Consider the following 108,371-nt stretch of genomic DNA (forward strand, 5'->3'; position numbering starts at 1 on the left):
AATAGGTAACTTTTTATTCATAACATAGATGACCCTCTGTTGCCAAAGATCTCTGTCCTTTGACAAGGTGCATGCAATTTTATCTCAAAGTGTACAGTCTAGAAGATGGGAAAACCTGTTGAATGGATCTTCCCACTTAGAGTCATATTGTAAATTCTTGGACATAAAGGACACACCCAGTAACTCTGAAGGACAAAAAGGATTTAGGAATTACACAGTAGAGTACTAAAATGTAATAATGTCTACATTTAAGGTGAAAATTTCTGACTTCAGAAGTTTTTAGTATAACCTCCGATTCATTCAAACTTGTCTCTTTTTTCTTAATAATTTCTTCGGCTGTCAAAATCAGCTGTAACTTCAGGATGTGATTGACAGTTTTTCTTAGATGTCAAATTGAGGTTTAAGGAAAGGAAAAGAGAGATGTCTAATTGCTTTTAGTTCTAAACCAGTGGCTGTTTGGGTACCTCTGCAACTCTAAAAATAGCAAGCAACTATAACAATACTAGACAGAAATATACTCTGTTCAATGTTGGTGCCTGCTAAGAATTACTTGAAACAGTTGTCAAGAAGCTTATAAACCATTACTGTAAAACAGTTTGTTCAGACTTACAGCTTTTATTCTGAGATGCATTTAGAAAGTGTTGGAAGTTAATGGAGAAGAAGGGTAGCAAAGAGACTACAGCATCACAAGAAATAACACAGCACTTACAGTCACATTTACACAGTGACCTGGAAGTCTAATTCTGGCTTCTAAATATGCACTAGGTGGAACCTAGCACATACTGGATTCATTGCAAAAGGCAATGTGGATGTGATAATGTTTGCTTCAGTGCACAGTGCCCACCTCCACCTGCCCTCAATGATTAATTTCTGTGCTGTCTCGAGGGTGTCACTGTTTGTTCACAGTGAACTAGTTCAGGGGGACTAGTCCATCTTTGTGCACATACACCTGTAGTATTTTCTATCTGAGGGTCTTAGAGGGTTTTAAAAATAGGTTTTTTAAGTTAAATGATTGTTGAAAAACTGCTGGCACCTGTAGTACAAAGCTATGGACTGTTTGCAGCCATGAAGAAAACTTGCACCTTGCCAGTGTTCTGTGGTGTGAAAGTGAAATAAATGGGCAGGAGATCTTTCTCCTTTTTAATGCCTTTATTAAAGAGATTCAGCTCAGGTGGGGAGAAATCGACGGGTCGCGCCCACGCCGCTGCTGCTCCCAGGAGTGGCACGGAGGAGGAGGGTGATGCAGCTTTGTCCGCTGGTCTGCAGGCAGAGCTGGGGACTGCGTCCTCACGGGAGATTCGCAGATTCCTACTTTTCGGTCCAACACTTCGGGTCCTCTCCCTAGTTAACATCTTTTCAGGTTAGGGTGAGAAGCAAAAAGGATCCAAGCAGGCACTGGATCAGGCACGCGCCCATCCTTAGACGTCACCTAGGTCCCCTAATTCTATGTTGGCTCATTGTTTTTAGGGGTTTTCGTGAAAACTGTAAGATTTGGTGCAATGCATTTCTCATCTGCATATGAGCTCTGATGCCACTCCCATGCCCTGCTGCTGCAGGGTCCCAGTGTCGCTCCCTGGTAAGCACCAGGGGGACAATGGCTAAATCACCAACCATTAACAGGTAATTGAAGAAGAACTCTTAACAATGAAGCTAACATAATAGCAACTGGTCCAACTGGTTTTAACTCTGCAACCTTAAACAAAAATAGATCACTTTTTATTCATAACAAGAGGATGCTGAAAAACATGCAATTTTGCTCACTGTTTTAACAAAATTTTCTGAGTGTCTGTGCAGCACTCTGGTTCTTGGTTGCACCTGGTGGAGAAGAAAGCAACTGGTGCAGAAGTAATTGAAAACCACAGGCTTTTTTCTCCAATCCTCCCATCCTCTGTGTTTAGAATGGCTTGATCTGGTCTTAATTGCCCCCAGCTTACCATGACATTCCAGCAAGTGGAACCATCAGGGCCCATAACAGAAAAAATGCCTGCTTTTTACAACCAAGCTGTCGCTAATGGCAGCAATAAGGAAGTTGTAATGCCTCCACCTTCTGGGTGCTGTGGCTGGAGTCCAGTGGCTGGTCATTGTCAGCTGTCCAGCACCTTGCATTTCCAGTGTCACTGGAGGACTCTTGGCTCTGTTTTGGAGAAAGCAAAGTCTCAAACAGCATCTTTTGTTACTGCCAGCATCAGTTTTAATGGCAGAATGTACATTTGTGATGTATCAGTGCCCTGGAATTCCTCCTTGAATTCTTGCCCTCAGTCTGTTTCCAGTCTGTTCTCTGGTGGTGGAGCACTGATTGGCCTAGCTGCCACATTATCAGAAATGGATTTCTGATCTTTCTGGTCAGTTTTAAAAGCATTAGTTCATTTAGAAACTGTTTTCTGGCTTGAATCATCAGAAGGGTGAGAGTCCTACTGCATTACGTACTTTTCACTGTCCCAAGATACTGAGGGGCGCTTAAACTGAAAAACCCAGAACTAGTGCTGGTTAGATGAAGCTGTGTTGTATTTTAAACAGAGAAATCTGTGCAAGAAGACCCCAAAGAAGAGTGGTGAGAAATTATTATTATTATTATTATGTGTGCTGTTGCTTTAGGGCCAGTAGAGCTTTTTATACATTTGTAGAGGTAATTCAGGTTTTAAAAATGTAAGACTAATTGTTTCATAAATGAAAAAAATAAATTGCCTTCAGATGAAAAATTACAACTGTTTGAGTGCTTGGTAATTGTTTTGTCTAAAGCTAATTACTAGTGGCTTTTTTGTGGCTAATAACAGACTGGTTCATGGAACATTAAGTGACGCTTATGTGTCTTCACTGTTTTAACTCCTGCTATTCATTACTACGTTCTATCACTCTCTTTAAGTATTGCTTGATGCTTCCAAGACCTTTTTTTGATGTAAATCTCAGTGTTTACCAGCTGACCTGCATTTTGTTTAGTAAACACTAAGTGCTTCTATTAAAGTCGCGCTTTCTTTGCAGTGAAGCAAATGTAAGGGCTAGAAGAGCCTGGTAGAAATTACATCTCACTACCTTGGGAAACCCTGCTTGGCAAGCAAGCTGGAAGTCCTTTTTGGGTTTCATTGAGGTACATAAGTTCTCACCTCTGCATCTCTGAGAGCAGCCTTCTCTCATTGTTGCCTGCATGTATGGGCCATCTTGTCTGCTGTTTTGCGTGACAAATCGAGACACACCTCCAGGCTGAATCCTGCAAGAAACGCTCATCACCATGTATCACACACGCAACAGACCTAACATTATAGCTACCCCTCCCACATGCAGATCCTCAGATAGGTCTTTGCTGTTTCTCATTTCCAAAGCCAGATGGTTCCATTCTCACACTTTTCTGCTGAATCTGCAGCAAAACTAATCTCTGCATGTGATTTAATGTGCAGCAAAATGATGGCTGTTTGTTTTCTATCAGAGGGGGCCCTGCACCTGGATAAACTGGTGTTTTTCCAGTGTTTAAAATGGATACTTTAATGTAAAAACAGTTGCTATGAAAGAAAAAAAAAGTAAATCTGAGTCAAATCAGCAAATGGATCAAAAGAAAAAATGTTTACAAATGTTCTCAAGCAAAGCTATTATTCATTTACTTATCTTCTTTCCAACTGCTTTGAACTCTGTGTGGAGACGGGAGAGAAAAGCCCTAATTTTTTAAGCTCATTAGCTTTAGCTAAAGTATTCTGTGTCCTCAATTATTTTAGTTGAACCAGCTTGACAAATAAACTGAAGCCTAGGTAACTGAGGCTTTTTCTTTTCCACTAACTCCAGCAGTTCAGTGCAGTGCTCACTTATCTGTTCCTCTCTCTTTTGGGAAGAGAAAATAAAAAAACAACCTGTCTCCAAGAGCATTTTGATTCACATATGCAGGTACTTGCATGTGCATGACTACTTTGCACATGAAGTGGTGACATTCTTGAACTGAGAAAGAGACCAAAACCAGTTACTTCTAATCCACTTTGGGATCAAAGCCACTTGTGCTGATTTGTGTAAATTATCAGCTGGGAAGTTAATTCAGAGCAGTCTATGTACTTGCACACATCCTTGGTAGCACTCAGTTCCACCCACTGCTTTCTTCTCCAGTGGCCAGGAGAAATAATGAAGTTGGGAATAAAGAAATGGAAGCCAGGCACCAACTGCTGCAAGTGGGTGTTACGGACATGGCACAGTGGCTTTGCAGTGAAGAGTTTAAAGTAATCTCTACTGACTGGACAAAACACTTGTGTGAATTGGATCCTGTGGCTCAGCTTACGGGTCTGAAATGAGTGTCACAAAGATGCACTTTTCCTCTGAGAATTTAATTTCTGCCTTTGCTCTCTCTGCCAGGGAGGAGGATGAGTACTCGGAGCTGAGGTCGGAGCTGAGCCAAAGCCAGCAAGAGGTTAATGAAGACTCACGCAGCATGGACCAGAACTCTGTCTCAGTGCCAGAGAACCAGTCCACCGTGGTCACTGCAGATGTGGGTAAGTTGTGTTCTTAGCAGAAGTGATGACTTCCCACAGCAGAAAGGTATCATAGCTTTTGAAATGCAAATCCAAGCATTTGGTGAGGAAATTAATTAATGTAGGATGTGTTAATCACAATTGATGCTGAGCTTCTACAGACTGTGAACTTAGATGTGAAGTAATCTTTGTGCCTTGACTGTGGAATTGTAGAATCATTAAGTTTGGAAAAAATCTGTGACATCATTGAGTCCAACCTGCAACCCAGTGCTGCCACCATGTTCACCATTAAATTTAGTTATTGTCCTCCACTGCCATACCCACATAGTTGTTGAACACTTTCAGGCATGGTGACTCCACGCACCCCCTAGGCACTCTGTTCCAACGCTTCACAACTCTGTCCATGAACATGTTTTTCCTGATATCCAATCTAAACCTCCCCTGGTGCAACTTGAGGCTGTTTGCTCTTGTCTGGTCAGTTGTTACCTGGGAAAAGAGTCAGACCCTCACCTGACTGCAGCCTCTTCTCAGTTGTAGAGAGCAGTATGGTCCCCCCTGAGCCTCCATTTCCCCAGAAGTAGACCTTCTAGCAGAATTCTGGTGTAATCCTCACTATGACAGACTTTCAGAATTCTCTTCAGTATTCTGTTCCTGTTTTCTATACTATATAGTTTATGCGTGCAAGACCTGCAACAGCACATTTGTATTTTCATGCCTACGATTTCTTCGATCAAAACATTGATACAACATTATTAATAATAATGTGACTGTGAAGTGTCTGACCTAAGAATTCAAGACATTTACTAGAGTTTTTTTAACCCTTATAAAAAAGTTAATGTTTTACTTCCAAAAGCTAGTGCTTACTGTTAAGTTCCTATTTGAACAGATACTAATATGAAGGTTTTTTCATCCTTAATTTTCTTTTTACCAAGAAAAAAAAAATCTAGTTCGCTTTTCAGGGTTTATTTTGTCTTCATGAAGTGAAGCTGGACCAGGGTTTGTGGATATAAACAGGAAGTTGTGTAAGTTTGTTCTAACAATGAAAAACATGGCAGTAGAATGGCATACAATGTAGACACCTAGAAGCTAAGGGGGATGATGTGTCTGTCTCAAAATCCAACAGACAGCTCTGGAGCCAGCCAAGGATTCTTGGTAATAACACACTCTGAGAAGGAACAGGATGTAGCTGGAGAAGAGTGCTGTGTGGAGGTAGAGGCAGCACTCTTCAGAGACAAGTGTCCTTGTTCAGCTCCAGCACAAGAGCACAAAGCCACAGGGATGAAGCTGAGAAGGAGGCATGTATTGTAGAGGGGAATCCAGCTCACCTAAGACCCCAAAAGACCTCCCAGCCATTTCTAGAAAGGTCTGAAAAAACGGATTGCCCTTGATAACTAATTTGCATAGAAAGGGAGAAACCTCCAGAGCGGAGAAAACTTACCTATAAACAGGTCCACAAAGCCCAAGGTGCTTGCTTTGCATGTGCAACCCAGCACCCTGAACAGGTGAATCATGCCAGAGCCAGGACTGGTGATTTTCTTCTCTCTTCTTCTCTCTTCTTCTCTTTCCTCTCTTCCCTTTCCCATTTCATCCAAAAACCACTGCCATGTCCTTATATAGTAGGTCAGGGCCTAATCTGACCCAGTTTCCATGCCAAGTGTGTGTTTGTGAGCTTTTGTGCACCCTCTGACTTTCATCATTCCTTTGACCACAAGCATCTGCAAATCTTGGGTGCTCCCTTTCCCTGAAGGGTAGGCTCACAAATAATAATGGACAAAGTAAGAACATTATCTCTAGGGATTCCAGCATTTCTTCCATATTTTCCTTCTATCTATAGACTCTGTCCTTTTTGGATGTTGTTTCCATATTCCTGTGAAAATAAATTGCGCACACACATATAAATACAGGAATATGTACGATTTTAAATGCTTCTAGATATAGGTATGCGAGGATAAAAAATTGTGCTGTAATAACCCATGTGCATAACTTGCTTACTGCCCTGATAGAGTGACTGCCCCTAATTGGTGACTTAGTAAAACCAGTAATACCTCATGACACTCTGATGTGTGTGGATCTGCTGCTCTGTTGCTACAGGCAATAAAAGGCCTACAGGTGGAACTGTGAATTCTCTCCAGTAGGTCTTGCAGAGCTTGTGATTGGGCTATGCTGGTTTTCTGTCAGAAATGGGGTTCTCACACTGTAAACTATTTCTTTTATGGGAGAAATGTCACCATCAGAACAAATCCCGGCAAACAAGGTCTTGTGATGGTTGTTTAAATGTACAAGATATTTTTTACAGAAGATATTATGGAAAAAAGCAAATTCAAGCAAACAAAACACAAGATTTTTACAAGTAAGCATCCTGCTTGCTATATCCTGCTTGTGAGTGAGTGGTGGTATTATTATGAAGGGTTTTTTAGGTATTACTATAACACATGGGTGTCTGCTAATTAGGAATTAGTGAAATGACTTCCCAGAAAAAACTTTTATATGTTGCCCATTCAAATTTTTCATGCGATGCTATAACATCATTCTAAACTCTTCTTTTTGGTCAGCAGTAGGTTTGTGTTTATGTCTGTTAGGCTGTGGAGTTAGGTTAATGACAATGAGTTTGCAGTTTTTTACTTTCTGTTCCTCGTATTCCTTCCAGCAGCTCTCAGTCTTCCCTTGCACAAGGAGGTTTCAAGGCAGTCTGCAATAATCTGGTGACTCATGTCTGTTAAAATTCCAACCCAGTTCAATGCCACACTGCTTTAGTGCCCTGCAAGATCCACAGCTATGAGACTACTATGAAGTTCTAACCATGGTGAATCGCTTGCAGGAGCAGTACAGGAATCACAGCCTCCACCAAGAATGCCTGCCACTGTTTTTAGTGGGATAGAGAGGCTACGGGTGCACAGCCACCTCATAGTGCACCCCTTGTGTGCTCTGCCGTGGGTAGCTGCTGCAGACTCTGACCTAGCCAGCCAGACATACTGACTGGCACATCCAGGAGACAGCACAAGGGTGAATTCTGCCACAGGTCTGCCTTAGGATCTCACTACTGCCATCTCTGTTCATCACCAGAGATGAACCTAAGAGAAACAAAAATAATTTATGGAGTGAGCTAGCAAAGTACAGAGACCCACTTGTTTTCACATAAGTGGAAGATGCTATGGCAGTGGACACTAGAAGAGGTTTGCCTGAAGACAGGGAAGGAAGTCATTCTCTGTGATACTTTACAATTAAAATAGCATTGTTGTATAAGCTGGTAATATGGTTGTGGTATGAAACATAAGCTGTGGTGTTATGATCCCTGAATATTCACCCATTTTATTTGAAGGAGTAGCTGTTAAAATAAAACACAGGCTCTAAGATGATTGGTAAGGATCATTTCTGTAAAACACCACGACTTTTTTAAATCAGGCAATACCTAAGTACAACCACAAAAAAAACCATCAAGTCATAACATCCCTGAATGTACCAGACAGAAGAATCTTTTATTTACAGAGTCAAATGTATGACTTCAATAAAATCAGTATAATAGACTTTGAATGGCCAAAAGAATAACATAAAAAATGTCACAGAATATAAGCATGTAATATCTTGAAATGTTCTTCAGAAAAGAGGGAGTATTGAAGAAAGAATGAACACTTCGGATAAGCCGTGGGGTGTTGTTTGTCAGATGAGAGGTAGCTCATTATTTCAGTTGGTGTGATTATGATATTTAAGCCTATCAGTTGTCGAGGAAAAGGTGGCAGAGTGCAAGGACATTCTCTGAGCAGTATCAGTCCTAGCTGTTCTGCAGCAGACACTTCCTGATTAAGAGTTTGTTTTTTCACTGAGTCACTAATTGTTGTGATGTTTGTTTTGTTTTGTCTTGCTTTCTTTTAGATAACTGTAGTGACTTGAATTCAGAACTGCAGAGAGTGCTGACAGGTCTGGAAAATGTTGTCTGTGGGAGAAAGAAAAGCAGCTGCAGTTTATCAGTGGCAGAAGTGGACAGGCACATTGAACAACTCACTACTGCCAGCGAACATTGTGATTTAGCTATTAAGGTAATGGTAACATTAGGCTCTAGAATGCAGTGTGTTCTCTGCCTGAGACACCTGATGACTTCTGTAATAATCATAATCACACTTTGCTTCCAAAGGTATTAAAAGTACTTCACAGGAGTCAACTGGAGTTTGCAGTGTGTGTTTGTAAGTAGTAACAGACCTGTTCTACACCTCCCAAGGTCCAGGAGGAGCTACTTGGGATCTCAAATCAGAAATGTGTTTGTCCTATGCTCATTTCAAAGATAAGAGAAATGGGGATACTCAACAGTTAATTTACTTTCTTAAGTAATTTTGCTTATCCAGCAAACAAGCTCTCACCTGCCCAAGGTCCTACAGGTAATCATTGACCAGTGACTGAAAACACACTGTGTATGTTTGTGGTTGGCTAAGTTGTGATTGGCTGCCTTAAAATATAAAGCTGTCCTGATTCCAGCCAGGACTGGGCTACAGTAGCTAGGAGGGGACATGGCCATGTTGTCCTATATCCCTCATTTTCCAGGAGGCGGGGAAGGGGTCCCTGGTCATGTGTTCTTGAGGGTGAGAGCTCATGTGCAAACTGCCCATTTCTTGTACACTCCCTTATTAGTATTTTTGCTGTTACTGTTCATTTTCTTACCTCATTGCTGTTTCCAGAAAATGGTTTTTATCTCAATCCTGAATCTTTGCATTTTGAGCCTGTGATTTCCCTTTCTATCCCTCCACTGGAGATTGGAAAGTGAATGAATAGAGCATGGTTTGGAGTTGTTTCAGTGGGAACACTGAATTGAGGAACACCATTTCCCACAGCACAGCAAAAGCTAATGTAAAACTAAGCATTGGTTGTGCATTAGTTCAAATGAGATAAATCAGCCTCAGGAACTCAAGTGATATCTGTATGTTGTGAGTGTAACCGAACAAGGGGATGGATGTTTGCTGGCACATGTAACAAAAGGCACTGCAGTTCAGAACCTGAAAGCAAGAGAGCCACAGAGAATCTTCCTGTATACAGGAGAAGACATGAACAAGCTTTTTGTTTCAGATGGAAAGGTGTCAGTGACTCATTTATACAAGAAAAATTGTACTGACAGATTGGTCTTGCAGTGAGGAGGTCTCTGACCATTCTGGATGGCTTTGACAGCCCTTTGTCCTGCTAATGGGAGAAGTTCCTTCTCTCCCTGCTGGTGCCTGAGGAATATAACAAAATATAAAGCAATTAATGTTAAGTAATAATTTGAAGAATGTGTGTATGTTTGACTTCTGGTCTCTTGGGATCAGTATTGAAGCAGTTTATTTGAGTATCTCAGAGGATTAGGATCAGTACCTTGAATGTTGCCAAGTACTTTTTAGAGTTTGAGGGTTAGCTATTTTCAGAGGTCACTATTCACCAAAAGAGAGGCTGTGGGTTCTGGAAAATAGGTAGAGATCAGCCTGTGTGAGGCCCACAAAGGTATCTGAAGTGAGATATGTTTAACAAAGGGAAATCCATACTTAGAGCCCCTCTCCATCATTGCACCCCTGACTGCAGGTCATTTCTGCTTTCATGTTTCCTCAGAGAAGAAAATGGGGAGAATTTTAAAGTGGGTGGAATTATGAATGGAACCTGAAGTTTTCTGACTACCTTTTGCTTTGGCTATTGGCTTTTTTCTTCACCAACAGACTAATGCATTTAAATGTTTTAAATCCTTCAGCTTTGGTGATTAAATTTCACTGGGCTCCTTTTATTGCAGTTGCTGCTGAATTACTTTTTGCTTCTTTTATACAAATTATGTCACCCTAGCTGTCTCAATTGCTTCTGCCCCACAGAAACTGAAAAGACCTTGAAATCAAATTTATCAGATTGTCTTATTAACTGAACTAAAAGCATACTTTAAGAAAAGGATCTAAGAAAATTTCCACAGAATAGTCCGATTAATGCCTTGTTTGTTTTGGAGATCACATCAGTAACAGATACCTAAACACTGAAATTTTTCTGATTAAAAAAGCTGCAAGGATTTCCAAGCATGGAACATTTAGAATATGAGAACAGCTGTACTGGGTTGAACCAAAAGTCCATCTACCGAGTGGCAGATGCTAATGGAAATACAGCATCAAAAATTACATGCGTAGTATGTTCTTTTCCTTCCTTCAGAGATGCTTCCAGCAAAGTGGGTCTGTAGAAACTTGAACCAAAGATTATGTCTTTGTGTTGAATTGTAGTGGGTGAAATTTTCTTCTTTGTTTCTGTCTACTGTGCTTTTGGACCTGTCTAAATTTTTGACCTCCATAAATTCTGTTAGAAATAAATTCTGCCATTGAGTTACACCATGGGAAGAAGTCCTGCTTTAGTATCTTTTAAATGTGATACTTGCTGATTTAATCTGATATCTCATCTGTAACACAACACTTCTTGTAAAGAAAATAAGGCAGAGAGCACTGATGGCAGTGTCAGCGACAAGACTGGAATTACCATCATATGACATCCTGCTGCCCTGTGCTTAGAACATGACATTGTAATTCAATCCCATACTCTGTGAAATTATACCTGAATTATCTGCTGTGCAGCAACACACCAGGTAAAACTGCTCTGTAATGCTGCTTTGAAGAAAACTAATCAGCATTATTTTACATAGCTATATCTGTGTACAGTGTTTATGTTCTGTTTTCCATGGAGGATGGTTGGTAGCGTATTGGACACGAGAGAATTGCTCTAGTGGTAGTGCTCTGGGAAGCAGTGGTTTAGGAAGGGGAGGGGTTGGGAAAATAGCAACACTGGATCATGGGGAATGGGGAGGAAGGGGGCAGCAGGAGAACTTTGAATTAGAGGGATGAGAAGACAGCTGGGGGTGGTGTGGGGGAAGAAGGGAGAGGAGAAATCAGCCACAAAGAGGTTTAAAATAAAAATGGCATCATCAAAAGAGGATGCTCTTGCCATTACAGAGCTTCTCTTTATATTGTGAGATTAACCACCCTGTGCTTATTCAGATCTTGAACTCACCCTCATGCTGTGTTGAAATAATTTACCTGGTCATAATTTGAGACCTATGGGCCCAAGTGAAGCTAATAACATTGGATACCTGCAGTTTCTTCCACCTCACAGAGATGTTGCAAGCCTCTGCTTTTTCAGAAAAGTAACTTCAGTTTCCTACCAAATCTGTAAGCGGAATTACAGTGTAGATACTCTGATACTCTGTCAATAGAGTTTCATAATTGTGGCTCTAAAATGTATTGCAGTTTTATGTAAGAGAGACATGAAATAAAATCTCATTGATACCTCAAAGTCAGACAATGGTGAAAACACTGGTAAGATTTCTTTGAGAAAAAAAAAAAGTGTCTCCAGCTAGGCTTATTATTTTCATCTGTAGTCTAGTTGGTTTTTTTGGTCCCTCACAATTTAAGGAGTAAACAAAGCAGTAAATATTCAGTAATATATAGAATCATAGATTCCTAGAATATGCTGAATTGGAAGGGACACATCAGGATATAAATGTTCTTTTGAATAAAATAACTAAATAGATTATTATTAACCTTCGTACATCAGTTATCTTCCATATTAGATGTAAAACTATAGGCTTTAGCTGTAACTGGTTTTTGTATTAGCCAATTAAATGAAACTTTCTGCATTGACAGTGATGTCATATATTCTTTAATTTCCACGTCTCTTCCCATCATTTCAATACACACTGCTTTCAGGGAGATTAAAAAGCTTATGGGCAGCATTTGGAGTGGTTTTGCTTGTTGCAGATATCTTCCATAATTAGACATGGAGCACAGGCACAGCCTACAATGGGTAGTAGATTCCAAACTGCATGTGGCTCCCCAACAGGCTGTTATGCTGTGTTTCAGCATGTTAGTAGCCATCCTGACAGTTAGTTCAGGCATGGCAGTATTTCCTTGCTGGTCGTGGGTGCTTGTAGTTCAGTTTTCCCCACTGTAAGTTCCTGAATGTCCCTTGAACTGAGCAGTGTGTACACAGCTCTGAGCACAGAGGTGGGACGGGAAGTGCTGGATGCCATTGTGTCCCAGAGAAACCCAGCCTTTTTTAGGTACTAGAAAGGCTGTAACATCCCCTGTAATCCTAGTCAAGGCCAGAGTATTTTATTTTGCTGTCAACTCAAGGAAAGAACATACTCAGGGACATGGGAAAGAAGAACCCTCTTTTAATCCTCTTCCAGTTTTTTTATTGCCCTTTTGTGGCATTAGTCTAGCAGCAGATAAGGCCCCATGCCATGCACATTCACTGACTGCCCATTTCTGCCTGTTACTCAGCAGGGAAACAGTAAGTACAGTGCTCACCCATGACAAGGAGTTATTAATTTGTTCTAAAGTATTCTGATATTAAACTACCAGGGTTGCTGTCATTCACAGGTGACATGTTTTATTTGCATGTATTTGTCTGTTTTGGTGTTTGTCAGTATGAAATGTTTTAATGAAATGGTCAAACTGTCAAAGAAAATAAGTAATAATTTTGTTTGATATTACTTAGCAAACAAAAGAAGCAAACTAATGGTGTTGAGAGGCTGGGAGTGTATATATATAAAGTGTGTAGAGTTGCCTGTTAGCACACAGTTCTGTCCCATCTACCCATTAATCCTGCTCAGTTGTCTTTGCCTCTTTCTCTTTGTTGATGACTGTGTTTTTTGCAGACTGTGGAGGAGATTGAGGGAGTGCTGGGGCGTGACCTTTATCCAAACCTGTCTGAGGAGAGGTCTCGGTGGGAGAAGGAGCTGGCTGGCCTGCGGGAAGAGAATGAGAGCCTCACAGCCATGTTGTGCAGCAAAGAGGAGGAGCTCAACAGGACCAAGGCCACCATGAACGCTGTCCGCGAGGAGAGGGACAGGCTGCGTAGAAGGGTAAGGCTGCTGCACAGATGATGCCCTCTTCCTCCAGCCTGTATGTTTTTGTCACCAGAACAGGCTTCTCTTTAATCTCACTTCCTGTGCTGGCTATAGGGCTTTTTGCTTTCAAAGCTGGGCTGTACAAATGACAAAACTAGGAGAGAACTGAACATAATTGAAAAAGAGTGCATGAAAAACAGCTAGCGTGCACAACAGCCTGATTTCAGAAATCAGAAAAACTGATATGCATCTTCAAGGAAGCATACGTAACTTGGATATTGAGAAAGCAGATGTTCATCTAGTGAATTTTCCTGTGAGGCTGTTTTTTCCTGTAAACAACAAATATTTCTGTGTTTTTGATGGGAATTCAATTTGTGATTAGGAGAAAGAAAAAGAGCAGGGCTCCTGTCAGTGTGCAGTAATTCTCAAGCTGAACAATGAGTAGTTCCAGCCATGTCCTGCTTCCCTGTCTACATTTTATGATGCTTTAAGGTCAGATAAAGGCTTTGTGTGGAATCCAAAGTTAAAAAAATAAGGGGGGAAGATTTGTTCACAAAAAAGATGAAATATCTGAGAGAATGTGACCTTAATCTCAGTTATTTTTAAAATTTGTTAACTTTGTACCTGGTAAATTTGTGGAGTTTTGTACAGATATGAAGTTTTTTAATTTTTAAAACAGGCAGTTTCAAGTTCGTGTTCAGTCTAAATGACAATTCAGACCACGATATCATGGTAAACTATTGCAAGTATTACTCTTTACCTGTTGGCAGCAGATGATACCTGTTCTAAACCAACATTGTTCCGCAGTGACCATGCCATAAAAGCATGAACCTACATCGTGTAAGATTTGCAGTCTTCAGGTATGATGCCTCAATTTACCTTTCAAAACTCCCTGTCTTCTCCTAACACTAAAAAGGCTTGTGTTATGAGGCAAAAATAGTAATCTCATATCATGTAAAGCTAGACCACTTTAACTTTTCCTTTGTCAATTTTTGTCTTATTATATACTGTAGGTTGTTTTCAGTCCTGAAATTTTAGGACTGATAGTGACAGCTTTTTTTAGTGGAGGCAATACTACCCCTCGAGCCACAGAAGTAGCGTTTATGGACTGACTGGATTGTTGCCAAACTGAGGGGGTGGACATCAACACAAGCAGGCAGAGAGCTGAAGTGTGTGCTTCAGAAATGTGCTTACGCAAATGCAGTTATTGACACTCCAGGTGACACAGATGAATACTGAGATATCAAACAAGAGAAAGATAGGTGGCCTTGAGTATACAGAAAGATTCCTGTTTTGAGAAGTATGGCATGCAAGTTAAGGGGCTTGAAAGAATAGTAACAAGAATTTATGCTGACGTCCAGGAGTTATTCAGTTGAGAAACAGAAAAGGGGAAGGAATTTGGGTTGTTTCCTCAGGGATCAGCATGACTGAGCCATAGTAGCAAATTCAGTCCTATGACGTACCAGAGAAGTTATTTTCAGTAGGGGTTGGAGAAACTGTATAAAGAGTAGTGAGAATGTTATATGTCATTCTTATCTCTTAATGGTGCAGTTTAAATTGGCAAAAAATTATGTAGTCAATGGTCAAAGAAATGGTCATGTTCTGTAGAGGAGGGACTTGTCCTGTTCAGCATGGCAAAGCAAATTTTCAATTTGTTTTCTCTTTACAAATGCTAGAGAAAGAAAATAAAAATGGGAGCAATGAGTCTCTAAACTCAGGGACAAAACTGGAGCGAGAGCAGAATAACACAAACCACTTGTGGCTGTAGGGGCACAGATGTTAGACTGTGAGGTGTCCAAGACATAGGAAGATTGTGGTTCTGAAGAAACAGTAAGGAGTAAAGCTACTGACTACTTTCTGAATGGAGGTTTGAAATATTAAAGTTATGTTTGTATAATGAAATATATTAATATGCAAGGATACCTGTTAAAACCAGGATCATTACATTAGGATTGCATCTGAAGGAATTCAGAAAAAGCCAAGTTAATACAGCTGCATTAATTCTAGAGCCAGCCTTAGCATCTTTTCACGATTCTACTATGTTTTGTCTGGCTGCCAGCAGTTCCAGTTCTCTGTTATGGAGGTATCTCTGGTGGAAGCAGAATTAAGGTCATCAGCTTGTTTCAGTTGTTTGTAACTACAGAGGACTTTACTGAAATCTGGTAATTACTATCATCCTTATCGTGCAAAACAACAGTGATTTATTACCCCCACCAGAGAATTTAGTTTGTGACATATGACCCTGTCTGCACACTATGTAATTGTTGCACTAGAGACCATATTTGCATTTTTAATGTAGCTTCATGTCCGTAGTGGCAACAAAATAAATGTTTTTTTTGATCTATGAAATATTTTCTATATGCCACCTGAACTCAAAAGTCACCTCAAATTATTTCCCTGGAGAATGGGAAAGGAGACCCAACTAAAAATTGGTTATTGTCCTTCTCAAATTAAATTGGGTGAAGTGAACAAGCTTGAAGTTGACCAGATCAATAGGTCTGTTCCTTCAGACCAATGCCTGTAATCAAGCAGAGTGCTTTCAATACATTTGTTCTCAGGCTTGTTGGAGATGTAATTTAATTAGGTTTTTACTGCGCTCAGTTAACAGATTGAGCGGCTCTCTGGAACAGTAGCTAAGAAACAACATACATTCAGAGTTTGTTTCTCACAGGTCATTAACGAGTGAGGTAATTGCTTACTTCTGTAGGTTGTCTGCAGTGTAACAGCTAATTTCATCACGCAGAGGTTTATTTTACCTCTGCATTATTTTGCTGCATTAAAAATAAAATCTGTTCAGATCCGGGCCAGTCAATGCCCTAGAAACTGCTTACACACAGCTGACCATAATCCTGAGTCCAGTAATACAGATAAGATGGTGGGGAACTTCTGTATCAGTCTGTGGGATTATTATTATTACATGAGAATAAGGCTGTAATCAGGTCAGCACTATTTACAACTGCTACACAGAGTAACAGGCTTAAGTAGTAGAAGAAAAAGTAATATTTCTGTTCTTACACAAAAGCCCTTGTATCAGGAGGGGATTCAGATGAGCAGCAGTGAAACAGCATATAAACTCCATCTTGACAGTAAAGTAAAAATAGTGGGTTTTTTAATTACTACCCATAAAAGTTGTCAGATGGGTGGTACCTCAGTACAGTCTTACAGAGTTGTTTGGATAAAAGGCAGTGGATGTGGGCAGCATTCAGGCTTCCCTGAGGGTGTTCTGAAGAGCTAAGTCTAAAACGAAAAGGCAATTCCAGATCTGAAAGTCTGTTAAGTCTGTTCTGCATGAGCCATATGTCAGTTTGTTCAGTTAATACCATGCTTCTGGTTGTGAAGGCTTTTCTGTACCTTCTCCAAACTCAGCTGAAGTCACCAAAATTACCAGAACAAAAACACTTCATTACCTGTCTTCAACTGAGACCATAATGGAAACATAATTTGTGGAGTAGTAGAAAATTAGCATTTTATGTGTGATCCCATCAGCTGCCCACATTTCCCACTCCAGAGAACTTTGATTTGAGCAGAGGGCTCTCCTAAAATATGTGATTCTTGTGAACAGTTGAAACCTACCCCTGCCACAGCAGGACTCAAATCCTTGGCCTTGCGGGTGTTCTTTGGCCCACACTGTTCTCAGCTGACACAAAGTTGGCAGGATCTGCTGGACTTTGTTTTGTAGTCATTCCCTTTGGGATTAGAAGGTATTGTTCCAGATTGCTGGAGAGCACTGATGCATTATGGGCCCTTAGAGATTATTATCTTCTTGCACAGCTTAAAGTGGCCCTGGAGCTGTTCTGCCTCCTTTGTCTCTTGATGAGCACCAGTAACCTGAGGTAGCAGCCCAAAGCAATTTCCATTCTCTGTATCCTTCACTTGCATGGTGTGTGCTTATGCAGCAATATCTCCTCTTGTGTATCAACAAAGTAGAGTTTTACTTCTGATTCCAAGCTGGCATGCAAATACTCAGCGTTTAATTGACCTTATAGATACCAGGAAAGATTTCTTTACCATACTCAGTTGATCACAAAAGACAATACATAGGAACTCAGCAAACTTTGTTTGCTCTGGTACTCAGATATAGGAGAGGCAGAAAATTATCTGGCTAAAAATGATTAACACTAGGACTAAATGAAAGGTAAGGCGTTTTTTTGGCTGGGAAAGACCCTCACCACTCAGAGCAGCTCAAAGTGTTACACTGGTGTTTGATTTGGCATCTTCTCCTCCACAGATATGCAGTACGCATGAATAAATTAGAAAGTGGGAGAAGTTCACTCCTTGTGGTTTGTTGTAGTTAATCTTCTTCTTCTGTATAATAGGGGAAAGGAAATGAAGCAGCATTAAAATGCTGAGGGGGAAAAGTGCTGTTACTTGAAGGGTTCAAAGGGTACCGTATGATGAAACATAGGGTCACAAGTAGGGTAGAACGCAAAGAATCACGGGCATGTCCCTTATTTGCAACTGGTTTAGAAACAAATGCAGCAGGTGTCCTTCATATGTGGAAATCAGTGACAGAAACAGGCAGTTCATAGCTGTGGTGTTTTATTTAGGATATGTCAATGAATCATGTAGTTGTCACTATGTATGTGCAAAATAAAAAGACTAAAAACATGCTTCTCAGAGTCATGGTTACAGATAATGAAAATCTTCCACTGAAATATTTTTCTGTAAACCATGATGCATTTGGACAAACATGTCTGTGACACCTGTTAATTTCTTATTAAGTCTTTCATAAATTGAATATTGCTATAGTGTGTCAGCCCCTTTTCTCTTCTCTCTTGCTTTCTTTTTTTTTTTTTTTTAGTTCTTAAGGTGATAAGAAATTACCTTTAATTTTTCACTATTTCCTACTCCAATTCTCTGCATTCAAAGGAAAAAAAATTAGAAATGCAGCTCAACAGTTGGTTCAATTGCAAAACATCAAATATTAATACGTGACATTTGGAGTTACTTTTGTTCATATTAATAACTTAAGAACATCTGTTTGCATCTGACCTTTCTTTTGTATCTAGGCTATCCATTGCTCTGAAATCTAATGGTTCTGTTGCCTTGTGTCTCACTTAATTTGGGTACCAGAAGTGCTGGAACCCTGGAAAGAGCAGGAGCACCTGCTCTGCTCTTTCCAGGGTTCCAGCACTTCTTTACTTATGTAATTTCTTGGAATTCCTTCAATCATTTGGAAGATCTTTCTGTATATTTTTTTCTGGTTTTCTCCTTTCATTCTGATCTCCTTTTTTTTTTTTTTTTTTTTCTAACCACTTAATAAGATCTGCTTGCCAGACAGTTTCCACCTCATTTTAGTGCTTCAGGAGTTTTATGGCAATTTTTAATACCCTTCTGCATGTTTCTGTTCTTAAACGAGCGTGATGCAAGGACTCAAGAAATTTTTCTCTAAATCCGTCCTGATTATTCTTCCTCCCAAACTCAGAAATCCACACTCTTCCTGTCTTATAATGTAACTTTTTTGGGTTTGTTTCTATACTTGTCTTTACCCATTGGATTTTGCCAATTTTGTCATCAATTTCCTGCAAGATATTGCCTTCCTCTCTCTCCCATTTCCAAGTGTTTATTGTCTCATGTGCAGTACTGCAATTTACCTTCATTCTATGAGTTAATCTTCAGAATAATTTATATTATATTGGTAATGATGCTAAAGACTTGACACAGGGGGTCAGACAATTTTTTAATCATGCCTTTAAAACCAGTCTTTTCATAACCTGTGCATTCATTAAACCAGAGAATAAAATGGCTCTTCTGAACTCTCATTTGGGTTTGGGGTATTTTTTTCTCTTCTTTGGTCATCCTTTGTTTTTTCTGTAGAATAGCTACCAGTGTGAAAAAGTACTTTCTCAAGAGATGCTGCATACTCCTCTATTTTAAATGGAAGTTTTGGTGACCAGAAATAGTTACCTAATGTGTGTCTGGGCAGTGTGGTAGATGGCCAGATCAGCCACAAGATGCTTGATAAATGTGTGAATTGTGAGATGCATGATTTTACTCGTCAGACAAACTTACCCTCTTATCCTTCTCAGAATTAGCATCCTGTACACAGTGTTGCTAAAATTAGTGCAGTTATTTATAGCAGTCAGTCCAGCATGTAATTTCATAAATGAAGGCCTGACTTAGTAAATACATCAAGAAGGACAGATAAGCAGGCAGCTTGTTTTTGTGGCAGTGAGTTGCACAGATTAATTGTGCTGTGCTCTGAGTTTTCTTCTAGAAGTGCTTTCCTGAGCAAAGCTTTACCTGACTACACTCTTAGCTGTGTTAATTTCTCTTTGTGTTGCCAGTGTTGTTTTACAGATTTGTATGAATAATTAGCTTTGTAATCCTGGCCAATAGTCACTTCACAGTAAGAAAACACAGAATAAAGGAAACCTATCTGCATTAAAAGTTTGTGTGATAAAGTCTTTGCATAAGGTAGTTCTAAACTTCAGAGTCTACCAACACTTGGCATTTAAGCAACTTTACCACTCTCCTGTTTGCACGTAAATTTTAAATGTTATTTGCTTTTGAACTGCAATCTTTCAGGACTGGCTTCTGAGCGTAGGTGAACATTTTAGCAATTTTTAAGCTGGACATGCAGGCTGGGGTTTTATTGTATAAAGAATACATCCAAATGGTCTTCCTATTTGTTTGCTTTTAAACAGTGCTGTAACTTAAGCGCTTGGAGAATTTAATTTGGAACAGCCTGTGTTGAAAGAAATAGTAATAAATGGCAGTTTTGACTTAATGGAGCTTAGTGAAGTTTTGGTGTTGCTTTTTTTTTTTTTCCCCCTCAGTGTCAATGCCACAGTACAAATCCTATCTGCCCTGACATTCCACATCTGCAAGCAAAAATATGCATGCATGGTTTATTTCAGGTTTATGCATATCAACAGGCTGAAATTATTTGTTTGAGCCAGTAGAGCACTTTGGTCCTTAAGGTTTGCATTAGTGCAGCTGTACCCATGTTGAAGCTAAATATGTCTGTATGAACAAAGGAGGCCGCAGCTGCAAATATGTAGAAGATACGTGCTATGGATGTCCACTTCATATTCTCTGCTCAGTTAACTTTATGAGATAATTGCATTTAGGATACATAATTCTGGGTCAAGCACCCATATCCATTTTTCAGTAAGTTACTTTTAGCATTGGGGGATTTGATTTGAGGTTTTTTTGTACTTTAGTTTTTTGGAATCATTTTGTTCAAGGTGTAGCGCTCTGCCACAACAGAACAGAGAACTTAGAAGTGCAATGTAACTTTATGTGTTTTTATTGTTGCCACCTATGGCTTTTTAAAAATACCCTGTTATGTAAAACACACAGACATTTTTTTTCTTTTTTTTAAATTTGTAAATACCTAAAAATTCTTTTGACGCTAAGTGTGCAGGCAGTCTGTCCTTCAGTTTGCATACAACTGAGGGAGAGGCAGGGATACTCTTCAGGAAACAGGAGCAGACTGTAGAGGTTTGTAGGAGACATAAAATACTGCCTTGGTGACTGGAAAGCTTTCCAACTTGAGCTCTTTCCTCTCTGCAGTAAGTTGAAGCGTTCTGTACAGAGAACATGACTGCTGCTGCTGCTTCAAGCAGAGATTGATAAACACTGTCCAGATGCACCTAAGAAAGACCCAGTGTCCAGACTTAAGAAAGTCTAAGCTTTGATGTAACTTTATATTTGGGGTTTTTTGACTAAGGGACTTCATCTTGCTTAGTCTTTGTATAAATGTATTTAGTATAAAATCCCACCTTTCTTTCGACAGTAGGAATCACAGTTGCATTTCATGCTACATACAAGGGGAGATATGGACTGAACTTTACTTGACTGGACTTCAGATAAAATTTCTCAAGTTCAGTTTTGTAGAGGGACTGTTTCAACAAAATTCCATAGAAACCTGTGTATTTAAGCACAGCTGTGTTCAGGTAAATTTCCTCCTTAGATGGTTTCCTTCACCTTCTCCCATCTCACACTCTGTTTGAGGTCTGTGGGAAAAACGAGCTCTGTCACTTTACCTTGTGTCATAACTGTTGTGTTAAGCAGACGATTTATTCCTTGTCTGTTAAGAATTATTCCAAGGTAAACACTGTAATCTTTAGCACAGCTGTAGTTTGGCTTCCACAGACCTTTCTTTGTTTTTTTGGTTTTTTTTAACCTTTAAACTGAAAATCTTTTGACATCAGTTCTACAAGTATTTGATCTGTTATGAGGACCATGCTGTGTTTTCAGGGTATGTTTACAGAGAGCTTTTGCAGACTGTTGGTTGAGTATTTTGCTGGTATTTTTTTTGTCTGTACATTACTCACTAAGTGTAGCTTTAGTTGACTGTAGTTTCAAAGCATGATTAATGTTTGAATTTCTTTAACCTTTAAATATGACCAAGTCATCATGTGATTTATTTATGTCAAGAGTTTTTTTCATCACTGGAGTTTTCCATTAACAGGAGGATTGTAATTTGATTTGTTTAGCCATCATCATCTTAGGCTGGAGCTTTAGCTTTTTACTCCAGAGAGAATAATTTCTATAGCTATAGTACAGCTGAAACTTTGAATACTTATTCTACAGTATTCTGCATATTTCCGCATTGCACATATTTTAAAAAACTGATAGCTGTGGGATTTTAAAATAACCTACACTCATCTGCTCCCCATGTGAAAACTTTGCGGCCACCACAGTACAAAAATGTAACTTCTGTGCTGAAGCCAGAAGCAATTAGACTTGGCTAGACAATGAGCAAATATCCAGACTGTTTAAACCATAAAAGTGGAAAAATCAGAATGTTACATTTTATTGCAGGTTCGGGAGCTGCAGACTCGTTTGCAGAGTGTGCAGGCCACGGGCCCATCCAGCCCGAGCCGCCTTACTCCTGCCAACCGCCCCATCAACCCCAGCACAGGAGAGCTGAGCACCAGCAGCAGCAGCAACGACATTCCCATTGCCAAGGTGGGGTTTGTGTGTTTGTGACCCTTTTCATGACCTGGGAAAAGCAGGCTTCACTTTGTGCTGTGGAAGCATGGGATTAACTGGGGGATGTTTAGGGCAGTGCTGAGCAGATCCATGAACTTGAGCTGTGGAAAGGAATTAAACATTATTGATTGTAGTTCTCTCGGTTACAATGCAGGGCTCAGTTCTCTAGTAGTTTGCTTCAGCTTTGCAAGTATAACTAGAGAGCAGATGGGGTTTGTGTGATCTTTATGGGGTGTGGGCTGCTGTGTAACCTGTGCAGCATTCTGACTTGCAGATTGCTGAAAGAGTGAAGTTGTCAAAGACAAGATCAGAGTCTTCATCATCTGATAGACCTGTCTTAGGATCAGAAATCAGCAGCATAGGGGTAAGGACTATGAACTGTGTGCTTGCATGATCCATGTTCCCAATAAAAGCATTGTTTTCTTAATAAAATTAATGATGTGGACTATCTGAAAATACTTGAAAAGCTAGTTTGAGCAAAATACATCAACAAAGAATATTTCACCCTGTATTAAGCTCAAAACCAGTAGCTAGGAGTCATTCTCATAAGTGACTTAAAGAGGAAGATTTTGGAATCAGTTCCACCAAAACACTCTTCGGGAAGACTCTCCAGTGTTCATTTCACAACCTTCAACCAACAGCGAACTGGATTCTGCTTTTGAAATGCCAGTTTAAATCAATAACACTGTTGTTACTGTGTGTTAATATTTCTTTTACTGAAGAACTTGGCTCTAACCCTTTGTTAAACCCTCAAGAACTTAAATAACTTGCATAGTAAGTTTTTTAAATGTATAATGAAATAGTGATCTTCACCCTTGGTTAGTAGAATTTTAGAACCAAATCGCTTCTAAAAGTGGAATTTTGTAAGTGTTCTATTCAATGTAAAATTCATAACAAAAACTGAATAATTAATGCATTGAGGTGAGTGCATGCAAGCAAATGCAGTTCTCAATGCAGAAAGGTATCTGGGAGAAGTCCAGATGTCTCTTCACAATGATCTATTAACTGCCCTGTACAGGTCTCTAGTACCGTGGCTGAACATTTGGCACATTCCCTCCAAGACTGCTCAAACATCCAGGAAATCTTCCAGACTCTCTATTCACATGGATCTGCTATCTCTGAAAGCAAAATCCGAGAGTTTGAAGTGGAGACGGAGAGATTAAATAGGTGAGCTAGAAATTCAGATGTGCTCACACGTTGTATTCTGTTAGCTTTATTAGAGTTGATTTCATTGTTACCCTTTTTGATCATTTCTTAATTCAGTTCCTGCTCAGCTGTGGCAGCTGCAGATAAGCATGGAATGTGCTTGCTGAAGAGGAGATTGAATTGTGTGCTAAGGATTCTTTCCATGAGTATGAGTTTGTTTGTGCACTATTAGATCAGTGCAGCACCTTCCCTTCTCTGCACTCTGGAGTGTCCCTCTCTGTGGCTGACCAAGTAGTCATGGCATCTTTTTTTCATAAGACACATTACTCCTTGAAATAAGGACTCCCATAACTTAGTGTGCATTATTCTGAATTTAGCTTGCTTTTCGTTGTCCTGAAGAAACAGAAGAATAGCATTTAACTGTCTTAATAAATGTACTGATGCATGGTGGTGTGGCATATATACCAGCAAATAGGTTTCTGTCTGCAGAAGGATTGCAGCTTTCTGGTTGCAGTTAAAATACTGCTTGTGTTATCCTTTAGCAAGCTCTATCAAAACCAGTGTTTCGTGTCTTTTTTGGCACATAGAATCAAAACTGTGGATCAGGAGTATGAGAATTGTGTCTCAGCATGTCTCTATCCAAATTCTGTCTTCCCTACAGCTAGCTCAAATTTAGTACAATATCTCTTTTTATTTATAGCTCGTTTTTGTAGTGCTGCAAAACGTGATTCTTGTTTTCTTTTTTTTTCTTTTTTTCTGTACACTGCACAATTATGCTTTGACAACATGTGTCATTACAGGAGATGTCAAGATACAGAAAATGGCAGTTCTAGCATCTAGAAAAGTCAGGGCTTTGTTCTGACAAACATATATACTAGCCCTTCTCAGTCTTCTTTGTCAAGAAGTCAGTGATTTTAGAGTTCTGGATGGCATGGATTTCTTCGTTATATACCTGTGCAAGGTTTTAAATTGTTTGTCTCTCTGGTTTTGGCTCATATCCAGTTTTTTCAGTTAGTCGTAGTATATCGATGTGTGGTGGTTTCGTGGTTCAGTTGTCAGCAGAGAGAACAAACAGTAATACTGATACTCTGAATCTTCATTTTCATATTCAGGGTTAATCTCATTGAGGAGGGTATTACAGTTAAGATTCTGTTTGACTTTTGTCAGAACATTTGGAGGTTACATTGCCCCACTGAAACCTCATTCGTAGTTTGGAAGTTGCCTCTCTAATCACAACCTAAACATGACTTCAGGTGGAATGGTTACTCTGGATTTTCAGAAGAAAGGAGGCATTTATGCAACTGCATGATCCCTGCACACACCCACAATCATACTAATGAATATGCCATTTGAAACAAATTGCAAATGTGGCAGCAGAAGGTGAGGAATGAAGGCAGAAAAATTGCGCAAAAGGTTAATATGAAACTGTCCTGTGCAGTCTTGTGGCTGCAGAACAAGGGTACAGCTTTCTGCTTGCTGCTGCTGCACAGGGTTATGACTACATTTTATGAGGAGGAGAAGAGGATGACCTAAGAGAAATTTCTGTCCTCTTGGCTTTTGATAAATATACAGCACTGATGGAGTTTTCTATCTTCATTAAAAAACACTTGTGTAGACTAAGAAATTTTCATTGTTTCAAAGTATGATTGTCCTAGAATTTTCAGTTAAGCTTGAAGGTTGCACATTACTTGGTTTTTTGCAGCCGTATTGAACACCTTAAATCCCAGAATGACTTGCTGACAATAACACTGGAGGAGTGCAAGAGCAACGCAGAGAGGATGAGCATGCTTGTGGGCAAGTACGAGTCCAATGCCACAGCCCTCAGGCTGGCACTGCAATACAGGTATGTACATACACAAGGGGCTCAGCCAGGAAGAGTGAGCTGGGGAAGACTTGGTAGAAATGTTTAAGAGTGAACTTGATGGTGTGCTATAGCAATACCGTTTATTTTTTGTTTTCTCCCTGAAAAAAGCACCCCTTTGGTTAAACTACCTGACAAACTACCCAACTGGAGTTATTCCTACAGTGTATTTCAACTGTAGTTGACCAGCATCTAAGAGGAATGTAGAGGTTTATCTCTTCATTCTTAAATACTGAATTAACATTTGAATTAGGGGTTGTGTGTAGGCTGAGACTGTATTGCTGAATCCAGCCTTAAGATACAGGTTCTCTGTACCTGTCCCAAGACCAATGGAGCAGAGAGTGTTATACTCCACATAACTCAGAATGACTTTGTATGACGTTAGTTGGAATTGTGGATTAATGGCTTGGTATTTGGTAGTAAGTATGTAAACTTGCATCAAACTGTTCACAAAAATACAGGGTCACTTAACACTTTCAACTGCAACTAATTTGGGACTGGCAGGTTTGGTCTTGGAACAAATTGTGTGCCTTTTAAATAATGCATTATTTTACTGTCAGCCTTGAGCAAATTGCAATAGAGTGTAAATTGCTAGTAGTGTATTAGTATGTATTTTTAAAAACATTAAAATGCAACAGGGATTGTATGACTCATAAATATAATTGGAAGCTGTTCTGTTATAAGGAAGCGGTTTTGTTATACCACCAGGACAGAGCAAGAAGTATTTTTCTTGCATCTTTTCTGCTTACAACACTTTGCATAGTATAATTATTTTGTAGAGTATAAAATACTGTATGTTGTAAAGTGAGAAGATCTGGGAAAAGTTTCTCAAAGGGATCTTGACCACTGGTTTTATTATCACCTGTTTAAAACATGCTTCTGGAGCTTCCTTTATTTCGGGTCACTCTCTTATCTCTTGGCTTGTTACATTACTTGAGGCCAGCCTGGCACTGTTATAAAAATGGGGAGACTGCTGAATGCTTGTAATAGGGGCTATGTGTATAATGTTCTTTAACATCCCTGCTGCTAGACAAGTAGTAGAGAATCGTGCAGTTAATCAGACAGCTCTTTTTTTGTTGTTGCTATTGTAGGTGTTGTTCTTCTTTAAATTGCAGTTAACATTTTGTGTGGGTTTTTTTTTCCCTTTCAGTGAGCAGTGCATAGAAGCATATGAGCTGCTGTTGGCATTGGCAGAAAGTGAGCAGAGTCTCATTATTGGGCAATTCAGAGCTGCAGGTGTTGGTTCTGTTGGTAAGATGTCAATGAATCATTTAATATACGTGTTTTTTTGGCATGTCAGTCAGCATTAGAATTGGTTGTAATGGTGAATCAGGTCATCACCCATTACTTAAGAATGCTCTCCAGTCATTTCTTGTTTTTAGCTATTTAAATTATTTTATACACCCCAAAAATAGGGGTAAAATGCAAGAGAACAATTTAAATTCACCTGTGTTGGTTTCACAAGGAGATGCCTCTTCTGGCAGGAGTGAGATTGTTGTAGGCATGCAGCTGTACAGAGTGGAATAATTAAACCATACTTGTGAGCAAAGGTGGTTTAGGACTTTACATCTGTGATAGTTGCAAGTCCAGATTCACTAAGATTGACTCCCCAGAAACAGTCTAATGTATGAAAAACTGGGATTAAAATAATACAAAGCATTGAATAGTTACAAATAAAAAAAAATTAAAGGCTGTAATTTTTCACCCTCTGTTTTACCTTTGCTCTGGAATTTTAAAACATTCTATGTTCTGTTTAGCCTGTATGTTCTGGATTTTACTTATTTTGTCGTTAGTTAATCCAGTGGCTGGGTGTTGTTTTTTAATATGCTACCTGCTAAATAATACAACAAGCCACTATCATAGGTACAGTACAGTTCAGAAGTTTGGAGCTTGGCATTGCTGCTGGCTCCATTCTTCTGATAGAAAGAGGTGACTGCACAATGAAATTCCAGTGTTAGTAGTTCCATTCCTTTAATGGACAGGAGAAGGCAGTCATAGTAATCATCAAGTGGAAAGAAGCATTCAGAGAGAGAATAACTCTTCATACTGTGCTGAAGCATAGCAAGTGCCTGGTGTGTTAGGAGCACTGGCTTCACAGTAGAGGGGATGTTTGAGATTTTCTTCCACCTTTCTCCGAACTCTGTTCATTCCTTTTCACAATGTGCTAGGAAACTTTCCCCAGCTGTCAGAGATCAGTGAGTAGCAAAAGTGAATTTAGGCTCAAATTTTCTATTTGTGTAGGTGGTAGAAAGAAATCTTAGAAGGGAGAAATACTTTGTGTTTGAGTAGGATTTCATCTGACATGCATTTTATGGAAGAGACTGTAGTTAAGTTTTTATGTAGGTATCTGTCTACAGCTCTTAATTATGGTATTATCAGTTATAGCTGTGAAATAGAAATAGTGCAAATTTCCCACTACACAGCACAGCATGGAGGAAGTTGTGTATGGTTTATGTACCTTTACTTCATTATGAAATTTGATTAACACACCTAGATAAAATAACAGATTTTTGGTTTGAAGATCAGTCAAGCTTTATATCAACATCTCTGAGTGGAAAATTCATGGGAGTTACATCACTTAAAGATGAGCATATCCAGCGTCTCTTAACAGAACATTCACCCTTCCTTTCTTCCTCATTAATGTTACTTCTAGTGCATGTGCTTCACTCAGCAAGTGTGCAGTGCAGGTTATTGACTTGAAGAAGGATTAAATGAAAATCCAACACAGAGCAAGCTGTTGGGTTTTGCTAAAGTATAAATATATTATAGCTTAATCTACAAATACATTTGTAGATTTTCTGTGTACCCAATAACAGGTCTTAATTTAATGACTTGACTACAGTGCAGCTGGAAGACTGTAGGAGTAGTGATAGTGATGGTTTCAGTCCTCCTTCTCCTGAAACTTACCAGCTTCACAGGTGCTGTATAACCACTAAAAATTATAGCAATTTAACTGGGGCTAGTTTTCTTTTGGCTTAGTATGCATGACTGTAAAATGTGAGAGCAGCAGGGCAATTCTTCTGTCTGGCTAGGCAGCCTGTCAGAAGGTGTTCTTGGCAGACGATCAGGTTTGAGATCAGGGTGCCTGTGAGGAGAAGTTCTGGAGATGACTACACTGTGAAACCACGCTGCACCGACTGGAGTAAGAGCTGTAATGGAAGCTGAGGCTTTTCCAGTGTGTTCATAATTTGAGCATCCAAACCTAATGTTAATGCAGAATGCACACCCGTTATAAACAGACAAGCTAAAATTCTGCATCACTTAAGACATGTTGCCTGGAGCCACAAGTACCTGGAACTTGTCACTGGCAGCATGGTGCATTCAGGCCAGTTTTCTAGTTACCACTGATGCTGACAAGGAAGTGAAGTTGCTTTCAGTTCACAGATTCGTAATTTATTGTCATTGTCTTGGTATAAACTGAGAGTAAGTAGAAGGATCTCTTGCCTTAATTCCTGTCTGAAAGATTGTTTGCTTGAAAACTAGGGGACCAGACTGGTGATGAAAATGTCACACAAATGCTTAAGAGGGCTCATGACTGCAGGAAGACAGCTGAGAATGCAGCAAAAGCTTTGCTGATGAAGCTGGATGGGAGCTGTGGGGGAGCCTATGCTGTCACAGGCTGTAGTGTGCAGCCCTGGGAAAGCCTGTCCTCCAACAGCCACACCAGGTAACTGCAATTCGTCTGCTCTCCTAATCTCCTAATCTCTGATTCCAGATGAAAACTTGTGTTCTATTGTATTTGCTGAGCTACCTCCCCTCACCTCAGTCCTTTGGCTTCTATGCTTTGATTTGTAAGTCACTATGCCTCAGTGGTCTAATTGTCTTTGGACTTTGAGCAACTCCAGCCAAGAAGAATTTTGTATAAATTTGTTGCAAATGGGTGACTCAGGACTTTGATCTTCTTCATGAAGGGCAAAACCACTAAGTTTGTTTTACTACAGTGACTTTCTTACTGTTTTGTTGGAACTCAAATCATGTTCTTGTTACTCATATCTGTTGTATGCAGACAGCATAGATGTGCAGAGAACCAGTGACCTGAAACAGGCTTTCGCTGACATTTTGGAGTGCAAAGAATTGTTTTCTAAATGTTGCAAATCTATCCATTCTGTTTTAAAACATTTCCTCTCCTTTCTCCTTCCTCACCCTTTGCACCCCTCCAAATTATTCCTTCCCATCCTGTTCTTTTCACTCATGGTGTGGGATAGATTGGATTCTTCCAGGAAAGACTGGATACTGCAGTGTTTCTGAAGACCTATAAAATAATAAAACATAGATGAGCTATTATTGCAGAAGTGTACCAGTTCAAATATATGTGCCAGCAACTTCATTTTGAGTTTTTGCCTGCCTGTGGTCTAGTTGTACTCTGCAGTAAATATGTGTGCTTGTGTATGGATAGAAATTTGGCAAGTGTCCTGGATAAATACAGATGAACATTTTTCTCTTTAAATGTTATTTTTGTTTCTCAGATTTGCTCTAAAACTTCATTTTAATTCAGCTTTCTAGCCAGATCTTTATTCAAATGCAGTCATTTTCTTTGACACTTCAGAAGTTTATTTTAGTACTGTATCATTTCCTCTTCTTGCTGATGCCTCCTCCAAAGGATCTTATTTCCTGCCATATGACTGGCATGGAATAGCTAAAAAGAGAGCAAAAAGGTAATCTGAGGGAACAGGGTCCTAATGTGAGGTGAATTTTAATGTTATTTTATTCAGATAAATTTTCTGGTGCACTCTCAGTGCGAGAAAGCTGTGTCTTTACATAGAAATGGTTGTGGCAGCATCTGTGCTCGTAGCGCACTGATCATACTTTCTACCAAAAGCATTTAAACAGGGCTTGGAAAGACATTACAAGCAGCTGTTTCAAGCACTTGGCTTGCTGTGTCTTAGGCCATATCTACACCTGTATGCAAACATGTTGTCTGTGTCTACATGTAGTAACACCTCTACCCAAGCCAAGCTCATTTCCCATTCTATTGTTTGAAAGGGTCATTTTCAGTTTTTCAGAACTACCTCAGTGTTCTTACTCCTTGTGAGATGTGTGGCATGTAGTCAAGGCACAGTAATTTTTTTTTTGTCTTGGAAACATTTCAGGCAGTTTCCAGTATTGACAGGGAAGAACTGGGGGGAAGGGGATTGTTCCTGTTTCAGTGTTTGCTTTCCTAGACTTGCACTGAAATTGTTTGGTAGGAATGTAATCTCTACAGCTCTTGCTTGCTTTAGCAGGATTTTTGGGAGGATAAGAGTCTGTGTTTGTGTCTGTGTTCATTGGTGGTCAGCTGGACCTGTGTGTATGTGTCCATGTAAGGTGATGGCTCAGTAGATAAAGTTTCAGCAGAGAATATTTAAGTGGCATAGGATTGAAAATTTCATCAGGATAAGCTATGTCATGAACGTGAAAATGCAAATTTAGTGTTCTTATATGAAAGAAATGTTTTCTCTTGAGCCATTATTGTCATTGTAGTATTTTTTTCTGGTGTGGAGCAACATATTGTGCTGAATGAGGTAGCTTCTACAATTTCTTTTTATATAGGTGGAACATAGGAGATAAAAGCTGTTGTCACTCAGAAGCCACACAATAAGGAATTTGTGGCACTCTGATCTGATTATTACTTACAGGTTGTTGTCCCTCTCCCTGCTGTGGATCGTTTTGCGGGGGGTACCCCGGGGTGTCCCCGGAGGGCCCCCGAGGCTGTGAATTCTCTGGCAGCAGCGGGCAGGCAAGGAGACTCCACACAGCTTCTGAGGGTGCTGGTTAGATGAGGGTTTATTGGGGGCCCCCTCCCCGGGAACAGCATGGATACTGAGGGAGAAGGGGGGAGGGGGAAGGAGGGGGAGCCTAGGGGAGGGAAGGGGCAAGCGGGGAGGAAGGCTGAGAGAGGGGAAGAAGCTGAGAGGGGAAGAAGCTAAGAGGGTGACGGGTCTCCCTAGCACGGTTTAAGAGGGAGATTGAAGTGGGCACGGAGTCAGACTTGGGCCAATGGGATTACAGGTACAGGATGGTTCAGGACAGGACCACAGGCTTAGGATATACCATGCATTTTGGAGGGGTGAGACAGAGCATACCATTTAAATAAAATGCAATACTGCATCTCCCCTCACCCACACCCAAAGTAGTTTATCTTTGCCTAAGCGTACATATCAATGAAAACATTTTTGAAACTTCAACTTCTCCAGAAAATATGAATCTCCTCTTCTTTCCTTCTGTTGCATTCAAGTGACATGTGGTTAGAGGTGTTTTCAGATTTTTTCTACCCTGTCTCAAAAGAGAGGGATCCCCTCTTCAGCTTACAGACACAGACATTGTGCTGCCCCATTGATGGAAAATCTGTCTTCGTTCAAAAGACATATACTTTTCTATGTTTTCTATATCACAGAACCATAGAAATCAAGTTTTGAAGATACCTTCAAGATCATCCAGTCCACACCCCAGCACAGCATAACCACCCCAAAACCTTATTCCCACATGCCACATCCAGATATCTCTTGTACATTTCCAGGGATAGTACCTCCACTGCCTTTCTGGGCAATTTATTCCAATGCCTGACTGTTCTGTCAGTGAAAATTTTTTTCTAGTATCTAATCTGAACCTCCTCTAGCACAATTTAAGGTCATTTCTTCTCACCTCTAGTGAGTTCTATGTGAATCACCCCCCATCTGGGGACCACTGTGAAAATATTTTTACAGTATTCAATTGAAACATACTTTGAATCTCCAAAACAGATTTTCTTGCCTTTAATGTTTCAGTGTTGCAGGTTTTTAGTTGCAGATACATATTGCTGCCTTTTCCCTTTGAAACTAAATTAATAAAGTGGTAGTAGGATGATGAAAACTATCCTTGGTTGAGACTTGTGACAAATTACTAATTTGTCCTGTTGTTTGAAATCCTGTAGAATATGGATTTACAGTGGAATTGTTGACCCATCTCAGGCTTTGAAATTTCAGATGAGATTCTGAATCAAATCACTGAACCCCTTGCTGAGAGTAAGTGCTTGTTGAGCCACTAGTGTTGAGTGGTTAAAGACTGTAGAAGGGAACAACTGAAATGAAAATAAATGAAAAGGAATGAAAAAGCCTAAAGTCCTTTAAATTAATTCTAAATTCATTTGACTGGCAGCAGCACCACAATAATGTTGCCAGTTCAGTTTTTGAAAATAGAAATCGGTTTACAATGTAGTTGGAAGTCATAATTATTTTAAATGAACGAAAGCTAAGTATAGAACATAGCCTGCCAACAAGGTTTGACTGATTGCACCTTTGGAAGGCAGCAAAAGGGAAGAAGCCCGGTTGTAACACTCTCTGAAAATGGTGTATTTTATTCCCTGCTGTGCTAGGAAGCCCAACCTTACATCTGGGTTCACGGAAGGACAGATTGGGTCCCTTATATGCAAAGGCAATTCTTTTCAGTATTATACAGTGTCACAAAATATCTGAACTCAGTCAACCGTGGAAATCTATCTGTAGTTAGAGCCATCTCAGGTTTCAGATAAGTTGGTGACAGACAAGATTATCCTGGCTGAGGCGTGCAAATAAGTTATTTGAAAATGTCTAAATAGATATCTCAGTGTTATCTGCATAACACTTTGTTGCTGGACTGAAGTAGACTCAGAAGGAAGCAGGGCAGTTTACCAGAGGCTCTGGTATTAGCTGTTGTTTGTCCTTTGCCTGATTTGGGCATTCTTCAGTTTCTCAGGAAGAGAAACTGGCATTGTGCTGTCCCAGATCTGAAACCACAATGTTCAGCTAGAAAGAAGGTGTTTGGGCTATGTGCACTGTAGATCAACTTAATTCTTTAAAGTATTTGGTTGTGTGCAGGTATTCAAGTTTGCAAGTTTGTGGATTCAGTTCTGACAATGCTAATCTTAGTTCTACCAACTGTATTATCAACACCAGTGCTTAATTGCAATTATATTAATTTATTGACTTGATTTTTAACAGATAAAATTATGCTCATGTAGGGTTTTATGGATACATTTTTGTAGTGTGCAGAAGCTACTGACAGAGAAGCACTGCTGAAAGCCTCTTTCATGTCCATCCACTGCATGTTATACACATAACTGATGGTAGCAAACAAGACTGATATTACATGTACCAGCCCATATATTTTCCAAAAATTGTATATCAGAATTAATTTGACCTCACCCAGGCATGACATCATCATAAAAGACTCAAGGAATGAAACAAGTGTGAAGAAGATTTCTTGTTCTCACATAGCATCCGTGAGAATGGGCAGATTGATGTTGTATACCCTCCAGCTGTGATGAAACCTGTGATCCTTTCTCTCTGCTTACCTAAACACTTAAGAAATAAGAAACTGCACGTCTTTTGCAAGAGTTTCCTGTGGTTTTTGGATGGATGCATTATACTGTAAATGGTTTTCTTTGTCCTGACTGATGTTCAGAAGAGAGGGCAATATAAGAAATTCAGGATGAAGTGCTCACCAGCTGTCATCCCATGAAGAGAGCAGTAGTGGACCAGCACTGTGGCTGTGGAGAACTGTTTGCTGGGGTTTTTGGGGCAGTACCCCTGGCAGAGTTGCTAGGGAGATCAGAAACATTGCAGTGCTGTTTCTGTCCCTTGTACCCCAGCTGTTTCCAGTCTTTTGGGTGGGGATGTGCTGCTAAATGCAGGGGGAGGCTGAAGGTCCTTGTCCTCTTGTGTGCTGGCTGAAACACAAGTTCCTTGCTGAGCTCCCTCCAACTTCTTAAAAAAAAAAAAAAATCCTAGGAGAAGAAGAGCAGCTTGCTAGCAATTCACCAGAGGAGCCAACTCAGCTGCAGACAGGCAGGCAGGCAGCCAGGAGTAAAAGCAGCCTGAGCATCACTGGCAACAGCCCAGACTGCCTTCCTCAGTTTGGACTCCATTCCCCTAACATATATATGCATAGCTGTGGGTCTTCACAGGCCAAAATCTGTGAATATGTGTGGAGTATGAGGTCCAGCTCAACATAACAATAAACTTGCAGCATTTTTTTGCTCAGGTTTCATTCGCAGCAGGAGGTTTGGGTTTTCTTTCCTTTTCAAGCAAAAACTGAGGTCTTTGTGCCCCAAGACTTTTAAAGCTATCCTTCCTCCAACAACAGCTGTTTTACATTTAATCCAGAAAAGCTCTGCAATTGCATTCTTTGGGTGCTGTGGAAGAAACTTACAACATGACTTCAGTACAGAATAAAGTACTTTTCACATTGTCTATCCTCATTTTTTTAATATAAATGTCTAATTCAGCAAGATGCCTTTAGGCTCAGTAAAGCGGGATTTAGTAAGTGTTTCATAATTTTCTGTTCAAGAAATAGTATGAACAAAGATGTGTTTCAGCCTGAAAGGGTTTCTATGTATATGGGTACTGAGTGCTCTTAAGTTTCACTGCAGAAGGAAATTGATGAAAACAAAAGCAAAGACCAATTTACAGTTGTGTCAACTATGGCAGGCACCTCTTATCCCTCAGAAAAGGAGGGAATAATGTGAATTTATGGAACTGTAGTAAAGAGCTGAAATACTATATATCATGAGGGGGAAAGATTTTGAGAAATCTTGTAAGACCTGCTGATTCTCTTGTCTTCTCCAAGGCTGTGCTTGGAATTTTTGGGAAGATGGGCAATTATTTAAAGTGCTTTAAAATCAATGTAGCTTTAGCTGAAGTAGAACCAAAGGAAAGAGAAAAATTAAGCCTATTTTGATAGGCTTCCCCTTTGCACGTGCATAATATTTTAGGGCATCATCCTGGCTCTCACACCATCTAGCGGGTGGGACTTTTTTTTCTTAGTACAAAAATGTTGAACAGCAGTGCAATTTGATACAGAAAGTGATTTATTCCCCTGCTGATAACTGAGATCATCTAGCATTCCAGACAGGCGCAGTTAATGGATGACTTATCCCTCACCCAACAGCTGATTACAGGACCTCAGGAGACAGCAGGGAGCTTTGAGTGAGGCTATAGAAACAACATGGCATTTTATTTTCCTTTTAGTGTTATTGCAACTATATTCAGCCCTGGAATGTTACAGCTGTGTCAGTCTGGGCCCCCTGCAGCACTGGCATGCATGGAGGTGGGTAGGCAGCACTCAGCCCCCATTGCTCTAATGGCATTATTATCCCTTTCTGCAGTCTCTGTGTAAACACTTACGGAGCAGAATAACGGGCCCTCATTTGTTCAGAAGATACACCAAGTCTTTCATGATGACTTTTTATTGCAATTCCTGCTACTCCATTGGATAGTTTTAAATCACTCTAACCCTGAAGGAATGCTGAGGAGTACACCTTCACATGAACTGAAAATTCTCCTGGCATCTGTCAGTGTACTTTTCATTAGGTTGATTCCTAAAAGTATCCATTAAAATACCTGAGGTGATAACTGGTATGGTCATCAGCAGAGATAGGTCAAGCCTGGGTTCATTCTTTTTTCTTAACAGATGGTTCTTCTTAAAGAAGGTGAAGACTCAGTGTCTGAGCAGCTTGCTGTGCTCTTATTGCTAAGAAGTCTTAAATAGCTTTTTTTTTCCCTTTTTGAATGAAAAAAAATCCACCACTTTTTTTCAGAAGACACCATTTCAGATAAAGTAATTTGGTTAGACATCAATAAATATCTGACTTTGCAGAGAAGTTGTCACATGATTCAGTTTTCTTGTGCAGCTTAGGGAATTAATTTCTTTTCTGAATTTGTCACACTTCACATTGCAGTGTCCAGTCCATGCTACATCTGTGTCCTTTCTATGAACTTTTAAGTAAGACTCAGATGCATTGATGAAGTATTGGGAGTGTGTTTGATTAAAAATTAAGATTTTGTTTCAAGTGTATTTTTTTCTAATACCATTCTTTCTCTTTCCAGTACTACCAGCTCAACTGCAAGTAGTTGTGACACAGAGTTCACAAAGGAGGATGAGCAGCGGCTGAAGGATTACATCCAGCAGCTGAAAAATGACAGGGCAGCAGTGAAACTGACAATGCTGGAGCTGGAAAGCATCCACATTGATCCCCTTAGTTATGATGTTAAGCCACGTGGAGACAACCAGAGGCTGGACCTGGAAAATGCAGTCTTGATGCAGGAACTCATGGCAATGAAGGTATTTTATTCATAACCAAGAGGGAGCTGCTCTGCTGGCAATGCCCGTGTCACAAAATATACTCAGTCACACACATGGTGGGATTATTTGATAGTATCAGTGGGTAATAAAAGGTAACTTCATTGAAACACATAATCTGGACTGAAAATCCAGTAGTCAGAAAGCAACGGAAGGCAGTGCATTAACAGTGATGAGCTATGTGTGTTCTGAATTAGAAGGACTTCATCAGTGTCTCTAAACTTGGAATGCTCTTTTTGACAAACAAGATGCTCTTTTTCTGAGAGATATGGCAGCTGAATTGCTCAAGGATGACAAAAAACCATGATTCAGCACTTCCCAAGAGATAGGTCATTACTTAGGAGCTTGCAGATATGCATCATGAATATTTGTGAACTGAAGCAGAACAAATTCCACTGCTTTTAATATTGGTGTGGGAGGAGGAATGGTCTGTCAGATGTCATCCCTAATGCTCTCTGACAGTTGGTCACAAGTCCTGAACTGTTCTAGGCACTGTGTTCCAATCTGTAGCTGAGTCCAGAGACTGAACGAGGGGTAGGGTGTGTAATGACTTGCATTAACAGAGGGTTTTGGAGAAAACCCTGCTTTATATGTCCAGCTCTTAAGATGTGTTCTAGAAAAGCTGATCTTTACTGACCAGTTGTAGAGCTTACATCATTTTAAGTCTGTCTTCTGTATTGATTTTGAGAGGTGAACTAAAAGATAGGAACATACCAAAGGCAATATGAATTTGTCTGGTTTTGATTCTGTTTAACTTCTATATTTTAGCAAGTGCTAATTTAGCCAAATAATTGTTGACATGTCAGGTGATGGTATTGAGTGGGACAGAAAATCCTAATAGTTTAATGAGCTTCTAAAGTTACAGATTTTTGTTCAGATGTGCTGCTTCTGGCTAAGTGATAGCCTGGTGATGATAACTATGTTCTTAGTGGTGCTGCTTTTCCAAGACGACAGATACAGTTTTGCATTTATTATATAATAATGCATTTATTATTGGCAGTTCAGAAAAGATTGCTTGCTAGAGGTTGGGAGGTGTAAAATTATGTTACTTGTTTGAATACATTGTGACCAACAGCAATATATTCCCCACAACTAAAACATGCAAGATGTACTGTAAGATGTTGGTAGATAATCAGATGCATATTTTGGATATCACAATTCCTTTTCCTTTTGTGCATCCAGATCTTCCCTGAAATCTCTTGCACACCATTCTTTTCTCTATTTTCTATTCCTTCTCTATTTTCTATTTCATTCTCTACTTTTCAATTTTAACTCACTTTATTTTCCTAATTTTATTTTAATTTAAAGATAAGAGGAAACTGCAGAGCTGTATTTCTTGTGAGGTAGTGGCCTTGCTTTCCCTGTCAGGAACACCAGCAGTTGCATATCATAATTTCTGGTACCGTTTCAAGTGCTGGTATTTCTTTTGTTCACACAACAGTTATCTAACTTTGTTTTTGGCACACAGCATCCATTTGGCTGGACCTGGCACATTGGGTTTTCACTGCCGGAATTGCCTCTGGAAGAACATTTTCTTCTTGATCAGGTCGTGTGGAGTGCATACAGAACAGACACACATTTTTGCATAGGTGTGTGACGTTACCTTCAGCCCTTTGCAGTACAGAGAAACTGAGAGTACTGTTATTGGTTGTAATTTCTTGTACTTTGCTGAAATTCACAACTGCAGGAAAACCTTATGTTTCTGAAAGAGACGTTGTGAAACCTCAATTGTGAAAACTTGTGATTTGTCGAATATGTTACCTGTCAGCTTCCATGGTTGTTGCTCAGGTCTGCATTACCCCTCCTCATCTATTTGTCAGGCTGGAACAGAGTTGAACCTAAGGTCAGGACTCCTTTTGGCCTTCTGAGTTTATTTTTTGTATCAATTATTTGAAACATGTATCTTACACAGAACATCATATGCATCTGCCTCCTTCTGAGACAAACTTGTAGTTATGATATTTTATTAAAAATCCTTTGCTAGGATCTTTCCCCTCCTGAGGAGCTGGGAACCCCAGGAAAGAAATGTAAACAATAACTATCTGCTGCTGTGCAACAGGTGCATTTTCCACTGGTCCATGTGGATTGTTTTCAATTGATGACCAATCACAGCCACCTGTGCCGAGGCTGCGAGCAGTCACAAGGTTTTTGTTATGCATTCTATTCTATTCTTGTTCTTTGTAACCTTCTGATCTTTCTTTTCTCTCTGTTCTTTTAGTATAGTTTTTATGTAGTATTTTAATATAATATATAAGATAATAAATCAGTCTTCTGAGAAATAGAGTCAAACCTTGAGTCTCCACACAGAGGGCATTTGCAACACAAACTGAAAATTTAGGTTTCCTCTCAGTATTTTATTTAACTTGAAGCAGATGAACTGCAGAAGACTTCACTGTTTATCATTTTTAATTTGTTCTCTCCCTTCTACATTCTTAGCAAGGGTGATGCAGCTAGACCAAGCTACTCAATTTCCCGCGTTGCTGGATCTTACAATTGCCCTGCTGTCTTCCCAAAACTTGGTTCTGTGTTGGAATCTCTGCCACATCTTTTGGCACCTTCCATTGCTGATTTCCAGTAAAAACTGATCACCTCATCAGTTTGAAATACCTTTAGTAGTTCTTCATTATTAATTAGAAAGGCAGTTTGAGGATTGTTTCTCTGCTGCCCTGTTTATTATTATTGTTTTACTGATCCAGAGCATAAGACGTAGTGGTCTGCCAGTACTCCTATAAAATTCAATTCTTTGCTTCAAGCAATAATTAACCATGTTTCCAAATACATTCTCATCCACGGTTTGTCATCATTGAGTAGTCTTGCTTTGAGGTCAGTTGTTGTCATGCCCCAGTTAGCAAGGAGATTACTTCTGATGGGTGTAAATAATTCCTGGTTTACAGCCTTTCTGCATTTCAAAGGACTTAATCTAGATAAGAAGTCTCAGCTTTCTACACTGATAATTTTTCCTCTTTTGTGTACAGGTGTTGATAATGTCATTCATGTGCTTTGAGACTAGTCTTTTGGTGGAAAATGTTAAGAATTCCATTGTCCACCTTTGTTACAGCGCTTCATACTCCTACAGATTTGTATAGTGAAATACAGTTAACTAGAGCATGACATTTATCTGCTGTAATGTTTGTTTTAATTCTGAAGGCTGACACATCCCACCTTGTTTACTGTGATTCTCCCGGAGTCATGACTTTTGTGACTTTAAAAACTTCTTGCCACATTAGAGTCCTACGTGACCAAATCGAATACAAATTTTGATTTTGAGAATTCTGTGGTGTTTCTGATTCTTTTGAATCAGAAATTTTAAATTTTCATTCAAGTTTTTCTCAAAATCAGGATTATAGTATGACTGTAAGTACAAAATATCTCTCAATATTAAATTAATTAGTCGCAAAATAGCTGCTGGATTTGATACATGAAGCTTGTGAATTTGCATGGATTTTCTTTAGTCTTCTGCAATCCCCTAGAAGAGGGACACTTGCTACCTCCTCCTTCAGGGTTTCATTTAGTGAGTGCCACCTGTGCTCACTCTGAAGATGCAGGTGTGTTAAACTGGAAAAATGCTTCACAGCAACCTGTAGCTGGAAGAAAAGGGAAACAGTAGATACACAAAGGTGGCATTGTCATTTCAATTGAATTTAGATGCGGTCTTTAGAAGACTTATTTTCATGGAAAGAATTGCTGCATATTGACTCACTAAATAAACCTGAAATACTTGAATTTTCCCAAAATGGCTGCTGCTACTCTGCCTCACACATTGCGTGGGTCCGTATCACAATCCTCAACTGCAGTTCGAATTTTTAACCATCTTCAACCTTTCCATTCCCCTGTTCCTTCTCTGGCAGCCTCTGTAAGACACTGGCTGACAGAAGCTTTTTAACTTATCCCCTGCTTTGTTTTTGCTTCTTTACTTCCAAGTCACGTTGTTTTGACATGAGAAAAGTAACATATGGGTGGTGCGTGATAAGTCTTCTGGGACAGGATGCAAACTGCTGATTTCATATATGATGATCTAAGCTTACTGTCTTCATAAACAAAGGAGTTAAACATTGATCCTCAAATTTATTTTGAGCTTGGATAAAATAAGAAATAAAATAAAAAAATACTGAATGTTTATGAAAATAAAATAAGTTAAAATCTTTGCATGATAAGAAAAAACTGTTCTACAGATTATTTGTTGTAGTGGATAAATTTACCCTTTTATTTTAGGGAATAAATGTCCTTTATTTCTGGGCTGAATTTGCCTAGTTTCATCCTCTAGCCAGGAAAGACTTTGTCATGACCATCCCACACAGACAGCCAAAAGTATCTTTTATTCATATAAGTGTCAAAATACTCTGTTCAAATTACTTCTCAGCCTTCACTAAGAAGGCTAAGTAGATTAATGGCTTTAGAAGTAGAGGCTTAAGCAGTTAAAGGCATTCACTTGAGTATATCAGACCATCCAGTTCAACTCCTATAACAAAATTTCCCCATCATTATTTATCAGTATTTACATTTTTTACTGTTGACAGAAGCAATTAATGGTAAGTTTGCCTAACAACTAAATTTGTGTAAACCACATTGAATGAAACTGATTGTGCTTCTAACCTTCAGTTCACAAACAAGCAGATAAATAAATCAGTGACTTTAAAGTTCATACAAACCTTTCCAAGCCCCTCAGGGTTTTTAAGATAAGGATTTTATTTTTACATGGTTCTGAATAAGCCAGTGATGGTTGTAACTGTGATACACCTGTGTGGACTGCTTACTCTTAATCCAGACAGCAGATTTTTGGTAGGAACTCAGATTCCTTTCAACATAAAAAGTTTGTCTAAATATGTGTAAAGATTTGGTTTTGTATGACCTTTGTTAATAATGGCTAAAATATGAAGAGCATTATTTTTGAACCATAAAGCAAGATACCTCTGTTATTTTTGTGATTAGGGGTTTTTTGGGTTTTTGTTTTCTTTTTAATAAATAGTGACTTGTTCCTAGGCTGGCCACGCAACAAGAAACTTCTGTCTTTCAGAGGTGTTTACACAATGAACAAGAGAAATGTAATACAGAAACTGTCTGCATGAACTTAGTATTCACCCATTAAATGACCTAGGCCAAGGCAATTTAAACAGTGGAAACATGATTCTGGGTTGAGTTGTTGGTTTTTTTGGGGTTTTCTGGGGTTTTTTTTTTTGAGTTTTTGGGGGTTGTTTGTTTGTTTGTTTGTTTTGGTTTTTTGTTGTTGTTTTGTTTTGTTTAGGCTGTCTTTTGTTTGTTTATTGGTGGTTTTAACTACATAATGCAAATTATGTATTAGTACTATATCTTTAAAGGTTTTGTGGATATTGGGTTTTTCTGGGTATAGAAAATAACTAGGCATTTTGTACAAGAAACATTTCTGAAGTGTTGTTAATCACAAAGAGCCTTGTGGTTCCGGAATAACCCATCATTTGCTTTTCACAGGACTTTTGGAGCATGTGCTGAAAAAAGGGTGATTGCACTCATGCCTTGCTCTTAAACTTCTGCCCAGCCACTGTCAGACAGATGTTAAAACAGAGGTCTGTCCCCAGGCAGCAGACATTGTGTTACAATAGGTGACAGCCCTGTCAGAAGCAAGAAGGAGCTCTCAGAATTGAGCTTCTTTCTATCAAGTACCTGTGTCCATCCTCTGTGGATTGTATTTAGGGAAGAAAATAAGTGAGTGCATTTTTCTGTCAAACTCAAGTTGTGTATGCTTGGGATTCTGGCCACCTAGGGGAGGGAATTTATAAATGGATGTCTGATGGTGCCATATTCAGTTGCTCTTTTTGACATAACTCATTTTACCACAGAGGCTGGTATTACAAGGCAGGAATAGGTCCTGGTCTCTCAAACCCCTTCCACAGTAATTAGATTAATTCTTGCATATCGTTAAGAAACTGAAACCTCCCTTTTAGGGAGATGTTTGACAAAGTCATAAACTTCTGCTTTTAAGACAATGGTCTCTGAAGGACAAAGTAGAGCCAGAGAAATTTCAGCAGCTGTGGCAATTCTCTCAGATCTCTGACAGTCTAATTCTAATTTTGCTTCTGAGCTTATTCCTGAAGATGATAAAGGGGTGGCACAGCTCATCATACTCAGACTGAAGATATACAGATCTTCAAGAAATATGCAATGTGATTATAAAAAGTCATCTGGATGTTGATAGTTTTCTCAATGGAAAGAACTCTTAAGTTATAAGACTGGATGAAAATCTTGTTTAACCTCATCTTCCTTTAGGTACCTAGTCCCATGAAGCAGCAATAATACAATGTTTCTTCAACAGGAAGAGATGGCAGAGCTCAAGGCACAGCTTTACCTGCTGGAGAAGGAGAAGAAGGCTTTGGAATTGAAGCTGAGCACTCGAGAGGCCCAGGAGCAGGCCTACCTTGTCCATATTGAGCACTTGAAGTCAGAAGTGGAAGAACAAAAAGAGCAGAGAATGAGATCTCTCAACTCAACCAGCAGCGGAAGCAGAGACAAACTGGGCAAGGTCAGGAGTCAAGCTACATTTCCAAAGTTGTAAACATGATTAATTAAATTTTCCATCCCTATTGCAGTCTTTAGCATGTTAATCATGCTCTTATTTTGTCTATATGCAGATCTTTTCTCTCTTCCCCAGTTGCGAGGTGGTTTCTTCCATGCTGTGACTTCAGAACTTTGCAGAATTGGTGTTAGGCATGGGCTAATGGTATTTTGAGGACTACCACAAGGCCAGTCTTGCCAGACATACAAGTTGCTGTGGTTGAGCATGTGTTTTGCCTGTTGCCACTCACTGGAAACACTGGAAAGGAGTCTAAGCAAAATGCCATTCTCCCATAAACACAAAGTATGAAAACATCAGCACTCATTTCTATGCAGCATCTAGAACATTGTAATGACAATCTCTTTCTCCAAGTCAGATTGTAATAATTTGAGAATGAAGACTCTTCTCCCCTTCATGCAAAATAATGCAGAATAAACAGATTTCTGCATTTGTAGTAATAACTTGCATTAAGAAATAAATACATCGGAAAACTTTGTCTTAGTGTAATGCTGTGTCCCCATAAAATGTCAGTAATGTGTTTTAAAACAAAAACCAAGACATACACCTTACTTCCTTGTTCCTGGCAATACATCATCTGAATACTTCTCTTGATCCTAGTGCTTCTTTGTTTCTTGTGTGGTGTCAAAAGAAATATAAGGAAGGCAGTGGCAGTTTTGCACACAGTAGCAGAATTCTGCAAGTCAGTGAGCTGTGGTGGTTTAAAAAACATTTAGAGGCATTTGTGAAATACTAATCTGTTTAGTCCATTTCTTGGTATGATGATACACTGCCATATTGCTGTAACATTGAGTTGTCTGTTTCACCTTCATTTTAAAAGTAGCTGTGAACTAAGAGGCTTTCAGAATTTTCCCATAAGGAAGGTCAGTAATTTCTAATCAGGTGGTTTTTCCTCCTTTCTCAGGAATGCAGTGATGGCACCGCAACACCGCTAACACTTGCTGAGCTGAGACCATACAGTGAGAGTGAACTGACTGCTGAGCTGACCAATGCACTCAGGAGGTAAACACAGCTTCCCTCACCAGGGTCAGGACATGTCCTGTAGGTCCAGGGAAAGGTTTATTTCAGAGCCTTGACTCTAACCCTCAAGTGGTTTGAAGAGTGATCCTGTGAAAAGGAAAATTATTAAAGTCCTTCTAATTTTCCCCTCTCTCCTGCTGTTGTTCTTTAGCTGCTTTCACATGGTGCTCAATTCCATTCTTCTTGAGGTTCTCTAGAATTCAGTTGAATTTTAGAAATAAAAGAAACGCTCAGAATGGCAGCAATGACCACTATCAGGCAAGAGTATGAGACATAAAACAGTGACGTGACACATTTCTTGTGTGTGTAAAGAAAATGCTTAGTAAAGACAGGATTTGAAGTGTGATCTTTAGTTAAGAAGGTTGGCCACAGGTTAGAACTTGGGTAGGAGTTACAAGAGTGGGAAATGCAGGCATTTTGATGACTCAGATGCTCTGTTTGTCTCCTGAGTATGTAAGTGGAGCCACTGTTCCATTACAAATGATATTGTGTGAGGCATTAGCTTTCCAGTGGGAGAGAAAATTGATGTCTTGACAAACATCTTTTATCAACAGCCAGGTTTTAAGCTTAAGCTTTCAATACAGTTATACATTAGCTAGATATTTGTTTCTGCTGTAGTTTTTCCTTCACCAGCTATGTGGTAAACTTAATGACAAAGAAATGCATAGTTTCAATAATGGTTTCAATACGTGTTCCACCTTTACCAAGAAATGGCTGGCTGGTATCTAATCTGGTTCTTATATTTAGAACATGTCCAAAATGCTGCTAAGAATTTTGGCTGGGAAGAGTGTGTTTTGCTTTACTGGTGTTTGCGCCTTCTTTGATGGTGGAATGTCCTTTCAGGTAGCTGTGGTGTTTCATTCCTGAGGTGCTTTTTTTCATAGGTGCAATGGGTGCTGTGCCTAGGGATGCTTAAGCCTGAAAGGCATTATGTAAAAATGTAAGATCATTACCACTGCAAAATCAATACATCTCATACCATTTGCTTAGTAGTCTAGCAGTTGCTGAGTACTTAATTTGCATGATGCAGGGAACAAAATTCTGTGGGTAAAATAATCAAAACTGTCATTTGTGTGTGGGTGGATAAAACCCATCAGCAAAGTAATTTACATAAACATTGCAGAGAGCCATTGGCCTCCCCTGTATCCCCCACATTGCTCACTGGTGTGAGCTGCTCCACCAGCATTTTCTCCCTTCACTCAAGCTGCTACTCTTCCGGCTCTTGTTATTTGCTCCTGGATTTACAGGAGATGCCAATAACCTTAGTTAGCAGAGGTTTGAGTATAGTCATGAAATGTGGTTTGCTGACAACACAGAGAAAACAACTTTGCTTTATCTACTAGGCCTTAAGTTGATTAGCATGGATTTCCAGCCAAGGGCCTCACAAGTACAGTTTGTCAGGCAGAAATGGAGAAGAAAAATAATCGGATTAAACTGTACATAAATTGTGAAGGCCCTCTGTGTAATGGAAATACAGCTGTGCTAAATGTGATTGCTGCTGCCAGTGGGGCTCAAGCACAGTTCCTGCAAGCTGTGTGGACAGGGTATTTTTCCCCCTAATGAGTGTGCCGGCCAGATCAGGAGGGCTTAGCCCTCCTTACCATGAAGTCTTGTCTCTGCAAGTCAGTTGAAGGTCTGTCTACATATGGAGAAGGCTTACTGCAGCCTGTTTAGCCACAGCTATGCTAAAAAATACCAGAAGTCCCTAACTGCTGTTGTGGATAAATGGACCCTCGAATATCACAGTGATATTTAGACCATCACAAATCCACGGAAGAATTCTAAAAATTATCAAAAGTCCTTTCTCCTCTGTGAGTGCATCCTCCTCACCTGCCAAGGAAGTAGGACCAGAATACAAAATTTAAGGTGTTAGTCCCAGTAGCTGTGTTGCTGAAGGGTGGGGGTGGGGAGAAATGTGAAACAAGTGCGTATCATGCTCTGAGGTCCAGAGGTGGTATTTAAACGCCAGCATTCAGGAGTGTTTCAGGACTGGTTACATTTGGTGCATACATCCAGCAGTTGGTCCTCTCTGTTGTTTCTCCAGGCAGTAGACACTGGTTCAGGGGACAACAGCTGCAAGGATAGGGGCAGAAATCTGTTGGTTTTTGAGTCTGTTTATCAGAGCATGTGATACCAATCAGCAGCCCTACTTCCTGTTCCCTCTTTATCCCATCATTACAGAGACTAAAGCTCTGTCTGCTTCCCCCTCTGTTACTTTGCCATTCTGTCTTTCTGTTGCTCTTAAATTGTCAGGTTCTTCTCAGTTAATTGAAACAGAGTGAGACCCAAATAAAACAGCAGGACATAGTTATGGTTTGGGTTTTGGTGTAGTTTGGAAGCATTTATTTGCTCATAGTATGCAAATGGCCATGCAGCAGAACAATCTCATCCACTGAGCTGGGCTGGCTTCTCTCTGCAGATGTGGATATTTTCATAATTCTGGAATCCAGTAGTGTGTTGTGAATCATTTGTTGGTAGTGCCCATCAGCAGAAATTCAAGGCAGAAGCAGTTCTTCATCTGTTCTGTCATAACATATTTGTTCTAGAACAACTCAGGGTTTCCTGTAGTAGTGCTCAGCATTAAAACCCCTGTTACCAGCTTTTTACAGAATTCACTTGTTTGCATGGTCACTATGCTAACTGGGAGAAATGTAAATTATCTTAAAGTCCTATGCTTTTAAAGCTACATCTACTACACCAATTTCTGGTGTTGCAAGCTGAGCTCTCTAATTCGGACATACCCTGTTCCAGCCAAACATAAACGCTTTCTGCCAGAGCCTTTCACAGTTTTGGTTTTCCCTCTGTTTTTTCTTAATGGAATGATGAAGTGCTTTAATAGGCACAAAGCCTCTTCTTTCTTGAGTCTGACACATCCATAAACAAGCTTCTTGGCAGGAAATACCTTGCTCTTGAGAGGGTAGAAATGTGTTCTCAGCAGCTTCATGGCCTGGTGCTGACACCTTGATGATTGTGCCAGAAGCCAGTTTTATAAGACAAGGTCTTGTTGAATACCCCAAAATCAGACACATGACACAGTCTCTGAGGGAAGACCCTAAATGAGTTCTCTTCCTTGCTGGTTTGTTCTCTTCTGCTGGGGCAGGGCAGGGAGCACTGTACATGACTTGTATGAGTTGTAACTCAGTAGACATATACCACGTTATGCATTAATGCAGGTAAATGCATTATAGGTGGCAGGAGGGAGGCAGTAACAATTCCATTCTGCTTTAGAAGGCTGATGATAATGATGATAGAACTCATATTTTCTTCTACTAAGAAGATATTTTCTTCAGCTTTCATTCTGTGAAAAGTGGCCAAGCTGGCAAGACTGAAATTTCTTCCTCTCCCTAAACCTTGCTACAAATGTTTTGATCGTTGAGATCCTCCTGTGGTCTATGCTTATATTTTCAGCTGCTGATAGCTTTTCTGTCTGTGCAGGGTTGTATTTTATTCATACATTTAGAGAATAATTTATAAATCATGAAAATGCTTGGCCAGGAAGGATCTAGCAGTACTAGGCAAGGACCGTGGCAGGCAAAACACTTTGTAACTAGACTGACTGTTCAGACCCCAGCTGCATCATCATTTGACACAAAATTATGATCCTTGATGGCTGTGCAGGATTACATGTACTGTGTCAGTCTAGACATGTTTCACTATCTACCTCACAAAAGAGTGACTTTCCATCTGGCAACACTGCAAAGGAGCTTTATATTTACCATGCCTGATGACTTCTAAACTAAGAGATAGTGAGTGATGCTAGTAATCGTGAAGTCACTGTGGAGAGAGGAAATTAGTAGTTATCAGTAGGACTGGAAAAGAGCTCTTCTTCTGTTAACAAAAGGTACATTTTGCCCAGAGCTGTGGTCCCACCTCTCTGGAGTGGAAGCTGCAGGTATTTCTAGTAGGACATGAAAAACACATCCTATTGCCATAATTTCCTGGTGTCTATTGAAACAGTACAATGTTTCTTGTGCTCTTACGTCCTTATCCCTTTCCAAAGACTGCAACTGTGTTTTGTGCCAAACTTCTTTTCAGAGAGCAAACATTTCAATAGAAAATTGGGCCAAGGCATGACAGTGACTGCTTCCTGACACAATGTCAGAGAGAGAAATCAAGCCACCTTCCTTTATTTTAAATTTCGATAAACTCCATCTGATGGCATGTTAGCCTTGAATATTTTCAAGGGCTGACCTTAGTTTCATGATAGCAGCAGTCAGTTTCATCATTGAAATTCAAGCCTACACTGAACACAGTAAGGCTGTCTCAGAAATGAAAATAGAAATGCCTAAAACATATCGTAACCATTCATATTTAAAATTACTCTTTAGACTTTTCTGTGATCAAGGTATGGGACAAACATGCAGTGGGTAAAAGCAGGGGGAGAGAGACAGAGGTTTGTGTTCTGGACCTACTGATGCATCTGCTGCTTTCTGTCAGTGTTTGCTTATTTCTGGTCTCCAATTACCACATCAATTAAATGAGGAGATAAGCAACTCTAAGGCATGTGAAAGCGAGACACTAGTATGGCTTGCAGTCATCACAAATTTCAGAGATGTCTCTTTTTTGTGACTGTGCAGTATCCTGTTGTGGTTTCCCCTGGCTCCTGGGTGTGTTTCAGAGGGCATGGTCTGTCTCTGGAAATCCCTTTGGAGAGTCCCACTAAGAAAAGCCTCACAAGAAGAGAATTGACTCATGGTGATATCAGGAACAGATTCCTTAGAAGCACCTTGAGGAACTGTATTTACCATATGCCTCACAAACAGCCATGATTTGTCTTTTTCTCCATTTTTGACATGGAGTAAGTACTTCTTACCACCCTGTGGTTATCTGAACTGCTGAGCTGCTATGCACTTCGATATAATCATCACGGGGAGCTCCAAACAGCTCCAGCTCTGGAGACCTTCCAGGCTGGGCTGACGAAGCTGGGTGGGAGGTTTGAGCAGTGAGTGTAGCAGGCATGCTGTTGCCTCCCTCCAGGGCTGTTCTCCGTTTTTACTGCCAGTATGTTGCTTCAGGACCACACCTGGCCTGTCTCCCCACTGCAGGTGGTGTAACACATGCCTGTGGTATTGTCTGTTTTTTGAGATCTGTTCTGAGCATCTTGGCAATCAGCAGAAAAAGCAGTACAGTATTTTACACCAGCAAAGTGATTTTTGAAGCACTCTCTGTCACCTCTGCAATCAGGGAAGGCCTCCTGTGCACAGGTAGCTGGCAAGCATGGGTGGTGATTCAGCAGGTGAGCCAGGAAGACATGGCATTCGAAGAGTGTGGCTCTCTTGGCATTTGTGTAGTGTTGCTTTGTTGCCTCTTTAAAACATTTATTATATTCCGGTTGTTTTCCTTAGCAGGCCAAGCCAGACCAGTGAGGCAAGTGTTCATTCGAATTAGCTTGGGGATTCTGCATGCCAGCCTGATGCAAGATGTTAGTTTAGACTGCTGATGAAGAGAGAATTTATCTGCATTCCTTTTAAATGTCCAGCTGTTATCTCGTGAGAGGAGAGGAGTCAAATGCCTAGGAAAAACAAATATGTGTCACCCTGTTCAACTGGAAAAGTCAGAGGGGGGAGCGAGGGATGGTGCTGGGCTCACTATAACAGAAGGATATCAGGGAAGGAGTTGGAGTGGAGTGTGGAATGGGAGGTGTGTGCCTTCCCTTCAAAGTAGAGGCCTCGAAGATAGCTATGGACCGTGCAGGAGGTGCCTTCCCTCCCTCCCCCTCCCCATCCCCCGTGGCCTGGGGCTGCTTTTCCAGCATGGCTAGCTCTGCCAGGAATTCTCAGTCCCCCTGGGCTGGCTGCTGCTGGTGCTGCTGCATCAGGGCTTTGTGTCTGCAGATCTCAGGGGCAGGTGCTGGGCTGAATCTGGTCATCCCACTCCTCAGGGGGAGCCAGGATTTGAAGGGATCTGCCCACAGCATGTCTCTTTGGATGGGTAAGAAGATGTGCCCTAGGGATTGCAAGAGTTCTCTACCTGGCTTTGGGAAAGTTTCTCACGTCTTTATTTGGAGAGAGCTCATTGTTCCTCTTTTGCTTCAGATTTGGCAAGAGCTGTGGTGCTCTTGACCCCAGGGCAGAAGGGTGGTAGCTTTCACAAAAAGGGGAGTTAGCTGGGTGCACTCCAAGCCAGGGGCAGAAAAATCAACTTTCTGCATGCCAAAGAGTAGCTTCCTGTTTGCAGCACTGGGGAATTTTCAATGAAATCAGCAAGAGCAGGAAAATCTGGGAAGACTAAGCACACGAAACTTGAACATGTCTGGAAAAGCCCAGACAGGAGGGAAAATAAAAGGTGCTCATGACCTTGCTTAGATTACCCTGTACAAAACATGGTGTCAGTGTGTGGAGGCCAAATTGACAGAAACAGTTTCCTTTATGGCTCTGGCAGAATTCCCCACTCTCCAAAGTGGTAGCATTGAAACCAGAGAACACCAGTTAGCCCCTTCCTATTCAGCCATCCTGAAACAAAAAACCTTGAAAACCACTATGCAACTGCCCACTGAGTGTTTTGATGGTGAAAATACCAAACAAAAGCCTTTATTACCAGCATATTAATAATTTTGCTGAAAATAGTGTTTTTAGTGGATGTTGTAGGCTGTAGGCCTTGAATACACTCATTCTGAGCTTTTTCCTGGAAAGGGAGCAGTCAGGGATTTCCCCAGCTGACTTTTCAGCAGCCGGGAGCCCTTGTGCTGGAAGTGAGCCATGCCCTCAGATGACAGGCTCATTCTCTCTTCTGGGAATACTTGCTCATTTTCTCTGTGCGCATGAAGTGTCGTGGCTGTGTTTTCTGCTGTCCCAGCTTGCAGTAGCCACTTGGAGGAGGAGCTCTTGGGTTAAGGAGCAGCCCAATAGAGTGGGAGTCAGTGGCTCGCAGAATTTGTGTTCTCTGAAAACCTCTAGCTTCTCCTTCCCTCTTCCCATCAAAATACACTGATAAGTGCTTTCTTGGGATACACAGAGGTCCATATTACCCCCCTGAGGCAGGATAGCAGTGTGAGTTTGGTGTGTCTGCTTCCATGGGAGTTTGGATCTTGGACTCTGGAAGACCGTCTGGCAGCAGCAGGCTGTTCTACATCAGTAGGTTGTTCCATATGTCTGTCACGTCAAGTGCAGTTCCATCCCTGGTTTGCAACTTCGATGTGTTCTCATTGTAGAGACGTGGTTCATATGCAATATTGAAAATATTCTGCCATATTAAGCCCTGTAGTGGCTGATTTTGCACATCCTGCAGTCAGGAAAGTGCTGTGGTGCTGGAAATCTCTTTGGGATAACACCTCAGGATTCAGTATAGCTCCTATTCACTGCCTAACTACACAGTCAGTTTTGAAGAGAAACAAGTGCGGACAATTCTTTCTGACCAAACTGAGGTGATCAGTGATAGAAACTGAGGGAAACAGGGGGAGTAACCATTTGAGGCACAGGGTTCTTCCCAGCCTGTGACGTACAGCTCTGCGGTCTCTCATCTGCTACTCTGAACAGAAGATGCAGCACCCTGGGGAAAACCTTACATGTTCTAGTGTGTAATAGTCATTAACCCAGTGCATCTTCGTTTCCCAGAGTAACCCAAGGTGTTTGCTCTGCATTTGCTCTTGCTGCTGTGTGTGGCTCCTCAGGTGTGACTTGTTCTATGAAATGTCTCTTGAGGTAAAAATATTTAGATAAGCAGTTTTAAATTTGTAAAAGGGTGTAAAAGTAGATTGCTATGTGTTGGTTTTTTCACATTTTTGAGACATTTCAGCACATGCAATCAAACCACCTATTGCTTTACATGAGATTAAGGTTGAGTAGGTATTATCTAGTGCTGTTTCACTGACTTCAAGACAACATGAAAAGCCAAAAGAAATACATGTATTTTACTGGGGCCAGTGTATATTTGAGTCATCTACATACTTCAAGTATTACCCACTGTTTCCTGGTTCAGAAGGTTCAGAACTGGCATCTGAAAGTTGAAGTAGCTTGAACAGGGTGCTTATCACTCTGCTGGCTCTGTGTCTTTGACAAGCAGCAAGACAAGGATGTTTTAGACCAAATGTAAAGAAATATAGCTTGATGTTTAGCTGAATTTGGGCTGAACAGGGCTGGCTAAAAGGTGTGAGTGAAAAACCAACAAAAGGCGATATCATTGTTTTATCAGGTAACAGTCACCATAGCAACCAAACTTTACCATGCATGAAAAGTTCCTCAAAGTCTTTCCACTGTGTTTCTTTTCCATGCAGCTTTTGTAACAACAGGTGTGTGTGAAGGAGTTCAGCTGCAGTGAGCTGTGGCTCTACAGGGCTCCTTCACATGGGACTGTGTGCAGCGTTTCCACAGCGATACCTTTTCTTGGACATGATGTTAAATCAACCTCACATGATTTTGAGATTTCTCTACCCATCTAAACACTGTGCATGTTTATTCCACTGGACTTGCTGTTCACACCAGGTCTTCATGCTGGAAATGGTGCTACCTTCCCCATGAACCTTCCCCAGAGCCTCTGGATGTAGCAACTGTAGAGCAGAGAAGCACCAAATTTACCCTACTCTGTTCTGTCACATCAGTAGTGCAATGCCACAAATGCATTAGGTCTGGCCTCTGCCACATGTGACCTTTCCTTGTTTGTGCTCTGGCTCTTTTTCTTCCTGTTTTCTTTGCAGAAAACAGATTTTGGCTGTAGACTGTGCTGAGCCTTTCTGACTGCTGAGGTAGAATATAAAAATTAAAATTTACGTTTGGGATGGATGGCAGTGAAATTCTTACTGCGAGGGAGAAGGATTGCGTTACTTGAAAGCAGAGGGCATGTTCCTTCAATGAAGGGACATACAAAGAATACTTATGATTCTTCATCAACAAGGGCCCTCTTATGTCCTTCTTAATTTGGCTGGTAACCCAGCGCTGGAGTCTGTTGGGATAGACTGCTAACTTGGAATATTTCCCCAGCTGACTTTGTGAAAGCCCTTCTGTTGGTGCTGGCGCTGGGCGCTGTCCCTCTCTCCAGTGATAAAAGGCTGCCATACCCAGGCCTTCCTGGGAACTGCAGGCTGCTGAGCTGGGATTCCAGGAGGATCCCTGTGGTCTCTGCAGAGCTGGGGAAGCTATCACAAACTTCAGGGTATTCATTCCCATTGGGCTTACATGGGGGCTGGCAGTTGTCTTGTTATTGAGGTGAAAACAAATGTACTCATGTAGCAGCACTGCAACAAAGCAGAAGAGATAGGTGGATCGCTGCAGAGTGGTTCTAGGCAGCAAAGCACAGACTCCATGTAAACACACAAAGTTCCCACATGTCATATTTGATGCTACAGAATCTGTGTCCCAGTTGAGTCCAGCTCCTTGTCATTCTTAAAACCTTTTTTTTTTTACCCCCTTCCAAATCTTACTTTTTTCTCTCTGGGCTGTCGGTGCAGAGTTTGGGTCACAGAGAAAAGCTCTTGCAGCAGCCCCATGTGTCTGTAGGAGTGGGCTGAGCAGGCTTTAGCCATCAGCTCTGGAGCAGGGAGCTCCCCAGGAAGAAGCACCTGCCTTGTGCCACGTGCTTACCTTGGAAATGCTTTTTAAAACCAGCTTAATCCCCCAGCTGTAATGCTTGCTTCTGCCCAGAACTTCTATCTTGATGACTTTAGCTTTCCCTCATAGAATACTTGTAATGTGAAAATGTTATAAGATAACTTATTTCCATTCTGTCACACTTCATGTAATTAGCTTTCGGTTCAGCGTTGGTAAGTATGTATAGATATTAGCTATTTATGTATCTTCTTTCTTAGTGTGATTCAATATATACAGCACCGTGATCTACCAGAGAAGTTAGTTTACTCTTTTTTCTACTCTCTGAATTCTAAAATGGTGAATGTTATAAATACCAATCTTAGGAAAAGTTTAACGTCAGAACTACCTCTTGTGTCATCCTAGTAATAGTAAGGAAAATATTTGTAGCATGTCAACCCAGTACAGGACAATTGTTGATACGCTTCCAAGCTGAAGTACTATTTCTGTCTTGAAAATAGTTTTCTACCTTCTTTTCTCCTGATCCAGGGAGAAGAAACTGAAAGCAAGAGTGCAGGAGTTAGTGAGTGCTTTGGAGAGACTCACAAAGAGCAGTGAAATCAGACATCAGCAGTCTGCAGAATTTGTTAATGATCTTAAAAGGGCAAACAGGTAAAGGATCTACCATCAGATGGATGCACTATTAGTTTATTTTCACTGTGTTCTTGCAAAACACTAATATTCCACTTACCTTATAGAGAAGTTTCAGGACCCTCACATTCCGTCCACATGTCAGCACTCCAGGGTGTTAAGAGTTAGAGAAGAGGGAGGTATAAACCTCCCATGTAGGCCACTGACAACTACACAGTTAAGAACAGAAAGCAGGGAAATAGGGTAATCTCAATTGAGTTACTACTAGTGATTGCACAATTTAAAAAGCAAACAAAAAAAAAAAAAAAAAAAGAATCTGCTGCTTTGTTTTTATCTCCTCCCTTTTCTTTGGCTCCTACCTCTTCATTAATAATCACACCTAAGTGTGCATAATCATACCTAAGCTCCATTGCTCAGTCAGGGCATTTTTGTTGTACTGTATTTGGATGGCCTAGGAATATGGTGGACTGCAGCTGCCCTTCCTGCAAGCAGCCTCTGACTCACAATGTGGTTTCCTTAAATTGCATTTAAAAGCCTTTGTGGTGAGAAGCAGCACCCATCCCAAGCTTTCCAACCCAGTCAAGGTGGAGGCACAGAAGCTACTCAGCAGCTACCAATTAAGCACAGGATGCCATCCTCTGAATGTAAATCTTCCTTCTTTAAAATGAAGAATGCAAAATCAGTCCTTGACTTTCTAAGCAGATTCTGGCCATGCAATGTTTTTATCAATCACATCTGATCTGATATCTTGACTCATAAACAGTGGTATGAGAGGTTGTCAACAGCAACTTCCATCTGCCTCTTTGAAAGTTTTCTTTACCAGTTTACTGGAAAAGGTGTGTGCTTCCCCCAGGAAAGACACAGACATTAGCATTGATCTGGGTTTGGATCAGAAGGGTTTGGATCTAATCCATTTTAAAGCACTGCTAAACTTTGGAAGGGGTTCAGTACCCCTACCTAGTACCTAGCCTTTGAAATTCCCTGAAGGTGGGACTTTGGATTAGATTTTTTGTAGCACTTACTCTGAAACAAGCCTGTTTGAATTACCTTGTATGCCTTTTGTTTTTAACAGCAACTTGGTAGCAGCTTATGAAAAAGCAAAGAAAAAGCATCAAAATAAGCTGAAGAAACTGGAATCACAAATGATGGCCATGGTGGAGAGACATGAAACCCAAGTAAGAATGCTCAAACAAAGAATAGCTTTACTGGAAGAAGAGAACTCCAGACCACACACCAATGAAACTTCACTTTAAGTGCATCTCTTTAAAGGGTGCTTAGTGCCATTACAGCTTGCTTTCTTTTGGAGGTCGACTTTTAGGTAGCTTTAGATGTTAAAAGCTCTGATTGTCAATGCTGACAAAACTTAAAAGTTCCTTCTCTGGGATCCCAGGGAGGTATCATGGGGATAATAAAAGTGTTAACCTTAAGGACTGTTTCATAATGTAAAATGGCAGTGCCTGAATTATCATGCTATAATTGTGTACATTGTCTGTGTTGTTGTCTGTATTCATACAGCTTCTCTTCCATTTTATCAGTGGCCCATGGGTGACAGTGTCACATAGCAGAATAACTCATGTTAAGAGGTTTTCATTTGGGTAGTTTGGAGATCATGTGGAAGTTTTCCCAGTCCCTGAGCTCTCTCTGCACCCAAGTCCATACTGTACTCTCATGACTCGCTGCTGTGGTTACACCACCAAAGAGGCAGCTGCAGAATGGGGATGACAGCCTGGCTGGCTTTTTCTTTGCACCCTGCTTGCAATTCTGCTGCTCACAGTGCAGATCAGGTAGGAAAACTCCTGTTGACTTGGGAAAAAAACAATAAAGCATAGTTGCATCTCTGAGAATTATGATAAAAGTGTAATTCTTACAGTGCATATGAGGGCTAAAGGCTGTGGGTTTCACCATGCCACACAGACAGTCTGTGCCAAGAGTGAGTAAGAAATTACGGAAGACCTCCGGGTATTTATATTGCAGGGTGTTTGCAACTACTTTGCTTGCAACATAGAAAATGTTGTTTTTTCTTGCTATATACACTATATTCAAGGTTTTCTTTAAGAAGCTGGGCCATTTTTGTCATGTGTGTTGTGCTTATTACAGCTTACTGTGATCAAGAGGTAGAATGTCTTTTTTTTTTTTTTTACACCAAAAATAGGTACTTAAGTAATGTACCTGTTTAATATTGAATACATAGGCACAAAATTATAGATGTGTAGATGTTTGGATATCCAGCCACAAACAGAATGTGAATGGTGAAGTCTTACAGCTTTCTTAGGTTAGTTTTTGTTACTGCTAACATTCTCTTGTTTAAATCACGTACTACTGTATTACCAAACTGACTGAAGTGCAAATTTTGGCTTGTTAGGTTAATGAACATTAAGCAAATCATGGGGATCAGGTTGATTTCTGTAAGGCTCAAAATACAGGAGTCTGCCATAGCACCTCTTATATTCAGAATTTGCTTTTTTTTTTGACAGAGTACGTAAAAAACTATGTGTGTTTTAAAAAGCCAAGCTATAGTCCCTTCACTGTGGTAGCATGCTGCTGTGTTATGCCTTTGCTTTGCCTTTTCCAGGCTGATTTTCAGTGAATCTGATTTCAGGAGATGTTTATCGTTTTTGCTTTACATGTTGAGTTGCACCTCAAGTTTTTTACTAGTGTATTTGGAATTACGATAACTTTTCTCATTTATTCCTTCCATTACTAGTGTTAAGGAAATATTTGAAAGGACTCTTTTTGCCTACTGTTGGGTTAGGTCAGACAACATAGTTGCAGGAATTTGTGTTCAGAATGTGGCATTTTCATTAAGTCTTGGTTACGTCTGGAAGTGTAGCAGTTGGTTTTCCATCTCTTACCACTGTAGCTGCTGTTGTCTTCTGTCCTTAGAGTAGTCATTCCTACTTGTCTGGAGTCTAGTACATCATCCACAAAGCCAGCATCACATGTGGTTGATTTTGCAACAGCAAATTAAAACAATGCTGATTTCAAAATTTTTAGGTAGTGATGTTCTGGTTTTGATCAGTCCTCTTTCTCAGAATAATTGTACTTCTTAATTTATAATGTGACTAGAAATTATTGCAAGTGAGTCTCTTGAGAGGGAGGAGGCACATTGATTTCTTCTGTCTCTGTTGTTCTGCTTAGCAGCCCTCTATGGTGTTTTCCCTTTTTTGGCCCAATTTTCTCACACCCAGGATGGTGGGGGTTTGCCATCAGCTTCATTGGTAGCTGAGCACACTTGTTCTCAAGAATCACAAGGGAAAGTATCCACCATGTGCTGTGGCAAAAATGCAGTTACACTTTTGTCTTCCAGCATGTGAAACACCCGTGTGACTTGAGGTCACCTCAGAATGTCCATGTGAAATACCGTCCACTGGAGAGGACAGAACTGAGCTGCCTCTTGGACTCTTTTTGTTTCCCCTATTTAGATTAATGGAATTACAGAATGATTTGGGTTGGAAAGGACCCTAAAAATCATCTTATTACAATCCCTTTCTGTGGACAGGGACATCTTCCACTGAACCAGGTTGCTCCAAACCCTGTCTAACTTGGCCTTGGACATTCCAAAGGTAGGGCAGCCACAACTCCTCTGGGCAACCTGACCCAGTGCCTCAGCACCCTCACACAGAGGAGTTTCTTCCATAAAAAAATTCAGATACTCAGAGGAGTAAAAAGCTGCAGCCTCAGTGTTTTTTTCAGGCCTGACAATTTGCTGATTATTTCACTACATATACCACAAATCTTCCATGCCAACTGTGCTCTAGAAGTGCATTAGAATTAATTATAAGTCATAGTAAATGTAAACCACTCCCATTTTTATTCCCATAAAGGTTGTAGATGAAAAAGCAGCACTGGTACCATCCAGCCTCAGCAGTAGCCATAGTCTGCCAGATCACCAGTTTATTATCAACTAAAAAAAGTTGATTTATTTGCCTCAGCAAGCAGCTACTGCATCATTTGTTAGCATACTTGAAAGGATCGACTGGGAAGTGGTCACAGGTTTAATATTACTGTGAACTGTTCATTAATGATAATCAGCTTCAGCTCCAGTGTACCCCATTAAAATGGCACCAACCCTCAGAAAAAATGCCATATAAACCTCAAACTCCTTTTATGCAACTTTGAAATACCTGCACATCAGAAATACCTGAGTGTGCAGTGCACCGTAGTTACAGCAACTTAACTCTCTTAAAGCTTGTTGCAGAAATAATAAATTTGCAAAGTAAGAAAAAAAAGGTGATTCTTGCCAGCCTAAGTCGATTCATGAATTAATGATTGGACTTTTTTTGATTTTCTTAAGTCACCAGAGTGCACGAAACTTTGTATTTTACAGATGCTCAGAAGACATTCACTTTTTTTCTAATTCTATGATGTATAAATCTTCACCAGCTTGAATGTACTGTTAGCTTTTGCAAAGCACATGTGACTTAAGTTTGCATTCATGTCATATTATATTGGTTTTGTTAGCGTTTTCTCCTCCTCCAGTATAATACACCATGCATTGTAACTTTAGAAACTTTTCACCTTTCTGAATTAGCTTTAAATGTGTTGCTACCTTTTAGTTTCCAAGTAGCTGTAAAATAGCTATTTTGTGTTCATTTGATATAGAATTGTAAAAACTGCATTTATTTATACAGAGGCATTTATAATACGTATTTTACAAATGTTCTTATATTCTGAATAAATTTCTAATGCTGTTTCTTTGCCTTGGGAGTTGTTTCACCATGGCTTGTCACCTTACTGTTGAATGGGACTCCCTAAAGGCACCTTTGCACAAAGATATCTCATCTCCAAGCTAAGTTACTGAGGGAGATGGTCAGTGAAGTTCACTTAACAGAGCCATGAAAAGTTGTTAAGAATTCAGATCTGGCCACAGGTTTTAGCTGGGCTCAAGAACATCAGTACCCTCTACATCGTCAATGAACGCTTTATGGAAATGGAAGGGCATGTGTGAAACTGTTACCGCACATCCAAATCTTTTCATAACAAGTTATATGGACCAAAAGAAAAAACAAAATAATATTACATAAGTATTCTAAAAGCACTAACTGAAGTTCACATACTTCCTTTCTTCTGTTTGTCTAACACGTTTAGGTTTTTTTTTCCATTGTGTTGAACGGCATCCACCTTTAGAGCTGACTTTAAAAAATAACTTCTATCTCCTGCTAGAGGAGATATAATCACTGCTGGCTTAAGACAACACGTAAACATTCTACAGTGAAAGAATAACCAGTACCAGCAGCAGAGGCACCACGTTCCACAATGACCAGCAATCCTTATATTCATACTTCAGTACTTCAATACGTTTGTTTATTTATAAAGTAATTTAATTTTACAGAGGAAAAAATAACAATATAGAAGAAAATGTTAACTTAGTTATAGTCTCCTAAATGGTGTGCTTCAGTTTTGAATCAATTTATAACAAAAAATCACAATAATCAGTACAGTAGATGTTACAGGTAGTTACAGATTCTGCTTAATACAACTGAAGAGCTGACTAATGCAAACTTTCTTCAAAAGAACATAATGGAAGTTGTATAAAATCTGTAATAATTTTAACTCTTTAGCTGTACTTACTTTCTACTTAATGAGCACCGATGTGCCACTTACACACAGAGGAAAACAGATCAAGTTCTTGATCTTTAACAAACAGGAGGAAGACATAACTCTTCATGCCTGAGCCACACCACAAAGCACTGGCTCCCGTTTTCTGCGAGGCATGCAGCGCTGCCCTGAAAAGTGTCATTGTTTGGAAGCAATACCCAAGTCTGAGTCCTGGAACATGAACACTGATCAAGCATTCTGCCTGAATTAACAACCCCACACCTTCTGGGGGTCTGTTTTGCTTTTTAATGGTAAAAGTGCCTTGCAAACCCAGCTAAACTGCTCCTCACGGATGAAGTTAAACTTCCACATAGTGCAGTGCCATGCAGACACAGTAAAGTTCTGTTGCAAGTATTGTCATGAGAAGTATTTGCTGAGAGCTCTTAATCATGCAGTTTTCCGTATATGTTCTGCATAACAAAATTATGTATCCAACCAGTAAGATACAAATTTCATCCCCACAGTTTAGTAAGTTTGATCAAACATGCTTAAAAAAATTTGCAAAGTTCTTCTCACCATTGGAAATGTGTCATAGAGAACTGTGTTTGCAAGATGTGTTTTCTCAAAAAGCTATGAATGCCTTATTTTAAAATGATTAATGCTCTATGAGCTGTAATCATTTTCTTAAAGGCACTGAACTGTAACCTATACTGGAAACAAGAAGCTAGTTCTTCTGATAATAAATGCTTAGAAATTACAAAACACTCTGTTTTCAGTAAAATCCATAGAGACCTTTCCAAATTTAAACATTCTGTACTCTATGAAATGTTAGCTGTTACTTAAAAGGAAGCTTGTTTTTTCCTGGAAGAACTGAAGGAGGACCCAAAGCCACTTTGGACTTCCCAAAAGCACTCAGAGCTGAGAACAATTTAAAGAGAAGAGTTTCTGTAAAGCTGAATCTGTACAAAAAGTTACGTCTTGCTAAACCTAATATTTTCAATGGAAAGACACACCCCACGTATTTTGTTTCATTATACTGCTACCAATCTGGAATAGTTCCTCTGGTACAATCTTGAATGTGGCCAATGTCATTGTTGTTTAATGTTGACTTCCTTTTAAGTTCACAAGCTACATGAAAAAGTGAAATGCACACACAGCACAAAACCTACTGCATCTATCAGTGCTTACGTATGGGATTAAGAACAGTGCAAATACTAGCATTTAGCCTACTTCCATTCTTGACTACACTATTGCTATAAATGCATATGAACAAAAACCTATTACGGAAGAGTTTCTAAGTCTAATTTACTGTAAAAGCACCTTCAGTTAGTTTGTATAAATTTACCATATCTGAAATAATTTTGGTTGTTTCAAAAGCTGAAATATTGTAATAACAAAAAACAATTTGAAATTATGAAGTTGTGTATAAGCACCAGATTATTTAACATTTACAGTGCAAGACTTAAAATTGGTTTATTTACAGAAATCAGTATCAACAAGAGAGACTATTCTACTAATTCTCAGTAACTATGAGCTTCCTAACACATTTAGAATATAACCTCCTAACTTCAAACATGAAGGCACCTGGCTTTACCTCTGGAAAAGAAACCTGTTGCTCAGAATTTGTAACAAAACCCCAAGTATCTGAGGATTAAGCAACCCACTGACCCCAGGGCAGTCAGTTACCCCTGGAGCAGCAGTGCTGTCTTGCACCACAGGATATTGGAGTTTGGATTCTTAATGTAGACTCTTTGCTTTTCACACCATAATGGCATGAGTGCAAAAGCAAATCACCACATTAAGTAAAGGTTGGAAGAACTGTGTTCTTATCTGAAATTACAATCTGAGAGCAAGTATGTTAGAAGTAGCCAGACCCGAAGCCTGCCTTGTTTTTAAAAGGAACTGTTACATCTGTAACTGCCACAGTTAGGTGAAAGAAAATCACTAAGTATTGTTCTCAAATCACCAAATTAGTTCAGGAAGGTTGACACAGCACAGAAGCCTGGAACAGCGATTAGGCCCAAAAGTTCATTAGAAACAATTTATGCATGTTTGGTCTAAAGAATTTACATTGTGGTAAAAAATAATACTCTGTGCAATAAGTAAAGCTATTTCCCCCCTCTCCTTCCCAGAATCACTGTTGCCAGACTTCAAACTATGCAAAACACAGTTACTTTCAAAAGCTAGATGATTGATGTACATCAAGGAGCTGAAGTCAGCAGCACTTCAGTCACTTAACTAACTGGGCAGGCCATTCTTCAGTCCAAGGTGAAAGTATAGAAGCATTTTGAGAAGACATGCTAAAAACCTTATGCTAAAGCAGGGAGATGATGTAGTACTAGAAACTGCACACTAGTACCAGATTCCTAGCACCACACGGCTGTAGGATTTTGGCTAAATATTTGTTTACTCTGCACGTTGATTCCAAGAACACTGACTGACCGTTTATTATATGAATAACCCCTAACATGGCAGCATTCTCAAATTGACAGTGTTTGTTTTTCAAGTATCTCAACACCAGCTCTCGAGTCGGACAGGCATACAGTTCCTATTTCCCTGTGTCTAGTTCCTGTAAAGTAAAAACTCACAGAACTAAAGCCTGTATCTCACTTGCAGTATTTCTTCACTGTTTTATGGAAGATAATGTAAACAGTACTTCTAAACTTAGAAATACAATTATAAAGGGATGGTGAAATAAGAACATAAACAACAGTAAACAAAATGGTTCATGGTGCAGGGCACGTTGGAGCCCACCAAGTGGATCACATGCCACCACATTTACATAGTTTTAGGATAAACCTTACTATGAAAGCAGAAAGCAATGCTACTAAAGGAAACTGTACCCTTATACAAAGAAGTTATTGCATATTTATCACATTTATTTGCAACTCACATTAAGGCTAGGTTTACTAAAATGAATTACATATGTATAAGCTTCACTTTGGGTTGCTTAATGAAGCAACCAATGTCTCTTATACTGAACCAAGCTTTCACTAAGAAGAAAATATTACACAGTAAACAGAGGGCAGCCAGCATCTCCTATTCATAGAACATGCTTCCATTGTTCTAAAGACTTCCTCTTGCCTGGGACAGGACTTCCCAAACAGAAGACAGATGCTCCAAGTTCACTGCTTCATCAACATCCCCATTATTTCACAGAGCACTAAATTATCTATAACTAATTTATCTGAAAAGTCAACTTATTTATAAAAAGATTTCCACAGCCCGTTATTTAATTATGCCTTAGGAGAGTCCTATTAGCTCCACAGGCAGTAGCAGCCTCAGGATATAATACAAACTTCTGCCTCACCATGAGTAAAGGCACTTTTGCTGGGAAATCAACTAAAATAGCACAAAGAAGTAACAAAATATTAGTTTTCACCTGAAGCTGAATAACATAACCTTTTCCAGCATTATCCTACCCTCTCAATTACTCTTCTTTGTCATTGTATGGCCTTTGGATACGTTTAAGAAAAAAAAAAAGAAAAAAAAAAAGTGAGTCAAAGCTAGATTGAGCTATTTCACAATTTGGTCTTGAAAAACAAGGCCCTCAGAACCCTTGTCCTCCAGAAGGAGGAAATGCTGTAGTCCATTTCTCCTGTTGACTGATACAGAAGTTGAATGCTCCCATGGCCAAAATTATTACAGCATTAGAGTTCCAAATCACCTGGTGCCAGGCAGGTGAATAAACCAGGAGAAAGTTCTAAAGCTATTTCTGAGGAAAACACTAGGTAGGGTGTATGAAGTAGGGTGGTTGAAGGAAGACCAGGATTTTGGTTTTGGATGACATATATGAGTTGCATAAAAACTCAGTGCATGTAGATACACTACAAGGGTGTAGTTCATTCAACCTATCAAGTTATCAATTACCTCTATTCTAGAGAAAAGTCCATTTTTAAATCTGGGACATGCTTGCTATCACAAGCTGCTGTGACAAATGATTTCAGTGCATTTCTCTTCACTGCAACACAGATGCTCAAAACCCACTGACCTGCAGGAGATGTAACAGCTCATCACCCCAACTCTTACAGGTTTTTGTTCCTCCCCTCTATCTCCACCCCATCTTTCATGTTTTTCCTAAGAAAGCAGTGTAGCTGAAAAATGACTGAGGCTAAATCATTTAAATGCTAACTGCAAGTGCAATTCAATACTACTGGATATATACAGAGCAGATACACTACACAAGATATCTGAGGACAACAGCACAGGATACAATACTGAACACCCTTGGAACAGTTATTGGAAGCCTGATTAAGCTGTTCAGTGTCACACAATGCCTCTATCACCCATGCACCTGCCCTCCTCCTCAGTGAGATCTACAGAGGCTTATTTACATTCAGTATAAATTCTACACAAGTTACCTCTCACAGACAAGTTTAAGCTTCTCTTTTTTCGCAAGCAGCTGCTTTGTAACTTCTTCTTATGCAGCTGTGGGCAGTGCACAAGAGCTAAGTTAGACACTTTGAAAGACTGAGTTTTACCCAGTTTGAGTGTCATTATTGAAGACCAAGGAAGAGTACGTACAAAAAGTCAACACTCTATATATTTGACTCAAGTACTAGTGATTGCCAGCCAACAAAAACTATCAGTGTGAAGGAGGGAAGGTATTTGGGGCAAACAATCAGTACAGAGAAAGGATGACAGGCTGAGACTAAGTTTGAAATGTGCAACTTGGTTTCAAAATCACTAGGACAGAGCTGTCCTCTGAGAATTAGTTTCATTGCCACTGTGTAATATTGCAATGTTCTACAAAATAATGACAAACAAGTCCAATAATTTACATCAGAAAAGTTAAAAGGTTAGCAAGCTGGTATACTCCAACAGTTAAAAAAAAGTCAATGACATTCTACGAAACACACGGCAAGTTACAATAAAAAAAAAAATTCAAACCACAAAAAAAAAAAAAAAAAACCACAAGTAAAAAGAATGCCCTCTAATGCACAGCTAGGAACAAGTGAACTGAACATTGGAAAGGTACTTTTGTGGACAAAGGCTAGACTGCATTTAAAGTGCAACACTTGACTATGCCACTCCCATACTGCAAAGAGAACAAACCTTTCCAAACCAGCAGTCAGTCCCTGCATTGCATTCAAAAACAAACAAACAAAACAAAATTAAAAACTCCTGAGAAAGAGTAAGGCTGGATAAGAAAGCCCCTCCGTTGCAACAGGCAAGTCTAATTCTTACTCATAATAAGTTTGCTGTCAGAGGTCAAAACTTTTCATTATGGCATCATGGTCAAACTTGAAACTCAAGAAAGCTCTTGATGAAAAAACGAATTTGTAATGGCCATTGCATGCCACAGAATGTCCGTCTACATGTTCTGGCAGCACATCTTCGCTGGAGCAACACATCTCGTATGCTGCTTCTGCTTAAAGAGAAAAAGGTATTAAACAAATTTTAAATGGGCAGCTGCCACTAAAAGTATCTGAAACAACACAAAGCCATACCTCAAACATATATTCAATTAATATTTATAACAAAACATGTATGTTTGGTCATAAACAGAAGACGGTAACTCAAACCAGCCATATTTAAAAGTTGTCTAGAGGCTAGAATAAATCTTCAAATTCACTGCAATCTGGAAACACTTTCAACAGCCACATACATATACTTATATTTTACATGTATAATACTGCTTCATTTCTCAATAGCCATTTCTCAACAAGGAGAAAAAAAAGGGCACTGTCTCCTGAGCAATAAGTAAGGAACTGTGTGCACTCTGCTACAGCTTATTACTAGCAGGACAGAAAGCCTTAAAGCACACTCAATTACCAGCACTGTGTTGACTCAGATGCTATTTTTCTAAACTAGCTTTTAGTTACTTTTTCACTCAGCTACCTGGTGTATATCAGGTGTGCAAAACCAACATGAAACAGTATCTTTTTCATGAAAAAACAAACAAAACCTGAATCTACCTTGGAAAAACATGGTTTTATAAGATTTTGAACGTTGGCATGAGGAAAAGCCCTCAACCATCATTATTCAGGTGCCTTCAGCCTGTAGCACAGGACAGTGGATGAAAATTCTGACTGCACTTGCCTGTTTCAAAGTTATCTTGAAGTCTTCTTGGATTAAGCCTTTTTTCACATTTCTGGTGAAGAGAATGACCATACATTACACATACTTGATAAAGAAATGGCATTATATTTAAGCATCATCTAACTGGCATGCTGGTTTGCTTTGACACACCTCACATCTGAATTATTTTACCTCTAACTCAGCTTTAATTCTGTCACATAACTTGATGTAGCAAACATGCTTTAAATCCACAAGTCTTTCAGAATCATGCAACCTTTTAACAGTCACTAAAACATTTCTAATATGCAGACTTTTAGGGGAAAATTTTGTTTTAAGATGGAAGCATCTTGCATATGATGGTGTGTAATCAACATTGTGCATGCATAAACCCACTCTTCAATGAGCTTGTCCCAAAAGAGGCAAGGGGAATGTATTTACAGACATGCTGCTACTACCAATTAAATTAACATGCTTTAGAGACACAAACTCAGAACTCTTAAGGGAGGAATTGTTTTAGCCCCAGGTATTGCTGCTGTAAGTACACCGATACAAAAAAATATGGCCCTTTGCACTCTCTCCAAATTAAGAGTTTCCTGGCCTTCAAATTACATCACAAAATTATCACTGGACACAAAATATTTAAACTTTGAAAGACGGACCATCACGAAAACACAAGTGAAACAGAAAAAGATAAATATTTAGAAAAATTTGTGAAAAGCTTGCAAAGTAACTGTGGAGCATTAACAGTTATCTCAATTAAGATCTTACGGATTACCATTACAGGTTTTTCCTATCCATTTAAATTTCTGGGCAGTCAATTCACTCTTCTACACCCAAACATAACTAATCATTTCTTGCAGTAAGGAATTTAGGACAAGTTTCTGGTTTCTGTATGTTTACATGAATAAGAGAAAGAAGGCAATAATCACAAGCCAGAATGGGAAGAATTTAGTTTAAAGCCTGTAAACAAAAAAAAAAACTAAAGCCTGGAAAAGCCAGCTGAGCTGCACAGAGAACTGGGGGCTCACTGCTGCACAAGGGCCAACAAAGTATACTGAAGAGCCATAAAAAAACAGGAAATCCAAAGCACATTCTACTCTAAGGGAGAGCACAGCCCAGTGAGTCAAGTCCCACTGAGAACTGGACAAACACAATTAGTAACTGCAAGGGAAAGTAAAACACAAACAGTGTGACACTGGAATTTACAAACTGCTGTAACTAGCTCTACGTTATGATTGAAAAACTATATGAGATTCTGGCATCCAAGCCAAGTCTGTGTCTCAACATTTTTTGCTGGAGAGAAGGGAAATAATAAGTATTTACATCACCACTTTCTAAAGTGTTGCATAACAAAACCCCATGCTTACAGTACGACATCACACATGAATAAATAAGATGTGTACTACACACCACAGAAGGCTTTTACATGACAGGAACCTGGGAAGCTGCAGGACTGTGTATTGAAACAGCTGACAGATTTTCAACAGCTAAAATTACTTACTTCTAAAATGCAAACTTTGAAATTTAGTATGCTTGTTTATAGATGTATATGCATACAAGGTAAGAAATGTTATACATCTACAAACATGTATCAAATACTCTGACCAAACATACTCTTGATAGATAAGCACTCTACTTTGTTTCAGCAGGACATTGTCCTGGATATTTGTTAAGCATTACTGGAACATATTACTGACACAGACCCTGCATGTTTCTTACCAAGTTATGGTTTTGCTTAACTGGTTGACTATGCAGTCCATTTGTTCGCTTCTTTTGGCTGGAAGTGTCTTGATTTTGCTTTCTGCCATTGTTCCTCAGGCTCTGACTCTGCTGTTAAGTCCAAAATAAGTAGAGGGAAGAGTTTAAATGGCAGAATTGGACATCATTGCATTGACATTTCCTACTTAGTAATTAAAACTTCACTCCAAGTAACTTCAAAACATGTAAACAGTTTCTTGTGCAGAAAAAAGGGAAGCCCACTGAAACTAACCAAACACACACTCAAGCTACAGGGCCATCAACTGTTACCCATTCTCTCTAGCACTGAATATGACAGAATTATTACACAATTAATTCAGTTCAGTGAATTTCCATGCACTAATGCAGAAATACTAGAGATTCCAGCAAAACGGCAAGTACTAATTACTATCTGTACATGAAACAACACAATTGCTACCTGATACCACCACCACTTCTAGTGTGAGATAAATCAAAGAATGCCCAAGAGTATTCTCCCACTCCCACGTCTCTATTTTTGCATTCTCTGGAGATTAAATTCATTGGTTTTGTCCTAGAGAGGAAACCCTTATGAACAAAGACATCCATTTTAAATAGTCCAGATGCATATGCTTGCCTAACAAACAACCTACCTTTATTTTCAAAACTTCAGACACCTCAGGATGATTATATGGCTTCTGTGGCTGTTTTGGCTTCACCAAGTGCTCTCCTGAAAAGCCATCTGTAAACACCTGTTGACTACAGCGAAGTTTGGATCTAGTGCAGGAAAACAAAGACAGTTTACAACACAACTTCAAATCTACTGAGAGCAGAAGACAAATATGAAAAAAGTTTCTGCTTTTTGAGAATAATCTGGAAGACAATCTTAAGTAACCTAGTATGGAAACTCTAATAATGCTCACTGCCATTTGCATTCTCCACAGACAAGAGGCCAAGTCCACATTAACATTTGCCCTGTTGTTTTCAGTCTTGGTGTTGGCCTGGCTCAAATTACTGAAGTCCTCTCATAAGGACTACAGGTTTCAACATTTGCTCTACCACTTTCCACTCAGCTGAATCTAAAGCCAGCAGCACATGTTCCCCTACTGATTCCCACAGGTTTTATCTAGCACTTCCTAGACTACTTTACACTCCTGCTTTGGAGAGACCTACTTTTCCTGTGCAGAAGTGCCAAAAATATTGAACTTGAAGCACTGGAAGTTATCTACTTGCTTTAGCTTCTGGTTTTTTTTGATTCCCATAAACAAGACTGAGGAAATCTCAGTTCTGACACCAGTGTATCAACACATTAATTAAGTTCTCACCTTACTTACAAATCTATGATAGACGTCTATGCTTATTTTTCTGTTATTTACTTATTACTGGAACACAAATCCTTGGATAAAGAGAAAAGGACAAGCAATATTGTATATAATTGTCATTGTATAATATTGTCATATTTGTATGACCAGTGTTTTGTAAGAAAGAATATAGAGATGTTAAACTGACCTGGTTCTTACCTAGCTTTTTCCAAGTTGGGCTTAGAGGGTGTGCTCCCTGCAGATGAAAAACCATTGTCACTGTCTGAGGAATCTCCATTCCTTCGGGAAATCCATTCCCTCAATGGTCTGTGAGCAAGGAGTAGTACAACAAGATCTACTTACCAAAACAAATCTAAAGAATTTAAAGTTATCTGAAAGACCCTGGCCTAGTATTTGCCTCATCTCAAACATACCTGATGAAAGGAATTGCCATAAAAAATTTGTTAGGTGCCAAACCCAACTTGGACTTTGGGGTCATGTCATTTCTGTGGCATGGTAATTTGTCGACGGAAAACCACTCAATATTCTAGAAAAACAAGAAATAAAATCAAAATACCCTCTATTGTAGCCGTAGCAGAATTTTACAAATGTGTATCAGCCACAATTATTTCCCTTAATTAAAAAATTACCATGGAAGACTTAAATTAACGGGCCACAACAGCGTTTTTCACAAAAGGTTTTCACAAAAGGTTAATTAACTCTTCCGACTGCCACTACAGTAGCAGATGGTACAGCACAAAATTGCACGATATCACACCTAAAATATGAAAGGTATTAATCAGCAACTAAATTCTGAATAAGAGTTTCATAAACAAACCAACCAAACCATTGCACACAGAATGCCATAAATAAATGTACAGGCTTTGAATATTTTTCAAAAACTTTTTACTTAAAGTGTGATCAATACTGGACCACCAATACCCATTCAAAAGTAAGAAGGGTGTTTAGTCTGACAGCAAGTTTCATGTTTTGTAATAAAAGAAAAAAAAACATGGCAATAGGATAGGATTTGTGTTACTGTTTATATGTTACAGTTTTAATAGCTAAAACTGTATACTTAGCAGAATGGGGAACAAAATTAGGAATTCTGACCACAGACAGTGTAGAAGAACCCACATGAGATTTTCTATTACAGAATCTACTCTGAAAGCCCTAGGTACAGAAAATATGCAAATTATGGAAATAAGTTACAAACTGAACAAGTCTTCAATTTCTACAGGGAGTACAAAACCAGCCTTCCTGGTGGCATCAGATCAGATGAAGACAAAGCTTCAAAATTCTGTCATTGGAAGAACTCTTCAACATTCCCACACGTATGGTCACTGTTCTACAAAGTACCATATTTACTGTATATTTTAAAAAACACTTAAATTTCATCTTATGTTTTAAAAAAACAGGTCTCTAATGCAAAAAATTAAGTCCTGTTGAGTCAAATACTTTCTTTATTTAGAAAGCAAAATAAGCAAAATGCCCTATTTAGTGACACAATCTGCATGGAAATATAGCTGTTTTGAACTGAATTGCCATAAAGGAAAAAATACTCAAACTTCAAGATTACAGATACCACTGACAAAGGTTCCAACAAGTTGTTACCTGAGCCTTTGTCTTTCACTTTCACAATACCTTTTAAAAGCCTAATGGTACACAATACATCCAAAATAGTTCCCTTTTTCTGTCCCCTTCCCAACTTCCTCCTTAAAATATACTATTTTTTAAATCTGACAGTATTAGACATGAAAGAAAGAAAACAATCCTTAGTTTATCCTCTGGATATGTCCTTTTGATATGGCTTTTGCATGTCCCCAACTAATAATTAAACTTGCAAATATATAGCTACATTTGCATCTGTAACTATGAATAATATAATTAATATATACATCACCTATGAGAAAAGGAGAATTGTATTTTAGCAGCATGCTCTATTGTCTTTTCATGGTGAATGGAGATGTCAGACAGATGGTCAAGTATCAGACCTGCAGGTGAGCTGCAAGAAGTCAACACAAAACCCTACAGTGCACTGGTACCTAGCATTTAAGGTGTTCATTGTGGGTTCATTATTTTACACACTTCTGGCTTTAAAAAGCAACTTCTGCAAAGTTCCTGTAGATTCAGACAAGATAGCACATACCCGAATTTCCCTTCTAGTTTTGGGGTTGAACTTCGTGTTCTTGGGAACTCCAGGAATGATATACAGCCGTGCTAACTGATCATTGATTCGCAGCTCAATGTAGTCCTCTTTGCAGATATAATCTTTTATGTCAAAACCAGTTTCTTCAAACACCTGAGAAGTATTTAGATGAAATCAGTGTGTATGTATTCAGAGTCATCCTTTCACAACCTATTACCACAAGTGAAGGAATGGCTATGTTTCAGATACATCCATGAAAGCTGCTGGGAAAAACAAGCCCTTACACATAGAGGTTTGCTAAGAAATAGAAAAAGGATCTACATGCTTTAGATTTCTCTGAAACTGCAAACCTGTTATGCAAGCTGAAACAATTCTATTACACCTTCATGTAACAATTTATTAATATGGATGGGGTTAGTTCTCATCAGCTTCTGAGGTACTACTCATGAGGTACTGAACTCTGTAGGCACTGCCAATTGAAGACCTCTTCAATTAGATTTTACACATATGCAGTTTATGGTTTCAGATCTGTGCTGACTCCAGTGAAAGAAGTTGAAAGATTTATTTCAGATAAAAAATAAACTGTCAGCCTATCCACAATGACAATCTAACCTGTCGGAAAAAAAGATGGCAACAACACTGCTGTTCACTAGTGAAATCTAAATACATTTTTCAAATCAACAACACCATCAAAAGATTTTTTTTCTCCAGTATAACTGTGTCCCCTTTAATGCATTTGCTGGCATAACTTGAAGAGGAAGATACACTTCATGTAACTTCTTCTTGAAGTAGCTGTCTAGTTTATCCTTGACAGGCATACTTAAACAAACAAAAAAAACCCCAAAACCCTGTGATTTCTCAGATACTGATTCAGTCCAACTGAAGAACACTAAATGCATCATACTACTTTCTCTCACCTTGATTTTCTCTCTCAAAAACTCTGGCTGTATTATGTTGAATGAACACTGAATTTGTACCAGTAATATTCTCTTACAGGCCATTTTGAATATGCAGCTTCACTACATATCTAGGTCTCCAGGAGCAATAAATACAGATTATGTTATTTTTCAGATTTTACTTGCAATATACACTGACTCTTGCTCCTGAAAATAACTGAAAAATAGCATAACTGGAAAATAGAAAAGTTCTTCACAATTTTTACATAAAATTCTACAGCCTCCAACTCAGCTTTTTAGCCTCTTTACAGTGACCAGTGTACATAGGCTAAATTCCCATTTCTCCATGTTTATGGTGACCCTTGAAATTAATACACCAAATTACATAAGATTTCCCAAGCACCACAAGTAATACTTAAATGTAAATTCACAGTTCAGCAGAGAACTTTAAAAACAGCACTCATTTCATGCAGCACATTAGTGCAAAAGCATGTGAAACATAAACCTTTTCTTGTTTTATTTATAAAATATATAATTATTTTATATATATTATTTATATATAAATATGTTTATATAGATATAATTAATCTATTATATATAGATTAATTAATCTATTATATATATAATCTATTATATATATTATATATTTTATATATATATTTATATTTATATTCACACATTTATGTATTTATTTAATATATAACCTTAGCTATTTATTTATTTAATATATAACCTTAGCCTTGATTACCATTTTGGAACTCAGAAAGGCACCAGAAGATGACTGCAAGAACAGACTATTTATTCAGGATTACCTAAGTAAAGTGCCTTTTCACCCAACACATATATCCTGATTTCAGCAAAATTTCACTTCTTTATCTTAAAGGAGTTGATATAACTTACCTCTCTAGCAGCACAGTCATGAGGTGCCTCTTCTTTATTTACTTTCCCTTTTGGAAATCCCCAACCAGATTTTGCTAAATAGCCCTGAACCAAAAGAACCTACAAAATACAAGGGAATGCAACTGTCAAACATGAAGGTGTTCTAACCAATTTCATTAAATGTCTTCCCTCCACCATCCCCTTGTTCTCTAAAAGAATATGTTAGCCTCAAGGAAGGAAACCATTAGGTTTTCTGTGTTCTAGCAAGAACTGTGAAATATTTTACAGAATCATGTAACTCAGAATAAAAAAATAAAATCTGAGAAGGAAAGCATGCAGAAGTGTGTTTACTGACTCACATATTATATTTCTGTACACAGCTACCAATATCAAGCAACTCTCATATCTCTGTGAATCTGACAATGAATGTAAATTTCTCCAGAAGAAAAATGTAAACAACAAAGAATTACTTCTGCCAGCATATGCCATCCCTCCCTCTAGACAGTCCTTCACAACTATTTCCATACTTACATTTTCAAGTGTCTCATCAAGGATGATTGCACCATAGGTTGGCACTCCCATTTTGTATTCTTTCCACTCATCTAAAACCTTCTGTACATCTTCACCTTGAGGCAGTAAAAAGGGGCAGTGACTGAAGAGTATAGCAGCATGTTAAGGAAAATAAAAAGCAGCCAGTTCCAAAGCACATACCAAATACAAAAGATATTCACTCCAAATTTAGAATAAACACTCCCTCCCCTAAGTCCTTTCAAGATAGAGTCTCTTGGAAGTAAAAAAAATTTACAAATAATCCACTACCAAACACTGAAAGTCAGAGAGCATCAAGTAATTCAGCAATTCCTATACAAAGCAATCTAAATAAATGAAAAAAAAAAAAAAAACAAAAAAAAAAAACAAAAACAAAAAACCAAAACCAAACAAACAAAAAAGACACTAAAAAAAAAAAGCCAACAAAACACTAAAAAAACCACCAAGAAAAAAGACTGCACAAGGCTGATTGTTTGAAGGAAGGTAATTTTGAAAAAAGGTAACCCCATAACAGTTATTTTGAATATGTATTATTTGCAAACACATTTTCTTAATTTTGAAGTGAGCAAGAGACAGAAAAAATTTCAGTTTATTGTGCTTGAAATAAATGGGAATGCACTTTTGCAACAATCATTTGTTAAGATTATGGCACAGATCCTATCTTCAGTATTCAGTATGAAAAAAAAAATTAATGACATATAGTTATAGAAATCTACATTCTAATACCCTTTATCAAAACTCACCATGCAGAGAAAATATAAACAACCTCTATAACCCTAAAATTTTGAGAAAAAATTTGCAAGTCCTTAATCAAAGTATTAATATTATATATTACATATATTTTACTACCAATAAAAAATACTCCACAGCAGAATACTTAAAAATACACTGCAGCAGAACTAATATTTGTGGCAAATATGGGCTAGAAAGAGAAATATGTAATGAACATATAACATCTATTACACTGCATTTTTTCTGCACTGCATACAATTAGTAGGAGAATTTTGTTGGCCTGAAAATACATTTATAATTAAAAACATCTATAAAATAACAGCATAACATCAACCAACAGAATAAGCCTATATTTTTAGAGTTTACAGTTAAAAGCTGTAGTGTTCTGAAGTAAATATATATTATGAAACTAACAGATAAGTACGTTGTGTATTGAAAGTGTGGATAATATTATCCTCAAAGTTAGAAGCAATATTTCAATCTCAGATCAAGAACATATGGGACAAGGCTAAAACTAAAACGCTTGCTGGATGAAAGCCACAAAGTTTTCTCTAGCAAGGACTAGATAGTACACACTCCAGCAGCCCTTGCAAGCAACAAAAACAGCTGAGGCCAACCATTTGAATTCAGTAAAAATGCAGTTTCTATTCTACAGAAACTTCCAACAAATACATACCACTGGCCATGGCAGAACACATACCACCTTCAACTACTTTAATATTTACGTCACTAGTTACATGAAAATTAATTATCTGTGGAGTTCAGTTTGAAGAGCACCAACTGCTCACCCTTGAAACCAACCTAGCACGCAAAGTGCAACCATGAGAAAAAATCCTGAAACATCAGAAACAGACTGTTTTCCATAGTTCTTTAGCAGTCCAAGAAACATCTCTTTTGTGAGTGCCACAAAATTATGGAAGCAGTGAGCTCAGTAACACCACATACCTAGCAATACTAACTTTTAATCATTAACACATGAACTGACATTATCATACTATGAAATACTGTTAACAATATTCAGTTTGCACTTTACCACTGAGACAGAAAACAATCAGAGTAATAAAAAGGATATCAGCTTTAGCAAAGTCTCTTATCCCACACTGAGGTAATCCTGGTGTGTTTTGCATGTAGAAATCCAAATAAAACCAATGGGCAAGTTCAATCTGAAAACACACTCTGATTGCATTGTCTCTCTCTTCACTTGGAATGTGCAAAATAAATCGGCTGACAGGAAAGAAAAAGAGTAAGATTAGCCAAATCTACTGATTAAATACAGCTAACAATAAAACATTGCAACAGTACAATTCTTGATCCATTAGCACATACCAACAGACCTCCAGATCCTCCTCATGTTCCACAAGGACAGTAAAAAGTTTTCACAAAGTAAAATACAGCTTTTAAAGTCAAGAAGGAAAATGGATTATTATGATCTTTCAGAAATATAAATTACAATATACTAAGTAAATTAACTGTTGTAAAAACAGGGAGTGTGAAGACAACCTACTTAAATGGCTGTGTTACAAAAATGAAAGCATTTTTACAAGCCCATTAAATAACATCTGCAAACTCTGATAAGATATTTCAGTGCTATTTTTTTCAGGACACAAATTGAACATAGTTATATATTTTCACTTAAAACCACAGTAAACTAATAATTTACATAGATTTTAAAATTCAATATGATCCTACAAATTTTCTCAGTCTGAAACTGAACATGGACAATCAGGTTTAGTCCAGATACTGGCACACAGACAGAGTCACTGAGAGAAAAGTTTAAGCAGCACTGTGTGATACACCATTTTAGCTAAGCAGAAGAAGTTTTATTTATTTATGTATTTGTACCGAAAGCAGAACTTCCTTTTTAGAAATTTAAGGTCATACACCCCACTGAACTTAAATCATTTGATGGAGATCTTTGACATTCAGCTCCTTAGGGCAACCAGCTAAATTCCAAAAGTGCATAATTATCATTGCTCGAAGCAGAAATTCTGTATCTTTACTTAAAATCTGACAAGTATGAATTGTCACAGGATCTCAGAACTGGTTGCCTCTCTAAGGCACTCTGGCCAAGGACAGAGGCAGAAGGTCACTGCCTCACTGGTGCAGGCACACACCTGATACTCCCCAGGTTTGCAGGCACATTCACAGGTTCCCCAGGTACTATCACAGGTCTCCTTTGCCACTCCATAGCCCTGCCCAGACCCCAGACCCTCACGCCCCTCACATAGGTCCCTGCCCCACCAGATGGTCCAGTTTGAAGTTTGCTAGTGAGAACACATGCACAAGAGGTCTGGGGAAGGCACCTGTCCCCCGCCCACACCCAGTCCTGCTGCAGCTGCCTGTGCTCTGCCCCTCACTGCCCTCACTCACACCACTTCCCCCACAGAAGCTGGTACCCAGGACACTCATCATTGCTACCCCAGACACTGGGAGCTGAGACCCCCTCCTGGGAGTGGCTGGCGCTCAGATCTGCTCCCTCACTCCAGCAGCTGACACCTTGCCCAATATCAGACAGAACTCCCATCAGCAGCTGGCACTTCATTCTTGGAGCACACATATACAGGGGGTAGAGAGTGGAATTATCCAGACAAAAATAAATATTTACTAAGATATAAGACAGGAGAGTCAGTGACACTGGGGCAGAAGGGTCAGACAGAGAAGTGTAGTAACTTGCCCAGTTTTACAGCCAGCTCTTTTATACCCCTTTCTGCCTACCTTTGCTTTGTCCCTCCCTGCTTCTCTTTTCCTGCGGCACTCCTCCCAGCCCAGAGTGTGGGATCCCCCCAGATCTAAAGCCCTAAGAGATACAAAGGCCAGGCTGATATTCCTCAGAGTGATGCTTGTGATTTCTTGGCAGTAGGTCAATTAGTGAAATTAACAGGTTTGTTTCTTGTCATTGTGTCTACTTCTGATTTCTTAGGTCTGTGTCTAAATATATTTTCATTCTGATTCCTCCACTTCTTTTCTGTTTTCAAGGAATAGGTCCATAATCAGATAAACAAACATTCCTATACCCCCTCATCAACCAGTGGCCAGGTTTGGTTTTCACCACTGCCTTCCTTATCATTCCTCTGTTGGTTTTGTAGACTTGTGTGCTTTGTTGATGGATTTCTCATCATTCTTTTGCTGGGTTTGTAGCCTTTATTTATTTACTATGATTTTATTTCTCATCTTCCTATCCAATTTTCACATGGAAAAAGGGCCTTGGCCAGATACCCTTAAAGACCTTGGCAGGCCTGAGAAGGAGTCTATGTGAACCTCATGACTTTCAACACCGCCAAGTGCTGTGCCTGGGTTGGGATAATCCAAGCACAATGTAAACAGTCTGATCAGAGAACGGATGGAGAGCAGCTCTGGGGAGGAGGATTTGAGGTGTTGGTGGATGAGAATCTTGACATGAGCTGACACTGTGAGCTCGCAGCCCATTCTTTTGATGGAACATAGTGTGCACAGCAGATTAAGGGAGGTGATTCTCACCCTTTATTCTGTTCTCGTGAGACTTCACCTAAGTGTTGTGTCCAGCTGTTGGAACTTCAATAAAAGAGGATGGGGATATGCTGGATCAAGTCTTCTCTGAGGCCTTTCAGGACCTCAGCGGGGCTACAAGAGAGCTGGAGAGAGTCTTTTTACTATGTCATAGTGACAGGACATGGGGGAATGGCTTTAAAGAGAAAAAGGGGAAGGTTTAGATAATAGGAAAAAAAGTTTTCACTGTGAGGGTCATGAGTCACTGGCACACACTTTCCAGAGAAGCTGTGGATGACCTGTCCCCAGAAGTGTTCAGTAGCAATCTGGTCTAGAAGGTGACCCTGCTTTTGGCAGAGCGGCTGGGATGAGATGATATTTAAGGTCCCTTTAACCCAAAGCACTCTGTGATTTTCCCTTGCATAAATAACCTTATTCACATCAACATTTTACAACTTCCCAATTTTCAATTGGCACTACCACTTCCAGTTTCTTTTGAAGGCTCTGTTCTGACTGTTGAAAAGATCCCTTATCTATAAAGTTGCTGTAACTAAAAGATAAATTAAAAGTCTACATTACATCATATCATCTAGTTGATGATATTTTCTTGCCCCAGCACTGCAGCTGAACATAAATCTAAAGATAAAATGCAGCAGTATCAAAGAGGAGTAAGAATATGCCAGGGATTAGGCTTAGAGAACAATAGCAAAGCCAAATACAATGATACCTATTAATCAAAAAGTTAACTTGTAAGTTACTTGGAGTGACTGAAGTGCTAAAACAGGCATGGCATCTCTAGGTTGTTCTAGGTGCAGCTGCCAGGTGCTGGCAGTGACAGGCTAATGCTGGACACACTGTGGGACACAGCTGGAGGCAGCAGCTGAGATGGTGGTGCCTGTGGGGAAGTGTATTTCAGGACAAAAATGCCAGACAGGCAGAGGAAGTGAAAAAACAGCATGAAACAGCAATGCAAACACCAAAGTTGGAGAAGAAGGAAGACGAGATGTCCATCCTACAGTCTTTGGAGTATCACGTGCTGGAGCAGATGGATATGTCCTGAAGAACCCTTAGCCCGTAGGAGTGATCCTACACTGGAGCAGGGGCAAAGCATAAGAGGGAAGAGCCCCAGAGAGGATGTGTTACAGACTGACCACAACCCCCATTCCCCATCCCCTGAGCTGCTCGCAGGGAAGGAGGTAGAGGAGAGGAGAGAATGAAAGGATGAAGCCGACATGAAGTTTCTCTGGGAAAAACAAGGATGCAGAAAAAGCTCTTTTTCAAATGTTTTTTGAAGAGGGGAAGTGTGTGGCTGGGTAAGCATCTGGCCACTTCAGCAAGGTGAATCAACCACAGTCTGGAAGTCAAAAGGGTAAAAGGACTTGTTTACAAGACAAAGGAAGCTTCAAGAAGCTGCTAAACCTATATTATGACTCTGCACATCCACTTCTTTACTCAGTTAAACAACTCCATAGCACAAGGCAGCATGACAAAACTGACATGGATACCTGTAACTTGTTATTTAACAATACCCAGTAACTGAGTATGAAAAATCACCTGTCACTTTCTACCAAAATTCCCACTAATATCATATATAGATTGAAGAATGTAGGATATTACAGATATTTTTATAACACATTTATAACATTAACAGAATTACAATACAAAACACCATTTCCAAGATAGAAGATTACAGTATTTCAAAGAAACATAGTAAAACACTGGGACTGATCCTATTACAATGTAAGACTGAAATACTCATGGGCCCTTCTGTCAGTCACCCCATGGAAGTGACACTAACATGCTGTATCAGTTTTGTAATCACTGCAATTCCTCTCTGGATTTTCTGAAGAAGTGTTAAATCTTGTGTCATATGTGAACAGGGATCTGAAAGGCAAGTTCCTCTCTCTGCAGGGAGCCCAAAGTAGACACAATGGAAACATAAACATGCTTCCGAGGCCAGATTTAAGGAATTGAAAATTTACATGCCTACCACAAACTCTGACTCTTGCATGAGACAAGTGCAAAACAATACTGAGGAGGACAGTTCTACCTTCCTGTGGTATTCTCACTTCTGAACATTTTCGCTCATTTGAAAACCGTAACTACAGTAAGCGGGGTATCTTTCCTCTTCACTAATCTTTCCCTCTTTTACATAAATACCTCATAAGGAGTCCCTTGGAGGTGGTAAGATAGAAGGATTATTTCATGCCAAATATCACATGCAGTTTGTGTCATCACATTCTGGGGATGACAGACAAATTACAAAGTTTGAAGGGCTGCACCACACATGATCAGAGGTTGAGACTGTCGGGGGGAAAATGCAACTTGGCCCTTTTACAGAATCCACGCTTTACGAAAATTCAAACGCAAAGCCCCTGGAACAAAAAAAGCATTTAACTCTGAAAGAACCGACAAGCAGGAGAGGGCAGCTTCACACCGAAGGGTGCCCCTGTGGCTCTTCCTTTCCGCCCGCTGGCACGTTCCCTTCCAGCAGAGGAAACTCCCCAGAAGGGACTCCCCGCCACCCCTTCCAAATGAAACCAGACCTCAGAGCAGCAAGTACCACATCACTGCTGGGTTACACGTCACGCCAGCCCCACGCTCCCAGCTCTTCTTTCACCTGAGCAAACACCGCCGACGCAGTTTTACCTTTTCCGGCCCAAGCCGCGCAAGAAATCCCCATAAACAACGTTCTCCCACTTCCCCCGTGCACTCGGCTCCCGGCCCGCCGCCGGAGCAGCCCCACACCAGGTCCACAGGCTGCCGCGGGCAGCCTTCCCGCCCTTCCAGGACGGATTCCATGGGGAGGGCGGAGCCTCGGGCACGGTAGGAATGGGCAGAGCCTCGTCCTTCCGCTTCCCGGCCGCCGCGGGACGGCCAAAGCCGCCCCTTCAGTCTGGGTGGCCTCGCACCCCCTCAATGTCTCGAGCATCTCGAGCCCCGCGCCTCGGGCGCGGGCAGGGTCAAGCGCCCTTCCCGCCCTCCGGCAGCAGCGGCACCACAGCCCTGGGGCCGCCCCCGCCCCAAGGCCATACCTGCATAGGTCGTCCAGGACGCTGCTGGGGATCTCGGCCCGTTTGGTCTCCATAGGGAAGCGCGGCTCATCCCGACGCGGCGGAGGCCGGGGCGCAGAGAAACGGCGGGGGCGGGGCCGCGCTGCGGGGGGGGGCGACGGAGCGGCGGCTCCCGAAGCCAATCGACTCCCGCCGCTGGCGGAGCGGCGGCCAATGGGGCGGGGCAGAGGGCGGGACCGGCGCGCTCAGGTGATCGTGGGCGGCCAATGGGCGGCGCGGGGTGGGGTCGTCGCGAGCGCGCTGATAACGCGCCGCGCCGGGACACGGAACGGGACAGCGGGACGGCGGGACGGCTGCGATGGAGGGAGGGGCCCGGGGCGTGGTGAGGCACAGCTGGGGTGCTGTGTCAGCTCTGGGCTCCTCAGCACAGAGAGCCACGGGAGGGGTCCAGCAGAGGCCATGAAGACGAGGATGATGTGGGGCATCTCTGCCTTGTGAGGAAAGGCAGCGGGAGCTGGGCCTGTTTAGTCTGGAGGAGACTGACAGGGGATCTCATTAATGCCTGTAACTACCTCCGAGGCGGGTGCCAGGAGGGTGGTGCCCAGCGACAGGACGAGGAGCAATGGCCATAAACTAAAACACAGGAAGTTCCACCACAATATGAAGAACTTTGTCAAGTTTGAGGGGTGGCAGAGCTCTGGAACCGCTGCCTGGAGAGGGCATGGACTCTTCCCCCTCTGGAGACGTTCAAACCCACCCGGACGCGTTCCTGTGTCACCTGCTCCAGGTGCTCCAGGTGACCGTGCCATGGTGGCTGGGGGCCTGGAGGGGACGATCTCCGAAAGGGAATAATTCTGTGATTCTGCGAAACAAAACCGGCTCCGGTGGCGTTCCCGGAGGTGTCTCCCTGCCAGCAGAGGGTATCGCTGCTCTCTCCGCGGCAGCTGCTGCTGGCATTGCAGCCTCTGATTTTAGGTAGCAGCATTTGACGCATTTCTCCTCTTGTTCTTCCCCTTCCTTTACTCGCCAAACTGCTTGAGCTCCGTCTGGCTGCTCTTTCCCTCACCAGGACTGGGGAGAGAAACAGAGAAAGGAGAAAACTCGTTGGCTGAGATAAAGACTAAATTGTCTAGTAAGTTATTAGTGTTGCCTATTAAACTATAGGGAATGCAAAAGCTGCACACACAAGAAAGCAAAACCTTCGCTGCTTCCCATGACCAGGCAGGTGTTCAGCCATCTCCAGAATGGGGATCCATCATGTGTAACAGTGACTTGGAGAGACAAATGCCATCACTTTGAATGTCCCCCATTTTGTTCTCCCCACAGCTTTATATCCTGATTATGATGCTATATGGTATGGAATATAATCAACACTGTGTTCAGCACAAATCCAAAACAAGGCTCCATACTAGCTAATTAGCTCTGCCCTAGTCAAAACTAGCACATAGAAACACCAGTCCAGCATTACCCTGAAGACACAAAAAGTATGTACATTCCCAGTTCAGTTACTGACTGTTAGGCACAGAAAGTGAGAGATGTATCCTTTGCCTCCTTTCCAAAGATGTAGATGTAACAAAGAACAGGAGTTCCATGACAGCACCAGAAGTATCAGGAAAGGGCATTCAACCAGTTATAGAAAGAACAATACTGTAAGAAGACAATCTTAGTAGGAGTTGGAGTCCAGTCTTAGTAGGAGCTGAAGCAGTAATATTTACATATATTGGTGTCTCACTCATGAGCAAACTCCACTAAGTGTATTTGACAGTGACTTTTGCTTCACTCCCTTTATTGCTGTGATGCTTGGAGGTGATGGGTGGATCACTTTAACTTACTTACAGAAGTACTTTGTTAGCGAAAGTAAAGTCCACTAACAGTACTATTGATATGTCTAGACAGAGGAGCAGCTGTAAGGATCTGAGTTCAAACTGATCAATCCCATTGCTCAGGAATCCAAAAAAGCTCCTTTTTTACCAGAAAGAGTAGATGTAAGAGGTTCTTTAAAAGTTATATGGTCTGGATTATTTCAGTTATCAGGTTACTGTTGCTGCTACTGTTTTTCCCTGCTTTGCTACATTCAAAAACTGCTCCCCATGTCCTGGTCCCCATCTCCCATGTGGATTTGGTTCCAGGAGCTCCAACAATTGATAAAGAGGAAAAAAAAGTGGCTTAGAAAATGCACTTTGACATCTCATGCCATCTATGGTACTTTTAGCCGTGTCACGGTTTCTGAAAAATACCCAGCCTGATACAATGAATAAGCAAATGTGTCAAATGTTACCTAAGTTACAAATCACTCTTCAATAATACAGATCCTTAACATGTGAGGAAGGTACTTCCTGAAGAACATAATGGAAGTTTGTAGACAGTGTTCCAAGACGGGAGAGAGGAGAGATACATTTGAACATTTCTGCTTGCTCCATTTTGGAGACATTGCTGGAAGACTAGGTTAGCCAGAACATGAGCAAAAGGAAAAAATATGTTCAGAAGTAGGATTTGGAGTTGTGTACCACTGTAATTTCTTTTTCTTGCTGTGTGCTTTCTAATTTCTTTGATAAACTAACATGCACTCCTTTTACCCGTTAGCTCACATGATGCCAGTTGAGTTAAAGCTGACATATTCAGGTTACATTTCCCCAAAGATAAATCCTCCAGGGAACTTGCATGATTTGCTGGCAAAGTAGCTCTTGTCAAGCTTCAAGGGCAATTAAGAGAGTAGGAAGGCCAGGCATATCACAGAGAAGCTCACACAGTACCCACACCATCTCAGAGCTCCAAGCAATGTGCAGAATCACCCAGTGATGTACTCAAACTGGTTTTTAATCACTGCTTATCAGTCAGCCTTGGCAGTCTGAAAGGCAACAATAAGATATTTGGAAAATAATGTTGTCTGTTTGCACTGAGCAGGGAGAGAAGGTGGCAGAAAATAAAACAGGAGCCAGCCATTTGCGCATTCAGAAAGGGATCTCAGAAAAAGAGTTGGATTGCACAGGACAAACAAGAGCTGAAAGTGGATAACGTCTTGCTTGGAGAATTTCACCAAAGTGAGAATTGCATTGGATAGGAAGACACTCTCAGATACCAAGCACCAGCCAAATCTAGAACTCAATAAACATTTATTTGCAATTTATGTGAATTAGAATAAAGATTGAGGCAGAACCTTGATAGTCTGCAATCAAGAGATTGCAGACTTCAGCTTGCCTAAGTAATCACAAAAAGGCATTAATTCCACTCAGCCCTTCAATAAACAGATTCTATACTAAAATCTCCAACAAAGGATGGAGGTGGGAGGTAAGTGGACTGAAAAGAAATACCTTCTGTAAGCAGTATGAGCTCAGCACCCTCAGTTGCTACTAGTTGGTATTTTGGGTCAAATCTGTATGCAAGGAGACAATGCAAGCACTACTCCCCTGCTTTGCTTCATGTGTTACATGGTAAAAGGTGAGTGAAGAGCTGGCACAGACCATCAGGAGGACAGTAATGTACTATAGAACCAGTCCCATATTACCCATGTGGAGAAACAGAAACACTTAAAATATGTTGAAGCAAGTTTTAGGTAAACCAAATCGCCCACACAAAAGTTAATGAAAATCTAGGCTTAAATCTGTGTTCATCTTGGTTTCCTGATTATAAAGGAAAGAGAACCATAAAGATCTGAAAATAATCTGGAAGGGATTTTATTAAGTGAGAAGCACCATAGAAAGTACCACACTTGTGGTGATGCACAAGACGTTGTAATAACTAATAAGATGCACTCATTAGCAGACTTGGATCAATAATGGTACCTAAACTTTGGAGAGGTTCTCTGAACCTTGCAGAGGAGATAGGAAACACACAGAAAAAGGTAAGCTAGCAATCATTTGGTTACTTTATATATAGAGAGCTGTGGTGAGCCTGTTAAGAAAACTCTGTACTGGGCTTTTCCTAACATTACACTGCTTTTATAATCAGATCAAAGGATTTATGATCTAAGACTTTGCAGGTAATCATTCATTTAATGGCAATAACGTGTGCATTGCTTTACATACATGACATGCTACACGTCAAGACAGCAGGGTTTGTTTAGGCAACACTGATCTCAAACAGGCTTAACCAGATGGCTCAGGTAACACACACATCCCTTGGGATGTGATCATCCATTCAAACTCCAAGTCAAGTAGACTGTTGGAGGAAGTCCCGCTCTGGGGCCCTCAATATCAGCAGGACATGGACCTGCTGGAGTGAGTCCAGAGGACCACAAGGATGATCAGGGGGCTGGAGCACCTCTCCTAAGAAGACAGGCTGAGAGAGATGAGGTTGTTCTTCCTTGAGAAGAGAAGGTTCCAGGGAGAGCTTATAGCACCTTCTTGTACCTAAAGGGAGCCTACAAGAAAGATGGGGAAAGACTTTTTGCAAAGGCATATAATGACAGGACAAGGAGGAATGATTTTAAACAAAGATAGTACATATAGATTAGCTGTTGTGAAAAAACTCTTAACTGTTAGAGTGATGGGGCCTGGCAGAGGTTGCCCAGAGAAGTTGTGGATGCCCCCTTCCTGGAAGTGTTCAAGGCCAGGTTGGGCAGGGCTCTGAACAACCTGGTCTAGTGGGAGGTGACCCTGCCCATGGCAGTTGGGTCAGAATGAGATAAGCTTTAGGATCCCTTCCAACCCAAACCATTCTGTGAGTCCATGAAGTACACACCTGTGCTAAAGCCACGAGCTGACCTTTAACTCAGGGTTGATTATAACAGTGGTCCACGCTTCAGCTCAGAGTGAAAAGACAGTTGAAGTATGTTGAAGACAGTTAAAGAACAGAGCTTATCTAGTGACTAGGCCAGTCTGAACCTAAAATCAGACTAAATAGCTTAAAACATCAAAGAGAAAAAAGTAAAGATACGGATTTGTATTAACTAGAAAAATAGAGAAAAAATTAGGACACCAAAAGGGAAAATGAAGAATGGAGTATCATTGGAAGGACACAGCCCTGCAATACACTGTTTTCTATTAGTTTGTTTCATAGCACAGCCCTCAGCAGGCAGGACAGGCAGCCTGCCATTCTAAGGGTACAATTACTCTCCCAGCTCAGGTGTGTCCTGCAGCCTGTGACTTTGGATGTCAGCTCTGGTACTTCATGGTAACCTACAGAGAGTGGATGGGTAGCCTGGACAAATGGGCTACTGCTGCCTGTGCTTTGGTTCTGGTGTATAGGACACCACTACTTTCAAATCTTTATAGGCGGAAAGGCACTTATCCTCTTGGTCCTCCATGGGGTAGTTTTGCTACATTTTTCTAGTTTTCCTCCTCTCCTGCAGAAGCTCCTTGAGCAGGTCATGCAATATGCCTTTAACCTTCCTCTCTAGATCTTTCAAGCCACAATATTCCTTCCCCGTTCATATTTTCAGGTTTTTGTGAGAACATGAAAGACCACTGCCCAATACAGCATGTTCTCCATATTGAGCTGGAAGACTCTTGATATTTTTTAGTATAGTACCCTATCTTTATTTCTCTTTAACATTATAATTTCTTTATTCTAAAAACTAATTTTTCTCTCGCTCTGTAGCATAGGTATCTTAAACAAAACAGTTAAAAACCTTACGGCTATAAAGAGTTTACACAGCACACTGTAGTGCACTGAAAACATTTGTCTAGCACAGATCAGCTGGGGAAGCTATCAATGCCATGTTTCATAGTTTAGTTTTAAATAAAAGAACACAAAAGTAGACAGCGAGTTATTATGAAAACTCAGCAGGAATTTAGTTGGTTTTAACATTTTTATTAAATTCTCTTTTTTATAATACTTTTGTGTCTTACCTCCTACCTGCTCTCCTCCTCAGTCCTTCAGTTTTCAGTTAGATGAAAAAATCCCAAATTTTTGGAGGCACCTTATTAAGTGCAAAGAGAGTGAGCATGGGAGAGAAACAAACCCCAAAAGACCAAAATAAATTTCCACAAGGCTTTTGCACTCCTGCAAACTATGATCCAAGTCTGCAAATCTTCAGTTTGAGAATTACTTATTTAGAATTTAGTGGGTCCTGTACTTTCTCCACATTCCAGCATAACCATAAGTAAAATGAGAGTGACACTGCTTTCTGCAACCTTTGGTGATGCTTACCTTGTTTCACTTTTAACCCTTAGGCACATTAGAACATTACAGTGTCCTTATAAGACAGGGGGTTTCTACACGACAGTGTTTATATACTGGACAAAAAGGCAATCTCAGTTGAGTTGCTTAAAATTTTAATATTGCTGTATTTTAAATTAAGGTGTAGAATTTTGCTTTGCTTGAAGCCAAGAATTAAATTTCTCACAGATCTTGTAAAGGACAATTTCTTAAAGGCTATCTGGCACTGTTACTAATCTTTATTAATTTGAAAGCATCAGTATATCCCTTAATACTACCTAATTCCAGTCCCAACAGTCTCCCACATTCTTTGTAAAACCCAAGGCGTATCCGATGGATCCAGCAGACAAAAAAGGGAAAAGGAGGGGGATGGAACACACAGCATAGGAGGAGGATCAAGGATCTGGGACTGCTGTGCTTCTTCTCAGAAGTGAAGGCTAAGTGGGGACATCGATTCCTACCTTCTAGCTCTCTGTTTGGAGGTTAAAGTGAACTGGACCCTCCTCAGAAGTGTAAAAAATCAGGGCAAAGGACAAGATGAAACAGTCACATATGACATCAAAGGATATCTCAATTTGAAATGTGAGGGAAAATATCTCTTTGGTTGCAGTTAAGCACAGTGAAGGGCTGTCCAAGGAGGCTGCAGAATCTCCATCCATGAACATTTTCAGATCCTAGGGATCCAGATCCTGAGCATCAGGATCTATCTTTAGCATTAGCCATACTTTGAGCAGAAAACTGCACTACATAACCTCCAAAGATCACTTTTAACTCTATCTTTTTATTCTGTTAAAAAAAAAGGCAGAAATCTTACATCACCAAAAAAAAAAAAAAAAAAACCAAAAAAAAAAAAACCCCAAAAACAACCAAACCAAAAAAACAAACACCAACAACAAAAAAATCCCTGCAATTACAGGACAAACCTTTTGACCACAGTTATGGATTAAATATTATCCTCCCTCGTCTCCTCACCTCTGCTTTAATAAAACAGTTACTGGAAAGAAGAAAATGTATTTCAGCAATTAAATTTAAATTATTTCCAAGATGCCTTCCCCCCAGCTGACAGCTCCAAAGCACAGTGTGATGTTTATATTTTAAAAAAATTTACATGAAGATAAGACATACGCAAAAGAAGACTGATTAGTATTTTCTGGCACACTCAGAAGCAACACAGATTTGAGGAGGGCATAAAGAGTCCCAGTACTGGTTGTAATGCTGAGTCAGATGCAGAGGAGTTGCTCAGAAGGGTCAGCCCAGCCAAGGAAGTTTCCAGGACTACATCACAGCCAACAAACTATATTTAGTTGGCAAAAACATTGCACACACCGTAAGTTCCAGGATACAGTTACAGCAAGGCGCTGCTGCCCTCGGCGTGGTCACATGCGCCATTTGGGTATCTGTAAATTGTTATAACCTCTCTTCTACATCACATCAATGCCTACCATCTGTTTCTGACTTTTGCTCACGGTGTATGGTATCACGCGCTGATTTTGGGGGTGGGGGGGACATTCTAGCACTTGTAGGCAATTGGAGCCGGCTACGTGCGTGGCCTTCTCCTCCTTGCCATCTCTGACATAGGGGTCTTGTCTGTTTAATTCCTTGAACAGGGCGCACCATCCTTGCAGGGATCTATGTCCTTGGCCCCGCTCCAGGATTAAAAACCTACCCCTGCCGGCGGGGCAAGAAGGGCGGGAGGCCGCGAGGGGACATCGGCTGCGCGCACCGCGGCCGGTGCCGCATCCCTGCCTTTCCCTGGAGTCCCCCAAACCCGCCGAGGACAGGGTCTGTCCCGGCGGGGCGCGCCCCCAGACCTCCATTTCGCGCAGGGGCGGGCTCGGAACGGGCCCGCTACCGGCGGAAGATGGTTCCCGGTCGCTCGCCACCGCCCCCGGGCGCGGCGCCACGGGGATGGGCGCTGGGTGCCGGGGCGGCGCCTGCGCTCGGCCGCGGGGAGCGCGGGGCTGCGGCGCGGAGCGGGCGGCACCAGCGCCATGACCGCGGCGATGCGGCAGCGGTTCGACCGCTTCCTACACGAGAAGAACTGCATGACCGCCGTACTCGAGCGGATCGAGAGCAAGACCGGCGTCAGCCGCACCTACATCGCCACCGGTGAGCCCCGGCCGTCGCCCTCCGGCTCACCGCGGGCGGCCGCGCCCTGCCCGCGCCTCCTCGCCCCGGTCCCTCGGGCGCTGACGGCTTTCTGCTCTCTCCTCAGGCATCCTCGGGGTCGTGGCCGTGTACCTGGTGGTGGGATACGGCGCGTCTCTGCTCTGCAACATCATCGGCTTCGCCTACCCCGCCTACGTCTCGTGAGTGTCGCGACTCCTGCCCCCTGCGCCACGCGGTGGTTCCGGGTGCCACCCGCCGATGTGGCTGCAAAATCGCATCACTTGCGGCGGTGCCGAGCCTGTCTGGGGTGGCATTCCGGGACCGTGCTCCAAAGTGTTGTTTGCCGGCCACCCCTTTCCTTGAGCAGGTTCAGGTGCCAGGTGAAGAACGAGGCATCTCCCGTCTGGCGAGTGTTACAGGAGTTACAGATGGGAGGCGCTGGGTGGTTTCCACACTTAATAACCAGTTCCTGTAGCGGGATATGCTTTGGGGTTCGGCTCCCAGCTTTGTCATCTCCCACGGGAAGCTGGATCGTACGGGAGGGAGGGTCGCCGCTTGGAGGGTGTTTGTTAAAACTCGCGCTGATGGTTTGAGCGGGGCGCAGGGAGGCACTGGCGCATCGTCGGCGTGTGCCTGGTACCGAGCACTGGGTGATGGGCTGGAGAGAGAGGTGCATTAAGGAGTGCAGCTTACTCCAAACCTGCCTCGCTTATGGGGGGGAGCGGGGAAGGAAAACGCTGTAACCTCTTAAGCGTGAAAGACTTTTAAATACTTCCTTTTTCAGAGGAAGGGCTCCTTAGATATTCTTAAAAACGAAGTAACTGTTATCGTTCACATGTGTTATGTAGTCCTTTAGACCAAAATGCATTAACTGTTAGGCAAGACGACAGTCGAGTATGATCCAAAAGACTGCAGAAACGTACTAAATAAAACCTGTTTAACCTAATACATCCATCAAATGGAAGTCCTTCCCAGCAGGACTGCGATATTGTTGAAACACAGTGCTTGCCTTTTATGTAACTCTGTTTAAATACAGTCAGCAGCTTTTAAAAATATCTTCTCTGTAATTGGATCCTGGACAATACAAAGTCGGTTCTTTTATTTTTTTTCAGAGATATGAGAGGGTCACTTCATTTTATACTATTGAAACATCTTGTGGTTGTGATGCTTAAGGCCAAACAACATTTTCTTAAATGCTGTTCCTGGTATTTGCTTATTTTGGAGATTATAGGCCAAGAACTCTGGAGAAACTTAGGTTTCCTAGATGATAAGTTTTAGTGAAAAGATTAGTTTAACAGTGTTCTCTCATTAAAATATGAAAGGGGAAATAGCAGCCAACAAACCTTCAAAACATTGAAATGGTTGTGTAGGAATTACATTTATGTAATATTTTGTGTCTTAGGTCACTTTTAAAATTATGTAGTTACTTTATAAAATCCTATTTGAATTTTAAAATTTGTTTTAGAACTGGTTTTAGAATTTTAAACCTTCCATTATGCAATGATGCTGAATAAATTGATAATACAAACTCTTGGAACTGCAGAAGCAAGGCAGTAGCAAATCAAATATGAATAATAAGGTTTCATTACTAATTTTTTCTTTAAAATCTGAGGGTTTTTTAAAATGTTTTTGTGGAGTATCTCCCTTTTCCATGTTGAAATGTGGTTTTAAATGTGAAATGTGGTTTTTAATGTGAAAAGTTACCTCCCAGATCTTAGTACTGTGGTATGTTTCAGTTTTTGTAGCTTTTTTTTAATAATGGGAGCAACGTCCTTGGCTACAAGTTTTAGTTAAACAAAAAGCATGTAAACACAATGCCAGTTCTGGGGGCTTTTTCCCAGTTCATGCTCAGGTAATGCTTGTCCTTTAGCTGCCTTTTTAATTCTGGAAAACATTTATAGTAGGAAATTATAATCCTGGTGAAAATCTAATTTAAAATGTGTGTGGTGTGCTGCTTGCCAGTGTCTTTCAGTAGCAGCCTGCTGACAGCACAGGCAGGCTCAATCCCCTCCCCAGCCCTTCCCTCTCAAGTCCAGAGCTGGTATGTAGAGTTTATCCACATTTCACTCTGTTTTTGTTCTGGCTGCTCTGGGTCATGTACTGTTGTCAGGATGCTGCTGAGTACCATCCCCCGTGCTTTTAGAGACCCAAAGCATAAAGAACACTACCTAGAGTGGTTTATTTATTCCTCTTTGCTATGTTGTCTGTCCCCGTTGGAAAGGCAGATGAAGAGCCTGCTGTATGAACTGACAGCAGTGGATTTGCTGCCGAGCACTGAAGAGAAAACAGTGCTCATCAGCTGCACACACCCTCAAATGCCTTTTGCTCTAAAAGCTATGGCTTCTGGAAGAGGTCAGGAGCTGTAAATGGAATGTATTGTGCAGGGTGTTAGTTTGATGTTTACACAGGTGGTTCAACAATGAAACCAAACCTGAAATGTCTCAGAAAGGCACTGAAAGAGAAAAAGCAGATTACTTTTCCTTGATGAATTAACTTTCTTATTTTGTGAAGTAGTTCAGTGTATCATTTCTCCATTGTCAGTAACTGGAATGGTTTGGGTTGAAAGGAACCCTGAAGGTCATGTAGTTCCAGCCACCCTGCCATGGCCAGGGACAAAGTAGTGGGTCAAGCTCTTTGTCAGCAGAAAAGGCACTCATGAAGCAGTGGGGACAGATGTCTGTGCTCTGCAAGGGGCATCAACAGTCTTTACAGTTGTTTAAAATGGCAAACAGGCTGCCTGATGGATGACCCACGGGCATGTTCCAAATCTGTTTTACTAGGATTTCAGTTCTGGATTACTTTAGTCATGGCAATTGTTGTCCATCTCTAAGCTTTCCTGAAATAAAATATATTGGAGTCACAGCAAACCCGTAAACCCTCAGCTCAGAGTTCATTCTGTTCATGCATGAAACCAGGACAGTTTTGTGCAGGTATCTGCATGCCAGGCTTTGTATAAACCTGCAGTTTATTTTCATTGGTCTCTGCCATTCTCTGTATTCGCTGTGGTGTGTGCAGTGCAGCAGGTGTGAATTTCAGTGGAGAAATGCTGGAGGCTGTAACTGCTAGACCCAGCAGATGGTGTGAAGCGGTGCAGCTGCAGCTGCACTGCTGCCCACATTCTCATCACTGTGGTGCAAACCAGTGCCAGGGGAGGGGGCAGCTCCCTGCTTAATGCCTGATACAGCTTCAAGGAGGCACAGCTCTTTACCTCTTTACTCCTCCTTGTTTACCTTCAGCTCTGCCTTGGGTAAACCTTTAGTGGTTTCATACATGGAGGAATTTCTTCATCAGCAATACAAAAATCTCCCTGTACATCCACATGACATCTCATAGCAAGGGCCCACCTCAGTCTCTTAACATAGGCAAAATGAAGCAGTAGTGCTCTGGCTGTTTCCTGATAGATCAGGCAATGTCTACCTACTATCATTCCTTAAAAGTCTGTAAGTGCTATGTAATGAAAGAGAAAAAAATAATTTTAAGTTGAAATCTAATACTTAATTTATAGACTTTTGTGGTTGCAGTAGACCAGCACTGAAAAGTTTGCCACAGATGATAGACACAACTTTGCTTAACTTCTAGCAAGCTTTAACTGCACAAGGCAGTAATCAGGCTAGAGATGGAAAAAGTGAGTGTTGGCAAGTGTGTAAATACCGTTGCCAGCATTTCCACTGCTTCTCTAAACTTTCCAGAGCTAGCGTGTTCAAATGTAGCTCCACCCATAGTTAGTGGTGGTTAGCTGCCTCGGAAAAATTAGAGTGCAAGCAGGAAGTCATCTTAGCCTTTGATGACTAAGAAATGTGTGCAAAGGATTGGAAATTTCTTAAGTGCTGTCATGCTTGGTTTAAAAATTGCAAAGATGAAAATAGCTTTGGGCAGTAAAATGTCTGAACTTATTACTAGTGTCTTCAAGGGAGAAAAGCTGTATAGTACAAGAATGCCTCTCTCTGCTTTGGCTAATTTTATGCTGTTCACTTTAGCTGTTTTTACTATGTAAATGTTGCTCATAGCATAGATTTACTAGGAGGAAACAATCTGGATTGATTGTAGAGAAGTATAAGCACTCAACTGAAGTTTGATATTGTCATGGTGTCTTGAGTCTGTCTCCTAGTTCCTTTTCCTCTTTCATACCTTTAAAACAGGAACACCGCTTTTCTTTGGTGATAGTTATTTAGAAAAGATTAAATTGTTTGTGTATTTATTGAGAACTAGGACAGCAAATTTCTCTTAACAAGTTTTAAGGCAAATGCTTACTTCCTTCCTTCATGAAAAATGATGCATGATGTTCCAAGGTTCAGAAGTAATGGTCTGCTGCTGCTTTATAAATACGATTTGAGAGAGCTGACATATCTAACCAGATTCATAATGCCCAGTATAAATCTAAGCAGAAAATTTTCAAATCTGTCCGCACTTGTGCTGTTTTCTCTTGTGCCTAATAATCTGGGTTGTCAGACACTAAAAAGGGTATTTTGATTTTTTTTAATATGTCCTGCCAAATCAGTTCCTTGAAGCACACTCACTTTTTGGTTTTTAGATTTTAGAGTGCCGTGTTTAAAAGCCATCTTATCAGTCATTTGGACAAATTATGTGTTTTCCTTTTTAAAGAAAGCAAGTGTTTAGATTCAGGAAGTCTAATACTGTGATAACAGTATGAAAGTTTTGATTTTACTTCCAATTCTTACATATAGGTTAAAAATATAAAGGTGTTTGTTATACGGATGGGTCTACTCTGAACTGAGGCACTAACACATCTTAATTCCTGCAGAAGAGCCAGCATGTGTGTGGGATTGTGTTTTGGGGAAGCTGGTTTTGACCTGAGTCAGAACTGGGGAACTGAGTCATTGGTTGGTCCTACAAATACTTGTTCCAGGAGAGAGCAGGCCAAGAATGAGCAGAGAGCAGTGAAATGAGAGGATGCCTGCTTTTCCCTTCCCCTTTGTTTCAGGAATCTAGCTTTGTGTTGAGTTAACATGCGGGCTGTAAGACTCCATGGGTGGGCAAAATGGCATGTGCTCCTCTTGCTGCCTCAGTCCCCATTTCCTTTCAAGAAACACAGTTAGAACCCTTTGTACTACTGTCATGTAGCTTTTTGGTGTCTTCTAATATCTGTCTGTGCATGGTCAGTGAAGCCCTCCTTTGCAATCCTTGATGAGTTTTTCTGATCCCTTCTGCTAGATCCTCAAAATTAGGAGAGAGGGGAACTGGTAGACTTAAATTACAACAGTTGTGTAAGTGCAGTTGGCAGGAAGATCTTTTCTGTATCTGCAAATGTATGACTGCTGTTGCAGTCAGTGAGGAGGAAGAAAGAAAGATGGAAAACAGAAGACTTTTAGGTGATGGATAGAAGTGTAGAAGCCAAAATGATAAAGTGAATCCAAAGGCACAGGTACTTGTTTCAGTGAAATGATGTGAGATGTCAGGGAGGCAGTGTGCCAGGATGAGTCTGACATGAGGATGACAGGGAGGCACCAAGCTAAGGAAGTTTGTGGTGCAGTGGAGTGTTGATTCTGTGTGGGTGTCTGGATAGATAGCTAGAAGTAAATTATTTTACAACTGGCTGTAAAGAGTTGGGGCAGATCAGTAGGCATAAGCTCTAGAAGTATAGGTGATTTCATGGATTTTTGAATTAAATGAAGAAAAACCAAACCCAAACCTCTGCTTGGTTAAGGGTATGACAAATATGCCTACCTACTCACTTCATATAGCATCGACCAGAAAACTGAAGGAAGGAAGGATGCACAAAATGGTCCAGTCTTTCCCAGCTACAACATGAGCACTGGGTTTGAGGGAGGCTGATCTTTTGCCTTGAACCTGTAACTTTATTTATACAAGAACCCTCAGGTTCACCTTGTAAATTGCAGGGATAAGGGTGATGGTTTCACATGAGACCACAGCAATAAAATTTGGCATTTCTTTATTTCTGCCTCCCACGTCTGGACTCAGCCCAGTAAAACCCTGACTAGAGACTCGTAGCTTAGGCTGTGAGTACTATATGTGTGAATTTTAACAAATTATTTGTTATGCCAGAACTTATTGAGGAGCAGCAGTCTCTTCTTGGAAAAGAGCTGATTTTTTTGTTGAAATGAGTCAGATGCTCTAAGTGAAAGAACTCCACTTGGCAACATACTAAAATTAGGCCACTGTCTGTTACTATCAGTAACAGGATAAGTGCCACAATTGATCTAGGGTAAAGTTTGACTGATTTTAGGATGCACAGGGTCAAAGCTGAGCCAGTGCTCTGACACTGCAAGTACAGCATGGATGGGAACCCTGGACTGCTACAGAATGTGACAACCTCCACTCTTCCCTCTTGGCACCACCAGCTAGCAGGGTTACTGGGGAACAGATCTGACTGAAAATGAAGTTTCTCTTGGCTCCCCATCCATCACAGCACTGGCCCACAGCAGGTCATTTTCACTCTTGGTCAGGCAGCTGTTTTTAAAATAACTGAGCTGTGATATTTACTCTCCAGACTACTGGAGTTGTTCCTAGTGATTGCTTTTACCTCCAAGGTGCAGAACTACTGTAAGCAGTTGTTTGAGGCTCTATTTAAAGTCCTCTACAGTTAGTGATTAAGCAGTAAAAAAAATCCTTTGGGATACATAATTACTATGCATAACTAAGGTGGAATTTAGTCAGATCAGCACTAAACAAAACGGTATATTTTTTAAAATTTGAAGGTATTGTGTTTGGATGGTCCTTCATTTGTTAGGAAATCTTAATATAATGTGTTCATAAGACTGACTTATTTGCTCTTGCAACACAGAAATAATTTATAAGAAGGCAATCCTAAAGTAGGATATAGTGTCGGTGCCTCTTGCTCTGTAACTTTTCACTTATTCATAGAGATTGTATTTTGAATATCAGCCTGCTTGGTTGGTGACCTAACGTGGAGAAGAATGAAGTGTTCTTGGCTTGAAGTAATGTCTATGATGTCTCTCCTAAGCTTGATTGTACAGGGCATTACACCAGGGTAATACCTCTAGAATAACTTGGAAGACTAAATTTAATTATGGTGTGATTCTCATGTTGAAACGAGTGTAGTTATAAATGGATAAAAAAATCCCTCTCTTTTCTGATATTCTACATAACTTACTGTGCTTGTTCTTGGACAACTACTGTTTTCTGTGACTTAATATTGAAATAGTGTGTAAGTAGCGAGGGATGGAGGTGACTTTTGCCCTTTTATTCAATAGGGACATGTTATGCTGGATTTCCCTGTCTCATCTGAGGGACACACTCCCCTTTCCAAAGCAGGACGTTTATAAAATACTTGTCTTTCCTTGACTTCAGTTAAAACTTTAATTCACTGATGGCTCTGCTGTAACCTGCTTTCCCCCTCTCCCTCTCTCCCTGACTGGGACTGGAGCCATGGCCTGGAGGAGCAGTTTGAGCTGACATGGCTGTTCCCTGCTGGCTGTGCTAGGTAGGGTGCTGCCCCTGACCTTGCTGACCAATATCAGACCACTGCAGAAGGAGGGGAGATGTGCTGTTCTCTACAGTGTGCAAGAAAACACCCACATGTGGATTTAATGCTGCGTACATCAGCTGGCTAAATCAGATGGGGCTTTAACTACTGTAGTGCTGCTGCTTGTGGCTGCCTGACAAAAAATGCATGGTGTTCATGTATTCCCTAAGAAACTACAGCAACAGATGGTGGACCTTCAAAGGGAGAACACCTATGGCACTGCACTTAGGAGCTCTCAAAAGCCATTTGTTTCCAGAGGAGAGAAGATAATTAAGTGTGGCCCGTTAACACAGTGATATGCCATCTGTCTTTTGCCACAAAATCGGAGATTCTAAGGTTTTTTGGTTTTGTTTTTCTTTTTTTTTCTTTTAATTAAAGCTGATTTTCATAGTTACTGGGATGATTTTAATAATGTTAAAAAGGAAAGTGAAACAATGCTCCCTTAAATCCATACATGACTTCACTTCATATGGAATGGAAAACAGGAAGACTGATGGCAGGTTAACTGCAAAGTATTTTCTCATAAATACCAAGCTAGGATGCTTGTTGTGGTAATATAAGTCTTCTCTGCCTCTAATGGAGAAATTGTCAGAACTAAAGGAAGTCACATGATGAGCCTCTACAGGAAGTTTTCCTTAACATTGAGAAACTTTGCAATTGGTTTCTTTCTCTGCTCCATTTATGCACCACCCTAACATCCCTACTAGTCCGTGTACTTTTTTCTTTCCCTCCAGAAGTGCTGTTTCACACATTGAAAATAGCTCCATAACCTTCTTTCTTAACTCCTGTGATGTTCAGGGGCTGTTTTTGTACAAGCCCCTCACCTGGTCCTACTAGAATACTTCAAAGGTGTGGGCATAGAAAAGATGTGCTTTACAGTGGGAGTAGGAGCAGCTGGAGTTGTCACTGCCTTTTGGACTGCTTGGACTAGGGCTGCCTGTGATGATAGGAATATCAGGAATTAGACCTGCTGTTGCAAAACCTGTGGAAAACCTGTTCTTCCAGTTGTGCTGGTGCTGTGTGTTGTTAAGATTCCCTTTATTGATGGGGTATGGCAAGGGCTACTGCTTTTCCCACTGCAGGACACTGCTGGCCAGCCTCACACTCCAGTAGAAATAATGCATGAATTAAGTATCAGATCCTTGTACTGCATTTCAAAGAAATTTGATCCAGCAGCTGTGCCAGCTCCCTCTGCATGTGGTGGGTTTGCCAGTGCTTTTTGCTAAAACATAGAGCATGTCACAGGAATTATTTTCCCCAATTCCCTCTGCTCCCCCCTAACTTACAGAACTAGGAAATGAGAGAATCCACAGCATTTCTCAACACACAGACCAGGAAATGGACTTACGGCCAACTCTCTGACTTCTGCCTTGTAAACCTCCTTAACTCTGCCTTTTTAAGGGAACTAACAGAAAACTTGGCACTTCTGGTACATTTCACATATGCTACTTCAGAAACATACAGCTGATATTAAAGGAAGAAGTGATACAAGAATTTAAAGTAAATTCATTAAACTGAGTCTACAGATTTTAATCCTCCAGCATAAGTGAAGAGGAAAAATGCTCTCTAAGACTCTTAAGCTTGAAATTATCAGGCTTAGATTTGCTAAGATATATTTTCTTTTAAAACTTCTTACAGTGCTAATCTGGAATTTAGTGGCTCCAGAAACTCCACTCCATTACTTTTACTGAAAGAGCACATGTGCATCTTTTAGTTTCTGTTTTGTAAAACTGTATAAACTTGAACTGCATTCTCATAGCAGACGGAGAACAAAAGCCCATTAAATCATTATGCAGAAAGCCCAATACTTTAGTAGAGGATTTTTTACCACATTCTTAATACTTTAGTGTACATCAGACTTTGCAAGTCCTGTAGGAATTAATTTATAGAGCAATACATTGGGTGATGCAGATACATATTCCTCAACATACGGATCTGGATACCCTCTGCTTATGTAGACCAAGTGCTTCTTAGGACTTAGAGCAAATCTTATGGATAAGTTTACCTTTTCAAAGAGGAATCTAGTGCATGTATAAGTACATTTAATATGCTATTTATTAGAGCTAACTGTGTAAAAAAACCAGAATAGTACAGACAGTTTTATACCACTGGTGCTGCTGGGAACCCCAGGCTGTGCAGCACTGAATGAATTTCTGATCCACACATAGCCCACTGTGCAGGCCTTGTCTGGAGCCAAGGCTACCCCATTTTGATAACTTAAAGTATTGTAGGATTTTTCATCCAGGACAACAACTCTGTTCATCATTCCTTTCTGACCTCCAGAGAAGGAGGATGATCACTGATGGCTGTAAGCAAGGCCAGGCAGGTGTTGTGATCAGTGGCATCCTGTGCCTCACAGGACTGGGCTCACTCAGGTTATCTGTTATGTGCTATGTTAGGTTATGAAGTTATCTGTTATGTGGATAAATAATGCTCTGATGTACAGTAGCCTTCTGGTTAGGATTACCACAATGCCTCCAGAACTGGAACCATGGCCAAAGATTATCCCCTCCCTTTTTTGTCCCTCAGAATGTTTTGTGAGCAAGATCAGAATGCTTGCTGGGTTTTGTTTTGTTTTGTTTTGTTTTGTTTTGTTTTTTTTTTGTGTGGTTTTTTTTTTTTTTTTTTTTTTTTTTTTTTTTTTTTTTTTTGTTTTTTTTTTTTTTGGTTTTTTTTTTTTTTGTTTTGTTTTGTTTTGTTTTGTTTTGTGTTTTTTTTTTTTCTCCTTGTAATCCCTGAGGTAGAAATAGCTTGAGTATCTTTTAGTTTTGAAGTGTGGTATATAGGGAAAAGCTTTGCTGTTCAAAGATCTTGACACACTGTCTGTATGATAGATGCTAATTAGTTTTCTTGGTGTAATTAAAATGTGGAGAGTCACATATAACAAAGAATCTGAGTAATAAAATCTTCATCTTTATAGATGAGACTGATGCCACTGTTCTGCTCACTTTATTTATTTTCCTTGCAGAATCAAGGCCATTGAAAGTCCCAACAAAGATGATGACACGCAGTGGCTGACTTACTGGGTTGTGTATGGCATTTTCAGCATAGCTGAATTCTTCTCTGACATCTTTCTGTCATGGTTCCCTTTCTACTACATGCTAAAGGTATGTTAATTCATGTGACCCCTCTCCTAAAATGGGACCTTTCGATAAAACTGATCTAATGTCTCCAGGAATGGATAGATGACAACACATTAATTTGGAATCATTCCCAGGTCACACCTTTTTACATGCAGGTTATGTGAAATTTATTACTGTGAAAGTGATCTGTTTACAGCTGATGGTTTTGTGAGGCAAGAGGGGAAGTTGGGATAGATGGAAGAGAAAGGTCTGCTGGGTTTTAGGATAGAAGAAAAGACAGTGGAACTGTCCCATAAATAAAGAAAGAAAAAAAAAAAAACCCAAATCAAAGACAGTTCTTTCTCTTGGTGCTCAGGTAAATTTGAACAAATGACGTACTAAGCCCCAAAGAGTGGCTCTATTTTTGCTTTAAGCGGACTAGTAAAAGCGGAGAGTAAAATCTTGAAGGCTGTTGAAGGAGGTCATAACTTCTGTGCTATTGGAGCAAAGATGGAAATTGGAACACAAGAATAGTTTGTCCTACAGTTTTAATTTTTAATTAAGCTCAGTTTCCTGAAAGGAACTGGTAGGTATCAGAGGAGATGGTTGCTAATGTGCGTTTGTTACTGTGATTTGACTACCAGCAATGATTTGGTTAATATGTTCCAAGCTTTGTTTGTGATCTAAGGTGTCAGTCAACTTTAGCATGTTAAATTCTTCTAGGAGATGGCTGATCACTCTGTGTGCTGTTGGGTAAAAGACATTTTAGCTTGCTGCAGAGCCTGCTCTTTATTTCAAAGAACTGTTAGCAGTTTTCTGGTTCAGTGGGCTGTTCTCTTCCTTCTCTTTTGTTTTGTTAGCCTGATTTAGTCCCACTGAAGTTGTTAAAACTATTTACTTGCCAGCTATTGTGGTGGGGTCATTTAATATTTTAGTGATAAGACCTGATGATGTCAAAAGCTGTTTCCAGGAAATGCCATACTTTATAGACAAAAATTGACTATGACAGCTGGTTTACATGTCTGCCTTGTTCCTTTTCAGTATTTAACAAGCCTCAACTGTGGCAATCATTTGGACACCTACTTCAGTAGAGTTATGACTTTAATCATCTGCAGTGGTATATGCTCACAATTCTGAATTCATACAGTGTATTTTCAGAGCTTCTTTTCTAAATTCTTTGTGGAAAAAGATGTGGCAATGGCTTCTTCATGCCACCACAGCTCTTTCTGAAGAGCACACGACTGAAATATAGGTTGACTTTCCAGACAAAGACCACAAATGGCTCTGATGAAATGGTATCAGGAGTGCCATAGTTACATGTAGTATTGTAATCAAAGGGAAAGGCACTTTTCTCAGTTCTGCAACAGAAGCACAAGGAATTATGACAATACACAGCTCTCTATGATAGCTGCAGAAGGCACAGAGAAGCCAAGTGTTTGCTCTTAGTGGTGGTTGTTAGGTTTCTACAAAGGCAGGCAGGTGTTGGCTGAGAATCAGGAAGTGTTGCTGAATGGGTGGGAAGGTGGAGATTACTCCGCAGGAGGAGAAGGAGGAATCAGGCAGCTTCCACGCTACATTCCGTCCATGAACTAAAACCTCTTGGAGGGTACTTATGATGTCTCCATATTTCTTTCATGAAGTAGAAGCCCAGATACGTAATTCATGAAAATTTTGAGCTTGCTTTGAGTCTCAAGATGTGCTAAATTTGTGTGTTCACATCTATTTGATGCAGCTTGTAGCTTCCACTCCAGACTGAGATTTAGTTGCTCAGTATTTCAAAACACCTTTATGTACATGGCTGAAACACTGAGCACTGCTGCTTCCAGACTTTCCTGAAGTCCAGAGTTTAGACTCTGTGACATTAAAGTTTTCAGCAGACTAGAAAGTTTTATGGGTGGGAGAAAGGAATGTTTAAGAACTTTAAATATGTTATGATGTTTGTATACACTTTTGTTCTCCACATGACATTTCTTGGAATTTATGGGCTTCTTCTTTATCTGTTTAGGGTTTATTTAATCTCTGAATCACAGGACATGCCTGCAACTCATAATTTCTTGTGCATATGATTTGGTTTTAAATAATTCTGTTCAGACTTTAAAGATTTCTGTGGCATTCAGGTATTAGAGTACAGTAGCCAGTAAAAGCAGCAGAGTTTATCATCCTATGAGTATTCCTGGTGGTGGGAGCAAGAGGGACTTCTTACTCCACTAATGGCTCTGCCTTGAAATACTGTAATGCTATTTCTGAACAAAATTGGTGCTACCAGGGCAAAACCAGCTGCTAGGAGCAGGTCCAAGTGAGCCTGACTGAGCTCAGGTGAATTCCATTCCCTCTGTCTGGTCTGGAGAGTTGCAAAGAATATATTTTGGGTTTGTTTCTTTTTTTTTTTTTTTTCCAGTTAACAATTTTATCACTCTGAGCTTGCTGGAACCTCTACAACCCTCTTTATTTTCAATAGCCTATGTTAGTTCAGTTTCATGAGAGATAGGGGTAAAATAAACTAAGTTAGCAGTCTAACATTTTCAAGCTTTGAAACGAGTGAGAATCTCAACTTTGGTACATGTGCAATAGAAAATGCGTATAAACATCTATTGCAGTACAATTCAAAAGTAATAGGTTATTTGAGAACAAATCTATAATTACCTTTTTCTCAACTGGAGTGGGACAAAGCTGTCAAATCAAAATTACTAGTTTTGTTCTTAGGCAGGGAAAGGGAAATTTCAATTTCTTTTGGTTTTAGAGGAAGTTGGACTCACATTTGAGGGATTCTTCTAAAACAAAGGAGAACTAACATTTTTTTGTGTAGAAGTTGAGATACTTGTACAGTTTTGTGGGAGAAGTAACTTTCAATATTTGATCAGATATTCTTGGATAGGAAATAAAGTCAGTGTACTTCTCACCTTTTAATGAAAGATAACAACATAAGATAGCACCATGTAGTCTTTCTGTTATATTAAGTCCAAAGAATTGAAGCTTTTGAAAATCAGTATTTATATTGGTAAAGGCACTTTTTGCCTTTATTTTCTCTGACCATACTTAATAATTCATCAGTTGCTACTTACTGGTGCCAGATTTTATTGCATGTTGAATTATTAGTTTTAGTTCATTGGAATTTTCCTGATGGCCAATCTCTCTGGTGAACACTTTACTTTAAAAAAACCTTTCTTTCTCTTCTGAGCAAACACTCCTTTCAGTCATTTTGTTTTGACACCACGATCAAATGTTTTAAAGAAGAAAGCTTAATGCTTACCCAAAAGGATGGAAAATTGGTCTGGCACTGCAGAGAAGACAAAGCCAAAATTTCACAGATGCGAGGAGTAGAACCTAGAGAACATTCAGTCTCAGTATACCATGTTGGGAAGGAACAGATGAGACATATTCCAAAATATTTTGAGGTATTGCTTGAAGAAGACTGTGTGTTTTGTTTCCTTACTGTCCAGAGATGTGTGGGAATCCTCAAACATGGAATCCTGTCTAACATGAAAACAAGGCATATTTTGAGGCTGAGGTTGTTTTGTTTTGTGTTTCAGGAAAGGGTAGTCTGAGAAAAGCTGTTATGCCTTCATTTTCTGGAGAGGCTTTTGACATGGAATAATACTGTACTATATGTGTACAGAAAGAACTGTACAAATGCTGGGAAAGTGTTCATTTTGTTGCAGTTTTATCCTGTAAAATAATTTTATATGTATTTTCATCGCTCAAGCAGATTTAGTTTATGGCACTCCCTGTCCCTTAAATGTTTCATCTTGCTCTGCATGGCTGTCTTTGTGTGGTGTATGGCAGTGAAACTGAAGCCATATAAAAGTGCTTCAGTAGTAAAGACAGGGATTTGTAGTACATGTAATAACTGTCTTTCCAATCCCCTTTTGTAAGATGCAGAAACATGACCCCACACTGTGGTCTTCAGTTTTTCTGGACAGCAGATGGTGCCCTAAAAGCTATACCTAAACTGTAATCCAGAGGCATTACTTTTGCTTGTGCACTGTGTGTAGCTTGGGTTTACCTCTCCTCCTTGTCAATTGACCTCTGGAGTGCACACAATCCTGTTCTTTCCCCCACTGTGTTTTCAAGGCAGGCAGAGAGGAGAGGGATGTGTTTTGGCTGAATTGAGGTCATTTAGGGACCTAGACATTCAGCGAGGTCTGAGCCATGTGTTTTAGAAATATTGAGAGAGACTAATGTTTTTGTAGCCAGGTGTTATAGTTCCACCTCAAAGAAAAAAAAAGTGCATGTGATGTTGATACACCTGACACCAGATGAGATTTACTGCTGCAGCCCTCCTCCTTTGTCCTTAGACTATCCATGAAATTATTCCAGTATAAAGATTGAATGTATGGCTGTCCTGATACGCACCTTCTGGAGCCCTGACCGCACAGGGTCAATGACTCGCTGTTGTCAATGTGCTTGGTTCTGTGTCACTTAGGAAAGTCACCTTGTCTTCCACTCATGATTCCTTCCACTCAGGCCAATGTTCTTGTTCTCACAGTGTGGCTTCCTGCTGTGGTGCATGGCTCCAAGCCCTTCCAATGGGGCAGAGTTTCTCTACCACCGGATTATCCGTCCCTTCTTCCTGAAGCATGAGGCCCAGCTGGACAGCGTTGTGCAGGACCTGAAAGACAAGGCTGCAGAGACTGCAGACACCATCACTAAAGAGGGTGAGCAAAAGGCCCTTCACGGGTCACAGCAAGCAGTGGGAATTGCACTGGGGAGCTCTTATTATTGTACTTAATATTCATCATTTGGAGGAAACAAAAATAAATTGCAAGAAGGCTATGAAAATTGTAATGGAGAAGTTAAATTTGGGAAATGGGCGTTGCAGTGGATCTTGCTTCCTAGAATTGCAGTTAGGCTAGAATTAGTGGAATAAATTGAATTGCCTTTGTGTCTTCCCACCATACACACCACTAAAAGCATTCTCTCTAGAGGCAGGTTCAGACATACCTTTCAGAAATACACTTAGTGTTTTAGTGTATCCTCATATCGCCTGAAATACTCCCTTAAATATCTGGTAGTGTAGAGGGGCTCCCAATTGTGCAGTAAACAGTTAACAGCAATACACAGCAATGTGGAAAGTGCAGTTTTCCCATGTATATATTTTTGCATTTTTCCTTCCTCTGGAGGTCAAAGGATTCCTCACTCTTAAAGGAATTACATTTTATTTTTACGTGTTATAACAGCCTATACATTGCTTAAGTTTTTATGTCCTTGCATTCTGTAATGAACCCTTGCATTCTAAAGTATCTGATGATGGTTTTATGAATAAGAGAAGGAAATGTATTAAGTAACTAAAATAAAGGTTTTTTTAAGTTTCACTTGAAAGAAATTTTATCTATATGCTATTTCAAAGCATCTTCATTCTCCATTCCACCAAACAATGAATGCAGCCTCATTTCATCTTACCAACTTTTCTGTCTGCTTAGAAGATCTGCCTTGCTCAACTATTGTTGGAAATTTTGCTGCACGATTCTTTCGGATCCTTATTGTTAGGCGTGTATCTTAATTAATGTCCTTCCATGTTGCATGTGGGATTTTCCTGTCCTCATTTCGTCACTTATTCTTTCTTTTTCCTATTTTTATGTATAAAGATTTCTACAAAAAAAGCTCAAAAAACAAACAACAAACCAAACAACAACAAAACAAACCAAAACAAACCCACCAAAACAAAACAACAGCCTTTTTTTTTAAGAAACCATGCATACACATATGTATGTACACACAAATATTAGCATTATTCCAAGCCTGTTTTATCATTACCATATATTTCTTGCTGTAAACATGTATGACCTTAACACTGAACAACCCTGTTTTAACAATACCATAGTGTTTGTACTGCTCCTTACTTATGTTTTTATGATCAGTTTTATCACTATATCAAGGTGTATAAACTGTGATTTTCTTCTGGGTTCTTTCTCTTGTGAGTAAAAGGAAATATTTTATCATGCAGTTTGAGAACATTTGATAACCCACTTTGTCAGTAGGCCTATGACTAAACTTGATTTTATTTTCCTCCAGCCAAGAAAGCAACAGTGAACTTGCTGGGTGAAGAAAAGAAGAGCACTTAAACTGGATGAGTTTCCCTACCACCTCCTTTGTGCAGCTTGGTGTTACTGGGGACTGTGGTATAAGTTGAATAATATTGGCTTGGAAACATTTTGATATATTAAAGGAATGTGCTGTAAGTGTACTTACTACTTTGCTGTGACTGATAGAGAGTATGCATTTTTGTTTAAAAGCAATGCAGTGGGCAGCATCTGAAGCTTAATGAAAATATTTTATTCATCTTCATGCAGAAGTCTTTCAGTAATCTCTTTCTGCAGTAACATAAATAAAAAAGTATATATCCCTCAGGCTCTGCACTTTAGTTGTCTCTTTGTCTATGAAATTACTCTTTAACACTTTGATTTTGGTGCATCTGGAAGCACAAAGCTATTTCATAGGGGAAATTCTGAATGGATCTTCTTGAATATACAGGGAATTATTGTGAGAGATGGCATAATGGATGTATTCCCCACCACTAAAGCTGTAAATTGTGAAATTATGTGTTCTAGGCACCTAGTTATAGAGATTATTCACTGTTGCATGTTTTATTGTAACACAGTATTTGGTACAGTGTGTGTATTCTTAAATGGATGGATACTAAATATAGGAAAGAATAACTTCCTTGGAGTGATGAAGCTTATATTGGCCTGAAGTGATTTGCTAGAAATTGATGCATTAAATCCCACAAGATTAACAGAATGTGACTGAAGTACAACTTCTTGCCTATTCTTGTTGAAACAAGTTGTTATCCAGAATTGTTCAAAGTGTGCTTTTTAAGGTCATACTCAAAAGTACAAGCCACCTTTAGCTAAGGAGTAGTACCATTACAAACACTTTTTCCTGAATTCCTTTTAAAATAGCAACTGCCTTGGATGTCAGTCTTCAGAATTACATCACTAAGGGGACAGACTACAGCTCCCACAAGCTTTTTCTGCTCATAAAGATCTGCAATCACTTCTGACTATACTAAGAACAACTTTGTATGAGCACTTAAACTTCCTGAGTGGAGAAGCTCTTGGTGTTACTTAATATATTCCTGACCAATCAGTAACAGTGCTAAGAGAATAAAGGGATTTTTTACAATCAATGTAAAAAAAATTATTTTTTCTTAGATTTGCATCTTAGATTTTTTTTTTTCTAACATTTACATCTATACTCTTTCACATTGTGGTATTTTCAACAAAAATGATTACATTAATTAATCAGGCATGAATTACTGAAATTCCCATGTTTTCATCTCCATGCTGACATTTCTTGAAAGCCTAGAGTAATGGTGTGGCAGTTCTGAGCTCACAGAACATGCAGAAAGGAAGCTTAAGCTTCTGATAGGATAAAAATTATTTTCAGTACACAATCTTGAATTCTAAAGACTTAAAGTTTTGAGGACTTCTGGCTTTCTGCAACAAATTGTTGTATAAACATTCATTGTAATTTTACAGATGCAAGAACTGCAAAAGAGTGAAGCACACAGTGCAACTCAGCAGGTCAGTTTTAACCTGGAGAGATATGTTTAATAAAAGGGGACATAGAAGTGTCATAAGAGAAAGCATTTTAAGCATTGAGCTGGAAAACATAGGCCTTGGGGCTGGCAGCTTGGATAGGGAAATACAAAACCTGCTGTACCTCATGTTCTGTAGGACAGCATGCAGTTTGTCATTTGAAGAAAAAATGAAAGATTTCTTAGTTAATCATTCCTTGACAACTTCTTGTTAGAAGGGGATATGCTGAAGAGGATAAAGTTTACAGCAAACTTCTAGGTTTTAAGCATGTAAAAAGTTTGAAGAGTATCACCATTTAACTGGTTTAATTTCTTGTCTTAACTTCTTCTGTCGTAAACCCACTGGACTTTCTGGTAAGCCTTACTAAACCTTAGTTCTGTGTTTTAAACTCTATCAGCTCTATGTAAAGCATTTATGTGGCCGTTGTAATTTAGTTTCACTTCGTGAGATTCGAAGTAACTAGATGAAAATAAATGAGGATTCTTATTAGACTACTTGATTTCAGTGCAAAGTACTACATAACTTACTTATCTAAAAGCTTACAGTAAATTTTAGATTTTTCAAGCATAATGATGTCTGTAGTAGAGACAGGATTTACTTTTCAGTTCTTATACTACTAAACAGTTCTTCCACTGTTATTAATGGGGATAAAACATTCTAGGTACATGTTAGGTAAGTGTTGAAACAGTCCCTTGCATCTCTCTCAGAACTTGAAAGGCTTTAAATCAACTTCTTGTCTTTACCAACTTGATATTATCAGCACATACAATCAGTGCCCTTTTGTCAGATTTCTACTTGAATTAGAACTATAGTCTGTTGTTAACAGAAGTTGCCCTTGTTTTTTTTTTGCCTTGATGCAAGTAGAAATGACTGAATTTCTGCAGCAAGTTATCCTTTCCTGGGAGTAACTCCACTGGGCTGGCCCCGCAGATCAGTGCTTTGCTTTGTGTCTTCACAACATTCATGTGCAAATGTTGGTGCACACATCCGCTCCATGTCTTTGCTGAAGCTGTAATGTGCTAAATAAAAATGGACACAAATAAAGAGATTCTTATGGGACTGGTATGATGCCTCAGTATTTCTTAAGAACCTTATACCCCAAAGATGAAAATCTGGCTACTTTAGGAAGTCAGGTCTTTACAGGGTATTCACTTTTTTTTCCCCCTCCCTGGAGTTCATTACTGTGGAACCAATAGAAACCTTTTAAACTACAAAGGAAGTGTCTCTGCCTCATGCCAGTCTGAGAGTGCAGCCAAGCAGAATTAGAGCATCGGGCCCTCACATGAGTTTGGAATGCAGAACTCTTCTGTACAGTGAGCACCACAAGCATCTTTCTAGACTTCATAGCCTGGCTTACCTGGGAATCATCAAGGTTTAGGATTCTCTAGAAACAGAGAGGAAAGACTGTAAACTAGAGGGATTTTGAAGTTTTTCCTCTCCCATGGGTTTCCTGGTGTTCCATAAATGACCTCAACAAACAATGCTGAATACTTACTGTGATGTTGCACTTACCTAAGACTGGTGTTACCACTCTTTATAGGACATTTCATCTGCTTTATCTGACTCCTTTCCAAACTCAGCAAAAAAGGAAAATAAGCTCAGGAAAACATAACATCCCCCAATGATAACATCACCACTAGTGAGAAAATAATGAAAACTCTCCAAACCAGAGCAAGGCAATTAACAAACCATAGAAATTCTTATAAGTAGTGGAAGGTGTGACTAGTATTTGTCAGGTCAAACCCTCACTACATTTAATTTGACAAGTAAAAGGAAGTTTCTTGAGTTTGCGTTTCATTCTTGCCAACTCTTCTAAATAATGTGAGAATCAACTAAAATTTTTATTACTAATTCATTAGTCATCTTCCACCCC

The 108,371-nt window shown here is 40.1% G+C and overlaps 3 protein-coding genes across 3 annotated transcripts; 2 read left to right on the plus strand and 1 right to left on the minus strand.

The window, feature by feature from the left end:
• The first annotated feature begins 1,935 nt into the window (after nt 1-1,935).
• Nucleotides 1,936-58,672, plus strand: MCC (MCC regulator of WNT signaling pathway). Its single transcript, XM_041471042.1, has 15 exons — nt 1,936-2,204; nt 4,327-4,463; nt 8,313-8,476; nt 13,078-13,284; nt 22,042-22,188; nt 22,487-22,576; nt 23,231-23,379; nt 25,061-25,201; nt 26,370-26,470; nt 28,703-28,886; nt 36,040-36,274; nt 42,579-42,785; nt 43,741-43,838; nt 53,864-53,986; nt 55,038-58,672. The coding sequence occupies exons 1-15, from the start codon at nt 1,936-1,938 to the stop codon at nt 55,216-55,218; spliced, it is 2,433 nt and encodes an 810-aa protein (XP_041326976.1). The 3' UTR covers nt 55,219-58,672.
• Nucleotides 58,673-59,247: 575 nt separating this feature from the next.
• DCP2 (decapping mRNA 2) lies at nt 59,248-80,359 on the minus strand. The gene is made up of 11 exons (XM_041471041.1): nt 80,247-80,359; nt 74,819-74,970; nt 72,997-73,124; nt 72,487-72,585; nt 70,691-70,843; nt 68,976-69,088; nt 68,761-68,868; nt 67,894-68,017; nt 67,244-67,354; nt 65,546-65,597; nt 59,248-64,871 (listed from the first exon to the last, which is right to left on the minus strand). The coding sequence occupies exons 1-11, from the start codon at nt 80,297-80,299 to the stop codon at nt 64,708-64,710; spliced, it is 1,257 nt and encodes a 418-aa protein (XP_041326975.1). The 5' UTR covers nt 80,300-80,359; the 3' UTR covers nt 59,248-64,707.
• Nucleotides 80,360-88,003: 7,644 nt separating this feature from the next.
• On the plus strand, nt 88,004-105,307 carry REEP5 (receptor accessory protein 5). Its single transcript, XM_041471043.1, has 5 exons — nt 88,004-88,433; nt 88,540-88,633; nt 98,867-99,005; nt 103,447-103,615; nt 104,973-105,307. The coding sequence occupies exons 1-5, from the start codon at nt 88,316-88,318 to the stop codon at nt 105,020-105,022; spliced, it is 570 nt and encodes a 189-aa protein (XP_041326977.1). The 5' UTR covers nt 88,004-88,315; the 3' UTR covers nt 105,023-105,307.
• Nucleotides 105,308-108,371: the final 3,064 nt, after the last annotated feature.

The sequence above is a fragment of the Pyrgilauda ruficollis genome, unplaced genomic scaffold, assembly GCF_017590135.1.
Source record: "Pyrgilauda ruficollis isolate IOZ18807 unplaced genomic scaffold, ASM1759013v1 scaffold254, whole genome shotgun sequence".
NCBI classification, from domain to species: Eukaryota; Metazoa; Chordata; class Aves; order Passeriformes; family Passeridae; genus Pyrgilauda; species Pyrgilauda ruficollis.

What these genes read in the sequence shown, in the direction of transcription:
- MCC (XM_041471042.1), top strand. Translation starts at nt 1,936, where the DNA reads ATGACATTCCAGCAAGTGGAACCATCAGGGCCCATAACAGAAAAAATG. An exon ending in ATTGTGATTTAGCTATTAAG is followed by an intron (nt 8,477 to 13,077) that starts GTAATGGTAACA and finishes TGTTTTTTGCAG; the next exon opens with ACTGTGGAGGAGATTGAGGG. An exon ending in ACGACATTCCCATTGCCAAG is followed by an intron (nt 22,189 to 22,486) that starts GTGGGGTTTGTG and finishes TCTGACTTGCAG; the next exon opens with ATTGCTGAAAGAGTGAAGTT.
- DCP2 (XM_041471041.1), bottom strand. Translation starts at nt 80,299, where the DNA reads ATGGAGACCAAACGGGCCGAGATCCCCAGCAGCGTCCTGGACGACCTA. An exon ending in TTGATGAGACACTTGAAAAT is followed by an intron (nt 72,586 to 72,996) that starts GTAAGTATGGAA and finishes TGTATTTTGTAG; the next exon opens with GTTCTTTTGGTTCAGGGCTA. An exon ending in ATGGCAATTCCTTTCATCAG is followed by an intron (nt 68,869 to 68,975) that starts GTATGTTTGAGA and finishes CCTTGCTCACAG; the next exon opens with ACCATTGAGGGAATGGATTT.
- REEP5 (XM_041471043.1), top strand. Translation starts at nt 88,316, where the DNA reads ATGACCGCGGCGATGCGGCAGCGGTTCGACCGCTTCCTACACGAGAAG. An exon ending in CCGCACCTACATCGCCACCG is followed by an intron (nt 88,434 to 88,539) that starts GTGAGCCCCGGC and finishes CTCTCTCCTCAG; the next exon opens with GCATCCTCGGGGTCGTGGCC. An exon ending in CTTTCTACTACATGCTAAAG is followed by an intron (nt 99,006 to 103,446) that starts GTATGTTAATTC and finishes TTGTTCTCACAG; the next exon opens with TGTGGCTTCCTGCTGTGGTG.